This window comes from Oncorhynchus gorbuscha, linkage group LG23 (genome assembly GCF_021184085.1).
Source record: "Oncorhynchus gorbuscha isolate QuinsamMale2020 ecotype Even-year linkage group LG23, OgorEven_v1.0, whole genome shotgun sequence".
Lineage (NCBI taxonomy): Eukaryota > Metazoa > Chordata > Actinopteri > Salmoniformes > Salmonidae > Oncorhynchus > Oncorhynchus gorbuscha.
In genome coordinates this window covers 60,345,394-60,465,429 of record NC_060195.1, presented here as the reverse complement: position 1 = coordinate 60,465,429, position 120,036 = coordinate 60,345,394, and the positions used below count along the sequence as shown (strand labels likewise).

The 120,036-nt window shown below is 43.4% G+C and overlaps 2 protein-coding genes and 1 long non-coding RNA gene across 3 annotated transcripts; 1 reads left to right on the top strand and 2 right to left on the bottom strand.

Moving 5' to 3' along the window:
- Window positions 1–14,605: 14,605 nt before the first annotated feature.
- Window positions 14,606–15,131, bottom strand: LOC124010797. Its single transcript, XR_006834501.1, has 3 exons — window positions 14,993–15,131; window positions 14,823–14,860; window positions 14,606–14,718 (listed from the first exon to the last, which is right to left on the bottom strand). It is a non-coding gene; the product is annotated as an uncharacterized LOC124010797 (long non-coding RNA).
- An 8,406-nt stretch (window positions 15,132–23,537) lies between these two features.
- LOC124010879 (ATP-binding cassette sub-family C member 4-like) lies at window positions 23,538–63,713 on the top strand. The gene is made up of 29 exons (XM_046323624.1): window positions 23,538–23,880; window positions 28,117–28,227; window positions 29,864–29,984; window positions 30,153–30,377; window positions 30,465–30,554; window positions 31,050–31,213; window positions 31,692–31,817; window positions 44,438–44,687; window positions 44,801–44,908; window positions 47,369–47,458; window positions 49,662–49,853; window positions 49,974–50,068; window positions 50,172–50,258; window positions 52,159–52,255; window positions 52,483–52,683; window positions 52,822–52,959; window positions 53,148–53,185; window positions 53,278–53,384; window positions 53,536–53,682; window positions 56,038–56,117; window positions 56,234–56,384; window positions 56,520–56,750; window positions 58,489–58,589; window positions 58,959–59,306; window positions 61,238–61,327; window positions 61,449–61,621; window positions 61,883–61,988; window positions 62,487–62,621; window positions 62,875–63,713. The coding sequence occupies exons 1-29, from the start codon at window positions 23,807–23,809 to the stop codon at window positions 62,926–62,928; spliced, it is 3,930 nt and encodes a 1,309-aa protein (XP_046179580.1). The 5' UTR covers window positions 23,538–23,806; the 3' UTR covers window positions 62,929–63,713.
- A 2,333-nt stretch (window positions 63,714–66,046) lies between these two features.
- Window positions 66,047–93,545, bottom strand: LOC124010927 (ATP-binding cassette sub-family C member 4-like). The gene is made up of 30 exons (XM_046323749.1): window positions 93,328–93,545; window positions 91,468–91,578; window positions 89,759–89,879; window positions 89,384–89,608; window positions 88,682–88,771; window positions 87,652–87,815; window positions 82,360–82,485; window positions 79,845–80,094; window positions 78,961–79,068; window positions 78,148–78,237; window positions 77,564–77,755; window positions 76,822–76,916; window positions 76,632–76,718; window positions 74,422–74,518; window positions 73,973–74,182; window positions 73,149–73,286; window positions 72,985–73,022; window positions 72,774–72,880; window positions 72,483–72,629; window positions 72,229–72,308; window positions 71,965–72,115; window positions 71,768–71,887; window positions 71,509–71,619; window positions 71,255–71,355; window positions 69,971–70,318; window positions 69,742–69,831; window positions 69,444–69,616; window positions 68,761–68,866; window positions 66,964–67,098; window positions 66,047–66,774 (listed from the first exon to the last, which is right to left on the bottom strand). The coding sequence occupies exons 1-30, from the start codon at window positions 93,399–93,401 to the stop codon at window positions 66,688–66,690; spliced, it is 3,972 nt and encodes a 1,323-aa protein (XP_046179705.1). The 5' UTR covers window positions 93,402–93,545; the 3' UTR covers window positions 66,047–66,687.
- Between the last annotated feature and the right edge of the window lie 26,491 nt (window positions 93,546–120,036).

The window sequence follows — 120,036 nt, the reverse complement described above, 5'->3', positions numbered from 1 at the left end:
ATAGTTTCATATGTAATCATATACGTTTCACAACATTTAGATGTAAACCCCATAATGGAGAAGTGTACACAACCAAAGACACAGTAATGTGTGTTTCCTGTCCTTCATGAGATCACCACATGAAACACACTCCACATAACTGTCCCTTAAGTGTCCACGGACCACTCCCTTTTGACAAGGAGAATGTCTTTGTTCTCCATAGGCTCTCTCCCACCATACTGAGAGTTTCTACCAGGAATTTGTGACTGTTGTAAAAACCTTATGTGAGAGAGGGGGGAGCCACGATGTACAGCCAAAAGGGCCACGTCCTGACACATTGTTTAATCATGATTTCTGCTGACAGACATAATAGGCTACATTGATTAATGTGTAGAATTGCAGGAAATTACATTTTCAAACCTATATTTCTCTCTCTACAGTCAAGAAGTGGGCAACTAAAAAGTTTTGCTGCAAGGTGTGGGGTTGGAGGGGGGGAACCAAATCTAGCTTAGGGCCCACAGAAAGCTAGAGCTGGCCCTGACCATGTCAAATTGTCTAGCAAACTAATAAAATATGTCTATGTCTAGTTAGCCATCTAGTTCATACCCTGAAGGTTAGCTTGTGTCCAAATTCTGTTTGATTTACTTGCCATCTATAGTGGTGATGACAGAAGTCTGACTGACAACTTTACCATTACGAGGACTTGCCGATGTCAAGCGTATTCCAAAAGTCTAACCTCTGTTGAAGCAAGCAAGCTGAAGTGCCTTCAGAAAGTATTCACAATCCAGGACTTTTTCCACATTTTGTTGTGTTACAGCCTGAATACAAAATGTATTAAATGGAGACTTTGTGTCACTGGCCTGCACACAATACTCCGTAATATTGAAGTGGGATGTATGGTTTCAGAATGTTTACAAATTAATTAAAAATGTCTTTAGTAAATACGTATTCAACCCCTTTGTTATGCCACGCCTAGACAAGTTAAGAAGAAAAAATGTCACCTAATACTTATTGGACTTACTCTGTGTGCAGTAATGTTTTACATGATTATTGAATGACTGCCTCATCTCTGTACCCCACACTTACAATAATCTTGAGGTCCCTCAATCGAGTAGTGAATTTCAAGCACAGATTCAACCGCAAAGACCAGGGAGGTTTTCCAATGCCTCGCAAAGAAGGGTACCATTGAATATCCCTTTGAGCATGGTAAAGTTATTAATTTCACTTTGGATCGTGTATCAATAGACCCAGTCACTACAAAGATACAGGCGTCCTTCCTAACTCAGTTGCCGGAGAGGAAGGAAACCCCTCAGGGATTTCACCATGAGGCAATGGTGATTTTAAAACCATTAGAGTTCATGGCTGTGGTATGAGAACTGAGGATGGATCAACATTGTATTTACTCCACAATACTAACCCAAATGACAGAGTGAAAAGGAAGTCTGTACAGAATAAAATATTCCAAATCATGTATTTTGTTTCCAACAAGGCACTAAAGTAACACTTTCTAAAATTTAGCAAAGAAATTCACTTTATGTCCTGAATACAATTACGTTTTGGGCAAATCCAACAACACATCACTGAGTACCACTATTCATATTTTCAAGCATGGTGGTGACTGCATCATGTTATGGGTATACTTGTCATCGGCAAGGAACAGAGCTAAGCACAGGAAAAATCGTATAGGAAAAGCTGGTTCAGTCTCCTTGCCAACTGACATTGGGGAAACAAATTCACCTTTCAGCAGGTCAATAACTTAAAACACAAGGCAAAACATACACTGGAGTTGCTTACCAAGACGACATTGAATGCTCGAGTGGCTTAGTTACAGTTTTGACTTAAATTGGCTTGGAAATATATGGGATGTCTTGAAAATGGCTGTCTAACAATGATCAACAACCATCTTCACAGAGCTTGAAGAATCTGAAACAGAATAATGTGCAAATATTGTGGAAAAGGTCAAGTGGTCTGAATACTTTCTGAATGCACTGTACTGGGCGCTATAATGAAATAGAATGCCTTTCAAACCAATCAGAAACTAGTATTCAATAATGCCATAGTGTAATTGTAAACAAAACACCAAATACCTTACTGAATTAGCCTTATTAAATGTTTTAATTATTCTTCAGGAAGATGAAGTTCCTGTGATATTTCCCCTAAATGCTAAAATGTTGATGTCATTTTCAGGAGAGTAACTAAGCTATTTACTGTGTGTTCTGTAATCATTACAGAACATACTGAGCAATCGGGGGAGAAGGGCCTTGGTCAGGGAGGTAACCAAGAATCTGATGGTCACTCTGCCAGAGCTCTAGAGTTCCTCTATGGAAATGGGAGAACCTTCCAGAAGGACAACAATCTCAATTTCATGCATGTTAACATTAGAAGCATTTTACATTTACATTTACATTTAAGTCATTTAGCAGACGCTCTTATCCAGAGCGACTTACAAATTGGTGCATTCACCTTATGACATCCAGTGGGACAGTCACTTAACAATAGTGCATCTAAAACTTAGGGGGGGGTGGGGTGAGAGGGATTACTTAACCTATCCTAGGTATTCCTTAAAGAGGTGGGGTTTCAGGTGTCTCCGGAAGGTGGTGATTGACTCCGCTGTCCTGGCGTCGTGAGGGAGTTTGTTCCACCATTGGGGGCCAGGGCAGCGAACAGTTTTGACTGGGCTGAGCGGGAGCTGTACTTCCTCAGTGGTAGGGAGGCGAGCAGGCCAGAGGTGGATGAACGCAGTGCCCTTGTTTGGGTGTAGGGCCTGATCAGAGCCTGGAGGTACTGAGGTGCCGTTCCCCTCACAGCTCCGTAGGCAAGCACCATGGTCTTGTAGCGGATGCGAGCTTCAACTGGAAGCCAGTGGAGAGAACGGAGGAGCGGGGTGACGTGAGAGAACTTGGGAAGGTTGAACACCAGACGGGCTGCGGCGTTCTGGATGAGTTGAAGGGGTTTAATGGCACAGGCAGGGAGCCCAGCCAACAGCGAGTTGCAGTAATCCAGACGGGAGATGACAAGTGCCTGGATTAGGACCTGCGCCGCTTCCTGTGTGAGGCAGGGTCGTACTCTGCGGATGTTGTAGAGCATGAACCTACAGGAACGGGCCACCGCCTTGATGTTAGTTGAGAACGACAGGGTGTTGTCCAGGATCACGCCAAGGTTCTTGGCGCTCTGGGAGGAGGACACAATGGAGTTGTCGACCGTGATGGCGAGATCATGGAACGGGCAGTCCTTCCCCGGGAGGAAGAGCAGCTCCATCTTGCCGAGGTTCAGCTTGAGGTGGTGATCCGTCATCCACACTGATATGTCTGCCAGACATGCAGAGATGCGATTCGCCACCTGGTCATCAGAAGGGGGAAAGGAGAAGATTAATTGTGTGTCGTCTGCATAGCAATGATAAGAGAGACCATGTGAGGTTATGACAGAGCCAAGTGACTTGGTGTATAGCGAGAATAGGAGAGGGCCAAGAACAGAGCCCTGGGGGACACCAGTGGTGAGAGCGCGTGGTGAGGAGACAGATTCTCGCCACGCCACCTGGTAGGAGCGACCTGTCAGGTAGGACGCAATCCAAGCGTGGGCCGCGCCGGAGATGCCCAACTCGGAGAGGGTGGAGAGGAGGATCTGATGGTTCACAGTATCGAAGGCAGCCGATAGATCTAGAAGGATGACAGCAGAGGAGAGAGAGTTAGCTTTAGCAGTGCGGAGCGCCTCCGTGATACAGAGGAGAGCAGTCTCAGTTGAATGACTAGTCTTGAAACCTGACTGATTTGGATCAAGAAGGTCATTCAGAGAGAGATAGCGGGAGAGCTGGCCAAGGACGGCACGTTCAAGAGTTTTGGAGAGAAAAGAAAGAAGGGATACTGGTCTGTAATTGTTGACATCGGAGGGATCGAGTGTAGGTTTTTTCAGAAGGGGTGCAACTCTCGCTCTCTTGAAGACGGAAGGGACGTAGCCAACGGTCAGGGATGAGTTGATGAGCAAGGTGAGGTAAGGGAGAAGGTCTCCGGAAATGGTCTGGAGAAGAGAGGAGGGGATAGGGTCAAGCGGGCAGGTTGTTGGGCGGCCGGCCGTCACAAGACGCAAGATTTCATCTGGAGAGAGAGGGGAGAAAGAGGTCAGAGCACAGGGTAGGGCAGTGTGAGCAGAACCAGCGGTGTCGTTTGACTTAGCAAACGAGGATCGGATGTCGTCGACCTTCTTTTCAAAATGGTTGACGAAGTCATCTGCAGAGAGGGAGGAGGGGGCGGAGGATTCAGGAGGGAGGAGAAGGTGGCAAAGAGCTTCCTAGGGTTAGAGGCAGATGCTTGGAATTTAGCGTGGTAGAAAGTGGCTTTAGCAGCAGAGACAGAGGAGGAAAATGTAGAGAGGAGGGAGTGAAAGGATGCCAGGTCCGCAGGGAGGCGAGTTTTCCTCCATTTCCGCTCGGCTGCCCGGAGCCCTGTTCTGTGAGCTCGCAATGAGTCATCGAGCCACGGAGCGGGAGGGGAGGACCGAGCCGGCCTGGAGGATAGGGGACATAGAGAGTCAAGGGATGCAGAGAGGGAGGAGAGGAGGGTTGAGGAGGCAGAATCAGGAGATAGGTGGGAGAAGGTTTGAGCGGAGGGAAGAGATGATAGGATGGAAGAGGAGAGAGTAGCGGGGGAGAGAGAGCAAAGGTTGGCAGGGCGCGATACCATCCGAGTAGGGGCAGTGTGGGAGGTGTTGGATGAGAGCGAGAGGGAAAAGGATACAAGGGAGTGGTCGGAGACTTGGAGGGGAGTTGCAGTGAGGTTAGTGGAAGAACAGCATCTAGTAAAGATGAGGTCGAGCGTATTGCCTGCCTTGTGAGTAGGGGGGGAAGGTGAGAGGGTGAGGTCAAAAGAGGAGAGGAGTGGAAAGAAGGAGGCAGAGAGGAAAGAGTCAAAGGTAGACGTGGGGAGGTTAAAGTCGCCCAGAACTGTGAGAGGTGAGCCGTCCTCAGGAAAGGAGCTTATCAAGGCATCAAGCTCATTGATGAACTCTCCGAGGGAACCTGGAGGGCGATAAATGATAAGGATGTTAAGCTTGAAAGGGCTAGTAACTGTGACAGCATGGAATTCAAAGGAGGCGATAGACAGATGGGTAAGGGGAGAAAGAGAGAATGACCACTTGGGAGAGATGAGGATCCCGGTGCCACCACCCCGCTGACCAGACGCTCTCGGGGTGTGCGAGAACACGTGGGCGGACGAAGAGAGAGCAGTAGGAGTAGCAGTGTTGTCTGTGGTGATCCATGTTTCCGTCAGTGCCAAGAAGTCGAGGGACTGGAGGGAGGCATAGGCTGAGATGAACTCTGCCTTGTTGACCGCAGATTGGCAGTTCCAGAGGCTACCGGAGACCTGGAACTCCACGTGGGTCGTGCGCGCTGGGACCACCAGAGTAGGGTGGCCGCGGCCACGCGGTGAGGAGCGTTTGTATGGTCTGTGCAGAGAGGAGAGAACAGGGATAAACAGACACATAGTTGACAGGCTACAGAAGAGGCTACGCTAATGCAAAGGAGATTGGAATGACAAGTGGACTACACGTCTCGAATGTTCAGAAAGTTAAGCTACGTAGCAAGAATCTTATTGACTAAAATTATTAAAATGATACAGTACTGCTGAAGTAGGCCAGCTGGCAGTGGGTGCGTTGTTGACACTACACTAATCAAGTCGTTCCGTTGAGTGTAATAGTTTCTGCAGTGTTGCTATTCGGGGGCTAGCAGGCTAGCTAGCAGTGTTGTTTACGTTACGTTGCGTTAAAAGAACGACAATAGATGGCTAGCGAACCTAGAAAATCGCTCTAGACTACACAATTATCTTTGATACAAAGACGGCTATGTAGCTAGCTAAGTAGCTAGCTACGATCAAACAAATCAAACCGTTGTACTGTAATGAAATGAAGTGAAAATGTGATACAACCTGTGAATGCGACCGGGTAGTTGAGTTCTATACAGAAGACGTTGGCTAGCGTTGGCTAGCTGTTGGCTAGCTAGCAGAGTCACCTACGTTAAGGACGACAAATAGCTGGCTAGCTAACCTCGGTAAATTAAGATAATCACTCTAAGACTACACACTCTAAACCTAAACAACACAATTATCTTGGATACGATGATACGATGATACGAAGACAGCAAAGACAGCTATGTAGGTAGCTAACACTAAACTAATCAAGTCGTTCAGTTGAGTGTAATAGTTTCTCAGTGCAGCTAATCAGTGGACGTTAGCTAGCTGGCTAGTGAAGACTACGTTAGGACGGCGAAATACGATAATTACGCAATTATCTTTGATACAAAGACGGCTATGTAGCTAGCTGAGAAGAAATTGCTAAGATAAGACAAATCAAACCGTTGTGATATAATGAAATATAATGAAAAAGTTATACTACCCGTTGGAGCGACGTGCAGATGCGACCACTCGCTCCAACCGGAAGTTTGTTCTATTCACTGCTTTAGCACACTCTGCCAACCCGGATGTTCTAGCTGTGTCTGAATCCTGGCTTAGGAAGACCACCAAAAATTCTGAAATTTTAATTCCAAATTACAACATTTCAGACAAGATAGAACTGCCAAAGGGGGGCGGTGTTGCAATCTACTGCAAAGATAGCCTGCAGAGTTCTGTCATACTATCCAGGTCTGTACCCAAACAATTTGAACTTCAACTTTTAAAAATCCACCTCTCTAAAAACAAGTCTCTCACCGTTGCCGCCTGCTATAGACCACCCTCTGCCCCCAGCTGTGCTCTGGACACCATATGTGAACTGATTGCCCCCCCATCTATCTTCAGAGCTCGTGCTGCTAGGCGACCTAAATTGGAACATGCTTAACACCCCAGCCATCCTACAATCTAAACTTGATGCCCTCAATCTCACTCAAATTATCAATGAACCTACCAGATACCCCCCCAAAGCCTTAAACACGGGCACCCTCATAGATATCATCCTAACCAACTTCCCCTCTAAATACACCTCTGCTGTCTTCAACCAAGATCTCAGCGATCACTGCCTCATTGCCTGCATCCGTAATGGGTCAGCGGTCAAACGACCTCCACTCATCACTGTAAAACGCTCCCTGAAACACTTCAGCGAGCAGGACTTTCTAATCGACCTGGCCGAGGTGAGTAAGACATTTAAACGTGTTAACCCTCGCAAGGCTGCAGGCCCAGACTGCATCCCCAGCCGCGCCCTCAGAGCATGCGCAGACCAGCTGGCCGGTGTGTTTACGGACATATTCAATCAATCCCTATACCAGTCTGCTGTTCCCACATGCTTTAAGAGGCCCACCATTGTTCCTGTTCCCAAGAAAGCTAAGGTAACTGAGCTAAACGACTACCGCCCCGTAGCACTCAGTTCAGTCATCATGAAGTGCTTTGAGAGACTAGTCAAGGACCATATCACCTCCACCCTACCTGACACCCTAGACCCACTCCAATTTGCTTACCGCCCAAATAGGTCCACAGATGATGCAATCTCAACCACACTGCACACTGCCCTAACCCACCTGGACAAGAGGAATACCTATGTGAGAATGCTGTTCATCGACTACAGCTCGGCATTCAACACCATAGTACCCTCCAAGCTCGTCATCAAGCTCGATACCCTGGGTCTCGACCCCGCCCTGTGCAACTGAGTACTGGACTTCCTGACGGGCCGCCCCCAGGTGGTGAGGGTAGGCAACAACATCTCCTCCCCGCTAATCCTCAACACGGGGGCCCCACAAGGGTGCGTTCTGAGTCCTCTCCTGTACTCCCTGTTCACCCACGACTGCGTGGCCACGCACGCCTCCAACTCAATCATCAAGTTTGCGGACGACACAACAGTGGTAGGCTTGATTACCAACAACGACGAGACGGCCTACAGGGAGGAGGTGAGGGCCCTCGGAGTGTGGTGTCAGGAAAATAACCTCACACTCAACGTCAACAAAACTAAGGAGATGATTGTGGACTTCAGGAAACAGCAGAGGGAACACCCCCCTATCCACATCGATGGAACAGTAGTGGAGAGGGTAGCAAGTTTTAAGTTCCTCGGCATACACATCACAGACAAACTGAATTGGTCCACTCACACTGACAGCGTCGTGAAGAAGGCGCAGCAGCGCCTCTTCAACCTCAGGAGGCTGAAGAAATTCGGCTTGTCACCAAAAGCACTCAAACTTCTACAGATGCACAATCGAGAGCATCCTGGCGGGCTGTATCACCGCCTGGTACGGCAACTGCTCCGCCCTCAACCGTAAGGCTCTCCAGAGGGTAGTGAGGTCTGCACAACGCATCACCGGGGGCAAACTACCTGCCCTCCAGGACACCTACACCACCCGATGTTACAGGAAGGCCATAAAGATCATCAAGTACATCAACCACCCGAACCACTGCCTGTTCACCCCGCTAGCATCCAGAAGGCGAGGTCAGTACAGGTGCATCAAAGCTGGGACCGAGAGACTGAAAAACAGCTTCTATCTCAAGACCATCAGACTGTTAAACAGCCACCACTAACATTGAGTGGCTGCTGCCAACACACTGTCATTGACACTGACCCAACTCCAGCCACTTTAATAATGGGAATTGATGGGAAATGTAAATATATCACTAGCCACTTTAAACAATGCTACCTTATATAATGTTACTTACCCTACATTATTCATCTCATATGCATACGTATATACTGTACTCTACATCATCGACTGCATCCTTATGTAATACATGTATCACTAGCCACTTTAACTATGCCACTTTGTTTACTTTGTCTACATACTCATCTCATATGTATATACTGTACTCGATACCATCTACTGTATGCTGCTCTGTACCATCACTCATTCATATATCCTTATGTACATATTATTTATCCCCTTACACTGTGTATAAGACAGTAGTTTTGGAATTGTTAGTTAGATTACTTGTTGGTTATCACTGCATTGTCAGAACTAGAAGCACAAGCATTTCGCTACACTCGCATTAACATCTGCTAACCATGTGTATGTGACAAATAAATTTGATTGGATTTGGAAGGATATTGATCTCATCCCGTCAGTAGAGGATGCCTGGATATTTTAAAAATATGCCTTCCTAACCATCTTAAATAAACATGCCCCATTCAAGAAATTTAGAACCAGGAACAGATATAGCCCTTGGTTCTCCCCAGACCTGACTGCCCTTAACCAACACAAAAACATCCTATGGCGTTCTGCATTAGCATCGAACAGCCCCCGTGATATGCAGCTGTTATACACAGGCAGTTAGAAAAGCTAAGGCTAGCTTTTTCAAGCAGAAATTTGCTTCCTGCAACACTAACTCAAAAAAAGTTCTGGGACACTGTAAAGTCCATGGAGAATAAGAACACCTCCACCCAGCTGCCCACTGCACTGAAGATAGGAAACACTGTCACCACTGATAAATCCACCATAATTGAGAATTTCAATAAGCATTTTTCTATGGCTGGCCATGCTTTCCACCTGGCTACTCCTACCCCGGTCAACAGCACTGCACCCCCAACAGCAACTCGCCCAAGCCTTCCCCATTTCTCCTTCTCCCAAATCCATTCAGCTGATGTTCTGAAAGAGCTGAAAAATCTGGACCCCTACAAATCAGCCGGGCTAGACAATCTGGACCCTTTCTTTCTAAAATTATCTGCCGAAATTGTTGCCACCCCTATTACTAGCCTGGTCAACCTCTCTTTCGTGTCGTCTGAGATTCCCAAAGATTGGAAAGCAGCTGCGGTCATCCCCCTCTTCAAAGGGAGGGACACTCTTGACCCAAACTGTTACAGACCTATATCTATCCTACCATGCCTTTCTAAGGTCTTCGAAAGCCAAGTCAACAAACAGATTACCGACCATTTCGAATCTCACCATACCTTCTCTGCTATGCAATCTGGTTTCAGAGCTGGTCATGGGTGCACCTCAGCCACGCTCAAGGTCCTAAACGATATCTTAACCGCCATCGATAAGAAACATGACTGTGCAGCCGTATTCATTGATCTGGCCAAGTCTTTCGACTCTGTCAACCACCACATCCTCATCGGCAGACTCGACAGCCTTGGTTTCTCAAATGATTGCCTCGCCTGGTTCACCAACTACTTCTCTGATAGAGTTCAGTGTGTCAAATCGGAGGGTCTGCTGTCCGGACCTCTGGCAGTCTCTATGGGGGTGCCACAGGGTTCAATTCTTGGACCGACTCTCTTCTCTGCATACATCAATGAGGTCGCTCTTGCTGCTGGTGAGTCCCTGATCCACCTCTACGCAGACGACACCATTCTGTATACTTCCGGCCCTTCTTTGGACACTGTGTTAACAACCCTCCAGGCAAGCTTCAATGCCATATAACTCTCCTTCCGTGGCCTCCAATTGCTCTTAAATACAAGTAAAACTAAATGCATGCTCTTCAACCGATCGCTACATGCACCTACCCGCCTGTCCAACATCACTACTCTGGACGGCTCTGACTTAGAATACGTGGACAACTACAAATATTTAGGTGTCTGGTTAGACTGTAAACTCTCCTTCCAGACCCATATCAAACATCTCCAATCCAAAGTTAAATCTAGAATTGGCTTCCTATTTCACAACAAAGCATCCATCACTCATGCTGCCAAACATACCCTTGTAAAACTGACCATCCTACCAATCCTCGACTTTGGCGATGTCATTTACAAAATAGCCTCCAATACCCTACTCAACAAATTGGATGCAGTCTATCACAGTGCAATCCGTTTTGTCACCAAAGCCCCATATACTACCCACCATTGCGACCTGTACGCTCTCGTTGGCTGGCCCTCGCTTCATACTCGTCGCCAAACCCACTGGCTCCATGTCATCTACAAGACCCTGCTAGGTAGAGTCCCCCCTTATCTCAGCTCGCTGGTCACCATAGCATCTCCCACCTGTAGCACACGCTCCAGCAGGTATATCTCTCTAGTCACCCCCAAAACCAATTCCTTCTTTGACCGCCTCTCCTTCCAATTCTCTGCTGCCAATGACTGGAACGAACTACAAAAATCTCTGAAACTGGAAACACTTATCTCCCTCACTAGCTTTAAGCACCAACTGTCAGAGCATCTTACAGATTACTGCACCTGTACATAGCCCACCTATAATTTAGCCCAAACAACTACCTCTTTCCCAACTGTATTTAATTAATTTATTTATTTTGCTCCTTTGCACCCCATTATTTTTATTTCTACTTTGCACATTCTTCCACTGCAAATCTACCATTCTAGTGTTTTACTTGCTATATTGTATTTACTTTGCCACCATGGCCTTTTTTGCCTTTACCTCCCTTCTCACCTAATTTGCTCACATTGTATATAGACTTGTTTATACTGTATTATTGATTGTATGTTTGTTTTACTCCATGTGTAACTCTGTGTCGTTGTATCTGTCAAACTGCTTTGCTTTATCTTGGCCAGGTCGCAATTGTAAATGAGAACTTGTTCTCAACTTGCCTACCTGGTTAAATAAAGGTGAAATAAATCAATAAAAATCTCTGGTGGAGTTCTGCAATCAGGCCTCTATGGTAGTGGCCAGACGGAAGCCACTCCTCAGTAAAAGGCACATGACAGCCCTCTTGGAGTTTGCCAAAAGGCACCTAAAAACTCTCAGACCATGAGAAACAAGGTTCTCTGGTCTGATGAAACCAAGATTGAACTATTTGGCCTGAATGCCAAGCGTCACGCCTGGAGAACCTGGCGCCATCCCTACGGTGAAGCATTGTGGTAGCAGCATCATGCTGTGGGGGTGTTTTTCAGTGGCAGGGATTGGGAGACTAGTCAGGAATCTTGATGAAAACCTGCTCCAGAGCTCTCAGGACCTCAGACTGAAGGCGAACGTTCACCTTCCAACAGGACAACGACCCTAAGCACACAGCCAAGACAACGGCAGGAGTGGCTTTGGGACAAGTCACTAAATGTCCTTGAGTGGCCCAGCCAGAGCCCAGACTTGAACCCCATCGAACATCTCTGAAGAGATCTGAAAATAGCTGTGCAGCAACGCTCCCCATTCAACCTGACAGAGCTTGAGAGGATCTACAGAGAAGAATGGGAAAAACTCTCCAAATGCAGGTGTGCCACTCTTGTAGCGTCATACCCAAGAAGACTCAAGGCTGTGATTGCTGCCAAAGGTGCTTCAAGAAAGTATTGCATACAGGGTTTAGAAAGACCAGTTCAACTAATTAACAAGAACAGCAAATATCTTTTTATATTTAATTAACTAGGCAAGTCAGTTAAGAACAAATTCCTATTTTCAATGATGGCCTGGATAACTGCCTTGTTCAAGGGCAGAATAACAGATTTTTACCTGGTCAGCTCGGGGATTCGATCTTGCAACCTTTCGGTTACTATTCCAATGCTCTAACCACTAGGCAACCTGCTGCCCCAAATGTGAATCAGCTTTCAGATAATTACTTGAAGGTGGTGTGTGTGTTATAGTCTTTGCATGGTTTCTTATCCACCGAGGGCTAGTGTGGTAGGATTTTGTTCTATCCAAACAAAATCACACCTGATTCAACTAATCAAGTCTTGATTGAAGTCTTTGATGAGTTCAATCAGGGTTTTGTTCTAACCATTGGTTAGAACAAAAGCCTAAGTGTACAGTATCTGTGGATACAATTGGACATCCCCCTGTTATGAGTGCTACTTTCATTTTTTAAGTTGATTTAACTAGGCAAGTCAGTTATGAACAAATTGTTATTTACATTGACGGCCTAGGAACAGTGGGTTAACTGCCTTGTTCAGGGGCAGAACGACAGATTTTTACGCTGTCAGCTTGGGGATTCAATTGTGCAACCTTTCGGTTACTAGTCCAACGCTCTGACCACTAGGCTACCTGCCTAGTCCTGTGACATTCCTCACAAAAACATATCACCATGCCAACGTGGAAATTAGATGATTTTACAATTGTATAACCATGTTCGATTAGGGGCTTTATTCAATCCGTATGGCCGAAGTTCCACGCTATAGCGCGATTGAAATTGAAAGGCAATGTTCCCGCGTTCGTGTATTCCAGGTAAACGCCACATCGGCTTAATCAGAAATGACCTTTACATTTCAATCATACTATACTGGGGATATTCTGCGCTACAGATTGAATCTAGCCTTTAAATCACTCAGAAATAGAAGTGATATTCATTCATGTAAACTCATCTGACAAGACCTGACGATGAGGATCAATGTGAATATAAAAAGGCACATAGTCAATTACAAGCTAGAAAAGCTCCAGTATACACCATTTCAAGTCCCAGTGCAGCCAAAAGTGATTTTCCTAGGTTAGGTTGCCAGTTCGAATCCGGCGCACAACTTGTTTTTCAACCTTACCCAACATTACTCACTAATCACTAATCACATTTCTAATCTACATGACTAACCATTTCTTAACCCAGTGCAGTAAAACATGATTTTCCTGTGTTTCATATACCTCTCCACACTATTGGAGTAATACTATGAAATTATGAAAATGATGATGCCCTTGTAGTGTAAGAGCTGTTTGAAAAGACAGGCTGAAATTTCAGGCAATTTTGGGATAGAGTTTTGGCCTTCCATGGTGACATCACCATGCGGTAAATGAGTTAATAGACCAATAAGAAGAATAACCTCTCTGCCAATAAGCCAATTGTCAGTTTTCCCCTCCCACTCAGGCCACTCCCAGACAGTATTTGCAACATTGTTGCCTGAGAAATTGCCCTTTTGACTAAATATTTAGTGGGATTCATATTCAAACTACCTGAGTATTGAGTTTCAGAAGACATTCGCAAACCCTATTTGGTACATTGATGCAGTGGCTACAGCAGATGCAGTAAATATATTTGAAGCTGCTAGTGCAAATAAGTTGTAAAAAAAAGTTACATTTGACATGAGATTGATTTGGTATGGCTAAATAACTTTGAAGTTTACACTTTGAATACACATTACTACATTTAAGATATGAATTATACAAAAACAGATGAATCATAATCTAGAACTGCTGCAAAAAAAATGAAAAACGTACCAGCTCAACTACATGACGTAGTTTACACTTTCAATCAGATAATAGGCTACGCAAGTGAATCTAAGGAAAGAGTCCTCAAATTTTAGTCCTTGTAAATTGTATACGCAAGTCGTCTGGCAAAAAATACTTATCAGTCAAGTCACAATTATACAATCAATTGCCATGGGTCTCAATGGTTATTTCTTTAAAAATGTATTGATTGGTTATTGAATGTTCGTTTAAATGATAAATAAAATAAAAACTAAATAAGGGACAGTTAACGTTTCCCAACTTTTTTAGCTTGGGGGAAAATCCCTACAACTGCGTCAGTGGATTTAACTCAACTCATCCTGTGGCACACTGGACCAAGCCGTTCCACCACTTTGCAGATTCCTGTCCAAATGAAGTTGGTAATTACCAAGTGGGAAGTTGGTAATTACCAGCTGGATGCATTCACAGGCTTTCTTATTGAGAAAAGACAAGTGGCTTATTGACAACAGGCTGCATCAAACTAAAATTACAGCTATCATGCCTGTAAACAAATTAGTGTTCAAAAACCATATTACTAAATTGCTTTTTATATTACTTTTATTTTTACTGTTTCATTTAACTGCCAAAATGCTGTTATTGAGAATTTCCTTAGTAGGAAAGCAAAACAATTTCCAGAGTAGGGTTTCCACGGTGTCTAACCTGCGTAAATGCCGAGGTAGAAATGCAGGCTCAGCTCTTCAGTGACGTTGACACCATTTTGGACGGTCACAGTGCCGTTAACGTTGAGCTTCTCCTGCTCTCCTGCCCTGTCAATCACAGAGGAGACAGAGCCAGTCCCAACACAGCATGTTAAAAGGGTAACATGACAGTTGCATGACTGGAAATGAACAGTGAAATTAAAACGTCTTACCAATATGCCAGCCACCAGTCCTGTAGAATGTATGCTGCCTGCACACAACAAAACATATGTTAGTAGACCTATATCATTTAATGAAGTCGTCATCAGATTGAGTTTCTTCCACACGCACTACTACTTCTGTTTTTGACCATGTAGTTGTACTGGGGTTATGATGTCATTACCTGAGCTAGGAACTGGAGTAAAACAACTCCTATCAACACCAGGATGTTGGCGCCTGCCTTCAGGTACTTGACATAGAGGCCGACGCCGATGGTCCCCTCCGAGCGGCTCTCCTCGACTACTGTCTGGACAGGCTCTGCCTGCATTACACAAACATCATAGGATTTAATGGGGGCTATTCATTAAAGCCATTGCAAATAAAATGATGCATGATAACTGTGCAAAGTGAGTCATTCTGTGCACTCTGTGTAGGAGAAACTCTGCAGAGGTTCAAGCACGAGGGACGTTGAGAATTTACACAACCCCTGTGTTGGGGAATCTGAGCATGTCAACAAGATACAAATGAACTTTTTTTTAAGGGAAGTATGACTTTGCTGTGGCAAAAAATATATATTATGTGTTACTAAAGAATTTCATATAGCTACTGCCTTGGGCCAAATCAGTGTAATTGTGTAAATGCTGAATCTCTATGGCAAGACATCATTCACCCAAGTGTCGTCAGAATCTTGTCAGTGCTGTCTGAGATATTGCTTGTGACAGAATTTGCTGTGTCTGGCAAACTTCTACTAAAAGTTTGTACGCACTGCCTTCTTGTGGACAAAAAGAGCAAACACAGGTAACTTTCTTCACTCACTGCTTTGCTACAAAATATAATCAAGGACACAGGGTGTAAATGCTCCCAGCGACTGTATCTAAGGGATGAACCGGAAGTGGGGGAGGCCCACAGGAAACTGTTCAGTTCCATCTTTAACAGAGCGTATGGAGGTGGTGTGAGAGACCACTGAATTGTGCGAGAGGGTGCAGCGAGCGGCTTTCAGTCTCTGCTCCTGGGGCTCGTGGCCCCTCTTCAGCAGGGAGGTGATGTCGACCCCAGAGCGCTGGAGTTCAATGTATGTCCCCCATTTCACCATGTGACCCTGAAACTGACACACGAAAGTCACACCTCACCAAACATCTGGAGTTTGCATGTAATGTATACAGTTGAAGTCGGAAGTTTACATACACCTTAGCCAAATACATTTAAACTCACTTTTTCACAATTTCTGACATTTAATCCTAGTAAAAATGGCCCGTCTTAGGTCAGTTAGGATCACCACCTTATTTTAAGAATATGAAATGTCAGAATAATAGTAGAGAGAATGATTTATTTCAGCTTTTATTTCTTTCATCACATTGCCAGTGGGTCAGAAGTTGACATACACTCAATTAGTATTTGGTAGCATTGCCTTTAAATTGTTTAACTTGGGTCAAACGTTTCGGGTAGCCTTCTACAAGCTTCCCACAATAAGTTGGGTGAATTTTGTCCCATTCCTCCCGACAGAGCTGGTGTAACTGAGTCAGGTTTGTAGGCCCCCTTGCTCGCACACGCTTTTTCAGTTCTGCCCACACAATTTCTATAGGATTACGGTCAGGGTTTTGTGATGGCCACTCCAATACCTTTACTTTGTTGTCCTTAAGCCATTTTGCCACAACTTTGGAAGTGTGCTTGGGGTCATTGTCCAATTGGAGTACCCACCTACGACCAAGCTTTAACTTCCTGACTGATGTCTTGAGATATTGCTTCAATGTATCCACATAATTTTCCTACCTCATGATGCCATCTATTTTGTGATAAGCACCAGTCCCTCCTGCAGCAAAGCGCACCCACAACATGATGCTCCCACCCTCAGGCTTCGCAGTTGGGATGGTATTCTTCAGCTTGCAAGCCTCCCACTTTTTCTTCCAAACATAACGGTGGTCATAACGGCCAAACAGTTCTATTTTTGTTTCATCAGACCAGAGGACATTTCTCCAAAAAGTACGAAATTTGTCCCCATGTGCAGTTGCAAACCGTAGTCTTACTTTTTTATAGTGGTTTTGGAGCAGTCGCTTCTTCCTTGCTGAGCGGCCTTTCAGCTTATGTTGATATAGGACTCATTTTACTGTGGATATAGATACTTTTGTACCGGTTTCCTCCAGCATCTTCACAAGGTCCTTTGCTGTTTTTCTGGGATTGATTTACACTTTTCACACCAAAATATGTTAATCTCTAGGAGACAGAACGCATCTCCTTCCTGAGCGGTATTACAGCTGCATGGTCCCATGGTGTTTATACTTGCACAGATGAACGTGGTACCTTCAGGTGTTTGGAAATTGCTCCCAAGGATGAACCAGACTTGTGGATGTTGTTTTTTTGGAGGTGTTGGCTGATTTTCTTTTGATTTTCCCATGATGTCAAGCAAAGAGGCACCGAGTTTAAAGGTAGGCCTTGAAATACATCCACAAGTACACCTCCAATTGACTCAAATGATGTCAATTAGCCTTTCAGAAGCTTCTAAAGCCATGACATAATTTTTTGGAATTTTCCAAGCTGTTTGAAGGCACAGTCAACTTAGTGTATGTAAACTTCTGACCCACTGGAATTGTGATACAGTGAATTATAAGTGAAATCATTTGTCTGTAAACAAATTTTGGAAAAATGACTTGTGTCATGCACACAGTAGATGTCCTAACCAACCTTCCAAAACTATAGTTTTTTAACAATAAATTTGTGGAGTGGTTGAAAAACAAGTTTTAATGACTCCAACCTAAGTGTATGTAATCTTCCGACTTCAAATGTAAGTCTGTCTTTGTCTGTGTGCATTTATACAGGTGTTCCCATGTGTGTTTACATCAACTTTGTTTACACTAAAACCTCAGTGTAATACATGGTAACACATACCTCCCCCTGCTTGCAGTGTGGGTCCTGCATCAACGTAAACGCACAGGGTAGTGCATGTGTGCTCCTATGTAGTCTTAAAGTGTGTATGTGGTATTTGGGTTCTTGATCACCTCCCTGACCAAGGCCCTTCTCCCCAGATCCGTGCCTTGACACAATCTTGTCTCGGCGCTCTACGGACAATTCCTTTGACCTCATGCCTTGGTTTTTGCTCTGACGGTGCATCTGTGGAACCTTATATAGACCGGTGTGTGCCTTTCCAAATCTTGTCCAATCAATTGAATTTACCACAGCTGGACTCCAATCAAGTTGTAGAAACATCTCAAGGATGATCAATGGAAAGAGGATGCACCTGAGCTCAATTTCGAGTCTCATAGCAAAGGGTCTGAATACTTATGTAAATAAGGTATTTCTGTTTTTTATTTGTTCGACATTTGAAACAATTTCTAAAAAACCTGTTTTTGCTTTGTCATTATGGGGTATTATGTGTATATTGCTGAGGGAAACAAATGATTTAATACATTTTAGAATAAGTATGTTATTTAACAAAATGTGGAAAAAGTCAAGAGGTCTGAATACGTTCCGAAGGCACTGTATAGGCATAAGGCTGAGACAATAAGACACAGTGGCAGAATAAATTCCATCACACCTTTTGTTTCGTCACAAAACCGGAGAGCAACATCTGTCCGGTGAAGTCCATAAAGCATATTGCATGTAACAAACAGTTACATGACCTACACAGCATGGTCAAGCAAGTTCAATGTTTCTGAAATTTTTGGACTACTAAACAACTATTGATTTAGAACCACAAAGAGTTACCGCTAGTTGAAAAGAAAATAGGAGCTGCCTCCACTATTCCAGCACCATTTCAACTTCAACATTTCAGCATCATCAAATCACCTATGCTTTGTTGAATACAGTGACAACTAAAAGATACCAAAAACTATTTTGTCCAATCAATGTAAGCTAAGTATGATGTTGCTGTCAATAGTACTGGTTTGTTTGTGTGTGTGTGTGTGTGTGTGTGTGTGTGTGTGTGTGTGTGTGTGTGTGTGTGTGTGTGTGTGTGTGTGTGTGTGTGTGTGTGTGTGTGTGTGTGTGTGTGTGTGTGTGTGTGTGTGTGTGTGTGTGTGTGTGTGCGCGCGTGCGCAAGTACAAAAAAAGCATGTTGACTCACCCTACTTGTAGAGAAACGACAATGCCATCTCTTTCATTTGGCCGAAATGGTCTATGACTAAGCTACCTGGCTAAAATTCTTGCTGGAGTATGGAAAGCCAGCCACGTCATGGAAACCGATGTCTCGCTTCCGGACAGGCTGAACACCTTCTCCCGTTGTTTTAAGGATAATACAGTGCCCCCAACGCGGCCCGCTATCAAGGACTGTGGACTCTCCTTCTCTGTGAATGGTGTGAGTAAGACATGTAAAACCTCTACAAGATCGGTGGATCCCCCACGGGACGGTTGAGCTAACGTAGGCTAATGCGATGAGCATGAGGTTGTAAGTAACAAGAACATTTCCCAGGACATAGACATATCTGATATGGGAGAAAGCTTCAATTTTTGTTAATCTAACTGCACTGCCAATTTACAGTAGCTGTTACAGTGAAAGAATACCATGCTATTGTTTGAGGAGAGTGCACAGTTATGAACTTGAAAAGTTATTAATAAACCTATTAGTCACATTTGGGCAGTCTTGATACAACATTTCGTACAGAAACACAATGGTTTATTGGATCAGTCTAAAACTTTGCACATACACTGCCATCTAGTGGCAGTAATACTGTACATTAGAGGATTTCTCTTGCATTTAAAAAAAAAATGTTTTAAGATCTTTTACCAGATCTAATGTGTTATATTCTCCTATATTAATTTCACATCTCCACAAACTTCAAAGCGTTTCCTTCCAAGTGGTATCAAGAAAATGCATATCCTTGCTTCAAGTCCTGAGCTAAAGGCAGTTAGATTTGGGTATGTCATTTTAGGCTAGTCAAGGATCATATCACCTCCACTTTACCTGCAACCCTAGACCCACTTAATTTTGCTTACCGCCCCAATAGATCCACAGACGATGCAATCGCCACCAAATCACACTGTACTGCCCCATCTGTACAAGAGGCATACCTATGTAAGAATGCTGTTCATTGACTATAGCTCAGTATTCGAGACCATATTACCCTCCAAGCTCATTATCAAGCTCGAGGCCCTGGGTCTCAACCCCACTTTGTGCAACTGGGTCCTGGACTTCCTGACGGGTCTCCCCCAGGTGGTGAAGGTAGGAAACAACACCACCTCTTCACTGATTCTCAACACTGGGGCCCAACAAGGGTGCATGCTCAGCCCCTTCCTGTTCACCCATGACTATGTGGCCAAGCACGCCTCCAACTCAATCATCAAGTTTGCAGACGACACAACAGTAGTAGGCTTAATTACTAACATCGATGAGACAGCCTACAGGGAGGAGGTGAGGGTTCTGGGAGTGTGGTGCCAGGAAAATAACCTCTCACTCATCATCAACAAAACTAAGGAGATGATCGTGGATGTCAGAAAACAGCAGAGTGAGCACCCCCCTATCCACATCGATGGGACCGCAATGGAGAAGGTGGAAAGCTTCAAGTTCCTCGGCGTACACATCACTGACAAACTGAAATGGTCCACCCAGACAGTGTAGTGAAGAAGGAGTGTCTCTTGAAGTGTCTCTTCAACCCCAGGAGGCTAAAGAAATGTGTCTTAACACCTAAGACGCTCACAAACTTTTACAGATGCACAATTGAGAGCATCCTGTCGGGCTGTATCACCGCCTGGTACGGCAACTGCAACTGCACCGCCCACAACCGCAAAGCTCTCCAGAGGGTGGTGAGGTCTGCCCAACGCATTTACCGGGGGCAAACTTCCTGGACACCTACATCACCCGATGCCATAGGAAGGCCAAAAAGTTAATCAAGGACATCAACCACCTGAGCCACTGCCTGTTCACCCCGTTATCATCCAGAAGGCGGGGTCAGTACAGGTGCATCAAAGCTGGGACCGAGAGACTGCAAAACAGCTTCTATCTCAAGGCCATCAGACTGCTAAACAGCCATCACTAGCACATCAGAGGCTGCTGCCTATAGACATAGATTAGGAATCACTGGCCACTGTAAGGATATGAAACACTAGCCATTTTAATAATGTCTCCATGTCTTTCATTACTCATCTCATATGTATGAACTGTACTCTATACTATTCTACGGTATCTTAGTCACTTTAATTGTGTGTAAATATTGCATCGCCCATCTCATATGTATATACTGTACTCTATACTATGCCACCCATCTCATATGTATATACTGTACTCTATACTATGCCACTGTATCTTAGTCCAATGCCACTCTGACATACACTACCATTCAAAAGTTTGGGGTCACTTAGAAATGTAATTGTTTTTGAGAGAAAATCTTTTTTTTGTCCATTAAAATAACACCATCAGAAATAGAGTAAAAACATTGTTAATGTTGTAAACGACTATTATAGCTGGAAATGGCTGATTTGAAATGGATTCAGTTTTTAGCTGTGCTGACATACTTGCAAAAGGGTTTCATAATGATCAATTAGTCTTTTAAAATTATCAACTTGTATTAGCTTATTCAACGGACCATTGGGACACAGGAGTGATGGTTGCTGATAATGGGCCTCTATACGCCTATGTTTATGGAATATCTACAATCAGCCATTTCCAGCTACAACAGTCAGTTTGATGTTATTTTAATGGACAAAACAATAATTTTTCTTTCATAAACTTTTGAATGGTAGTGTATATGTATATATATTCTTCATCCATTCCTTACTTAAATGTATGTGTATTTTGGGTATATGTTGTCGGAGCTAGAAGCACAAGAATTTCGCTACACCCGCAACAACATCGGCTAAACACGTGCATGTGACCAATACATTTGATTTAGATTTTTTATTATACCTCAGTGGGATAACGAGCTTGGGCCTGAATGTGCATGTGCGGCAACTGGGTGCACACAGGGTTGCCATGTCTGCTGTTTTTGAACACATTGGGGTACTTTCAAAAAATATGTCGCGGGTGAAAATGTATTGGCATTTGGGCTGCTTCTAAATTGCACGTCGCCGCCACGGCAATTTCATACAAATATATATTTCACCGTGACCTGCTGCTGACTATCAGGCAGTGAGGCAGCCTGTTTTTGAGTGAGTGGGAGTGGTGGGGAAGGACGGAGGAGTGTCTGTGTGTGTGTTGAGACAGCTGAGTGAGAGGTGTGAAAGGAGCCAGAGCAGCACGTGCAGGTAGGCTGTTTAGATTGTCATTATGGAGACACCTATTTCCAACCCTTTTTCCATAAATCATATTAACACGCTGGAACTGATGCGCATCAAGAAATAACGGTGACAAGGCACGATAAATTCCGTCAGAGGTGGTTTAAACTGCATTCTAATGTCAACTTTACTTATGGTAAACCAGATAAGCCAAGTGTCGCAGCGGTCTAAGGGCACTGCACCTCAGTGCAAGAGGCTTCACTACAGTCCCTGGTTCGAATCCAGGCTGTATCACACCCGGCCCGTATTGGGAGTCCCATTAAGGAGGTGCACAATTAGCCCAGCGTCGACAAGGTATGGCCGGGGTAGGCCGTCATTGTAAATAAGAATTTGTTCTTAACTGACTTGCCTAGTTAAATAAAGGTTACATGTAAAAAATCAAATAAAAATGATCAAGGGAAGGGTTTTACACGTGCTCAGTTCTTGGATCTCAAGCGCTGCGCCAGTTGCAATTTGAAATGGAAGTTAAGGAACTACCTTGAGTTTTTCTGTTATGAGGAAAAGTCCAGAATGAAACTGACATTAAATGTGGAGAATTATAAATTTGCATCTGTTGGCCATCAATTAGACTATTTATTTATATGCATATTTAGGCTATTTATTTATATGCATATTTAGGCTATTTATTAATATGCATATTTAGGCTATTTATTTATATGCATATTTAGGCTAGCCTTCCATTTTATACAATACATATGTGGAAATTATTATATCTGGAGTCGTTGCAAATTTGTGCCACTTGTCTAGCCTACCTGGAGCTGGCAAACGGTTTCCTAAATAGCCTATAACTTCAGTTTGTTGTTGTAACCTTGTGTTGTTATGCAAATAGTAATGGCCATGTTTAGTTCAGGAAATGGGAAGTGATCAATTATGATTATAGTCACAGTTCTATTGCAATTGCTGACAGACACTTTATTTTGGGACAATCTCTTGTTTCATGTAGTGAATCTGCTATTCAATGCCGTTTGTATGGGCTAATAGCCCAAAATGATTTTGTGTCATATAATTTTGTAAGGCGATGCCTGCATCAAACTAACCGAACCATGACAAAGTTGGATTACAACAATAAACCCAGATTTTAGTCAGTAGGCCTAGACAATGCCTATTGAAATGATCTTGCAGATAGGCCATTTATAATGGTTCGCAGTCTTAACATCTGGCACATAATAAAGGAACATTCGTATTTTAAAGTTTAATAATGGAAAATTATATTTTATCTTGTGACATATTCAAATTAATTTATTAGTCACATTTTCTCGCAATAATTAGTAATGGAAAACCGAATTTTGCTTAGGTCATTAAAGTTAAATCGAGATTCCTTCTTAATTGGCTCAATAACGTTATGGAAAAATTGTTTATTGGTTAGATGTGGCAACTCTCTTGCTGCGAAAAAATAAATGTGGGCTAGTTTTCAGGCCTTGTGTGTGGGTTTTAAGTAGTCATTGGGCTGTAAATTCAGGAACCCCTGGCAACCCTGGGCGCATATGCGCTCTCGACTTATCAGGTCAGGCAGACCGGTTGTAGTTTTTATGGCCGATATAACGAGCTGGTGGCGAAAACTTTGATTAAACAATTCAGGGACTGAAATAAGTAAATCAGATTACATACTTATATGTAAGGATAGGAAATCGAAATACAATTACAACATCATCTGTAATTGTCAATGGTAAAACAAAGCTTAAGACGATGTTTGACAACCTTGAAAACAGAAAATGAATGTGAATTCGTCTGGTCACGGTAGACTCCTCCTCACCGGTCTATTTATTTACACATTTTGGCATGGTGTCATAACACAACAATGGAACAACTGAAGAGAGATGTGCAATTTAATCCATTATCAACGGCCAATGTATTTTCACGGGTGTTTTTCTGGTAAGTATACAACGCTGTTTACAGTTAACACTAGCTCGATATTTTGAAAGTAGCCGATTAGTAAGGGATAATCAACGAGGGGCTGGCTATGCGTTCTATGGAAAAATAACGAGTGGAGTGGAACTGACCTTTCACGGAGTTGCATTATTTTCCAGAGAACACATAAGAGCCCCGAGTTGAATGCTCTGCACCATTGGTTACTGCTTACTCAGGCAAAAAGCAAGTTTAACTAAAAAAAAAACAGATACAAAAACGCAATGTATCACAGCGCCTCTCCTCTGTCTAAATATCTAATTTAACTACTGTATATATAAATATGTATATATGAATAGTGTGTAAATAGTGTTTTTGTTGTCCCTTGGTGTCTTTCCTATATATATATAACTTTTATTGAATTTTGGCGGGAATTTCTAAATTGAACTTAATGTCATATCTTATGTTGTTGGTCTTGTTCTGTACTTTGTAACGTGTCTGTGCGTTTTATGTGAATCCCAGGAATAGTAGCTGCTGCATGTGCACTGAAGTAGCTAGCAAGTTTACCAGAAGCTAGCTACAGTAGTTGCCTTGATAAGCAAAAAAACAGACTTGATAGTTTAGCTAACCAAACCATCAGTCCTAGCTTGCTGTTATGAAAATCAATAGAAGTTCACAATAAGTTACAGAGCATTTGATTTGCCTGCTAAAACCATTAACAACAGTCAAGGGATTGTTAAGTAAATGTTGATATTAACTATTTGATTGTAAATACAGTATCATTACCCTCTTGAAACAACCTGGTCTCAGAGCATCTTGTATGATTATGTATGTAAATCCTACAGTATACACTCCATTTAGTATGATATGTAACATTTCGTATGGATGTAGTAATTTGTGGATGTCCATCGTCCTTTTCGTATGATATGTTATGAATTTGCAAACGTACAATATATTAGGAATTTGAAAAATGTATGATATGCTACGAATAGTTAGAACTACACATTTACAATTATTCCATGCCAAACAATTGTGCATGTTTAGCTCTATCATCAGAGTTATACAGCAAATAACTGCATGATGAGCAAACATAAATTGATCATGTAATTACAGATAAATGAGGGTAGCCTCAAGATATCTCTCTATTGGCCACCATTAATTGTATATTTGAGTGACATAAAAGTGAACTATATCTGACAAGTGTTTTAGGTGAATTTCCCAATCATTTATGGGCTCTGCCTGTCGAGCAGTAGATGGTCCATTTGTGACCTAGCGGCTCGATGCTAGAAAATTGTATATCACACACTACAGAGGATCAATGGAAAAGTAATTATGCTTTGAAAGTTGATTAACTTGTAACCCCACTTTTGAGAAAATGGTCCTTGAATGTTTTGGTACACCTACTGGAGAGCTCTTTAAAGGTTAAACATTTTGTTGATATTGATTCTTGACTTGAAGTTGGTAATTCGGTTTGATCATTTATTTACTTCTTCTTTCACTTCCAACTCTTTTTCTCCCAATTTCTCTCCGCAAACTCTGTATTGCACACAATCGATCCCAATATTTTTCTTCCCTTACCTCTATATCCCAAGTAGTTTTCTTTTCAGGTTTTCCTGTCTATACTGCCTCTGATTTGGCCTGATTTAGCCTAGCGGCAGATACTTTCTCATAATGCCAAAAGTACTCTGACAATGTCAAATGCCTTTTTGTGTGTGAACAAGAACAGTCACGTCGTCTGCGCATCCTAGACTCGACACTTTATCTTGATCTAATAATACACCCTTTTATCTTCTTTGATGTTTGCCAATAAGGGACTTATAGCCATACTGTATAGGGCTGAGCAAGGGCAACCTTGTTTAACTCCGCTCTTTATGATCACATCCTCTGTCAGGTGGCCATTTACTGTTCACCTGGCATACAGTCTTGGCGTACAGAGATTTCGCCTTGTTTATAAACCTTGTTGGGAATCCATAGGCTGCCATAGCGTTCCATAAGTATTAGCGTTCCATAAGTCAAAAGCCTTCTTTTGATCAAGAGCCACTATGTCAAAACCGTGTTCACCTTCATTTGTTATGCTCAGGATCTCTCGTAGGGTACATCATTTGTCCTACATTAGTCTACCCTTTACAGAGCGTTTTTTTTTTTTTTCAGTAAAAGTGTCCAAGCCTTGTGATATTTCATTATTATTCTTTTTTTATGTCTAAAAACCTGTTTTTGTTTTATCATTATGGGGTATTGTGGTCCTTTAATATATTTTAGAATAAGGCTGTAGCGTAACAAAATGTGGAAAAAAGTCAAGGGGTCTGAATACTTTCCGAATGCACTGTTTCAACAATAGTTTTTCTGTGGAATTGTCCAATTTTTCATGTGTCAGTGGTCTTTTAAAGAGACTATCTGGATATTCTCTGCTGTCACGTTCTCATTTCAATTATCATATCCCAACATATGGTTGTATTGCTCTTGTTTATATTTTTGTTGTCTTTTGAGTTTTGTAAACAGTCAATGTAAAGTTTCAAAATATCCCATGGACTGTCACTCCATGCATAGACCCACATCTATTACATTTGAGAGCGGTTACACTTCTCCAGCCCAATCCTTCAGTTTTTAAGTGGTGCGGCTGGCCGCAGACCCCAGATTATCCATTCAATGCTGCCTGATTATCCATTCAGTGTTTTCCGGGTTAGAAAACACCACAAAATCAGCAGAGCAAAGCAAGCAAACTGATCACAGGTCAGTCAAAAAGTTAACCTTCCATCCCATGAGCCATACTAGAATTCAGAGAATTTTGCACAGTGTTGATGCACAGTATGATGAACTGGTTGTTTTGAGTAAGATGAAGATTTGTGATTTGACACATCCAGATCTAAATGTGCCATTCCACACTGCTCAATGCTTCAGTCTAGAAGGAGGCAACCAGTTGCAATGCTCTTTCAAGCTGAAAAACAAGGTAACAGTTGTTAGGTTTCCATCCAATTCGCGATAGATTTCCATGTGAATATTCAAAAATCTTTATAAAACTATTTGCGCATTTTAGACCTGAGATGTTCCATCAAACAGACTTTTTGCGGATAAAAGGCTGTGTGTGAGGACAGTGCACATAACAATAACTTTTTCCTTTAAATTTCCATGTACTGAATGAAAAATACAAGTTAATTGGGTTTCCATCACATTTATCAACACTACTGATGGTTTTGTCACAACTGTTGTCATATGACAAATGTGCCCACTCTAGTCTTGGCACATGCGCTTTAACCAACAGATTGCTGATGCAGTATGGATAGTCTACCTACATTATGAGATTATTATGAATAACCAATATTATTTGTAGTTGTCCATCGGCAGCCAAGCATCGATCATCATGTCACCAGAATAAGACCCTCGATATTTATTAGAAAGGAGAATCACCTTGCACATTCACCACCCAGTTAAGTTCCTCATCATTTATTTAATCTGTAGTTGAATAAACTGCATGCTTTCCCGAGTCGTAGTGGGAGGACCACACAACACATCATCGCATGACTCTCTCTATGTTTACATCCATATGATGGTTATTATATCAATATTTGCCCATAAATACATTTTTACCAACAAATGGATCCCACCATGCTCGAACTAAACGTGTTCTGTCGACATTTATACAATTGTGCCGGCGTGGTTTGTGGTACTGACAAAGGGGTAAAGTTCACAGTGCTCCTTGCATTTAGATGTAAAAACATTGTTCTTGCATGCATATTGATCACGCAACAGTTACCACCTGTAATAGAATATTCTTTGTTCCATGCTAATTCCTATATCAGTGACACTGCTGAGGGAGAGTGGCTGAGGTCACGTAAAGTTTGCTTACACACTAAAACAAATGAGCTATTGGTTAACACTTGAACCCTGAAGCAGTCATTCGTAAAAAGATAAAGCTACTTATTTAAGGTACAATTAATTTGTTACTCTTCAACCAAGTTGTCGTAGGGCAGTGCCAACAAACAAGGCCAGTTGAATTCTTCCAAAAACCAGCCCCTTCTACTACATGTATATCCTAATAAATAAATAAAATCATAAAGCAGAACATTTAGTACAGTGCATTTTGACGTTGGGGTTCATGGATGAAATGTTGCTCATACACATCCACTTCCTATTTTGCGTTTTCTCTTTCCTCAATCTGTATTGGTTAATTATTGCGTTAGTTAATTGGCTATTGCATTGGTTAATTAATGCATTGGTTAATTAACGTGCTCTGTCTCTCTCTCCCTCCTTTTTCTTCTCTATCAGTTGGGTAACCCCTTTATTCAGTATTGGAAATAAGCGGAGGCTAGAGGAAGATGACATGTACCAAGTGCTTCCCGATGATGCTTCTCAGGGCTTGGGAGAGGAACTACAGAGGTATGACATACTGTGGCCCAGCTCTATTTTTCTCCCTAGGACCTAGCCCTACCCCTGGGCCTATCCCCTAACCTAGCCCTATCCCCTAGCCTAGCCCTATCCCCTAGCCTAGCCCTATCCCCTAGCCTTATCCACCAGCCCTATCCCCTTATCTTCTAGCCTTGCCCTATCCCCATCTCCCAGACCTATCCCCTAGCCTAGCCCTATCCCCTAGCCTAGCCCTATCCCCTAGCCTAGCCCTATCCCCTAGCCTTATCCACCAGCCCTATCCCCTAGCCTTATCCACCAGCCCTATCCCCTTATCTTCTAGCCTAGCCCTATCCCCATCTCCCAGACCTATCCCCTAGCCTAGCCCTATCCCCTAGCCCTTCCCCTAGCCCTATCCCCGAGCCCTATCCCCTAGGCCTATCCTTTAGCCCTATCCCCTAGCCTAGCCCTATCCCCTAGCCCTATCCCCTAGCCTTATCCACCAGCCCTATCCCCTAGGCCTATCCCCTAGCCCTATCCCCTAGCCTTATCCCCTAGCCCTATCCCCTAGCCGTATCCCCTAGCCTTATCCCCTAGCCCTATCCCCTAGCCTTATCCCCTAGCCCTATCCCCTAGCCTTATCCCCTAGCCCTATCCCCTAGCCCTATCCCCTAGCCCTATCCCCTAGCCCTATCCCCTAGCCTTATCCCCTAGCCTTATCCCCTAGCCTTATACCCTAGCCTTATCCACCAGCCCTATCCCCTAGGCCTATCCCCTAGCCTAGCCCTATCCCCTAGCCCTATCCCCTAGCCCTATCCCCTAGCCTAGCCCTATAGCCTAGCCCTATCCCCTAGCCTTATCCACCAGCCCTATCCCCTAGGCCTATCCTTTAGCCATATCCCCTAGCCCTATCCCCTAGCCTAGCCCTATAGCCTAGCCCTATCCCCTAGCCTAGCCCTATCCCCTAGCCTAGCCCTATAGCCTAGCCCTATCCCCTAGCCTAGCCCTATCCCCTAGCCTTTTCCCCTAGCCCTATCCCCTAGCCGTATCCCCTAGGCCTATCCCCTAGCCCTAGCCCTATCCCCTAGCCCTATCCCCTAGCCCTATCCCCTAGCCCTATCCCCTAGCCTAGCCCTATAGCCTAGCCTAGCCCTATAGCCTAGCCCTATAGCCTAGCCCTATAGCCTAGCCCTATAGCCTAGCCCTATCCCCTAGCCTAGCCCTATAGCCTAGCCCTATCCCCTAGCCTAGCCCTATAGCCTAGCCCTATCTCCTAGCCTAGCCCTATAGCCTAGCCCTATCCCCTAGCCTAGCCCTATAGCCTAGCCCTATCCCCTAGCCTAGCCCTATCCCCTAGCCCTATCCCCTAGCCTAGCCCTATAGCCTAGCCCTATCCCCTAGCCTAGCCCTATAGCCTAGCCCTATAGCCTAGCCCTTTCCCTCTTCATTGTTTACATCCCTTCTTGTATTGTCTGTCTTTTTTTGTTTTGTTTTCTGAGCGTTGATTGATGACTTTCCCTGGCTCCATTTGGAGTTTCATGCTAACCCACTGAACTTAGCACCATTGTGTATTTAGGCTCCAAATAGTCCCAGGTAGAGATTACAAAAATATGAATGGCCTGTGTTCTGTTTTCTGATCATAGTCTTAACAATGTGCTAATCTTTACAGACATTGGGATAAGGAGGTTCGAATGGCTGCCAAGGAACTGCGTATGCCCAAACTCACCAAAGCCATCGTGAAGTGCTATGGGAAACCCTACGCAGTGCTGGGGATCTTTAGTTTCACTGTAGTATGTAGAAATATAAGTTTGCCTGTTTTTTAAAATAACATTTGATCTATGTACCTACAGTACATGGTGAGTGGGTTATCTATCCATATATGTCAGCTTTTATAGTGTAAATAAGTGGATTTGAGTTCAGGTTGAAATCGCTCTACCTCTCTTTTGTTCCCCCAATAGGAGGTGGTTAAGGTGATCCAGCCAGTGTTCTTGGGAAAGCTGATCCAATACTTTGAGAAGTATGATCCAAATAACATGGATGCACTGTATGAGGCCTTTGGCTACGCTGCTGGTGTCTCTCTGTCCACCGTTGCGCTGACCGTCCTCCAAAGTCTCTACTTCTACCACGTCCTGAGGACAGGCATGAAGATACGAGTGGCCATGTGTCACATGATCTACAAGAAGGTCATTCTACGCTGCATACTTGCATACAGCATTAAACAAATTGAAATATTTAAGAACAATTTACTAGTAAATTGAATTCCCCCATAGGCCCTGTGTCTCAGCAGTGCAGCGATGGGAAAAACAACCACAGGCCAAATAGTGAACCTGCTATCCAACGATGTCAACAGGTTTGATGAGGTAAAAGCAGGAAGTGCATGAAGGCATGCGGTTACTTTGGATGAAATGGTTGAGCACATCATCACCCTTCATTCCATAGGTTTCTGAAGAGTATGGCTCTAGCTTATATAACAATTGACCCTTCTGCAAATGTACAGGACTGGAATGCACCAATATTTGAGCCGTCTTGTCATCCTGTCCTGGCAAGTAAAGCACATAAGTTAAATCCACAGAGAGAACAAAGTCATGGATGAATGGAAAATGCAGATGTTTGCTTAGCACCAATATTTACAATAGTCCGACGCTAAACTCAAACCAGACTGAACAAATATATATATATAACATGGGGAGCCCATGCAGCTTCTTCAGTGGTATGATGACAAGCGTGGCCTGTTGGCCACTGTATTAGGTCATGAATCCAGCTCGAAGGATCATATCATCTATGTTGTGCTAAATTCAACTACTTTGAAACAGTATGTAACAGCTACAATAACCAAGGATCACTGGTCTTTGTAGGTGACCACCAATCTGCACTACCTCTGGATAGCACCTCTGCAGGCTGTGGTGGTTAGCATACTCCTGTGGTATGAGATTGGCCCGTCGTGCCTGGCAGGCGTGGCTGTCCTTGTGTTCCTTATGCCACTACAGACCATGTTTGGAAAGCTCTTCGGCTCCCTCAGGTGAATTACATATGTTCCATGACATGACTTGAATTTACAGTCAGAGTGGGGTCTTAGTAGAAGTTGACCTTATCTGTAGGGGGCAACATGTTTCAGTGAGTGTTTCCTATGCTTCAATGATTATGTCATAGAGGTACCTTAGGTCAACCTATATTAATGATGTCCATGTTTTAAACCCCTTTTCAGTTTTGACTGTAAAGATTACCTCTTGGAACACTTCAAGCACATGTGAAGAAAAGTTAGCTTCGTGAACACTTGCTTGGGAAGTTGTTCACATGATCAACGACACAAGTGCTGGACGTAATAGTTTTGATTTGGTGCTATGAAACCCTAAAGCAATGCCGACTTCTCTGATTCTACGAAAGAGCTATCTTAATTGTAAACATTGCCATTGGTTCATTAAACTCAGGAAATGTCAGACGTTTTTGTTCACAAGGAGATATGTCTGAACTGACTGAGGGAACTCCTTTCATTGCAGGAGTAAAACTGCTGTCCTCACAGACAGTAGAATACGCACCATGAATGAAGTGGTGTCAGGAATCAGGATCATCAAAATGTATGCCTGGGAAAAGCCCTTCTCAGCACTCGTCAATGAAGTCCGAAGGTAAAAACTACAGTCGTAACACGAAATGCTATATGTTTATTTCTATTAGCTAGATACACAAATGGTATGATAAACCAAGGTCCCCCAGCTAGATGGGATTGGTCCCTTTAACATTCACATTCCTTGTACAGTCCATTTTGTCTTGATGGTGGAGCCATGGTGCTTGAACCCCGCCATGGCTGTTTGCAGCTATATTTTTACATGAATTTCCCCTATGGAAGAATAAATATGTATTGATTTAAGTTGAAAATAACTTTTTGCATGTTTGCACCTGTAGTTTTCAAAAGGGAATATCGAAGACCAGAAAGTAAATGGGTCGTTCCACCAATTGAATACATTCTGTGTAGTGTAACTTATTTCACCTAATTTTAACATTCTGTCATAAAGAGCACATGTTCAACTTAAAGGAGAAATCCACCCAAAACCCCTTGTTCCTTTAATTTACAGTGTTAAATGACACTAATATGTGAGAACAATATTGTTTGTAAACTAATGTTATAACTTGACTTGTTCCAGCTCAAGTCAACTACAAAATCCACAATGCAATGCTCTCTCTATGGGCGGGCTGGCTAGCTAGCTAGCTAGATAGCACATGTTGCTACACACAGTAATATAAAGACAATATCAGCATGTAAAGTAGCTAATTAGCTGTAAAATCACCTAAACAAACTGCACTATCAATTTAGAAGTCTACAATATCACCATGTTCAACCTGTAGATTGATGTGCCTCACAGAGTGGTCTTAACATTCGCAACGGCAGATACCTTTGAGGATATGGAAAATGTTGCCCATGCTACATCAAGGAGCGCTTATGGAGCCAGATACCTGCCAATAGGTTGAACATACGTATCATTAGGATCGTAAGATAATCCATACGTAAATTGTTAGGATCGTAACACGGAAACCAAACCGGCTGCGCACGTGCGCCATCGTGCATAAATGTATTTTGTCCCCCTACACCAGGGGTGTCAAAGTCAAATGGACGGAGGGCCAAATAAAAAATTTAGCTACAAGCCGAGGGCCGGGCTGTTCGAATGTTCATTGAAAATTTTTTAAATGACGCATATAGTCTAGTGAACCTAATTGAACCTACTGAAAACCTAACAAATATATTCCAATATGATCAGATAAATAAAGCAATATTTTCTTATGGCTCTGTCAGTAATCTTTAATTTTCAACAGACACAAAAGACAAATTTCCTTTATGTAAAAATCCCCATAACATGAACATTAAATGAAAGAAACCGGTATTCAAGGCACCATCAGTAGCCTATATTTTCTATTTTAGCAAAAGTGAGCTAAATTTACTTCAAAGAAAAAAACAATAATAGCAATTTTCTATCATCCACTCAACTGAAATATTTGTAAAATATAATTGGATTGAAATACAATAAAATAAAGTGCAAAAATCTATTAATCAAAAACAACACTTTGTTTAAGGAGAAGTAACATGCAGTGAAAACAAATATTAAACTTTAACTTTTAAACTTGAACTGAGTAAAAACTCTAAATATGTGATTGCACAGTAATGTTCACTTGTTTGAGGTTGAGGGTGATACTTGGTGGTGTCCCATCTTTTCCACAAGTTCATCAATGTTCGGGGTAAGGCTCTGAGCTGAGGAAATCCTCAGAATTGAGTGGAGGTGTTCAGCAGTAAGTCGACTTCTGTGTGATGTTTTGTTCAAGTTCATCAAAGAAAACAGTTGTTCACACAGGTATGTGCTGCCAAACATAGACAACGTTTGAGCAGCCTGGATGCGCAGCTGGGGCATTGTGTCGGGGAGGAAACGGGCGAACTCCGCAGCACCCACTGCCGCATATTTTGCCCTCAGTGCATCATTGCATTGGAGGTCAATCAACTCCATTTGGAGGTTTGGTGGTGAGCTTTCCACGTCAACAGCAAATGGGTTACCGAGCAGTTCCAACCTGCTTTTTTGTGCTTCAAAGTCAGCAAATCGGCGCCTCGTTTTAATTCCTCTGCCTTTTGTAGCCTTTGTTCCATGTCCATATTCTTGTTTTTGTCCGCGTGTTTCGTTTCATAATGTCGTCTCAGATTATACTCTTTCAGTACCGCCACACTTTCTCCACACAGAAGACACACAGGTTTTCCAGCTACCTCCGTGAACAAATACTCCGACTCCCACCTTGTTTGAAACCCCCGGTTCTCAGTGTCCACCTTCCGTTTTGCCATTTTTGATGGGTATCTGAAAGTAAATTTTACTGTGATGCTGACAACTGCTGTGCCAATAAATATTGAAATGAAGCAGCCTACTGCTCGGTGCGTCACCGTTGCATTGTGGGAAATGTAGTATTGGTGCGTGTAAAAGATCTGCGGGCTGCCGGCTTGCTGCGGTCTGCGGGCCGGTTCTAATAATAAATCAAGATCATCCCAGGGGCCGTAAAAAACCTTCTCGCGGGCCGGATGTGGCCCGCGGGCCTTGACTCTGACATATGTGCCCTACACCAAACACGATCACGACACGCAGGTTAAAATATCAAAACAAACTCTGAACCAATGACATTCATTTAGGGACAGGTCAAAAAGCATTAAACACGTATGGCAATTTAGCTAGTTATCTTGCACTTGCTAGCTAATTTGTTCTATTTAGCTAGCTTGCTGTTGCTGGCTAATTTGTCCTGGGATATAAACATTGAGTTGTTATTATATGAAATGCACAAGGTCCTCTATTCCGACAATTAATCCACACATAAAACGGCCAACCAAATTGTTTCCAGTCATCTCTCCTCCTTCCAGGCTTTTTCATCTTTGAACTTATGTGGTGATTGGTATCTACACTTTCATAGTATTACCACGACAACCGGCAAAACATTTCATCTTTCAATCACCCACGTGGGTATAGCCAATGAGGAGATGGCACGTGGGTACCTGCTTCTATAAACCAATGAGGAGATGGGAGAGGCAGGACTTCTACATCAGAAATAGGAATGACTTCTATTTTAGCCGTGGCAACGCAGACGCGAGCAGTGTGGGTGCAATTTCTACATTTATTTTGCGATGCTCGCGCACACGACGTGTCCGGTCTGGTCAGCATGTAAGAAAGGCCATGCGTGAAACATGAACGTAAACGTGAGATTTCATCTGTGAACATACAAACACCATGTTATGATTACGGACCAACATTTTAGACTTGAACAAATCTTGTTGCAAGTCAGACACACAATAATACCTTTCAGAGGTTTGGCAGTTTCGTCTCACCAACAGAAAAAACGTACACTAAACTGCCTGTGAGGAGAGCAACCCGAACAAGCAAAACACAGTATAAAAAAAACATACGTCGGGGAACCAGGAAGAGGTATCCTCCACATTTTCAAGGTAAGTCTCCATTCCCTATTACTCAGTTGAGTTTACTTCACATTTGATAGCTAATGTAATGCATTTGTTTGAAGGAAATAAGTACAAAAGTATCTATATCCACAGTAAAACGAGTCCTATATTTACATAACCTGAAAGGCCGCTCAGCAAGGAAGAAGCCACTGCTCCAAAACCACCATATTTTTTAGTTTATTTTACCTTTATTTAACCAGGCAAGTCAGTTAAGAACACATTCTTATTTTCAACGACGGCCTGGGAACAGTGGGTTAACTGCCTGTTCAGGGGCAGAACGACAGATTTGTACCTTGTCAGCTCGGGGGTTTGAACTCATAACCTTCCGGTTTACTAGTCCAACACTCTAACCACTAGGCTACGCTGCCGCCCCATAAAAGCCAGACTACGCTTTACAACTACACATGGGGACAAAGATTGTACTTTTTGGAGAAATGTCTGATGAAACAAAAATAGAACTCTTTGGCCATAGTGACCATCGTTATGTTTGGAGGAAAAGGGGGAGGCTTGCAAGCCGAAGAACACCATCCCAGCCGTGAAGCACGGGGGAGCCAGCATCATGTTGTGGGGGTGCTTTGGTGCAGGAGGGACTGGTGCACTTCACAAAATAGATGGCATCATGAGGTAGGGAAATTATGTGGATATATTAAAGCAAAAGCTCAAGAAATCAGTCAGGAAGTGAAAGCTTGGTCGCAAATGGGTCTTCTGTCAATTGGACAATGACCCCAAGCATACTTCCAAAGTGGAGGCAAAAGGACTGAAGGACAACAAAGTCAAGGTATTGAAGTGGCCATCACAAAGCCCTGACCTTAATCCTATAGAAAATGTGTGGGCAGAACTGAAAAAGCGTTCTGCCCACACACCCCTTATTTTTGGCACTAAACAGTCTCCATATACACTTCCATTCATTTTTTTTGTACTGGCCCCAACATGTACGTGTTTGTGAGATTCTCAACTTCTCAGGAGTCATGTTCATTTTTATGCCAAACCGTTCAGATGCTTCAGACGATTTTGTGAGAAGACAGATTTTCGGGATGTCTCATGGCCCGACAGACACCGCTTTATCTCTGTCACCTTTTACCGCGGAAGTGCGTCATAGGCAGATTGAGACACATCCAATGATATCTCTTGCTTAAATTGACCGATTTTTATGGGTATTTTTGTGCTGATTAGATTCCAGCAGGGGCGCAGACATCGACCTTGGGGGTTTTAAAGAGCATTTCAATCGGGAAAGGGGGATACCTAATCAGAGGGGTGCGGGGGGCTGCCTTAATCGACATCCATGTCTTCAGCACCCAGGGAACAGTGAGTGTCTTGCTCAGGGGCAAAACAACGTAATTTTACCTTGGCAACTCGGGGATTCGATCCAGCAACCTTCCGGTTACTGGCCCAATGCTCTAACCACTAGGCTACCTGCAATCGAGTACAGACTTAACATGACAACAGAGACAGAATGTCATAAGGAATTTTATTGAATAGTTTGCGGCCGGTAATTATGCTGTATTGGAAAGTATCATATGGAATGTTTCTGGATGAAATGAGACATCTGCGTGTATGTCTACCCAGCCACACATTCCATAAGCGATATGGATGGTTAATATGAAAAGGATTTCTGCATAAATTAGTCATATAATTTGATCTGATCTTCATCTTAGTCACAACAATAGACAAACAGTGTGCTTAAACTAATAACACACATTATTGTATTTTTCTTGTCTATATTAAATACATAATTTAAACATACACAGTGTAGGTTGGAAAAAGTATGTTAACCCCTAGGCTAATGACCTTTCCAAAAGCTAATTGGAGTCAGGAGTCCAGGAGAACTGATCGCTGGGGCTGATATCAAGCAAACGGAAGACATTTTGTTTATGATGAGATTATATAAAAATGACAAGAGTCAAAGGCAGCAGTAGGTCTATTGAGCTCATAAAGCATTGGTGAAATATTTGAGTCGCTGATGAATCAATTGATCAAATGACTAATGTTGCAAAGCTTCACTTGAGCAAGGTTACTTAAAATCAAATAGGAATGACTAGCTTACAGACCACGATTGCTGAGATGGATTGTCGATGAGGCCATTCAACAAGTTATCTTGAGTTCAGCGTAGTAAAGTCCATTCCTATGCAGCCAAGTAGCTCTGAAAAGTACTCAATATATGTAGATCAGTGGATGGGAATTCTCATACCCGGCAGGGTACGATCATGGATGACACACCAGTGTTATTTAGTGTTCCATACGTTGAGCCACTACCAACAGCATAGATGCACCATTTTCCCTGTAGAGGATAGCTAAATTGCATGTTGTTTAGAAAACGTTGCTGTTTGATATTTCCTACCTTGACAGCAGAGGGGGCACTTGATAATTGTAATGGCCGTTACTGCAGCACCTTAGTTCCAAGTCCACTCCTATCCAAATCATATAACTGTGAACAGCACGACAGCAATCAGCCTGTGTAGACCAGCTTACGGGAGTGCTCACGGCCGGCCGGGCACAACCATGAAAGACGTGCCGATGTTATGGCGTTCCATACAGTCTAATAGACTTAATAGAGAGGAGAGAGCAATAGCAAGGGAAGAGGAAACAGCGCAACATGTTAAGGGGAAAGAGTAGGCCCGTGGTCTATACACCAGAAACCATACATAATGCCTACACTGCGCTAGATCAACATGACATGATCAGATTGGCATAGCCCTATGATGAGTGAACAAGATTGCCACCAGTATGCATGTCATTGAGTGTCTATCCTGTATATATGACAATAACATTTGATTTGATTGATTTGTGCAGGCATGATGTCTGCTACAAAGAAGACTACGCTATAATGACTCTGCATTGCGTGCAGAACTTAAGAATGAAGTGACAATGAGTAACAATGAATATCGTCAGATAATAGGCTAAGCATGGATTATACTTGCGAGCCACTACCAGCAGCATATAGCCAATGTGACCATGTCCATGCGGTGGATATATCTCTGTGTACTTCCTGAACAATAACGTTTGACACAAGACAACATATTAGGCACGTTCATATTGCACCTTAGCCCTGGGCTAAGGGAGATTTTAGTAAACGTGCATTTACAATGATCCATCCAGATCTTATAGCCAGTCATAGCTGTGGGAACTAGGGGTGCTGAGGGTGCTGCAGCACCCCATTTCAAATCACAATGAAAACATAGGTTTATATAAAAAAAATGAATCCACCAAATTAGTGCACTAGGCCTCTATTACTCCTGTACGAGCAGATAAAAATACTCATCAGCAGAGTGGGGAGAAAAATACCTCAATATATATATATTGGATGGCTAAATGTGGCAGCATGATGGGGGAATCAAAATGCCGCCAGGGACATGTGATGAGAAACAAAAGTAGGCTACAGTGATACTTCAGTGACAAGCGTCGGCTGGGCAAGTAGCCTGTAGCTATCCCTGCAAATTGAAATACAGTGGACAATGATGACCCGTCCGAGTATTCGGGGTCCACCCCTTGCATCGATTTCCACAAATAATTACACTTGTTGAATAGCCTACAGTTACCAGCTCAGAAACCAGGTATTCAAAAATATGCCATGGATAGTGAAATTATTTGATTGAAATGAGCAACAATTCGCACACAGAAATACCTGAGGTAGCCTACACGATTGCCATGAAGGCAAAGCATGATGGTGAATATTACAGAGACGATGTGGATGAGTTGTCGAAGACTGTTGCTGTAAATCTAATACAACACGTTACTGAGTACCACTCTGTATTTTCAAGCATAGTGGTGGCTGCATCATGTTATGGTTATGCTTCTAATCATTAAGGACTGGGAAGTTTTTCAGGATAAAAAATAAATGGAATGGAGCTGAGCACAAGCAAAATCCTAGAGGAAAACCATGTTCAGTCTGCTTTCCACCAGACACTGGGACTTGAATTACCTTTCAGCAAGACAGTAACCTAAAACACCAAAGGCCAAATCTACACTGGAGTTGCTTACCAATAAGACAGTGACCGATCTACTGTTTGGAATTAAATCTACCTACAAATGGTTGTCTTGCAGTGATCAACAACAAATTTGAATGATTTTGAAAAAAAAGTAAGAATAATAGGAAAAGTTGCAAAATCCAGATGGGGAAAGCTCTTAGAGACTTACTCAGAAAGACTCACAGCTGTAATTGCTGCCAATGGTGCTTCTACAAAGTATTTACTTATGTAAATGACATATTTCTGTATTTGATTTTCAATAAATTAGCAAAAAATTCTAAAAACATGTTTTCACTTTGTCATTGTGGGCTATTGGCTATATTATGGCTGAGAAATAAAATCACTGTAATCCATTTTGTATTCAGGCTGTAACGCAACAGAATGTGGCGTCAAGTCAAGTGGTATGAATACTTTCTGAAGGCACATATGCGTGTGTGGTTTATAGTATTTGGCTGAGGGCCAGGCACCCCTAGCAGGGCCTCACAGAGGGAGCAAAGTCACATTAACTTCACCAGCTGCCAACAAACAGCTTTCAGTTACATCACAGGTCTGGTCCCCTGATCCCTCTCACCATGAACAGCCAACAGTATCCAGCCACGAGACCTGGCTGTAGTCTTCTTTCTGCTTCTCTTTGGCCTTAACGTGAGGAGAAGTTGCATGTTTTTGTCTCTGAATGTTACATTCTATGGTAGCTTTTAGTGGAATGTCTGGGGCATTTGTGGAATTCCCATTCCCAAAACATTCTACCTCCCATATTCCTGGCTGCAGCAAAGTGCACAAAAGCTGTAATAGTCATTCTGTAGTTCTTCTTCCATTTTTCTCTATCTGTGAAAAACCTTTGTTAAAATCTATTGATGCCTCCATGGGTCAGTCTAATGAACATTTAAAAAATCTCCATTAAAAGCTACCAGTTTAAGCTATAGATAACTGTTTTTTTACATGGGGAAATGGACAAACACGATTAGAAAAAATGAACAGCAATTTTAAAGGAAACGGTTGACTTGGTCTTTTAGCTAGTTAGGTCTTTTTTGCAAAAGGGCCTATTTCGCCCTTCTAGGGTGGAAAGTGGCAGAGGTACAGCGCTGTTTGTCAGACCATTAGACATCCCGAAAATCTGTCTTCTCATGAAAATGTCTGAAGCGTTTGAACGGTTGGGCCTGCTAACTAATATGACCACTCTATGGAAAGATGAGACTATTTTGCACTACAACCCCTATAAGCCCCACTGGAAGGAATGATGCCGGAGGAGATGGCTGCCGTTTTACGGACTCCTAGCAAACTGTGCTATTTTTTTTTCTTTTTTCGCATGATTTATTTTGGAACTTATTTTAAACATAATGTTGCTGCTTGTGGTGGTTATTTATGTATTATTAAGTGAGGAGAGGCATACTTATCACACAAGTCAAAGCTATACTTAATCAAAATCTGAATTCACTTATTAATAAGGGAGCAAGGTCACTACATGCACTCAACGTAACCAAGACCTAAGGAGATGAATGTGGACTACAGGAAAAGATGGACCCAGTTCGCCCCCATTCTCCTCGACCGGGCTGTAGTGGAGCAGGTTGAGAGCTTCAAGTTCCTTGGTGTCCACATCACCAACAAACTAAAATGGTCCAAACACACCAAGACAGTCGTGAAGAGGGCACAACAAAGCCTATTCCCCCTCAGGAAACTAAAAAGATTTGGCATGGGTCCTGAGATCCTCAAAAGGTTCTACATCAGCTGCAACATCGAGAGCATCCTGACTGGTTGCATTACTGCCTGGTACGGCAATTGCTCAGCTTCCGACCGCAAGGCACTACAGAGGGTAGTGCGTACGGTTCAGTACAATACTGCGGCTAAGCTGCTTGCCATCCAGGACCTCTACACCAGGCGGTGTCAGAGGAAGGCCCTAAAAACACAGCGGTTTCACTGTTCTCTCTACTACCACATGGCAAGAGGTATCGGAGTGCTAAGTCTAGGACAAAAAGATTTCTCAACAGTTTTTACCCCCAAGCCATAAGACTCCAGAACAGGTAATCAAATGGCTGCCCAGACTTTTTGCATTGTGGTCCCCCCCAACCCCTCTTTTACGCTGCTGCTACTCTCTGTTCATCATATATGCACAGTCATTTTAACTATACATTAATGTACATATGTACATACTACCTCAATTGGCCCGACCAACCAGATGTCCCCCACATTGGCTAACTGGGCTATCTGCATTGTGTCCCGCCACCCGCCAACCCCTCTTTACGCTACTGCTACTCTCTGTTCATCATATATGCATAGTCACTTTAACCATATCTACATTACATACTACCTCAATCAGCCTGACTAACCGCTGCCTGTATGTAGCCTCACCACTATATATAGCCTCACTACTGTTTTCACTGTCTTTTAACTGTTGTTTTTATTTCTTTACTTACCGTTCACCTAATACATTTTTTGCACTATTGATTAGAGCCTGTAAGTAAGCATATGGCTGTAAGGTCTACACCGGTTGTATTTGGCGCACGTGACAAATAAACTTTGATTTGATTTGAAACCACTACTAAAGGACACCAATAATAATAAGAAGAGACATGCTTGTGCCAAGAAACACGATCAATGGACATTTAGACCGGTGGAAATTTGTCCTTTGGTCTGGAGTCCAAATTGGAGATTTTTGGTTCCAACCGTTCCAACTGTCTTAAAACTTCTTATGGCTGGGGGCAGTATTGAGTAGCTTGGATGAATAAGGTGCCCAGATAAACTGCCTGCTACTCAGTCCTATTTGGACAGAAAACACTCTGAAGCTTCTAAAACTGTTTGAATGATGTCTGTGAGTATAACAGAACTCATATGGCAGGCAAAAACCTGAGAAAAAATCCAACCAGGAAGTGGGAAATCTGAGGTTGGTCGTTTTTCAACTCATTCCCTATTGAAGATAGTGGGATATTGGTCATGTTGCACCTCCTAAGGCTTCCACTAGATGTCAACAGTCTTTAGAACCTTGTTTGATGCTTCTACTGTGAAGTGGGGCTGAATGAGAGGGGATTGAGTCAGAGGTCTGCCAGAATGCCTTGAGCTTGTGACGCTCGTTCACATTAGAGCGAGCTCTGTTCCATCGCAATTCTACAGACAAAGGAATTCTCCGGTTGGAACATTATTGAAGATTGATGTTAAAAACATCCTAAAGATTGATTCTATACATTGTTTGACATGTTTCTACGGACTGTAACGGAACTTTTTGACATTTCGTCTGCTCCTAGTGAACGCGCTTCGTGAGTTTGGATTTGTTTACAAAACGCAGTAACAAAGGTAGCTATTTGGACATAAATTATGGACAAATAGCGAACAAAACAAAAATGTATTGTGGAACTGGGATTCCTGGGAGTGCATGCTGATGAAGATCATCAAAGGTAAGTGAATATTTATAATGTTATTTCTGACTTCTGTTGACTGCACAATATGGCGAATATCTTTTTGGCTTGTTTGGTCTCTGAGCGCCGTACTCAGATTATTGCATGGTTTGCTTTTTCCGTAAAGCTTTTTTGAAATCTAACACAGTGGTTTCATTAAGGAGAAGTGTATCTAAAGTTCCATGTATAACACTTGTATTTTCATCAACATTTATTATGAGTATTTCTGTAAATTGATGTGGCTCTCTGCAAAATCACTGGATGTTTTTGGAACTACTCAACAACGTGCCAAAGTATATTGAGATTTTTTGATATAAATATGAACTTTATCGAACAAAACAAACATGTATTGTGTAGCATGAAGTCCTATGAGTGTCATCTGATGAATATCATCAAAGGTTAGTGATTCATTCTATCTCTATTTCAGATTTCTGTGACTCCTCTCTTTGGCTGGAAAAATGGCTGTCTTTTTCTGTGACTTGGCTCTGACCTAACATAATCGTTTGTGGTGCTTTTGCCGTAAAGCCTATTTGAAATTGGATATTGTGGTGGGATTAACAAGAAGTGTATCTTTAAAATGGTGTGAAATACTTCTATGTTTAAGGAATTCTAATTATGGGATTTCTGTTGTTTTGAATTTGGTGCCCTGCACTTTCACTGGCTGTTGTCATATCGATCCCGTTTGCGGGATCTCAGCCCTAAGAAGTTTTTAATGAAAGCCTCCACTCCACTCTAGCTAGCTGGCTTGCTAAGTAACGTTACATCATGCGTTGGGATTCATTGTTTACTTAGCTAGCTATCTAGCTACATTTCTTAACAAAAGACTCATCTTAGTGTGCCAGAGCGCAGAATAACGCTCAACACCCGTTGAATATGTCCAGTGTCAGTAAACAATTGTTGCCAGCAGCACAGTTACCAATGCTCTAGATAACATGAAAAAAGCCTAACCAGCTCTGCTAGGGCGAGTACATTTACATTTAAGTCATTTAGCAGACGCTCTTATGATCAGAGTGGGGTGTTCTTTCATTATGTGTCAGGAAGTAGCTAGAAAATGTTAGCCAGTTAGCTTGGGTGCTTGACTGTAGTTGTGAGGTCAGAGCTTTCGGGACAATCCTACTTATTGGCCAGAGCGTCCAGTGTGCGATAGGGCGAGCAATATTCAGTGAGCTGTTCTCTCTCTCTTAGATGTCTGGAAGTAGCTGGCAATTTAGTACAGAATGGTTAGATCAACCTTTAAAGAGATGGGTGGGGCTAAGGCTTAAGAGGGTGTGAACAATGCTGAATGGGTGTAGATAAAGAAGGGCTCTCCAATAGTAGTACCAAAACATTGAAAAACGGTTTTCTCAAGTGAGTTTACAAGTTGATCAACTTTCAAAGCAGAATTACTTTCCCATGGTTTCCTCAAATGCAGTGTATCATATACCATTTTGTAGCTCTGAGTCTACTTTTATCTAATGTAAAAAATAAAATACAAATTAAATGTTGCTACATAAGACCGAATCCAAGTGTTGAGTCACAAATCTCAAATATATTTTGATTTGCTTAACACTTTTTTGGTTACCATATGATTCCATATGTGTTATTTCATCGTTTTGATGTCTTCACTATTATTCTACAATGTAGAAAAGAGTAAAAATAAAGAAAAACCCTTGAATGAGTAGGTGTTCTAAAACTTTTGACCGGTACTGTATATACCTAAAGGGGTCCTAAAATTCAAAATCAAATAGCTAAATGATCCTTATGGTATGACCATCTTAAAACAATTCCATGTGTTAACTTAGTAGAACCTCCCCCAACGACTTAGAATTTTATAGGTTAAAGGAAAGACTTATAAAGACTCCATTGAATTTAACAGATGTGTAACAGAATGTTTTGTTTTATTGCATTATTATTGAAAGACTTCACTTTCATTCTTCCCTCAGGAAAGAGATCTCCAAGATCATGTCTAGCTCCTTCCTGCGAGGCCTAAACATGGCCTCCTTCTTTGCGGCCAGTAAGATCATTGTTTTCATCACCTTCGCCGTCTATGTCCTCCTGGGGAACACCATCTCAGCCAGCCGGGTGTTTGTGGCAGTGTCTCTATATGGTGCCATCAAGCTCACGGTGACCCTCTTCTTCCCACTGGCCATCGAGAAGGTGTTCGAGACCATCATCAGTATCCGCAGGATCAAGGTACTCTATAGATCATCTGGCACAAAATGGCTGCTGTGCCTCACCGAGGTGCAATGAGTTATTGTAGTTTAGTAAGGTTTGTTAGGCTGAATCATCTCTCTGTTGACCCACAGAATTTCCTTCTGTTGGATGAGATTGAGAGACCCAACATGAGATTCACCCTGGAGGAAAAAAAAGACACCTCTGTTGAGATCAAGGACTTAATTTGCTACTGGGACAAGGTGAATATTCTGGCAGGGTCAAATGTTTAATGTCCACATGTTTTATAAAATGTTTATTATTACATTTTTTTGGTATTTTACAATCTTTCTCCTCAATTTCGATCTTTGCCTCATCGCTGCAACCCCCCAACGGGCTCGGGAGGTGAAGTTTGAGTCGTGCGTCCTCCGAAACATGACCCGCCTAACCATACTTCTTAACACCCGCCCACTTAACCAGGAAGCCAGCAACACCAATGTGTCGGAAGAAACACCATTCAACTGACGACCAAGAGTTGCTAGAGTGAGATGAGCCAAGTAAAGCCCCCCCCCAAATCCTCCCCTAACACGGACCACGCTGGGTTAATTGTGCGCCGTCCTATGGGACTACCGATCACGGCCGATTATGATACAGCCCGGGCCTTAGACCACTGCGACACTCGGGAGGCCCAAATGTCCACATTTTGATATACAGTGCCTTCAGAAAGTATTCAGACCCCTTGACCTTTTTCACATTTTTTACGTTACAGCCTTATTCTTATTCTTTTTTTAATCCTCAGCAATCTACCCACAATATCCCATAATGACAAAGTGAAAACAGGTTTTTAGAAATGTTTGCAAATGTATAAAAAAAATGAAAACAGAAAAACCTTATTTACATAATTATTCAGACCCTTTGCTATGAGACTTGAAATTGAGCTCAGGTCCATCCTGTTTCCATTGATCATCCTTGAGATGTTTTTACAACTTGATTGGTTCAATTGATTGGACATGATTTGTAAAGGCACACACCTGTCTATGTAAGGTCCCACAGTTGACAGTGCATGTCAGAGCAAAAACCAAGCCACGAGGTTGAAGGAATTGTGCGTTTAGTGCCAAGACAAGATTGTGTCGAGGCACAGATCTGGGGAAGGGTACCAAAAAATGTCTGCAGCATTGAAGGTCCCCAAGAATACAGTGGTCTCCCTCATTCTTAAATGGAAGAAGTTTGGAACAACCAAGACTCTTTGTAAAGCTGGCCACCCGGCCAAACTGAGCAATCAGGGGAGAAGGGCCTTGGTCAGGGAGCTGATCTAGAACCCGATGGTCACTCTGACAGAGCTCTAGAGTTCCTCTCTGGAGATGGGAGAACCTTCCAGAAGGACAACCATCTCTGCAGCACTCCACCATCCAGGCCATTATGGTAGAGTAGCCAGACAGAATTCACTCCTCAGTAAAAGGCACATGACATCCCACTTGGAATTTGCCAAAAAGCACCTAAGACTCAGACCATGAGGAACAAGATTCTTTGGTCTGATGAAACCAAGATTGAACACTTTGGCATGAATGCCAAGCATCACATCTGGAGGAAACCTGGCACCATCCTTACGGTGAAGCATGGTGGTGGCAGCATCATGAAGTGGGGATGTTTTTCAGCGGCATGGACTGGGAGACAAGTCAGGATCGAGGCAAATGTGAATAGAGCAAAGTACAGAGAGATCCTTGATGAAAACCTGCTCCAGAGCTCTCAGGACCTCAGACTGGGGCGAAGGTTCACCTTCCAACAGGACAATGATCCTAAGCACACAGCCAAGACAATGCAGGAATGGCTTCGGGACAAGTCTTTGAATGTCTTTGAGTGGCCCAGCCAGAGCCCGAACTTCAACCTGATTTGAACACCCCTGGAGAGACCTGAAAATAGCTCCCAACACTCCAACAGCAACACTCCCCATCCAACCTGACAAAGTTAGTGAGGATCTGTAGAGAAGAATGTGAGAAGCTCCCTAAATACAGGTGTGCCAAGCTTGTAGCCCAGGGGTGTAGCGGTCTAAGGCACTGCATCTAAGTGCAAGAGTTGTCACTACTGTCCCTGGTTCGAATCCAGGCTGTATCACTTCTGGCCCATAGTGCGGTACTCTGTCATTGTAAATAGTAATTTGTAATATCAGTTTTTTAAAACATTTTTAATAAACTAGCAAACATTTCCAAAAAACTGTTTTTGCTTTGTCATTAAAGGGTATTGTGTGTAGATTGATGAGGGGGAAAAAACGATTTAAACAATGTTAGAATAAGGCAGAAAACTGTTATGTTTTAATTCTCAGAGTAAAAACTCCATGGACACTATTAAAGCTCAAACCAAGTTGATTCTTTCGAGTGTCAATACAGCTGCATTAGACAAAGACATTCACAGAAGCACTGATATTTAACCTGTTCTCCTATGCTGAATCTCCTCTTACACATCTGAACAAACATTGCATCTTTATTGCTAGGCAGGAAACTAAAGTGATACAGGCCATAAACTGGCACCCCTCAGGTCTCTATTACAACTAATGACTAATAACATTTAAAGTTCAGAATTCCAATCCTATCAAAACTAACAAAATGTGGGGAAAATTCAAGGGTTCTGATTACTTTCCAAAGGCACTGTACAAAACAAGAAGACACCTGTCCTGTGTGGTAACTTCATGTGTTGCTATGAAATGTCCCTCCCTTCTATCACCACAGTGTCTGGATGCCCCGTCTCTCCAGAACCTGTCACTCACAGTGAAATCGGAGCAACTCGTTGTTGTCATTGGACCTGTGGGAGCTGGAAAGGTCAGAGGTCATGCATAGTTAGGACTATTACTGTGACCATATTACCGCCACTCCAGCGGTCACGAGTCATGAAGGCAGTCAATATCCACGTTACCATTTAGTCACAGGAATTAGGCTTCTCCAAGCTCTGATGGTCATTAGTAGCCTACCAAACTTACTAACTGCCTGGTACTCAGCACTCTATTGTCCCTCTAATCACTCTGACATCAATGCAAATGTATTGAAAATGTAATCAAACACTTCATGAGAGCCCATGAGCTCAACATTTGTATAGGCTATGCAATTGCACATGAAATCAGTGGTGGCCTCTATTAAAAAGAGGAGGACCCCATCAGCTTTCTATAGGTAGGCTATATTTATTTCTCAACTTTCCTAATATTAAGCACATTGCTTCTCTTTACAACAGGAGTATAGTCTACCTGGCTGGCCAACAAAATGAACCACGGGAAAAGCGTCCTCCATTCACTATTTAAGTGCATAGATTACATTCATTTGTTTCCCCTGCCCCTGTTTTGAGATAGGTGCATGATAATGGTCCATTTTAAATCAAAACAAAATTTCACACATACAGTACCAGTCAAATGTTTGGACATACCTACTCATTCCAGGGTTTTTATTTATTTTACATTGTAGAATAATAGTGAAGACATCAAAACTACGAAATAAAACATATGGAATCATGTAGTAACCAAAAAAGTGTTAAACAAATAAACAAATTTGAGATTCTTCAAAGTTGCTACCCTTTGCCTTGATGATAGTTTTAGTATATGTAAAGCCGGTGTCAAATAAAGAATAGTCTGATATGGGTGACAATATTACCCTATCACTTATATATTATCACTTTTTCTAATCATAGTTGCACACCTTATGTACACCGTATGTAGCCTTGCCCATAGGCCTATACGTTTTGATAGGGTTTGTATCACAACTAAAGTGGACAAATAAAATTCAAATTAAACACATTAATTTGCTTTATAAGGGCTGTAGAGCCTAACTGGTATACATAAGCATCGCGTGAGTTTTAAGTTTGGGTAAGAATTTTCACCATAAAAATGCACCTTAATAATAAAAGCACTACTTTTGATAATGGTGTTTTCCCGCTAATGGAACATTCACGCTTCCAGCCTACTGCCGTGTGCGCATTGCTGCGCACATAATGTGAAGAAACAGCCAAATAGTTCATCAACATTTTAAGCTAAAATGATCTGATCTGTTCTGATCTGTTGCTTCAGCCTCATTGCGTAAAACAGGTTGATTTGATTCTGGTGGTTGTAGAAGGGAATTATAATGATTATATTCAGCCCAATGGCACTGTGTCCACTGGCTGCAAAAGGCATGGATTTTTTTAGGGGACATTACGGCAACACGGGATGTAAGGGAATGCTGCCGGGAAATTCGAGGCATTATCAAGTGCTTGTCAAATTGTGAATGAGAGTGATGAAGTGTGTACGGCCTGTGTAAAAACAATATTTAAAAAAGCAGGGCTCATGCCTTTCATGCAATGTTTTTCAAATCATCAGAGTCACATCATGCAGCCTTAAATGTATTCAAAATCAAAACATATAGTCCAACATTTGTAGAACAACTAAAGTGACATTAATAATTCTATATTAAGCATATAGGAGTACCTATCTTTGTTAACCACTCAACACGGAATAGCCGCGTGTGCGCACTCCTTCAAATCGTTTGGAGAAAATATCCTTTCTATTTTATTCAGCTTTGTTCAATTGGATTCTTCATACTATAAAATAATGCCACAGAATTGTAATCAAATCTTGTCTGCTAAATGAACTAGTGTAGCCCACAGCCATATGGCAAAAACACAAGGATAACTCAGAGAATGCCATTCTGAAATAGACTACATTTCTTCATATCATGTTTCTTTAGACCTGTCTAAAATAAATATTGAATCTATTGTGAGGGTGTAGACTATATTACATGGATTTATTAGACTTTTTAAAGTGTAGATGTTCCAAAGGTCTGCATCAGTGGCTTATACTGTAGGCTATGTGTTGAAGCCACGAGATGCTAAATGTGTTTGCTAATTAACAGTCAATTCCCGTGAGACCGGCAGTTATTTGCTTGACCATCACCGGCTGATGAAATTTTGTGACCGCCTCGGCCTAATGCACAGTACATATAGTAAAATATGTAGTAAGCCATATTAGCCAGCTCACTTGTTTTACCCTCCCATCTCCCACAGTCCTCCCTGCTCAGCGCTATCCTGGGGGAGCTGCCTCATGACAAGGGGGTGTTGAGGGTCAAAGGTCAGCTGACCTACGCCTCCCAGCAGCCCTGGGTGTTCCCTGGAACCATCCGCAGCAACATCTTGTTTGGCAAAGAGCTCCATCCTCAGAAGTATGAGAAGGTCCTGAGAGCCTGCGCCCTCAAGAGGGTAAGACACACTGAATGGAGCTCTCATGGTATTTATTCTAGGAGAGTTGCAGTGGTTGTAATGGCTTTGTGTTCAATGACTGTTAACCCCTGTTGTCGCTGTTATCACTTCTGTGTTCAGGACATGGAGCTGCTGCCAGACGGGGACCTGACATTGATAGGGGACAGAGGAGCCACCCTCAGTGGGGGACAGAAAGCTAGAGTGAACCTGGCCCGGTAAGACCACAGCTCCACTTCAAACCAGAGTAGAAATGAGTTGAGGTACATTCTATAGATGAATATCCTCCAGTCTCTATCTGAAAGCCTTGTTGTGTCTCAGGGCTGTGTACCAGGATGCTGATATCTACCTTCTGGATGACCCTCTAAGTGCTGTGGATGCTGAGGTCGGGAGACACCTGTTTGAACAGTGAGTGAACCACAGTTTCAGCTGAACAGGTTGTAATTGTTTAAACTTTATTTTACTGGACTTGTCCCATTGAGATAAATAATTACTTTACAAGAGACAAAATAACAGCTCAAAGTTTGACCCATTTACAACATAAAACAACCCACTACAGTTTAAAAATATACATTTACACATTAGGCAGCAAGATGATTTGGGGAGGTATGGTGCAACTATGAAATGATGACCTCTTCCTAAAACTCAGCAAAAAAAGAAGTGTCCCTTTGAGGACCCTGTCTTTCAAAAGAGAATTCTTAAAAATCTAAATAACTTCACAGATCTTCATTGTAAAGGTTTTAAACACTGTTTCCCATGCTTGTTCAGTGAACCATAAACAATTAATGAACATGCACCTGTGGAACGGTCGTTAAGACACTAACAGCTTACAGACGGTAGGCAATTAAGGTCACAGTTATGACAAGTTAGGACACTAAAGAGGCCTTTCTACTGACTCTGAAAACACCAAAAGAAAGATGCCCAGGGTCCCTGCTCATCTGCGTGAACGTGCCTTAGGCATGCTGCAAGGAGGCATGAGGACTGTAGATGTGGCCAGAGCAATAAATTGCAATGTCCGTACTGTGAGACGCCTAAGACAGCGCTACAGGGAGACAGGACGGACAGCTGATCGTCCTCGCAGTGGCAGACCACGTGTAACAACACCTGCACCTCAAACATCACACCTGCGGGACAGGTACAGGATGGCAACAACTGCCCGAGTTACACAAGGAATGCACAATCCCTCCATCAGTGCTCAGACTGTCCTCAATAGGCTGAGAGACGATGTGCTGAGGGCTTGTAGGCCTGTTGTAAGGCAGGTCCTCACCAGCAACAACATCGCCTGAAGGCACAAATCCACCGTCGCTGGATCAAACAGGACTGGAAAACAGTGCTCTTCACTGACAAGTCGCAGTTTTGTCTCACCAGGTGTGATGGTCGGATTTGCATTTATCGTTGAAGGAATGAGCGTTACACCGAGGCCTGTACTCTGGAGCGGGATAGACTTGGAGGTGGAGGGTCCGTCATTGTCTGGGGTGGTGTGGCACAGCATCATCTGGACTGAGCTTGTTGTCATTGCAGGCAATCTCAACGCTGTGCGTTACAGGGAAGACATGACCCTCCCTCATGTGGTACCCTTCCTGACAATGCTGGAGTGATTTCCTGCAAGACAGGAATGTCAGTGTTCTGCCATGGCCAGCGAAGAGCCTGGATCTCAATCCTATTGAGCACATCTGGGACCTGTTAGATCGGAGGACCATTCCTCCCAGAAATGTCTGGGAACTTGCAGGTGCCTTGGTGGAAGAGTGTGTTAACATCTTACCACAAGAACTGGAATATCTGGTGCAGTCCATGAGGAGGAGATGCACTGCAGTACTTAATGAAGCTGGTGGCCACACTAGATACTGACTGTTACTTTTGATTCTCCCTTTGTTCAGGGACACATTATTCCAGTTCTGTTAGTCACATGTCTGTGGAACTTGTTCAGGTTATGTCTGTTGTTGAATCTTGTTATGTTCATACAAATATTTAAACATGTTAAGTTTGCTGAAAATAAATGCAGTTGACAGTGAGGATGTTTCTTTTGGTCACATGATTCATTTTGCATATGGTTTTCTAGAAATAAAAGGGTGGCTCAACTTACCCCACTATCCTTTAGTACAAATGAACTACATTCTTCCCAGACTCAGATTAGGTCTACTTACTGGCTGCTTCTTTAGGGCAGGAATGTTTTTTTGTATAGCATTTACAAGTAAAAGGATGTTCAGGGTCATTCTCTGCAGTTAGAACAGGCCTTAGGCCTTCACCAGCAGGGTGAAACTGCTCTTAAAGTGTCCGTCTGTCTCTCTCCATGTGTCTGTGTGTCCAGGTGTATCTGTGGTATTCTGAAGAATAAGCCCCGCATCCTGGTCACCCACCAGTTGCAGTACCTCCAAGCAGCCAACCAGATCCTCGTCCTCAAGGAGGTGTGTTCCTGGCAGGGTTTAACATTCTACACATGCTTTGTAACCTACATATGACCACAGGTGCATTTCTGCTTACCTTTAACTTTGTTGAGCACACAACATGTCTGCTGTCAATCTTTATGAAATTAATAGTTCACCCAAAGGCATATGCATTTACATATGAATACAGACTCCAGAAGTCGGGCAGGGCGTTGACGTGTGTATGTGTGTGTGTGTGTGTGTGTCAGGGTCACGTGGTAGCGAGGGGGACATACTCCGAGCTGCAGCACTCTGGGGTTGACTTCACCTCCCTGCTGAAGAGGGATGAGGAGGAGGAGCCACAAACCAACAACAATCACTCAGTGGTCAAACACGCCTTTTCCCAGAACTCAATATCCTCCCACACCTCCTCCATGCACTCTGTTAAAGATGGAGCTGACCAGCTTCCGGTGGGTCCAAACCCCACTCACTTCCTTTTCAAGCCCTTTGAAAATCCTCCTAGTGACTGTATCTTTCTGAAGACTCCCTGATTGTTCGTCCCTTAGTTAATACCCTGTTATCTATTATCTGTCCATGTCTCCTCCCAGGAGGAGCTTGTCCAGACAGTAGCAGAGGAGAGCCGATCGGAGGGCAACATCGGCGCCAGCCTATACTTCAAGTACTTAAACGCAGGAGCCAGCATCCTGGTTATGCTGGGCACAGTCCTCCTCAGTCTCATCGCGGAGGTATTAACACATCCAAAATGTCAGGCAGTGAATAGCCATATGTCACCATTCTACCTCATAGCATCTACAGTAAATACAAGCATTTTGACTTCTGATGTGTGCAAAATCGAACTCTGAACACATCAGTGCATTGGAACCAATGACATTGCAATGGTCGAACCAACTATAATGAAATTTGTCACCCACAGGTAGCGTATGTTCTTCAGGATTGGTGGCTGGCTTATTGGTAAGAAGCATCTATCGTTACGGTAGTTATTTGTTTCACAGTTCAGTTGGACTATAGTGAACATTCAAATAACAATGCTGTTTGATTGACAGGGCAGGAGAGCAGGAGAAACTCAATATTAACAGCACTATGATTGTCCAAAATGGCCTCAACATCACTCAAGAATTGGACCTCCGTTTCTACGTGGGTATTTATGCAGGTATACAGAGGAAGAGCATTCCTAAATATACTGTATATTTCCTTCTCCCTTTAAGGAATATTTTGCAAGTAAGTATGAGGTTGTCCCCTTCCCTGGGATGTAGCTTGGGAAAATCGTGTAATGACTGACAAGTCACCTTCTCTGTGTTCAGGTTTGACTCTGGCCTCAGTCATCTTTGGCTTTGCCAGGAGTCTGGTGATGTTCAATGTGCTGGTGAAAGCTGCTCAGTCTCTGCACAACCGCATGTTCAACTCTATCCTCCGGACACCTGTACGCTTCTTTGACATCAACCCAATTGGTGAGAAACCGCCCTGTGAAATAGAATCGGTTTGTGTTGTCTTTTTCTTGTTGAGTACAATACAATGACTTGGAATTGATTCCTGACCTCAAAATGCTTTGAAACCGGTTAGGGAGAGATGGGTTGAAGGGTTAAATGTTCTCTTCCCACTGGGAACAGATATCATTTTAACATCTAGTTGAGATTTACATTTGGTGTAAAGTGTATATACAGTTGAAGTCTGAAGTTTACATACACCTTAGCCAAATACATTTAAACTCACTTTTTCACAATTCCTGACATTTAATACAAGTAAAAATGTTCCTGTCTTACGTCAGTTAGGATCACCACTTTATTATAAGAATGTGACATTTTAGAATAATAGGAGAGAGAAAGATTGATTTATTTCATCACATTCCCAGTGGGTCAGAAGTATACATACACTCCATTAGTATTTGGTAGCATTGCCTTTAAATTGTTTAACGTTGGTCAAATGTTTCGGATAGCCTTCCTCAAGCTTCCCACAACAAGTGGGAGCTGGTGTAACTGGTGTAACTGAGTCAGGTTTGTAGGTTCGCACACACTTTTTCAGTTCTGCCCACACATTTTCTATGGGATTGAGGTCAGGGCGTTGTCATGGCCACTCCAATACCTTGACTTTGTTGTCCTGAAGCTGTTTTGCCACAACTTTGTAAGTATGCTTGGGGTCATTGTCCATTTGGAAAACCCATTTGCGACCAAACTTCAACTTCCTGACTGATGTCTTGAGATGTTGCTTCAATAGATCCACAATTTTCCTACCTCATGATTCCATCTATTTTGTGAAGTGCACCAGTCCCTCCTGCAGCAAAGCACCCCCACAACATGCTCCCACCCCCGTGCTTCACGGTTGGGATTGTGTTCTTTGGCTTGCATATCCTCACCCTTTTTCCTCCAAACACGATGGTCATTATGGCCAAACAGTTTTGTGTTTCATCAGACCAGAGGACATTTCTCCAAAAAGTACAATCTTTGTCCCCATGTGCAGTTGCAAACCATAGCCTTTTTTATGGCTTCTTCATTGCTGAGCAGCCTTTCATGTTATGTCGATATAGGACATGTTTTACTGTGGATGTAGATACTTTTGTACCGGTTTTCTCCAGCATCTTATCAAGTTCCTTTGCTGTTGTTCTGGGACTGATTTGCACTTTTCGCACCACAGTACGTTCATCTCTAGGAGACAGAAGGCATCTCCTTCCTGAGTGGTATGACGGCTGCGTGGTCCCATGGTGTTTATACTTGCGTACTATTGTTTGTACAGATGAACATGGTACCTTCAGGCGTTTGGAAATTGTTCCCAAGGATGAACCAGACTTGGAGGTCTACAATTATTTTTCTGAGGTCTTTGCTAATTTCTTTTAATTTTCCCCATGATGTCAAGCAAAGAGGCACTGAGTTTGAAGGTAAACCTTGAAATACATCCACCGGTAACCTCCAATTGAGTCAATTAGCCTATCAGAAGCTTCTAAAGCCATGACATCATTCTGGAATATTGCAAGATGTTTAAAGGCACAGTCAATTTGGTGTATGTCAACTTCTGACCCACTGGAATTGTGATACATAAGTGAAATAATTTGTCTGTAAACAATTGTGAAAATGACTTGTGTCGTGCACAAAGTAGATGTCCTAACCAACTTGCCAAAACTATAGTTTGTTAACAAGAAACTTGTGGAGTGGTTGAAAAACGAGTTTTAATGACTCCAACCTCATTGTCTGTACATAAATATATATTTCACAGTCATTGGATTTAGGTTAAAAGTTGGATGAAAAAAATACCAAATTCCCTTACGTTTGTTAGGAATTGAAAACTGGTCAAGTTGTAGACAACTGCTTGATGCAAAATACAAGGCGAACAACTTCTTTATTTAAAGGTTTAATAGACAAACATATGCACATGGAAAGACCGAAACATTCCTTTAAGTTTGCAGCAAAGCTCTCCCCCTCCAGAGGAGAGGGAGGAACTAAATACTCTTGCCTTACCTGTTCGCTGTTTCATCCTTCCGTGTCTGGTGCCAAAGCATTAAATCAAGGCTAAGACCTTGGGGTTGAATAGACTATACAATTTAAACGTCTTAATGGCGTAGTACACCCATTGTCGATTTTATGGCTCAGGGTCCCAGATACCAGTAACTAAGACCTGATTTATGGTGACCTCTGGCCTTACATAGAGATTCAATAGGGAATAGTCATCCAAATATAGCATTCTTAGCATGTTGATGACTTTTTAAAAATCCAGTTTTCCACGTTGATCAATCATCACCACATTGAATTTGTTTTGTTGAAATGACATGGGAAACGGTATTGATTCAACCAGTTTTTCATCCTGTTCTACCACAGGAAGAATTCTCAACAGGTTCTCTAAGGACATTGGCCAGCTGGATTCCATGCTACCTATTACCTTTGTTGACTTCAGTCAGGTAAGTGAGTTTATAGCCCTAGAGGGGAACACCTACGTATTTTGAAAGATTTCCCAATCCAGCGTCTATAAATCTTTTCTTCTCATGTCTCCTGGGGCGTATCCGATTTTCCACAGTTGATCCTGCAGAATATTGGTGTGCTGGCGGTGGCAGCGGCAGTCATGCCCTGGATCCTCATTCCTGTCGTTCCTCTACTTATCATATTCCTGTTTCTGAGGCGCTACTTCCTGCAGACGTCACGGGACGTCAAACGCCTGGAGTCCACCAGTGAGTGACAGGACTGACTGGGACAGTGAGGGGAGGCAAGGGACAAATGATAATTGTACATTTGCTCTATTAATGTGTATGATTTCTTTGTGTCTGCAGGCGTGTGTGAGTTTATGTATTTCCTGTGTTCTGCAGCTCGGAGTCCCGTCTTCTCCCACCTGTCCTCGTCCCTCCAAGGTCTGTGGACGATCCGAGCCTTCAGAGCCGAGGAGAGATTCCAGAACACCTTTGACACTTATCAGGATCTGCACACAGAGTCCTGGTTCCTGTTCCTGGTCACTTCTCGCTGGTTCGCTCTCCGACTGGATGGAATCTGCGCGGCCTTTGTCACAGTCACCGCCTTTGGCTGCCTATTCCTCAGAGATGGTAAGAGGTTGAATTATTATTTCTTAAATGTCACACCGTATGTAGTGCACTTTTGACCAGTGCCTTAACCTCTAAGATAGGGGACGCTTGCGTCCCACTTGGCCAAAAGCCAGGGAAAATGCAGCGCGGCAAATTCAAATAAAATTATATAAAAATCAAACTTTCGTTAAATCAAACATGTAAGATACTAAATTAAAGCTACACTCGATGTGAATCCAGCCAACATGGCAGATTTTAAAAAGGCTTTTCGGCGAAAGCATAAGAAGCTATTATCTGATGATAGCACAACGGTAAACAAAGAGTAGCATATTTCAACCCTGCTAGGCGCTACACAAAACGCAGAAATAAAATGTAAAACATGCCTTACCTTTGACGAGCTTCTTTTGTTGGCACTCCAATATGTCCCATAAACATCAAAATTGGTCCTTTTGTTCAATTAATTCCGTCCATATATATCCAAAATGTCAATTTATTTGACGCGTTTGATCCAGAAAAAAAACAGCTTCCAATTTGCGCAACGTCACCACAAAATATCTCAAGTTACCTGTAAACTTTGCCAAAACATTTCAAACTATTTTTGTAATACAACTTTAGGTATTTTTAAACGTCAATAATCGATAAAATTGAAGACGGGATGATCTGTGTTCAATACAGGAAGAAAACAAACTGCAGCATGCTTTCTGGTCACGCGTCTCTAACAGTACACTTAAAGTGACCCTCGTTCAAGATGGCCGTACTTCTTCATTACACAAAGGAATAACCTCATCCAATTTCTAAAGACAGTTGACATCCAGTGGAAGCGATAGGAACGGCAAGAAGGTCCCTTAGAAATCTGGATTCCCAATGAAAGAACATTGAAAAGAGAGTGACCTCAAAAAAAAAAATCTGAATGGTTTGTCCTCTGGGTTTCACCTGCTAAATAAGTTCTGTTATACACAGACATGATTCAAACAGTTTTAGAAACTTCGGTGTTTTCTATCCAAATCTACTAATAATATGCATATATTATCTTCTGGGGATGAGTAGCAGGCAGTTGAATTTGGGCATGCATTTCATCCGGACGTGAAAATATTGCCCCCTGTCACCAAGAAGTTAAGGCTACAGAGCAATAGTCTACAGAGCAATAGTCAGTCATTCAGACAGGTTACCATGGCATTCTTTGGCACAGGGACTATGGTGGTCTGATTGAAATGTAGGTATAACAGACTAGGTCAGGGAGAGGTTGAAAATATCATTGAAGACACTTGCCAGCTGGTCAGCATAAGCTCGAGTACACATGATAATCCATCTGGTCCTGCGGCCTTGTGAATATGAACCTGATTAAAGTTCTTACTCACGTCAGCTACGGAGGACGTGATCATACAGTCGTCTGGAACAGCTAGTGCTCTCATGCATGATTTAGTGTTGCTAGCCTCAAAGCGAGCATTTAGCTCATCTGGTAGGCTTACGTCTCTGGGCAGCTCGGTTTCCCTTTGTAATCCGTGATCGTTTGCAAGCCCTGCCACATCCGACGGGTGCCAGAGGATTCGATCTTAGTGCTGTATTGACGCTTTGCCTGTTTTATGGCTCGTCTGAGCTCGTAGTGGGATTTCTTATTAGCGTCCGGATTTGTGTCCGTCTCCTTGAAAGCGGCTGCCTTTAACTCATTGCGGATGTTACCTGTAATCCATGGCTTCTGGTTAATGACATGCTATGTAGCCAATTAATTGAGTAAATGTTCTTATCTGTCCTAAATCAGGGCTGGAGGCAGGAGCTGTGGGTTTGGTGTTGTCCTACGCTGTCACCCTTCTTGGGAACTTCCAATGGACCATTCGTCAGAGTGCAGAGATGGAGAACATGGTAAGATCACATTAAAGTCCTAACTCTGGTATTGTCCATCCCTCAGCTCCCCAGGCCCTTTTACAATATGTGAAGGATTTTACCTGGGAATGAATATCCACAGAGAAAATAATCAAACTCAGAGATCTGCAGAAATAAGATTCATTGGAATCAAAGGATTTTAATTGCATCCTGTAATTCAGGAATGTTCAGCTGAAACAGCTCACTTAAGAAAACAGGGTGAGGATTATTGAAGTTCTGTAAAGTTTTAGAATTTAAAAGCCATACTATCATAAGACCAAGGTTAACCAAGCTCCCAGTCTGAGTGGGCCGGTCGAGATTAGAACCAGGTTTGTTTAATTGATATGGTAATTTATTCACCGTCCTCAGATGACATCAGTAGAGAGGGTGGTGGAGTACACAGAGCTGGAGAGTGAAGCACCCTGGGAAACCCAGAAACATCCTCCTCCAGAGTGGCCAAGCCAAGGCCTCATCACCTTTGACCGGGTCAGCTTCTCCTACAGCTCAGATGGACCTGTGGTCCTGAAGGACATGAAGGCCATGTTCAGGCCCAAAGAGAAGGTTGGCATCGTGGGCAGGACAGGTGCGGGGAAAAGCTCCCTGGTATCGGTGCTCTTCCGCCTGGCAGAGCCAGAGGGCAGGATCTACATCGATGGAGTTCTGACCTCCGAGATCGGCCTTCATGACCTGCGCCAGAAGATGTCCATCATACCTCAGGTACGGTGCATTCGGGAAAGTATTCCGACCCCTTTACTTTTTCCCCATTTTGTTACGTTACAGCCTTATTCTAAAATGGATTAAATCGTTTTTTCCCCTCAATCTACACACTATACCCTATAATGAAGCAAAAACAGTTTGACATTTTTGCAAATGTATTAAAAATAAAAAAACTGAAATATGACATATGCATAAGTATTCAGACCCTTTACTCAGTACTTTGAAGCACCTTTGGCAGCGATTACAGCTGCAAGTCTTATTGGGTATGATGCTACAAGCTTGGCACAACTGTATTTTGGGAGTTTCTCCCATTCTTCTCTGCAGATGCTTTCAAGCTCTGTCAGGTTGGATGGGGAGCGTTGCTGCACAGCTATTTCCAGGTCTCTCCAGAGATGTTAGATCTGGTTCATGTCCGGGGTCTGGCTGGGCCACTCAAGGACATTGTGACTTGTCCTGAAAACACTCCTGCACTGTCTTGGCTGTGTGCTAAGGGTCGTTGCCCTGTTGGAAGGTGAACCTTTGCCCTAGTCTGCAGTCCTGAGCGCTCTGGAACAGGTTTTCATCAAGGATCGCTCGGTGCTTTGCTCCATTCATCTTTCCCTTGATCCTGACTAGTCTCCCAGTCCCTGCCACTCGAAAAACATCCCCACAGCATGCTGCCACCAACATGCTTCACCGTAGGGATAGTGCCAGGTTTCTTCCAGATGTGACACTTTGCATTCAGGCCAAAGAGTCTAATCTTGGTTTCATAAGACCTGATAATCTTGTTCCTTATGGTCTAAGAGTCTTTTAGGTGTCTCTTGGCAAACTTCAAGTCGGCGTTCATGTGTCTTTAACTGAGGCCACCGTCTGGCCACTCTACCATAAAGGCCTGATTGGTGGAGTGCTGCAGGGATGGTTGTCCTTATGTAAGGTTCTCCCATCTCCACAGAGGAACTCTGGAGCTCTGTCAAAATGACCATCTGGTTCTTGGTCACCTCCCTGACCAAAGTCCCGATTGCTCAATTTGGCCAGGCGGCCAGTTCTAGGAAGAGTCTTGGTGGTTCCAAACTCCTTAATTTCAGAATGGATGCCACTGTATTCTTGGGGACCTTCAATGCTGCATAAATGTTTTGGTACCCATCCCCAGATCTGTGCCTCAACATAATCCTAATGGACAATTCCTTCGACCTCATAGCTTGGTTTTAGCTCTGACATGCACCGTCAACTGTAGGACCTTATATAGACAGGTGTTTGCCGTTCCAAATCATGTCCAATCATTTGAATATTCCACATTTGGACTCCAATTAAGTTGTAGGTACATGTCAAGGATGGTAAATGGAAACAGGATGCACCCGAGCTCAATTTCAAGTCTCATAGCAAAGGGTCTGAATAATATACAGTACCAGTCAAAAGTTTGGACAGACCTACTCATTCCAGTGTTTTTATTTATTTGTAGTATTTTCTACATCGAAGAGAAACTTTGAAATAACACATTTGGATTCATGTAGTAACCAAAGAAGTTGATAAACAAATCAAAATATGTTATATTTTATATTCTTCTAAGAAGCCACCCTTTGCCTTGATGACAATGTACAATGTAGAACATAGTACAAATAAAGAAAAACCCTTGAATAAGTAGGTGTCTGAACTGGACTGGTACTGTATATCACTTTTTTGTTTGCAAAAATTTCTAAACTTGTTTTCACTTTGTCATTATGGGTATTGTGTGCAGATGGATGAGGAAAACAATTTATTTAATCAATTTTAGATTAAGACTGTAACGCAACAAAATGTGGAAAAATTCAAGCGGTCTGAATACTTTCCAAATGCACTATAGCTACTGTGGGAGGATCTTCTGTGGTTGCTCTGTCCCTTAGTCCTTCTCTTTTCAGATATGGCTCTGTTAGAGCTTATGACATTTTTCTGTTTGTGGCCCCTCGGTTCTGCAGGACCCAGTGCTTTTCACCGGCACCATGAGGAAGAACCTGGACCCTTTCCACCAGCACACAGACGAGGACCTGTGGAACGCTCTCCAAGAGGTACTGCTCCTCAGACTCCCATTGATGCAGATACAGTAACGGGATATACTCACATTTACATACAGGTTAATGGGCTTTTGGTGGCATCTGGGTCTTATTCCAGGAACTGTTTCCTCTCCAGGTCCAGCTGAAGTCTGTTGTGGAGGAGCTGCCCAATAAGATGGAGACGGTTCTGGCCGAGTCGGGCTCCAACTTCAGTGTGGGTCAGAGGCAGCTGGTCTGTCTGGCCCGAGCCGTCCTGAGGAAGAACCGCATCATCATCATTGACGAGGCCACGGCCAACGTGGACCCCAGGTAAAGAGCTGCCTCTCTCCCTCTCTCACACACACACACACACACACACACACACACACACACACACACACACACACACACACACACACACACACACACACACACACACACACACACGACTGTCTGCCCTTTAGAGCTAATCAGCAGAGGCAGCTGATGTGCTTTACGACTGGGAGGCATCTACTAGTCAAGCAAAGCGTGATGGTGTTTCTATATCTTGGTTGAGTCTCTTTCCTGATTAACTGTGTCCTGGATCTGTAGAACAGACGATCTGATTCAGAAGACAATACGAGAGAAATTCAGGGAATGCACCGTGCTCACAATCGCCCACCGCCTCAACACCATCATCGACAGCGACCGCATTCTGGTGAGAGCTTTTACCTTCAAGTAGACCAATCTGTCTCAAACACAAGATAAAAAACGAGGAGGGGAGGGACATCCCCCGAAGAAAAAAATTTGTGTTGAGGAACTCAGTCTGGCTTTAAACTTACTCATGAAAGTTGTAATAGTAGAATGCAATTTTGAAATTGGGTAATGCATCAGAAGTTTTCCTCGTTGTGTCAGTCATTGCAGACCTTACAGAGCTATTTATAACTTGCCAGAAATGTCCAGATCAACTAGGCCATGTCAGCTAACATTTTTGTTTGAGTTTTAAAATGGCAAAATGTATAGAATTGCAGGAAATAAGCTTTAAACCTGCTAAATGTTCTCTCCGCCAACAAGAGGGGTGTGAACAGAACAGAAAAAGACAGGGGGCATGGGATGTTTCCCAATGCTGGAAAGGGGCCTGAGTGAAACTGCTTGGGAACCCCATATAATTTCAGTCCAGCCAGGTTGACTTACTGACCTTTGACCCTGCCTTCAGGTGCTAGGCGCTGGTATGATCCAGGAGTTTGACGAGCCGTACGTCCTGCTTCAGAACCAGGAAAGTGCCCTCTACAGGACAGTCCAGCAGATGGGCAAGGCTGAGGCAGCTTCCTTGCTGGAATCAGCCAAACAGGTGAACACAGACACTGCATCCCAACCCAGCACACACATTCTCTCAACCTAACTTGATGTCTTTAGTTTAAATCAATACACTAACAATTTATTCAAAAAAGTTTGGCCAGAAAATCTGTATAATTTGTTACATTTTATTCCATCATTGCCACGGCTAATGACTTGACTGGTATATTACACTTTTGGTGAATTCTGATGGCCCAACTGAAAATGTCTACCAAGTCACTGACACAGTTCACAATATTTTCATTCAGGCGTATATGAACAACGGCAACAGCCATGGTCCAAAAATGGCCAATGGCCTTTGAGACGGTTGCGTGACGGTGCGGGGGCTTGACGAGCAGAAAGAGATATCTGCCCAATTTATACATTTGTTCCACTAATTGATCAGTGTGTAAACACTGCCAGAGTCATTTTAAAATGGTAAGTTGTTGATTACTTGTTTGCTTGCAAAATCAGGAAAGATTTATAGAACTGACTATTTAATATGCAGTGCTTTATCAGCTTTTTTTTATTTAAGTAAGGAAACAAAATGTGTTTCCTTAGACACTTTGATGTGTGTTCTATCTTTAATACTACTTTCATTGACAAATCATAAGAATAGTGTTACAACAATGGAAGTAGCATTGCATTTTCATACTTTGTGCCTCAATCTTTTACTATTTGAACTGCTGCTACTCCTATTGATTTATTCTACTGCACAGTATCCTGACATGCTGCACTGTTTATGCAATCACTTTACTGGGCAATAGAACTAATTGGCGTGTGTATTCATATACTATACGTGCAATAGAAAACTACATTTCAGGGATTTTCATGAGGATTAACTTGACCAAAGTGAGTAACCCATGTATGTCTCACGTTGTTTGCATGAGTGAAAGCTGTGTGATGGTTGTAAGGACAATCTAGATCATTTACAAGCAGGAATACCTACCCGTCAATGTGAAAATGCATTGAACTTTAAACTCAACTGGAACTTTGACTTATTCCCTAATGGGGCAGTATAGAGAGACCTTGACCTTGGAATCTAAAGTATACATTTTTTAAAGCTATTGGTTTTGCAGTGCATGTAAAATTAAATTGTTTTCCCAAAGGTGTTCTCATGTTTATATGTACCTAGAGCAACAGTACCTCTTTTTCAACTTTCAGATATGGATGTTCTTTCCAGTGAAGTTTGTATTAAAATGAAGGTTACATTTCAAACAAACTTATTTTTAAAAAGTCTTCTCTCTTATGTCAGGTCTTCAAATCAAACATGTAGGTGCTTTTCTTTGAGTTTAATACTAATTAGTATTGACTAAAGAAAAGGGACCAAAATGATAACTCCTCAATTTTACACCATCGTTTCACAAGCTGGTTTTGTAAGCCTCTTCCCACAATTATTTCCCTTTACACTATCCACCTTTAGATAAACCAAATATATACAGGTTTGTCAAGTATATCAAGTATTTAAATGCATTATCTGTGACATTCTTCAGTGAATACTTTGTGATAATCATGATGATCTAAAGAGAACCTTGTGCAATGTGAGTAGGAGGATGCATTATATAAAAAGGCCAAGTAGGCTGCGTTTAGACAGGCAGCCTGATTCTGATATTTTTCTCCACTAAATGGTCTTTTGAACAATCGCATCAGATCTTTTTCAGACCTGAAAAAAATATCCAAATTGGGCTGCCTGTCTAAACACAGCGGCAGAGTTTCTTATCCAATCTTGTTCCAATCTTGTTCATTCTGACGAATGTGAATGGTTGGATGAAAGTTCAATGGTCAGTGGGCGGAGCTTGCAAGAGGTGAGAGCAGGTGAGAGTCAAATAAAGAACAGCCTTTTAGGGTTGCAGGTTGGAGGGGGATGGAGGGTGTTAAAACACAGGCTATGATGGGCTAGGTTGCCAGTTTGAATCCAGCATGTGCCTTTTCTTTTTATACACTGCTCAAAAAAATAAAGGGAACACTTAAACAACACAAATGTAACTCCAAGTCAATCACACTTCTGTGAAATCAAACTGTCCACTTAGGAAGCAACACTGATTGACAATAAATGTCACATGCTGTTGTGCAAATGGAATAGACAACAGGTGGAAATTATAGGCAATTAGCAAGACACCCCCAATAAAGGAGTGGTTCTACAGGTGGTGACCACAGACCACTTCTCAGTTCCTATGCTTCCTGGCTGATGTTTTGGTCACTTGAATGCTGGCGGTGCTTTCAATCTAATGGTAGCATGAGACAGAGTCTTACAACCCACACAAGTGGCTCAGGTAGTGCAGCTCATCCAGGATGGCACATCAATGCGAGCTGTGGCAAGAAGGTTTGCGGTGTCTGTCAGCGTAGTGTCCAGAGCATGGAGGTGCTACCAGGAGACAGGCCAGTACATCAGGAGACGTGGAAGCCATAGGAGGGCAACAACCCAGCAGCAGGACCGCTACCTCTGCCTTTGTGCAAGGAGGAGCCCTGCAAAATGACTTCCAACAGGCCACAAATGTGCATGTGTCTGCTCAAACGGTCAGAAACGGACTCCATGAGGGTGGTATGAGAGCCCGACGTCCACAGGTGGGGGTTGTGCTTACAGCCCAACACCGTGCAGGACGTTTGGCATTTGCCAGAGAACACCAAGATTGGCAAATTTGCCACTGGCGCCCTGTGCTCTTCACAGTTGAAAGCAGGTTGACACTGAGCACATGTGACAGACGTGACAGAGTCTGGAGACGCTGTGGAGAACGTTCTGCCGCCTGCAACATCCTCCAGCATGACCGGTTTGGCAGTGGGTCAGTCATGGTGTGGGATGGCATTTCTTTGGGGGCTGCACAGCCCTCCATGTGCTCTCCAGAGGTAGCCTGACTGCCATTAGGTACCGAGATGAGATTGTCAGACCCCTTGTGAGACCATATGCTGGTGTGGTTGGCCCTGGGTTCCTCCTAATGCAAGACAATTCTAAACCTCATGTGGCTGGAGTGTGTCAGCAGTTCCTGCAAGAGGAAGGCATTGATGCTATGGACTGGCCCGCCCGTTCCCCAGACCTGAATCCAATTGAGCACACCTGGGACATCATGTCTCGCTCCATCCAACGCCATGGTGACATCACCATGCGGTAAATGAGTTAATAGACCAATAAGAAGAATAACCTCTCTGCCAATAAGCCAATTGTCAGTTTTCCCCTCCCACTCAGGCCACTCCCAGACAGTATTTGCTACATTGTTGCCTAGGAAATTGCCCTTTTGACTAAATATTTAATGGGATTCATATTCAAACTACCTGAGTATTGAGTTTCAGAAGACATTCGCAAACCCTATTTGGTACATTGATGCAGTGGCTACAGCAGATGCAGTAAATATATTTGGAGCTGCTGGTGCGAATAAGTTGTCTATAAAAAAAAATAATGTTTCCATCACTGGTATGCAACAACAAAAAATGACACTTTACATGAGATTGATTTGGTATGGCTAAATAACTTATGTTTTTACTTTGAATACAAATTATATTTATAATAAATATGATTTATATAGAAATTATTAAAATAAAACTGCTGCAAAAAATGAAAGTACTAAACTACATTACGTAGTATTTACTTTCAAATCGGATATTAATTGGCCACATATGAATCTAAGGAAAGAGTCCTCAAATGTTGGCCCTTAAATTGTATACGCAAGTCGTTCTCAAATATCAGTCAAGTCACGATTATACAATCAATTGTCATGGGTCTCGATGATTATTACTTTAAATCGATTGATTGGCTACTGCATGTTCATATAAAGATAAATAAAATAAATAAATAAATAAGGGACAGTTAACATTTAGTGTTATCCCACCACATACTTTCCCAACTTTTTTTTAGCTTGGGGAAAAAAAATCCCTACAACTGCATACGTGGATTTAACTCAACTCGGCCCCAACTGGACCAAACCGTTGCGATTCCTGTCCAAATGGAGTTTCCAACATGTAGTTTTTGCTGGGTGATAAGGCACTGTTGATCTCTGTAGACTGGAGAATGCCATGGGACTGCAGTGCCAGCCGACTCCGAGCAGCAGTACAACAGGCTTTAAACAATAGTCAAAGCCTCCTCTAGGTTCTTACAGGGCCGTCTCAAAGATGACCAAGTTGCCGTCTGCGCCGACCCCGCCGTTGGTCGTACTGGGACGACTCCGGCTATTGTATGCCTGAATCAAGATGAGAAAACCGGTGTTAGTGTATGCCAACCCGAAACACCAGAGGTATGTGGTGGACGCACAAGAACACAACTCCCACACATCTGTGTGGTATTATGTCACTTTGAACATTTCTAAACTATTTCACTGGCAGAGAACAGAGCGGGAGAGTAAAGTAGAAATGCTCTGTGTGCTACTTACCTGTTCAGCTGACTGCAGGAGGGCAACGGCCTCCTGCCTGCCTGTCTGCTGGACCATCTTGAAGAAAATACCATCGTGGTTCTGAAGTAGGGTGTGGGGCTCGTCGTATGCGTGGATCTGACCCGCGTCTAGAACCTGTGAACAGAGTCAAGTTATATAGTAAGTAATCTATGGTGTATCATTAGGGATACAAAAAGGACCTGACAAGCCCTTGGGGGACACGCACACAACCGTTCAAAAAGGTTTGGGGTCACTTAGAAATGTCCTTGTTTTTGTCCATTAAAATAACATCAATTTGATCAGACATTTAAATGTTGTAAAGGACTATTGTAGCTGGAAAGGGCGGATTTTTAATGGAATATCTACGTAGGTGTACAGAGGCCCATTTTCAGCAACCATCACTCCTGTGTTCCAATGGCACGTTGTGTTAGCTAATCCAAGTTTATCATTTTAAAAGGTTAATTGATTATTATAAAAAAACATTTTGCAATTATGTTAGCACAGCTGAAAGCTGTTCTGATTAAAGAAGCAATAAAACTGACCTTTAGACTAGTTGAGTATCTGGAGCATCAGCATTTGTGGGTTCGATTACAGGCTCAAAATGGCCAGAAACAAACACTTTCTTCTGAGACTCAGACTATTCTTGTTCTGAGAAATGAAGGCTAATTAATCCATGCGAGAAATTGCCAAAAAACTTAAGATCTCATACAACGCTGTGTCTCCTTTCACAGAACAGCCCAACCTGGCTCTAACCAGAATAGAAAGAGGGGGAGGCCCCGATGTACAACTGAACAAGAGTACAAGTACATTAGAGTGTCTAGTATGAGAAACAGACACCTCACAAGTCCTCCACTGGCAGCTTCATTAAATAGTACCCGCAAAACACCAGTTCCAACGTCAACAGTAAAAAGTTGACTCCGGGATGCTTGCCTTCTAGGCAGAGTTCCTCTGTCCAGTGTGTGTTCTTTAGCCCATCATTTTTCTTTTTATTGGCCAGTCTGAGATATGGCTTTTTATTTACAACATGCAGGAGTCGCCTCTTCACTGTTGACGTTGAGACTGGTGTTTTGTGGGTACTCTTTAATAAAGCTGCCAGTTGAGGCCTTGAGGGGTCTGTTTCTCAAACTAGACACTCTAATGTACTTGTACTCTTGCTCAGTTGTGCACCGGGACCTCCCACTCCTCTTTCTATTCTGGTTAGAGCCAGTTTGCACTGTTCTGTGAACAGAGTAATACACGCTGTTGTATAAGATCTTCAGTTTCTTGGCAATTTCTCGCATGGATTAGCCTCAGAACAAGAATAGACATGAGTTTCAGAAGAAAGTGTTTATTTCTGGCCATTTTGAGCCTGTAATCAAACACACAAATCCAGATACTCAACTAGTCTAAAGGCCAGTTTATTGCTTCTTTAGTCAGGACAACAGTTATCAGCTGTGCTAACATACTTGCAAAAGGGCTTTCTAAATGATCAATTAACCTTCTAAAATGATAAACTTGGATTAGCTAACAACATGCCATTGGAACACAGGAGTGATGGTTTGGGCCACCGTAAGCCGACGTAGATTTTCCATTGAAAGAAATCTGCCGTTTCCAGCTACAAAAGACATTTCCAACATTAACAATGTCTACACTGTATTTTTCTGATCAATTTGATGGACCAATTCTTTTTTGCTTTTCTTTCAATAATTTCTAAATGACCCCCAAACTTTTGAACGGTACTGTATATAAAACAAAAAATACTGTAGAGTAGACAAGGTACCCAGTTGGGTGATCATTGTGTAACTGGAGTGCTCTCACCAGAATGCGGTCGCTGTCGATGATGGTGTTGAGGCGGTGGGCGATTGTGAGCACGGTGCATTCCCTGAATTTCTCTCGTATTGTCTTCTGGATCAGCTCGTCTGTTCTACAGAGCCAGGACAGACAGATGAGGACACACTCAGCTGGGAGGAAGAAACGCTCACTTTCCTCTACTACTTGATAACTCCCAGTCTTGTGTTGCATTCATAACCAAGTGGGAAGTTGGTAATTACCTGCTGGATGCAGTCAACTAATTGAGAAAAGACGAGTGGCTAATTGACCATAGGCTGCATCAATCTAAAATTACAGCCATCATGCCTGTAAACAAATTAGTGTTCGAAAACCATATTAGTAAGTTGCTTTTTATTTATTTATTAAAGTATGGTTTTACTGTTTCATTTAACTGCCAAAAATGCTGCTTTTATCGAGAATTTCCTTACTAGGGGATGTCAGAGGTCAGCATGTGAGAAAAATCAGAGCTCGGGAATGATAGACAAATTTCCCCACTAGTAATTACCAGTTGGAGGGGCCTTCAAGTAAATTTTTCCCAGTCATAAGTGGTAAATACCACCTTCCCACATGGCTATGAACGCAGCATTAAAGCATGTCAGCTGCTCAGCTCTAAAGGACAGACGGGAGGTCCTCCATGGCAACGTGTGTGTGTGAGAGAGGAAGCTCTTTACCTGGGGTCCACGTTGGCCGTGGCCTCGTCGATGATGAGGATGCGGTTCTTCCTCAGGACGGCTCGGGCCAGACAGACCAGCTGCCTCTGACCCACACTGAAGTTGGAGCCCGACTCTGCCAGAACCGTCTCCATCTTATTGGGCAGCTCCTCCACAACAGACTTCAGCTGGACCTGGAGAGAAAACAGTTACTGGAGTAAGACCCTGATGCCACCAAAAGCCCATTAACCTGTATGTAAATGTGTGAGAGTATATCTCGAAACTGTATCTGCATCAATAGGAGTCTGAGAAGCAGTACCTCTTGGAGAGCGTTCCACAGGTCCTCGTCTGTGTGCTGGCTGAAAGGGTCCAGGTTCTTCCTCATGGTGCCTGTGAAAAGCACTGGGTCCTGCAGAACAGAGGGGCCACAAGCAGAAACATGTATTAAACTCTAACAGAGCCATATCTGAACTAGAAGCCTTTCCTTTACTACATTCAGAAGGACTAAGGGACAGAGCAGCCACAGAAGACCCACCAACAGTAGCTACCTGAGGTATGATGGACATCTTCTGGCGCAGGTCATGAAGGCCGATCTCGGAGGTCAGAACTCCATCGATGTAGATCCTGCCCTCTGGCTCTGCCAGGCGGAAGAGCGCCGATACCAGGGAGCTTTTCCCCGCACCCGTCCTGCCCACGATGCCAACCTTCTCTTTGGGCCTGAACATGGCCTTCATGTCCTTCAGGACCACAGGTCCGTCTGAGCTGTAGGAGAAGCTGACCCGGTCAAAGGTGATGAGGCCTTGGCTTGGCCACTCAGGAGGAGGACGCTTCTGGGTTTCCCAGGGTGCTTCACTCTCCAGCTCTGTGTACTCCACCACCCTCTCCACTGACGTCATCTGAGGACAGTGAATAAAGCACCATGTCAAACAGTCCTGGCTTTTGTACTAGCATGGCTTCTCTAAGCAAGCCCAGTACAGCATTGGGGGTGAGCTCACTACCATCCAGGAAGGGAAGGCCAAGAAAATCATTAAAGATTCCAGCCACCCAAGCCATAGACTGTTCTGTCTGCTTCTGCACAGTAAGCGGTACCAGTGCATCAAGTCTGACAGCAACAGGCTCCTGAACAGCTTCTATTCACAAGCCATAATACTTCTAATTATTAACAAAATGGCTACATGGACTATTTGAGTTACCCTTGTATTAATTTAGTCTCTATGCTCACTCACAGGACTCTACACACTCAATTTGCACACACACACACAAATACATACAATCGTCACATTAGCTACTGCTACCCCGTTTATCATACATCCTAATGCCTAGTTACCCCACCCATATCACCTCAGTACACCTGCACATTGTAAATATGGTACTGGAACTGACTGACCCCGAATATAGCTTACTGACTTCTCATGTTCTTATTTCTATATCTCATGTTTTTGTTCTGTTATTTTTAGTACTACATTGATTACTGCATTGTTGGGTTTAGAGCTTGCAAGAAAGGCATTCCACTGTACTTGTGCAATACGTTAACTGTGGAACTAAAAGCACAATAGAGAGCGGCATTAAGAAGCTTCAGAAAACCCTCAGGCTGGATTCTTGAAAGAGCCGTTATGGACAAACATTCCATCCTGGCACGAATACCAGCATGAAAGGCCAAATAGACCAGGAGGCAGTTTCAGAGTCACCACTAATAGTTCTGAAAACTGGCTTACACATCTCAATCAACATATTTACAGACTAAGTTCTCTGGTGAGTTTGTAAAGCATGTAGCATCTCTGAAGGGATTGATTGTAAATACAGGTGTTCCTCTACATATCTGGTTGTCTCACCATGTTCTCCACCTCAGCACTCTGCCGTACCCCCCACTGGAACATCCCCATGAGAGTCACAGCGTAGGACAACGCCAGGCCTACAGATCCAGCCTCCACCTCTAACAAGGCCAGAAGAGAAACAAAATAGGACACTAGTTAGACCCAATGCTCAATCAATCATTTCTATTCTAGGTCTGGCAACAAGCTGTAGTTTTCATAGCCTCTTTCAGCTAACTGCAATTGTGTTGGCTCTGTGTGCCGTTGTCTCTTACGGTCTCGGAGCAGAAGGCAGCCGAAGGCAGTGATGGTGACGAAGACGGCGCACATGCCATCCAGGCGGACGGCAAACCAGCGAGAGGTGACCAGGAACAGGAACCAGGATTCTGAGAAACGAGAGACAGTGATTCAGTTTTATTCCTGTAGAACAGAGCGGAGACTGTTTGAGAATTATATTTAAGAACACGTATACATTCTACCCAATGTACTTGTACAAACAAAATGGAAGTAAGGCAGCATTGAAAGGAGAACCACCTGAGTGCAGATCCTGATAAGTGTCAAAGGTGTTCTGGAATCTCTCCTCGGCTCTGAAGGCTCGGATCGTCCACAGACCTTGGAGGGACGAGGACAGGTGGGAAAAGACTGGACTCCGAGCTGCAGAGAGACACATGATTACTGTCAGCACACACACACACACCAAAAAAAAAAATTAAAAAGCCACTGGCACTCACTGGTGGATTCCAGGCGCTTCACATCTCGTGACGTCTGCAGGAAGTAGCGTCTCAGGAACAGAAAGACGATGACAAGAGGAACCAATGGGATGAGGATCCAGGGGATGACGGAGGCTGCTACAGCGACCACACCGATGATCTGCAGGAATATCTACTCAGGAAAACAGGCCCGAAGAAATAACCAGAGGAGAGGGAAGAGGTTAACTGGTGATCGAATAGTAAATACCTTGTGAAGATGCAGGGCCAACATGTGTCGTGGCTCACCTGAATGAAGTCCACAAAGGTCCAAGGTAAGGCCGCGTCCAGTTGGCCGATGTCCTTAGAGAAGCGGTTGAGGACTCTTCCTGGGACACAAGAGGAGACAACACCAGGAATTTAAAGACTTTTCTTTCTTTGTCTACAGATATATTATGTCTGACCTCAAGTAAACACAAATACAGCATCCCTCAACACAAAACTGTGGCAACAGAAAAACTCTTTCCCTATATGTTCCAGTTTGTGCATGGCTTATGGCTCACCAATTGGGTTAATGTCAAAGAAGCGTACAGGTGTCCGGAGGATAGAGTTGAACATGCGGTTGTGCAGAGACTGAGCAGCTTTCACCAGCACATTGAACATCAACAGACTCCTGGCAAAGCCAAAGATGAGAGTTGCTCCAGTCAAACCTGAAAACACAGATTTCCCATTTTAGGATGTTACATTTTGTAACACAGACAGACACAAAGGTTATGGAGGAAGAAAGCACCTGCATGACACTATTCTAGGAGAAGCAAAACCATTTCCAGAGTAGGGTTTCCACGGTGTCTCACCTGCGTAAATGCCGAGGTAGAAATCCAGGTTCAGCTCTTCAGTGACGTTGACACCATTTTGGACGGTCACAGTGCCGTTAACGTTGAGCTTCTCCTGCTTTCCTGCCCTGTCAATCACAGAGGAGACAGAGCCAGTCCCAACACAGCATGTTAAAGGGGTAACATGACAGTTGCATGACTAGAAATGAACAGTGAAATTAAAACGTCTTACCAATATGCCAGCCACCAGTCCTGTAGAATGTATGCTGCCTGCACACAACAACATATGTTAGTAGACCTATATCATTTAATGAAGTCGTCATCAGATTGAGTTTCTTCCACACTACTAGCGCTGTTTTTGACCATGTAGTTGTACTGGGGTTATGATGTCATTACCTGAGCTAGGAACTGGAGTAAAACAACTCCTATCAACACCAGGATGTTGGCGCCTGCCTTCAGGTACTTGACATAGAGGCCGACGCCGATGGTCCCCTCCGAGCGGCTCTCCTCGACTACTGTCTGGACAGGCTCTGCCTGCATTACACAAACATCATAAGATTTATTGGGGGCTATTCATTAAAGCCACTGCAAATAAAATGAAATCTGTGCAACATAATGTTAAGGGAGTCATTCTGTGCACTCTGTGTAGGAGAACCTCTGCAGAGGTTCAAGCACGAGGGACGTTGAGAACTTACACAACCCCTGTGTTGGGGAATCTGAGCATGTCAACAAGATACAAATTAACTTGTTTTTCTTTTTAAGGAAAGTACAACATGTACTCTGCTGTGGCTTGCATAGCTTCTACTAAAATTACAAGGCAACAGTAAACACTTTGTCCCCGACGAATGATGCAGTGCCACCCCCCCCCCCCCTCTCGGGAAAATTGAGTTATAGCCTATGACTAAATAATTTCAGTCTATTATTATAGATACTGCCTTGGGCCAAATTGTGTAAATGCTGAATCTCTATGGCAAGACATCATTCACCCAAGTGTCGTCAAAATCGTGTCAGTGCTGTCTGAGATATTACGTATGATTGAATTTGCTGTGTCTGGAAAACTTCTACTAAAGGTTTGTACGCACTGCCTTCTTGTGGACAAAAAGAGCAAACACAGGTAACTTTTTCGTCACTCACTGCTTTGCTACAAAATATCATCAGGGACACAGAGTGAAAATGCTCCTGGCGACTGTATCAAAGGACTGGAAGTGGGCGGGACCCACCGGAAGCTGTTCAGTTCCATCTTTAACAGAACGTATGGAGGAGGTGTGGGAGACGACGGAATTCTGCGAGAGGGTGCGGCTGCGTGGGGAGCGGCTTTCAGTCTCCGGCCCTGGGACTTGTGGCCCCTCCTCTTCCCTCTTCAGGAGGGAGGTGAAGTCGACCCCAGAGCGCTGGAGTTCACTGTACGTCCCCCTTGCCACCATGTGACCCTGAAACAGACTCACGAAAGTCACACCCCACCAAACATTTTGAGTTTGTATGTAATGTATAAGTATTGTCTGTGTGTAATTATACAGGTGTTCCTACATGTGTTTACAGTAACCCATGGTAACATCTCCCCCCTGCTTGCAGTGCAGGTCTTGCATTAACTTAAGCACAGGGTAGTGCATGTGTGCTCCTATGCAGTCTTAAAGCATGTGTAGAATGTTAAACCCTGCCAGGAACACACCTCCTTGAGGACGAGGATCTGGTTGGCTGCTTGGAGGTACTGCAACTGGTGGGTGACCAGGATGCGGGGCTTATTCTTCAGAATACCACAAATACACCTGGACATACAAACACATGGAGACAGTCTGAGATGACAGCAGACCTGCCAACCCTGTCCAACTTTTCAGAGTACCAGACTCATGTGGGCAAATTGGAGATTGGTCCTGTTTGATAGGTGACAATCACTTGGGCCAGCTCACAAGTATTGGCTTTTCAGACACGGATCCTAATCAACACTAAAAGCAAAAACTTTTTTTTTTTTAAACAAAAATAAACACATCGACAGAGACCTCAAACTGGTTTATAAGCGTGGAAGTAGGCTACCGCAAAGGGATGCTGAAAGCTGTTCGCTAGTTTTCTAAACTCCCGACTCCATTTAATGCCAAGATGTTAATTTTTGATTATAATTTTTTTGTGGCGTGGATCATAATTACAATTATGTTATGAGGTTGCGTGATCCGTGTAATATTACGTGGAAAATACAACTAATAGGGCCTTTCGGGTGGCGCAGTGGTCTAGGGCACTGCATCGCAGCGCTAGCTGTGCCACCAGAGACTCTATTCGTCGTCCGGGTTAGGGAGGGTTTGGCCGGTAGGGATACCCTTGTCTCATCGCGCACCAGCGACTCCTGTGGCGGGCCGGGCGCAGTGCGCACTAACCACAGTGTTTCCTCCGACATATTGGTGCAGCTGGCTTCCGGGTTGGAGGCGCGCTGTGTTAAGAAGCAGTGCGGCATGGTTGGGTTGTTTTTCGGAGGACGCATGGCTTTTGACCTTAGTCTCTCCTGAGCCCGTACGGGAGTTGTAGCGATGAGACAAGATAGTAATTACTAACAATTGGACACCACAAAATTGGGGAGAAAAAGGGGGTACAAAAATAAAAATACAACTAATGGGACGCATAATTAAATGTATCACTCGCACAAATGAGACCAGTTATTTTTCGTATTTGCGTTTAAATTTCTTTCACTAACAAATGCGAGTGAACTGCTGGCACTTCAGAGCCCACTGAATGTTCATCTTATGTTTGCTAACGTTAGCTTGAAACAATAATGTGTTTACGTTTCCACAACACAGGGAGTCCAAAAGGGATTTGTCCATGTGTTTACGTACAGCTGACAGTTGGCAAACTCAGCATCACAACAAACAGGAGGGGCTCCGTCTAATAATTATGTATTGCAGCCCGAGAATCGGGACGTTAGATTTACTCAGTGGATTTATTTTTTATGAAAAATTAAATAAAATACAATTCAGGCTCTATTCATTTCTGCATACTTTTAACCGGGATCTCGTGCCTGTGTACACGGGCAGAATTGCATTGTTGGTATGCAAAATGCGTGCATTTTGGTGGGTCTGTGACAACATCCACACCAAAAACACAGATTTGCTCTTTCAACGGCTAGAACACGTTTCAATAGTGTTATAGCTTTTTGTAAAAGTGAGCCCTGCACAGTAAACGTGCAGCCCACTGCTCATCACTGCCCTGCTGGTTCCATTATGAACACTTTCAGGGGACCATGTCATGTGACAGGAAGAGGTAGAGTAGGGCCCTGTTGCCATTGTGTGCCTGAGAGTGGCAGCAGCACCACTCCTTTTCCTGCCTTTCAGAGGCTAGGGCTGCTTTGCTGGAGACCTCAGGGAGGTAGGAATAGAGCACTCCAGGCTTTCCGCTACTCTGCCAGATAAATCAACAAAGGACTGGGGGACAGGAGCAGGAACAGAATGCTTCATAACGCCCCAGAACAATAGTGAAAGTACCATACATATTCCAGTTTATGCTTCAGTAAGTCAGTAGTTCATCCACTGTATTACATACTTCAGTAAGAGAGGAACACTTTGCTCATGATCAATGAGGTAATTTCCTTGCTTAGCCAATGTTTAGACTTGGTGAGCTACCCTGTGGCAATCCCTGTGATCCCTTATAAAAGGACAAGGAGAGTCCTGCTGCTGCAAAAATGGATGAGCTCGCACAGACATCAATTCAACATTGGTTCAACGTAATTTCATTGAAATGACGTGGAAACAACCAGTGTGTGCCCAGCCAGTTGTGTTTTCTATTGTTTTGCTGTTTTACAGTCATGTTGAGACAGTGTACTGAGAGCAGTTGTAAAAAAAAGTTGTAAAAATAAAAAAAATTCAAGAAAGTGTTTAGCTGAAATGGTGGTTCACTCACTGTTCAAACAGGTGTCTCCCGACCTCAGCATCCACAGCACTTAGAGGGTCGTCCAGCAGGTAGATATCAGCATCCTGGTACACAGCCCTGAGACACAACAAGGCTTTCAGATAGAGACTGGAGGATATTCATCTATAGAATGTACCTCAACTCATTTCTACTCTGGTAAGAAGTGGAGCTGTGGTCTTACCGGGCCAGGTTCACTCTAGCTTTCTGTCCCCCACTGAGGGTGGCTCCTCTGTCCCCTATCAATGTCAGGTCCCCGTCTGGCAGCAGCTCCATGTCCTGAACACAGAAGGGACAACCGAGACGACAGGGGTTAACAGGACCCACAACCATCAGAATCTCACATTGTGTTCAATAGGACAGAGGGGACAGAGCGTGTATGTGTTCAATAGGACAGAGCGTGTATGTGTTCAATAGGACAGAGCGTATATGTGTTCAATAGGACAGAGCGTGTATGTGTTCAATAGGACAGAGCGTGTATGTGTTCAATAGGACAGAGCGTGTATGTGTTCAATAGGACAGAGCGTGTATGTGTTCAATAGGACAGAGCGTGTATGTGTTCAATAGGACAGAGCGTGTATGTGTTCAATAGGACAGAGCGTGTATGTGTTCAATAGGACAGAGCGTGTATGTGTTCAATAGGACAGAGCGTGTATGTGTTCAATAGGACAGAGCGTGTATGTGTTCAATAGGACAGAGGGGACAGAGCGTATGTGTTCAATAGGACAGAGGGGACAGAGCTTGTATGTGTTCATGTACGAGTGTTGGCAGCTCTGATGAAAGGTGTACCACCTAGAGCCCAAGGTGTTGGTGCTCTTTGCAGTCAAAAGTTCAAGAGATCCAACGTTCACAATGGAGCTTCACCAATCCTTGCATTTAGCAATCTCCCAGCATTAAATATGAGAGCTCCATTCAGTGTGTCTTACCCTCTTGAGGGCGCAGGCTCTCAGGACCTTCTCATACTTCTGAGGATGGAGCTCTTTGCCAAACAAGATGTTGCTGCGGATGGTTCCAGGGAACACCCAGGGCTGCTGGGAGGCGTAGGTCAGCTGACCTTTGACCTTCAACACCCCCTTGTCGTGAGGCAGCTCCCCAAGGATGGAGCTGAGCAGAGAGGACTGTGGGAAATGTGAAGGGGGAACAGGTGAGCTTGATAAGAAGAACATACACTGAGTGTACAAAACATTAGGAACACCTTCCCAATATTGAGTTGGATTTAACAAGTGACATCAATAAGGCATCATAGCATTGACCTGAATTCACCTGGCCAGTCTGTCATGGAAAGAGCAGGAATTCATAATGTTTTGTACACTCAAGTGTACACAAAGGCAGGCACTATGTCACAGTAAGAGGAGAAAACCTCAATGTTTACACATCCTGCAAAACCGGTATCTGATTCACATTGTAGCTAAATAAATATTCCAGTTGGCTTACTTCCCCGCTACGTTGGCGGTCCTCATACAGTGATGCAATAGGCTGCCACACCAAGCTAAGAAACATGACCTCTGACCTTTCCAGCCCCCACAGGACCAATGACAGCGACGAGCTGCTCTGACTTTACTGTGAGTGACAGGTTCTGGAGAGATGGGGCGTCCTGACTCTGTACAGAGCGAGAGAGGGGTCATTTCAGGTTACACTTTATTATAAAGGAGTGAGCACCAAAATGCATAAATACACAAATGCTAACCTGCCTTGTTATTGTAATGGTGAGAGGTTAGCATGTCTTGGGGGGGGTATGAGCTACCTTTCTCACAAATCAGTCAGGACTATCCATAATCATGGTAGCATCCACATTAATGTAGAAGTGTTTAGAAACAAGTGACATTATTTACCATTCATTTCTATTGGGCACAAAATAATCTTAAACAACCAAAACAAACAGCAAATGCATCCAAAATGTTTGTAGACTCACAAGTTTAATACACAAGTGAATTTGTTTATAAACACTTTTGGTCCCCTAAAATGGGAGGACTATGAACAAAAAGTGTTGTAATTTCTAAGCGGTTCACCCGATATGGATGAAAATACCCTGAAATTAAAGCTGACAGTCTATACTTTAACGTCAGTCATTGTATAATTTCAAATCTAAAGTGCTGGATTAGAGAGCAAAAACAATAAAATTGTCTGTCTCAATACTTTGAGCTCACTGTACACACACACACACACACACACACACACACACACACACACACACACACACACACACACACACACACACACACACACACACACGTAGCATCAAGCATCAAAAGGTGTTTGTGATAGCAGTAAACAGTACTGTAGGTTTATCTCAGAGTCTGGGTGGCAGTAGATGAACATTCACCTTGTCCCAGTAGCAAATCAGGTCCTGGATTTCCACAGAGGGCTCTTGCTTCTCCTCCTGGAGAAATCCATGGTTGCTTTTCACAATCTCATCCAACAGGAGAAAAGTCTGAGTGGAAACAATAGTTCACCAAGAGTTCAACAGTGATATACAGCCATGTCTCCTTATGTTAACAAAACTGCCACATCGAGACGGACCCGAGACTTTATTTACAATCGTGTTGGATCGAGATGACACATTCAACAACTTGAGGATCTTGACTGCAACGATGCCTGTTACGTCCCTGGCTTTGAACAATCAGATGTCATACAGGAATGAAAAGCCTGGCTGTGGCTCAGATAAGTCCCATGGTGATTTTACAGTCACTGATCATAAAGCATGATAATGTGACATGATTACATAATGAGTCTTAGGAGGTCAGATCCAGAGCTGGGCCTTGTGTTTCACATTGGCATCCAGGCAACTGTCAGGACAGCTCATCTAAAATTAACTAAAAAGGAACCCAGCGCAGAGATGACACCTGCACTGTCGGAAGCCAACACGTGCAGAAGACTATCCTTGCACAACTTCAGGAGAGCTCTGGTACTGCATGGTTCACACATCAAGAGATAATACATATCTGTCAACAGAGATAATGCATAAAGTAAATGCACAATAACCAGAGCAACTGGGCAAGAATGGGACTCATATCCGCAGCAGCGCTTAGATCTGCATTTCACATGGGATTCTTTTTAAGGGACATGTGTCATAGCATCTCTACCTTGGATGAACTATACAGATACTGTGTGCTTCCCAGGAAAACATTACCATATGATACCACAAATAAACACTAAAACTCCTTTGGAGAATGCAACCATTTAAGAAGTTCCCATGTATTGTAATACCTTGATCCTACGGACGCTGATGCGAGTCTCAGACAGTTTCTCTACAGCCGAGGGGAAGAAGAGGGTGACGGTGAGGCGGACGGCACTGTACAAAGACACTGTCACAAACACCCGGCTGGCTGAGATGGTGTTCCCCAGGAGGACGTAGACGGTGAAGGTGATGAAGACTATGATCTTACTGGCCGCAAAGAAGGAGGCCATGTTGAGGCCTCGCAGGTATGAGCTCGACATGATCTTGGAGATCTCTTTCCTGGGGAGGGGGGGGAGAGAGGCATTCCGTAACAAAAACAAACCCAGAAAGTCGATGTGCACCACAGAGTACTATCGTATTCCCATAGCGGACGCTTGCTAATTGTTAACAAGTGCAAGTCAACATAAACAAATTGCAAGGACAGACACCCCAGCTCATAAAGCTGTTCAACTATTTTAAATGGTTTAAATGGGTTCTTGATCCAGGAGGGGATTTATCGTCTCTGCTGTAACCAAGAAGCTTGATCTTGCAGGCAAGCCACTTAGCTAGCAAGTTAGCAAACCAAATACATAGCTGGATCCCTGATTGGAGAGAATTAAAAGTTAAACTTATAGCTAGCTGTAAGATATTTAGCTGACAAACAGTTGTGAATTTCAAGCGTAACTTGAACTTCACCTCTTGCGCTGGACAACAGTCACCACGGAAGCTTCCGTTAACTCTGTGTGCTCTTTGTAAACAAACATACTGTAATGAAACAGCAGGGAGCAGGTCTCGAACTCTCGACCTTCGATCCCGAGGTCCGGCGCGCTCTCGACTGTGCCGCAAAAGCATGCTCGTGCGGCAGGGTCGATTTCCGCGCTTATAAACCCAGGGTCGTAACAATACCATGATTGGCTCAATCAGCTGCTTTGGGGAAGTGCTTCATAATGAAAAACACAAAACAGGCGAAATGAAGAACACGATCTGCTTTATCTATTAACCTGGTGCACAAGACGACTGCAGGATGACTGCACTCAGTGTCCAGTTTAATTAGGTACACCACCCTGTTCACAAAAATGGTTAGCTTCTACAGACAGTAATTCACGTGGCCATGGCTTGCTATATAAAGCAGGCAGACCGGCATCCAGTTACTGTTCGATTGAACGTTAGAATGGGCAAAGCAAGTGACCCAAGAGACTCTGAGCGTGGTATGATCGTCGGTGCCAGGCGTGCCGATTCCAGTATCTCAGGAACCGGCAGTGACTAGGGTTACCGAGAATGGTGCGACTGTCAAAAAAACATCCAGTCCGCGGTAGTCCTATGAGCGAAAACAGCTAGTTGATGAGAATGGAATGGTAAGAATCATGCAAGCTAACATGTGCAGAACGGCATCTCGGAACACACAACTTGTCGGTCCTTGACACAGATGGGTTATTGCAGCAGGCGACCACACCGGGGTTCCACTCCTATCAGCTTAAAAAATAAATAAGTGGCTCCAATGGGCACACTATTTCCAACGCTAGATAATTGAGGAGTGGAAAAACATTGCCTGGTCCAATGGTAGAGAAAGGATTTGGTGTAAACAGCATGCGTCCATGGCCCCATCCTGCCTGGTGTCAGCGGTACAGGCTGGTGGCGGTGTTGAAATCGTGTGGGGAATGTGTTCCTGGCACACGTTAAGTCTTTTACTAATTGAGCAAAGTTTCCAATCTCCGAAGAATTCGGAGGTCCACGCTAGGGTTAGGCCCTCACATGGTCCACGCTAGGGTTAGGCCCTCACATGGTCCACGCTAGGGTTAGGCCCTCACATGGTGCCGTGTCTCCCGCGTGCTAGCGTAGCAACGACTACCCCGCTGGACCCTATGATCACTTGGCTACATAGCTGATGCTTGCTGGACTGTTCTGGAAAAGGGGGGTCTGACCCAGTAGTAGATGGGTGTACCTAATAAATTGGCCACTGAGTGAAATAAATATAAGTATTGAAAAATCATACCGTGGGTATTTCAAAATACCCCAGTATAACCCTTTTCATTAGGCTTGGGTGGTAATTACTAGGATTTTAGTCGATTTGACTGACATCTGTATGTTTGTATAACTTATACATTTGTGTCAGTGTTACTTTGGCACAAAGTACTAGATAAGATTATCTAGACAATACATTGAGTCTATCTAAAATGTCTGGACAAACCCTCAGAAGAGACAATGTAGTTAGTGTGTTTGACAGTTTCCTTAATAAACGTTGTTACATCATCATAAGAAGCTATTGTTGGTGTCGATTCTTCATGACAGAAAAATTACAAGAAGAGAAAGGTCTTTGGTTAAAACACACCATGGGACTTTCACTCGCGTCAGCAATCCTAACAGAACAACCAGCTGAAATGAATCATGGGTGATAACAGAATTCTTGAAATAACACATTTCACAATCTGTAATGGGCTTTGGACAATAGCGTTTGTTAAGCCTTATTACAAGAACAATATCTACAAATCTAACACTATCTCAATATTGAGTTTGTTCTGTGCAGTGGGATCCGTGCAAAAGCTTCAATGTTATACTTTTTTTTACCTTCTGACTTCATTGACCAGTGCTGAGAAGGGCTTCTCCCAGGCATACATTTTGATGATCCTGATTCCAGACACCACTTCATTCATTGTGCGTATCCTATAGTCTGTCAAGGCTGCTGTTTTACTCCTGCAAGGAAAGGACAGTCATATATTAGGTCTGGGTTCCTCAACCCTCAACCCCTCCCCAGCGATTTTATTTTTAGAAATCTGTTCCAAAGTATTCCCAAGCATAATAGAAAGATACTTACTCATATGATTGTATACAAATGTAAGGTTTGAAATTACTATGATTTGGTCAAATATATCTGTTTGGGCTTCCTGCAGCCAATTTGCAGTCCACAAATTTAATTCGTTTTCCTGCCCCCTGAACAACTGGTCAAGAAAAAAAAAATCCTGCCGCAGCTGAATCTAGTTGATGATCCCTGCATTAGGTTAAAAAAAGACCATATATATATATATTTTTAGGCAATCCTGGTTTATTGACAAGACAGCCAATTGTGCCCTCACATGGTCCACGCTAGGGTTAGGCCCTCACATGGTCCACGCTAGGGTTAGGCCCTCACATGGTCCACGCTAGGGTTAGGCCCTCACATGGTCCACGCTAGGGTTAGGCCCTCACATGATCCACGCTAGGGTTAGGCCCTCACATGGTCCACGCTAGGGTTAGGCCCTCACATGGTCCACGCTAGGGTTAGGCCCTCACATGGTGCCGTGTCTCCCGCGTGCTAGCGTAGCAACGACTACCCCGCTGGACCCTATGATCACTTGGCTACATAGCTGATGCTTGCTGGACTGTTAATTTATCACGGTACTCCACTTTGTTTACCTTTTTTTATCTGTCAGCCCTAGCCCCGAACTCAGGCCCTGTGTGTAGTTAACCGACCCTCTCTGCCCATTCGTCGCCATTTTACCTGTTGTTGTCTTGGCTGATTAGCTGTTCTCTTACCTGTTGTCTTAGCTAGCTCTCCCAATCAACACCTGTGATTGCTTTATGCCTCGCTTTATGTCTCTCTTTAATGTCAATATGCCTTGTATACTGTTGTTTAGGATAGTTATCATTGTTTTATTTCAAATCAAATGTATTTATATAGCCCTTCGTACATCAGCTGATATCTCAAAGTGCTGTACAGAAACCCAGCCTAAAACCCCAAACAGCAAGCAATGCAGGTGTAGAAGCACGGTATCAGGTATTTTACTGCAGAGCCCCTAGTCCCACTGCACATGCCTCAGATACCTTCTTTGTCCCACCTCCCACACATGCGGTGACCTCACCCAGTATAACCAGCATGTCCAGAGATGCAACCTCTTAACACTCAACTCAGTGCCTGGGCTTATCTCCACTGTACCCACACCCCACCATACCTGTCTGCACATTATGCCCAGAATCTATTCTACCACACCCAGAAATCTGCTCCTTTTATTCTCTGTCCGCAACACACTAGATGACCAGTTTTGCTAGCCTTTAGCCGTACCCTCTTCCTACTCATCCTCTGTTCCTCAGGTAATGTGGAGGCTAACCCAGGCCCTACGTGTCCCCAGGCACTCTTATTTGTTGACTTCTGTAATTGAAAAAGCCTTGGTTTCATGCATGTTAACATCAGAAGCCTCCTCCCTAAGTTTGTTTTACTCACGGCTTTAGCACACTCCGCTAAACCTGATGTCCTTGCCGTGTCTGAATCCTGGCTTAGGGAGGCCACCAAAAATTCTGAGATTTCATTACCCAACTACAATATTTTCCATCAAGATAGAACTGCCAAAGGGGGAGGAGTTGCAATCTACTGCAGAGATAGCTTGCAAAGTTCTGTCATACTTTCCAGGTCTATGTCCAAACAGTTTGAGCTTCTAACTTTAAAAATGTATCTCTCCAGAGATAAGTCTCACTGTTGCCACCTGTTATAGACCCCCCTCAGCTCCCAGCTGTGCCCTGGACACCATGTGTGAATTGATTGCACCCCATCCATCTTCAGAGTTCATTCTGTTAGGTGACCTAAACTGGGATATGCTTAACACCCCAGCAGTCCTACAATCTAAACTAGATAACCTCAATCTCACACAAATTATCAAGGAAACCACCAGGTACAACCCTAAATCCGTAAACATGGGCACCCTCATAGATATCATCCTGACCAACTTGCCCTACAAAGGGATCTCAGCGATCACTGCCTCATTGCCTGCATCCGCTATGGGTCCACGGTCAAATGACCACCCCTCATCACTCTCAAACGCTCCCTAAAACACTTCTGCGAGCAGGCCTTTCTAATCGACCTGGCCCGGGTATCCTAGAAGGATATTGACCTCATCCCGTCAGTCGAGGATGCCTGGCCATTCTTTAAAAGTAATTTCCTCACCATCTTAAATAAGCATGCCCCTTTCGAAAAATGTAGAACTAAGAACAGATATAGCCCTTGGTTCCCTCCAGACCTGACTGCCCTTGACTAGCACAAAAACATCCTGTGGTGGACTGCAATAGCGTTGAATAGTCCCTGCGATATGCAAATGTTCAGGAAAGTCAGGAACCAATACACAGTCAGTTAGGAAAGCAAAGGCTAGCTTTTTCAAACAGAAATGTGCATCCTGTAGTTCTGACTCCAAAAGGTTTTGGGACACTAAAGTCCATGGAGAACAAGAGCACCTCCTCCCAGCTGCCCACTGCACTGAGGCTAGGTAACACGGTCACCACTGATAAATCTATGATAACATTTCAATAAGCATTTCTCTACGGCTGGCCATGCTTTCCTCCTGGCTACCCCAACCCTGGCCATCAGCTCCGCACCCCCCGCAGCTACTTGCCCGAGCCTCCCCAGCTTCTCCTTCACCCAAATCCAGATAGCAGATGTTCTGAAAGAGCTGCGAAACATGGACCTGTACAAATCAGCTGGGCTAGACAATCTGGACCCTCTCTTTCTAAAATGATCCACTGCCATTGTTGAAACCCCTATTACCAGTCTGTTCAACCGCTCTTTCGTATCGTCCGAGATCCCTAAAGATAGGAAAGCTGCCGCGGTCATCCCCCTCTTCAAGGGGGAGACACTCCAGACCCAAACTGTTATAGACCTATATCCATCCTGCCCTGCCTTTCTACAGTCTTCGAAGGCCAAGTTAATAAACAGATCACTGACCATTTCAAATCCCACCGTACCTTCTCCGCTGTGCAATCTGGTTTCAGAGCTGGTCATGGGTGCACCTCAGCCACGCTCAAGGTACTAAACGATATCATAACAGCCATCGATAAAAGACTACTGCGCAGCCATCTTCAACCTGGTCAAGGCTTTCGACTGTCAATCAGCGTATTCTTATCGGCAGACTCAATAGCCTTGGTTTCTCAAATGACTGCCTCGCCTGGTTCACCAACTACTTCGCAGACAGAGTTCAGTGTGTCAAATCGGAGGGCCTGTTGTCCAGACCTCTGGCAGTCTCTATGGGGGTACCACATGGTTGAATTCTCAGGCCAACTCTTTTCTCTGTATATATCAACGATGTCGCTCTTGCTGCGGGGGATTCCCCGATCCACCTCTACGCAGACGACACCATTCTGTATACATCTGGTCCTTCTTTGGACACTGTGTAAACAAACCTCCAAACGAGCTTCAATGCCATACAACACTCCTTCCGTGGCCTCCAATTGCTCTTAAACGCTAGTAAAACCAAATGCATGCTTTTCAACCGTTCGCTGCCCGCACCCGCCCGCCCGACTAGCATCACTACTCTGGACGGTTCTGACCTAGAATATGTGGACAACTACGAATACCTAGGTGTCTTGCTAGACTGTAAACTCTCCTTCCAGAAATCTCCAACCCAAAAATCTAATCTAGAAATCGGCTTTCTATTTCACAACAAAGCCTCCGTCACTGGCGCCGCCAAACTTACCCTAATAAAACGGACTATCCTACCGATCCTCGATGATGTCATCTACAAAATAGCTTCCAATACTCTACTCAGCAAATTGGATGTAGTCTATCACAGTGCCATCCGTTTTGTCACCCACCACTGTGACTTGTATGCTCTAGTCGGCTGGCCCTCGCTACATATTCGTTGCCAGACCCACTGGCTCCAGGTCATCTATAAGTGCCAGCAGCATAACACCCTGAATACCACTGCTGGCTTGCTTCTGAAGCTAAGCTGGTTTTGTCCTGGTCAGTCCCTGGATGGGAGACCAGATGCTGCTGGAAGTGGTGTTGGAGGGCCAGTAGGAGGCACTCTTTCCTCTGGTCTAAAAAAAAATATCCCACTGCCCTGTGTAGAGTGCCGTCTTTCAGATGGGCCGTTAAACGGTTGTCCTGACTCTGAGGTCATTAAAGATCCCATGGCACTTATCGTAAGAGTAGGGATGTTAACCCCGGTGTCCTGACCAAATTACCAATCTGACCCTCAAACCATCACGGTCACCTAATAATCCTGTTTACAATTGGCTCATTCATCCCCCTCCTCTCCCCTGTAACTATTCCCCAGGCCGTTGCTGTAAATGAGAACGTGTTCTCAGTCAACTTACCTGGTAAAATAACAGATAAATGAAGAAAAAAAAGTCTATGCTAGGTAAAGCTCTGCCTTCTCAGCTCACTGGTCACGATAACAATACCCACACGCTCCAGCAGGTATAGCTCACTGGTCATCCCCAAAGCTAACACCTCCTTTGGCCACCTTTCCTTCCAGTGACTGGAATTAATTTCAAAAATCGCTGAAGCTAGAGACTTACATTTCCCTCACTAACTTTAAACATCAGCGAACCGATCACTGCACATAGCCCTACCTCATCCCCCATATTGTTTTTATTTACTTTGCTGCTCTTTTGCACACTAGTATCACTACTTGCACACCATCATCTGCTCATCTAGCACTCGTGTTAATCTGCTAAATTGTCATTACTTTGCTACTATGGCTTTTTTATTGCCTCACCTAATTTAATTTGCACACACTGTATATACACTTTTTCTATTGTGTTATTGACTGTACGCTTGTTTATTCCATGTGTAACTCTGTGTTGTTGTTTCTGTTGCACTGCTTTGCTTTATCTTGGCCAGGTCACAGTTGTAAATGAGAAATTGTTCTCAACTAGCTTACCTGGTTAAATAACGGTGAAATAAAAAAAATATTCAACACTAGGGTTAGGATTATGTTCTCATATGGTCTATTCTAGGGATAATCATTACACATCATAAAAGCAGGCCAAAGATCAGTTTGTAAAGCAATTGGTATGTTCATTGGGTTTCATATTGGGCAAGAAAAGGCACTCACTGACCTCCCTGCGTGTTTTGAAAAATCTTAAGCTCAGACTCCTATCTACATGGTGTGTTACCTGAACTTGGAGAAGAGCCTTCCAAACATAGTCTGCGTAGGCATAAGGATGACGAGGACGGCCATGCCTGCGAGGCATGATGGGCCAATCTCCACCCACAGCAGCCCCAGGACGGCCGCCGCCTGGAGAGGCCCCACCCACAGGAAGTGCAGGAAAATAGTTACCTGTAACCAAGAGGGATCATGTGTTGGAACTCATAGGGTGAGTGTTTCTAAACAAGAACAAGATTTTGGGAGGTTATGGTACATCAGTTGTCTCAAATTCCCTCCAGCAGGCCACCACAAGTGACTGATGTGGCCCACAAGCCATGAGTTGTAGACCCGTGTTCTTGACCCCTGTGTTACAGCTATAACATGGCTGATTCATCTACACTGTAGTTTGATGCTACAGTCAATGAATGCAACTGTGCACGTTCCATTCAGCCATGTTCGAAACAGTAATATGTAGAAGCACCTTTCCTAGACTTTGAATCATTGACCACAATATGCAATAAAACAGCAGGGTGGAGTAGGGCAGTGTTTCCCAACCGTGGTCCTTGAGTACCCCTGACAGTACACAGTTTCATTGTAGCCCTGGACAAACGCACCTCATTCAACTCATTGAGGGCTTCATGATTAGTTGACAAGCTTAATCAGGTGCACTTGCACAGTGTTACAATAAAAGTGTGTACTGTTGGGGGTACTGGAGGACCAGAATTGGGAAACACTGGAGTAACAAGTCAAAATGTTAATTTGTCTGCCAGGTGCCCGGAGAAGCCTGTGACTCTGACCTTTATCAAAATGCACAGTACTGTACTTTAAAAACTCAAGTGTTACTTTGACTGGCACCATGCAGGTTAATAACTCAGTCGGCCTTGTGCGACTTCCAGGGTTGAAGTAACACAGCTGATATTGGATTGGGTCTGTCTGTCTGCACAGTGTAGCAAAAGGTCTTAAAATATAGGTTCATTTGCAACAGCTTTTTCTACTGTTGCTTGTACACTAAGTCAGCAATATCCAAAGTGACAAAAAATGCATTACAGGGTTCATACCTCATCAAATTTGTTGACATCGTTGGATAGCAGGTTCACTATTTGGCCTGTGGTTGTTTTTCCCATCGCTGCACTGCTGAGACACAGGGCCTATGGGGTGACATATACATTACCAAGTTAATTATTGCAAACTCAATAAATAACCAGGTCATTTGTCAAGAAGACAAAAAAAATACCTACATGTCAGTTTGGAAAAGGCAGTCATACCCTAGAGCAGGGTTTCCCAGCCCTCTCCTCAGAGACCACTAGTTGTTTCACATTTTGTATGTAGCCCTAAACTGGCACACCAGATTGAATTACTCTTTAAATCATCAACCCCTTGACTAATTGAATCAGGTGTGCAAGCTTAGGTTTAAAAAAGTGAAACGTATGGGTTGGGAAATACTGCCCTAGAGCAGGGGTGTCAAACTCAAACCAAGGAGGGCCAAGTGTCTGCAGGTTTTTCCTTTCAATTAAGACCTAGACAACCAGGTGAGGGGAGTTCCTTACTAATCAGTGACCATAATTCATCAATGAAGTACAAGGGTGGAGCGAAAACCCGCAGATACTTGGCCCTCTGGAATGAGTTTGACATGTGCCCTAGAGGGAGGGTGGCTCATCCTTTAGTCTGCCAAGTTCAAGTTCAGGACATCAGACACAACCTTGAAAAAAACAGGTAAAAAAATAAAAAAAGGTCTGTAGGCATGTGTCTCTTATACTGACCTTCTTGTAGATCATGTGACACATGGCTACTCGCATCTTCATGCCGGTCCTCTGGACGTGGAAGAAGTAGAGGTGATGCGTGACGGCCAGGATCAGGGTGGACAGACAGACACCAGCAGCGTAGCCAAAGGCCTCATACAGTGCATCCATATTATCAGGATCGTACTTCTCAAAGTATTGGATCAGCTTTCCCAAGAACACTGGCTGGATCACCTTAATCACCTCCTATTGGGGGAACAAGAGAAGAGGTAGAGAATACAGAGGATATGAGGTGAATCCACAGCTTGATATATAAAACATATGGCTAAGATATCATGAATTCCCTAGCAGGGTACCAGTAAGTCTTACACAGGTCGTGTTTTTTCTTCTACATACCTCAATAAGAGTAAAGATCCCCAACACTGCGTAGGGTTTCCAGTAGCACTTGATCAGGACTTTGGTGAGTTTGGGAGGCCTGAGATCTTTGGCAGCCTTCTGCACCTCATGGTCCCAAAGACTGTGGAGAGATGGCTTTCATTTTACTTTGGGAGAATCTCAATTGCAATGACTTGATTTCTCACGTCCTCGCCAAAGAGTTTTGAGGAGGCGAGGACCGACGACGCAAGGTATCCCTATAGGTACCTGGATGTTCAACTCTGCATTGCATCATGTGGTGATACAATTACCCTTAAAGGGGCAATCTAGGATTGGTACATCCATTTCTTTACATTTAATTGAATGATTATATAGCCATTGATTTGTGAGCTTAGTTCAACTGTCTTAATCCATCACAACACAAAATAAGCTTGTTTTACTCCACTGTGTCTAAACAATGTCATTGTAAGCAAACACTATACATCTTCAAACCATGGTTAAAACTATAGTTCCGACCTTGTGGATGGTCAGTGTTTGCATCCATTGCTCTGTCTGAATCTTAGAGTATGAATGTGTAACTCAAAGAAACTCACTGAAGGTTCATAATATACAACAATATCAGATCAGTCTTGAATGTCCTAATTACACACCAATGTGTCGCCAGATCACACATGGAACACCTTTAAATAGTTCTGAAGTAACTACATTGATTCGTCATTTTAAAATATATCGAGGTAGTTTTCCCTGCAAAAACAATATTTTAAAATAGTTTATATTACTCAAACCACCTGCGGGCCGAAATGGACCCCCTGCAATGTTTGACACCCCTGTTTAGTTAAAGACTACGGATTGATCAGCATGACCACATTTAACACACGTAGGATATGTTATTTACATTTGTGTACCTCCCTTTAGTATGATACGCTACGTTGCGAATAGAATAATGGTCCGGTTACTTAAGACAGAAACAAAAGTAGGTCAGGGAGCATGGGTCTTTCCAGTAACTCAAAGGTTGCATGTTTTAGGCACGTCGGAGACAACTGTAGCATTTTAGCCAACCCTTCCCCCAACCTCAACTTAAATTCTCCATACCTGCTAAGCAAATACTCCTAACCTGCTGCTTTAGCCACAAATACTAACAACGCAACAAGAAGCCCGGTCCCAGAGAAAGATGTATAATACTATACGTCCTCCAAGATGCTTGATACAGTCAGTCATCCAATATGTATGATGTGGTACAATAGTTCTTACATTTTGTAAGGTAACCTATACTAAATGGAGGGAGTCAAGTGTACATTCCAAATCCTACAAATCTCCCTGAGGCCAGGTTGGATAGGTGAATATTCACAATGCTGAAACAGTTTTTTTATTTTTTCCCTCATTTACAGGAGGGTATGCATGCTTCCTTTTATTGAGTCATTTTATAACTGTCCTTGAAAGCAGACAGGACAGGCAGCATGTAAAATATTAACGAGGACATGTTAAATGCTGCAACTCCTTTCCACCCATTTATCAAAGGATAAACAGCCAAAAGGATATGGCTTTTATGATATGCTTGGTGTATAGTAGTGGTAGGATAAACATCCTCAGGTGGGCGATAAGCAACTGGTTTGAAGGCAATTCCGCTATTACGTTTTATTTAAGGTGATGTTTGGGCTTAATTAACCACAATTCATCAGGCCACTTCTGTCTTGGGTCAAAATTATATGTTTATTATACGTTTGCCATACCTCTGTAGTTCTTCTCCCAGTTTTTCAGACCCATCCTCCGGAAGCACTTTGTACATGTCATCTTCCTCTAGCCTTCGTTTGTATCCAATGCGGAACAAAGGATTTAGCCAGCTAATGAAAAGGGGAAGAGAGAATATATGGAAAAGGGGAAGAAAACAGAGCTAGAGATGAAGAGAAGTGTTTAATACATATAGTGTTACATTCAGGATGAGCAGGGCAATGTATGCACTAGACCAGGGGTTCCCAAACGCCTTCCTGGGGCCCCCCATGGGTGCATGTTTTGTTTCCAGTTTTTTTCTTCCTAGCACTACACAGCTGATTCAAATAATAAAATCTTGATGATGAGTTAGTTATTTTAATCACTGTGTAATGATAGGGGGGAAAAACTAAATGTGCACTCCGGGAGGCTCCAGGGCCGAGTTTGGGAAACATCCTAAACTTTTTCACTCATGCTCCCCTTTCATCTAGGGCTGGGAATTACCAGGGACCTCACGATATAATATTATCCTGATTCTTACGTGTCGATATGATATGCATTGTGATTCAATGCTGCGATTTTTTATTGTGATTCAATGTCCCAAACATATTGCTCACCATATGTCTGCTGCAGAGGGACAAGAGAGAGCTATGAGAAAACGAGTTTTGATCGGTCATGGAAATAAAAAAGTGGTGAAATGAATTGACTCCCTATTTAAAAAGAATATAGAGAACATGCTATGAAGGGGAAAAAATACTGGAGATATGATACAGCTACAGCAAACTAGCACAAAAATAATGTTGGGATAGTCAAAACGATAGCTACATAATCAGGATATTATTTTTGATCTATCGTTTTTCCCTGATCACTACTTTCATAATCACCTGGACATTTCTGACAAGTTATAAATAGCTCTAAGGTCTGCAATGACAAGAGGGAAAACTGCTGATGCACTACCCAATTTCGAAATTGCACCTTGTGCATTATACTACTACAACTTCTTCTTAAAGTTTTGGTTATTCCTCATCTCCCACTACCTCTTCAAGACCCCACTGCAGACCCCTCGTGGCCCCCAGTTTGGGAACCACTGCAGTAGACGATCTACTCTATTTGTGACATATGCCTACAGGTAGCATTTCTTTGTAAAAAACATTTATTGCAAATGCTTGAGTACCCAACTGTGCTCTGTGCATGTAAAATGTACAAATTGTCAGCAAATGACGTAGCAAACTTTAAAAAAAAATACCTACTCCAGTCTTCTTTTGAGCTAATTTGCACTGAAAAAAAAGATTTTGCTCAAAAGATTTTGTTTTACCCATTTGTACATTACTGTCTTTATACGTGGGGTGGGGTATTGTTTTTCAACTGGAAAAGTCAACAACAAAAATTGCTGGAGCGCGGCTTTAATGTAAATAAAAGGCACAGATTGTCTCATTCAATTCAAAATGAAGCATTCATCCTTTCCCTTCTCGCAGAGGTTTACCTCTGAGTGTATCCGAAACAAACAAGGTGGGGATTAATAGCCTAGCTTGCGCAAACAATATTCTTGGTTCATAAATTACTGGAATCTTATTTGGCACCATACATAATCCAAGACTATGAATCAACCGGAAATTGTGATTTCACGGTGGGAGAAACCATGGAATTACATTGGTTTATTACACAAAGTGCGTTTTACCCGACTAGTGCTTTTTAAGTTATAAGTGTTCATTATCACGTTATACCCAATTTAATTAAACATCTAATCGTTTAACCTCTCAAACTAAAATTGACTGAATATCTTTCGAATAGCCGAACAGTAAAAACTATAACGACTATCGACTATCTGTAGAGCCTAGCTCAGCTTCATTTCAATAACCCGGCAGCGAAGGTTGCTGACTTACCAGAAGAATACCTGGGAGAAAAGATTAGCTGTTGCCGATGGATTCGTCTTCGCATCTTTTTTTACCGGTTCCATATTTCCCTGCTGGCACTATTCAAAGATTTAGCCAACGTCCACGTGTGCGGTCGCCACCTCCACTCTTCAAAACTGTAACTTTATTTTCTGTTGTGTAACATAGTTGCACGCACATGGTACTAAATTACAAGACAGACAGCCAATAGAAAATGTGATAATTATGTAAAGCCAATCACTGATCTCGAGTCGGAATTGTGCTGTGGCACGACACGCGCTAGCTAGCGCCAAACAGGGTCGTCCCTAGTTACCAAAGTCATAATCCCCGCCTATTTCTAAAATGTATCTTCTTAATTCCTATTTTTGTAACCTTAACCACACTGCTAACCTTATGTCTAACCTTAAATGAAGATCAAAAAGTACATTTAGGTTTTCATGATTTTTTACGAAAAAGTCCGTTTTATTTTGTGGCTGTGGTAACTAGTGGAAACCAGGGAGCCGTGGAAGTATAGTAATTGGTGACAGTCAATAGCTGAGACTGAGGTCTCATTCAGTAATGTCCAAAATGTGATTGCATACTACTGCATGCTACATCCTTTCTAGGGGTAGAGCCAAGTTGACTCTAAGGGCAACTTCTACCTGGAGCTAACTTCGAGTTCATGAACCTCCTGGTTCAATTGAAGGCATTGGTTTGCTGAGAACATGAACTCTACAAAGATACTGCTGCAATTTATTGAATTCTCCATGTGTTCTATATTAAAGGGGGGCACTTCATTTAATATTACAGGCTATTAAAATTCAATATTGGTGCACCATTTCTACTTAAAATGTCAAAGGAAAGGCACTATTTTTGTGGAACGACCCTCTAACAAATATGAGAGCTTCAGTCTTGAGAGTTTAAGCAAATCAACATCAAACATATCACTGTGTAAGTGTGTGAAGCCCCCCTATAACAGTTATGTACCATACCTATTTGTTATTTGGTTACAAACAAATCATAAAAACAATAGGGATCCTGCATCTTCGGTGCTAAGAAATGTAAATAGGTGTGACACAAAACTAACTGTAAACCTGACTGTGTGTTCATGTTCCTGAATCCCAGCTAACAAAAACGTATCCTTAGAACATACGTAGCCTATCAGGTTCCAGGGATGTGATCTGGTTTCTCTCTCTAGCAGAATGGGTAGTAAACAGTGACACCATAACAACCATCTGTTATATATTAGTGCTGTGGCAAATATGTACTCAGTGAGGATCTAACCTTCAAGCAATTAATTTGAACCACATGTAACCACACAGAGAGCAACAACTTTTCAGCATGCACATACACTATTCTTGACACAAAGCATTTTTGAATGTAATTTTCAACAGTGAAAGCTACTGTAGACCCACTGTAAGGCTCACTAAAGCATCGCTCTCTCTTTTCTCTCTCGCCTCTCTCTGTATAGCCACATATATACCTGGCGCTAACATGCGTCCTTTTTTCTGATGTGGTTCACATTCTGATTGTACCCATATTTTCAGAAACGTGTCTACACATTGTATTCAAATGTGGCTCATATCTTTCCACTGTGTTCGCATTGTGACCAGATTTCCTGGTCCCTTCCTGCATGCAAATGTTTTGACAGCTAGTCTTTCAAAATAATATGTGTTTATTTATTTGAAGACACATGTTGATGCCATAAGTCAATGGTCCCATTGGGCACACACTGGTTGAATCAATGTTGTTTCTACGTCATTTCAATGAAATTACGTGGCAATAATAATATTTTAAATGGTTTCATTGTCCATATCTGTCTACACTTGTAAGATATCCGGACACAATGCGTTCCTGACTACTTTCAGAGGTGGTCAGGAAGATTGTTTACTTACAGAGGTGGTCAGGAAGATCAAATCACAATCAGATCACAATGCATCTTTTAATCGTCTACACCTGTCTGAAAATGTGTGCAAAATCGGAATGTGGACAAGATGAAAAGTGGAAAAGATAAATCAATAAAAGAGTGGATTGCAGGTCCTTCTTCAGGTAAAGGGCCTGGTGAGAGAGAACCCCCTTCCCCCCTCCTATACCTATCCTCCATCCCTGATCTGCCCTTTCACCACAAACAAAGGAGTGGCTCGGGGAGCTCTTGCAGGAGCAGACAAATCATCTCCAAACTCTTTTTCTCTCTCTCTTCTCTCTCTCTCTCTCTCTCTCTCCTTTTCTCTTTCTCTCTTTTCTCTTTCCCTAAATTCAATTCAAAGAGCTTTATTGGCATGGGAAACATGTTGACATGTTACGGCATGTTACGGCAGGGTAGCCTAGGTGTTAGAGCGTTGGACTAGTAACCGGAAGGTTGCGAGTTCAAACCCCCGTGCTGACAAGGTACAAATCTGTCGTTCTGCCCCTGAACAGGCAGTTAACCCACTGTTCCCAGGCTGTCATTGAAAATAAGAATGTGTTCTTAACTGACTTGCCTGGTTAAATAAAGGTTAAATTAACATTTTTTTTAAAAGCAAGTGGAATAGAAAATAAACAAAAGGGAAATAACAATCACAAATTATCAGTAAACATATTCAATTTAATTGTAAAATCTAGTGGGCTCTGGTAGTCTTTAATAGCTGATTCTAAGATTTGTAATTGATCATCTATATGTTTTCACTGTTTGTTCTTTGTTATAGGGCCAAAAAGATTGTGGAAGTGGTTTATCCATACATCTCCATTTTGGAAAGATAGCTCTTTATGTTGTCGTTTGTTTAGTGTGTTCCAATTTCCCCCAGAAGTGGTTAGATTCTATGGATTCTTCAATTACATTGATTTCTGACGTGTATTTCTGTACTGTTTTAGCGTTTAATCAAATCAAATTTTATTAGGCTAGAAGACCGGTGATGTCGACCACCGAACGCCGCCCGAACAAGGAGATGAACCGACTTCGGCGGAAGTCGTGACTGTACCGCCACCTTGACACGCGGCTCCAGCAGCGTGCCAACACCGGCCTCAGGGATGACCCGGAGGGCGAGGTGCAGGGCGATCCGGACGGAGACGGTGGAACTGCCGCAGCATTGAAGGGTCCAACACGTCCACCACTGGAACCTAGCATCTCTCCTCAGGACCGTACCCCTCCCACTCCATGAGGTATTGAAGGTCCCTCGCCCGACGCCTCGAATCCAGTATGGAGCGAACGGAATACACCAGGGCCCCCTCAATATCCAGAGGAGGCGGAGGAACCTCCCGCACCTCAGACTCCTGGAGTGGGCCAGCCACCACCGGCCTGAGGAGAGACACATGGAACGAGGGGTTAATACGGTAATCGGGGGGAAGCTGTAACCTGTAACTAACTTCGTTCAGTATCCTCAGGACTTTAAATGGCCCCACAAACCGTGGCACCAGCTTCCGGCAGGGCAGGCGGAAGGGCAGGTTTTGGGTTGAGAGCCAGACCCGGTCCCCCGGTGCAAACACCGGGGCCTCACTGCGGTGACGGTCTGCGCTGGCTTTCTGGCCAGCGCACTCTCGCACTCTCGCGACCACCCCGTGAGAGCCCTCCGTTGCCATGAAACAGTGGGGTCATGACAAGCTAACCAGGGTAGGCCTAGCACCATGGGAAATGCAGGAGAGTCAATGAGGAAGAGACTGATTCTCTCCTTGTGACCCCCCCTGCATCACCATGCCCAGACGAGCGGTGGCCTCCCTAATCAACTCTGACCCTAATGGTCGACTGTCTAAGGCGTGAACTGGGAAGGGCATAGCCACTGGAACAATGGGGATCCCTAAACTATGGGCGAAGGATCTGTCTATAAAATTCCCAGCCACGCCTGAATCGACGAGCGCCTTATGCTGGGAATGCGGGGAAACTCAGGAAAAGTAACATACAAAAACATGTGTGCAACAGAGGGCTCTGGGTGAGAATGGTGCCGTTATCCAGCCGAATGGACAGGTCCACCAGCTGGTCGAAGGTGAGGGTGGTGTCCCCGCAGGCCAACTCCCGACGGACGTCATTGCGCAACTGCAGCGATAGTTGTCGATCAGGGCCCATGTTGTTCCATCCCACGCCGGCGGCCAGGGTACGAAAGTCAATCACGAACTCCTGGGCTCCTCGTCCCATTCCCCAGATGGAAGAGATGTTCACCCGCCGCTCTACCCTTGGGCGGGTGGTCGAAGACTGCCCGGAAGCGGTGGGTGAAATCCTCGAAATGGTCCAGCACCACATATCCTTCTCCCCACACGGCGTTGGCCCACTCCAGGGCTTTCACCGAGGGGCACGAGATGAGGGCGGACACCTTCTCACGGCCCGAAGGAGCCGGGTGGACGGTTGCCAGGTAGAGATCCAGCTGCAACAGGAAACCCTGGCAGCGTGCAGCCATCCCATCATACTCCAGGGGAAGGGCGAGAGGAATCCCACAGGGACCGGGTGCAGAGGGGGTGAGTAGTGGAGACCCCGGTTGTGCTGGTGGAGGCGCTGGAGGAACTCCCTGTCTCTCCCAGCAGTCCATGGTTTAGACGACGCGGTCCATGGTGGTGCCGATATGGTGGAGAATCGCCGCGTGCTCCTGGACGCGCTCCTCGACCCCTATACCAGGGGCACCTACTCCTGCTACCTACTCCTGCTCCTAGTTGTGTCTAGGGGGGATATTGTGGAAGGAATGCTGTTTTACTGGAAGAAGGAGAGAAGGTGATACCCGCGACTGGCGAATTGCAGGCGCTGAAGCTCAGCGTGAAGACACAATCAAATGTTTTAAGACATTGTTTGGATGGCTGACCATTTGTGGGCTAACATAAGGGGTCAAACACAAGGGTTTTCTCCAGCGCAGGGCGTTCCCATGGAAGTCATGGAGTCACTGATGCCAGAAGAGGAATGAAATAGACAAAATGAATGTTACTGTATGAATGAAATTGTCATGTTTGCATTGTCTCAAGAGTTTATAAAAAGCTATGACTTATGATATATTTTATTGTACTGTAAATGCTATGGATTTATTGTTACAGGGAAGCTGTATTATTTTGTTCATTGGACAGGGATAGTTAAAAGAGGATGACACAGAGATGCGCTCCTATCATTGCTTAGATTAGAATCTGGGTATGTGGTTCCTGTCTTTTGTTTTTACTAGCAAAGTGCAAAAAAATGCTAATTCAGGTTGGGGGTGAGTTTCTGCTTGAATTTGGTTAAAAGGCCAGTGAATTTGCTCATACTTTGAGAACGTGCTACCAAGCTCCTGTGTGTATCAGACACATTGTTTATTCTCTTTTTCTCAAACAGATTTAAGTCAAAATTGTAACTCGGCCACTCAGGAACATTCACTGTCTGCTGAAAAGGGAATTCATCACCCAATGTCTGGTGGAAAGCAGACTGAACCAGGTTTTCCTATAGGACTTTGTCTGTGCTTAGCTCCATTCCATTATTTTTTTATCCGGAAAAACTCCCCAATCCTTAACGATTACAAGCATGCTCATAACATGATGCACTCACCACTATGCTTGAAAATATGAAGAGTGGTAATGTGTTGTATTAGATTTAAAGGACGTTGGTGGAACCTTAATTGGGGAGGACGGGCTCCTGGTAATGGCTGGAGCGAAATAATAAGAATGGTATCAAATACATGGGTTCCATGTGTTTGATGCCATTTCATTTCCTCCGTTCCAACTATTATTATGAGCCGTGCCTCAGCAGCATCCATTGGTTGGATTTGCCCCAAACACAACACTGTCTTCAGGACAAAAAGTTTATTGCTCTGCCAAATTTGTTATAGTATTACTTTAGTGTCTTGTTGCAAACAGAATGCATGTTTTGGAATACTTGTATCTTGTACAGGCTTCCTCCCTTTCCCTCTGTCATTTAGGTTAGTATTGTGGAAGTACTACAATGTTGTTGATCCAGCCTCAGTTTTCTCCTAACACAGCCATTCAACTCGGTAACTATTTTAAAGTCACAAATGGCCTCATGGTGAAATCCCTGAGCGGTTTCTTTTCTCTCCGGCAAATGAGTTAGGAAGGACGCCTGAATCTTTGTAGTGACTGGGTGAATTGATACACCATCCAAAATGTAATGAGTAACTTCACTATGCTCAAAGGGATATTCAATATATGCTTCTTTTTTTACCCATCTACCAATAGGTGCTCTTCTTTGCGAGGCATTGGAAAACCTTCTTGGTTTCTGTGGTTGAATCTGTGTTTGAAAGTCCATGCAACTGATTATGTGACTTGTTAAGCAACATTTTTACTCCTGAAGTTATTCAGGCTTGCCATAACAAAGAGGTTGAATACTTATTGAATCAAAACCTTTGAGCTTTTCATTTGTAAGTCATTTGTAAAAATGAATTTAATCCATTTAAATATAGGCTGTAATACAACAACATGTGGAAAAAGTCAAGGGGTGTGAATACTTAATCAAGGCACTGTAGGTAGCACACAATAGGACATTTTTCTCTGTTGAGATTATTTCCTTATTTATTTCTAACCAGATGTAAAATGTTCCTGTTTTTATTATTTAATTGAGTGGGTTAGGTCTGCTCTATATCAAATTAGCATACTCCCTGAGTCTCTTCCCTGTTTCACACCAGGTCATTTGGTGGATGGGACTACCAGCTCTCTGTAACCTAGATGGAAACCAGTGGGTCCATTTCCTCTATATCATGTTTCTTGTAGGATGACAATGTCTGTATTTCCCGATTTCTTCGGTGAAGTCTGGGTTCCTGCTCTTTAGTCCAATGGCAGACCTTGTATAATCCAGGATGAAATAGTCAAAGCTTTGTGTTACATAGTGTCCAGTGTTGTTATTTGCGTGGTTTAGGCTCGGACCATTAGGTGTGAGCTGAGCATCTGGTGCATGCCTCTTAGGCTGCAGGATGGGGCTTGGGCGGGTGTATTAGTGGGGGTTGGGCCTGTTGCTCTGCATATGGCGTTTCTCTTTCTCTCTTTCTCATTATCTTCATTACAGCAAAGAACAGAGATAACACCCTCTGGGTGTGGTGCTTTGGCTGAAACTAAAAACAGCAGAGTCATGCTATCTTGCTGTAGCTTTTTAGCTCCTCTCTGGGGCCAGAGCTCAGGGAGAACAGCCAACAAGGGATTACACTGTTGCCCTGCTCAACCAACTCAGTAAAATTCATCAAGAAAGGATCAAGGCTTTCCCTTATTGAAACCTTGTGATACGATTAATCTTCTACATCAGCGTTTTTCCTTATCCTTTCTTCCGCTCTTCGTTTTCTCTTAAACTACTTGTAAGGCAAGTGGCCATAGTCAAAGGACTGGGAAAAGGAAATGTATGTCACCATAAATTGATCTGTGCGAAGTGTGGTGTACTTGGGATTATGTCAACGGAAAAGACTAGAAAACATCATGCAATACACACCAAAACCAAATGGTTCTATATAGTACCCAATAAGAGTTATTTGGCTTGTAACCACTGTGGATCCCTTTTTGGTTTGAAGGTTCTATAAAGAACCATGCTCATATGGTTCTAAATGGAATCTGAATGGTGCTATAAAGAACCCTTTCCTACAGTTCTATAAAGAACCATTAAAAAAGGTTCTATATAGCACCAAAAAAAGGTTATCCTATGGTTACAACCCTTTTTGGGGCTATATAGAACCCTTTTTGTGGTTCTTTATTTTTGTTCCAAAGTATTCTCCCTTCAAATAGCCTCAATTAGTCAGGGCATGGGCTCTACAAGCTGGCTCATGTTGACTCCAATGCTTCCCACAGTTGTCAAATTGGCTGGATGTCCTTTGGGTGGTGAACCATTTTTGGTACATACAGGAAACGGTTGAGCGTGAAAAACCCAGCAGCGTTACAGTTCTTGACACATAACGGGTACGTCTGGCACCTACTACCATCCCTCGTTCAAAGGCACTTAAATCTTTTGTCTTGCCCATTCACCCTCTGAATGGCACACACACAATCCATGCCTCAATTGTGTCAAGGCTTAAAAATCCTTCTTTAACCTGTCTCCTCCCCTTCATCTACACTGGTTGAAGTGGATATCAATCAGGGATCATAGCTTTCACCTGGTCAGTCTATGTCATGGAAAGAATAGGTGTGATTATGTTTTAACAAATGCTCTTATCCAGAGCGACTAGGGTAAAGTTCCTTGCTCAAGAGCACACCAACAGATTTTTCACCTAGTCAGCTCAGGGATTTGAACCAGTGACCAGTGGCCAACGTTCTTAACCGCTAGGCTACCTGCCGTCAAATATTATATCGGTTTGCGCTTCTTTTGGTCAATTTGCAGTCTGCAAAGTATTTATAATTATGTTCCGGCCATCCGCTCATGAAAAAAATCAGCCCCCGTGGCTGAATCTAGCTGATGATCCCCGCCATAGGCTTTATTATTGAGTTAATTGACAAGTTGAATCAGGTGTGCTATGTCTGGAAAGGCTGGGGTCCCTGAGGAGAGAATTGAGAACCACTAAGTTGGCCAACAGTTCTCAGTTGACACAAGGCCTTACATGAGTCTTTCACAAGACACAGCATTGGTCATGTATAAAGTGTAATGGCGTAACACAACAGATTGCATACACTGGAATGACACTCACTCACGATTGCACAAAAAGAGCTGTGAGCAAACCACGCCCCAATTGTTTTTTTCATGAGCCGTAACCTACATTTTAATGACCACTAAAAAAGCGAATAACCCTTTTGTGAACTTTAAAGAACCATTGAATAGCTCAAAAGGTTCTTTGGGTCATTGTGGTTCCTCATAAAAGCATCACCTTTCCCAAAGAACCTTCAAAAATAAAATGTGTTTGTGTGCAGGTGCAGGTGCAGGTAATTCCATTGAATTTTGAATGGAATAAGCAACCTCTCATATACAAGCTTGTACATGATTGTGTTAAGACATGGTAAAGTAAAATATATATTTCTCTGAGGTTGTCACATTTTAACTCTTGGAGTCAAGAATGGACTTCGCTTCACAGCTCAATCACGTTGTCTGCCTAGTTACACATTCAGTCATTCTGTCATTTTTGTTACAGTTTCTTCCTAACAAAAACACATGGATAACCTACCCATGACCCCAGGATTTGGACCCACTATTTAGGGGTCAGAAAGTGTGACCTCAATGGAAATTAACTGACCTTTGTAATGTTTAAAACAAAGTATAGTATAGGAACGTGAAGTGGCATTCTCTCAACTGTAGGATCACACTATTACAAAACAGATTATGTTCACCTTAGTTTTTATTTGACACTGTGGCTGGTTTCCCAGCCACAAAGGGAAATCTCTTTAAGAATGTATTTTTAGTCCTGAACTAAGCTTAATCTAACCCTATATGACCTTTACATGAAAGTCAATCACCAGGCGAAGAACCATGCCTGTGTTCATACGAGAAAGGTGACATATTGTTGTCTTGTCTAAGTCTCTTATGATGCTGTGCCATTGTCATGACAGCACATATTCTGCTTTATCATTGGAGCAGCCCTAGATCGAATCTCTTTGGCAACAGCTGCTCTGGCAACACACCCAGATGACATAAATACTATTGTCAGGGGTTTTTAATGGGCTGCACACCACATCCTCACCTCACCTTGTTTATAGAGGCGCACATGGTCAACGCATAGCCGTCTGTAATAGTTTAGTGTAAATGGTTTTCTTGAGATTTCAGATGTAATTTATTATTCCATTTGACTGGCTCCAGTTACTGACACAAAAAGGGAAATTAGCCCACAATAGTGACTGTTCAGAGGAGCTAGTAAGTCTCAAAACAGAAACTGCAGGCTGGCCCAGCCCTCGAAATGACTCTTAACCATTGTACTCAAGAGGTTTTATTTATTTTAGGGCGGCATGTAGCCTAGCGATTAGACTAGAGAGGTGAGCCAGCACCTGGAAAGTTGGAAGTTTGAGTCCTGGGCCTGACAGTAAAAATCTGGTGGGAAGTGAGCTGGCAACCAGAAGGTTACTTGTATCAATGTCATTGCCTCCTGTTGTGCCCTTGAGCAAGGCACTTAACCCCATACATCAACTGTTCCAGTGTGGCAGCCCCCTTGCTCCAATCTCTTCCAGAGGGGTTGGGATAAAATTATTAATGGTCTTTCTCAAGAATTCTGCCTTTTCTGTATATGTTTTTATCCACCCACACACCTCTGTGAAGTAGAGGTGTTGTGTTCACGTTCTGCAGGTCTGGTCATCTGATTGGACGTTCACTTTTAGAGTATGCTATTGGCCAACAACTCAAATAGGTCAGATGGTTATAAAAGGGAATCAGATTCCTTGTATGTTTCTCTTGGTTCCTGCTCTCCTTCGGTGAGGTCAGAGTATGTGAGGGGAGTGGAGCTGGAGCGTACAGAGGTGTCCACCTCTACCGCAAAGGGACAAGTTGGATCAGCATGAACAAAAATGCATCCAGAGGTGAAACGTTCCTTGAGCAATGCCTGTCAGACTCAGTAGTCAAGCAAAGATGAATCTGAGACTTGTGGGTTATGACCATGGGAGGCGCTGCAACAGCACCAAAGTTGCGTATAAAACGCCCGAGGAAGCAGGTTCAACATATCCCTAAGAGTGTCATTGACCAATGCTTGAAAGACTGACGGCGAGTTCGATAATCCGAAGGGCATGACTAAATACTCATAGTGACCACTAGGGGTGTTAAAGCCAGTTTTCCACTCATCTCCCTCCCTGATTCTCACCAGATTGTAAGCGTTGCGGAGGTCCAGTTTGGTGAGGAATTGGGCCCCTTGGGCCAGCCCCAAGGCGGCAAACATCAGGGGTAGGGGGTAATGATTATTGATCATAATCCGGTTCAGCCCTCTGTAATCGATGCAAGGACGCAGGCCTCCATCCTTCTTACCCACGAAGAAGAAGAAGAAGCCTCCCCCGGCTGGGCATGTAGAGGGGCGAATGAAACCTGCCTCCAGCGACTCCCGGATGTAATTGTCCATGACTGCTGCTTCAGGAGTCGAGAGGGAGTACGGACGGCCCCGGGGAGGAGCCGTGGAGGGTGGTGGCTTGCCTCTTACTGAAAGCCTACCAGAAGTGGAAGTATTCGAGAGGGAGAGAGGAGAAGTCTTGGTCTTCAATGGATGCAGGAGGACACGGCAAATCTCTTGGTGGGGGTCTTAGATATTTAGTCTGGCAGTCCCTACCCCAGTCTAGTAGGTGTCCCGTGGACCAGGAGAATGGTGGTTTACGTAGCGCTAGCCAGGGGTGCCCTAGGATAAGGGGGTTCTCGGGAGCAGTGATCAAAAGAAAACTAAGAGTCTCTGAGTGGTTCACCTCAACTTCCAGTAGAAGGGTCTCTGATATTTGGGAGAGTTTTTCTTGCTGCCTCCCCAGCAGTGCTCCTTGGTGGGTTACAACATTCTTGATCTGAGTGATCTCTGCTGGGTCCATGTTTGGGCAGAAGCTTGCTGTGACGTGGTGAGGTTGGACCCAGGTGCAGAGAAGAGACCAGACGGGGAATTAGTGGTTAAGGATAAATGTAATACTTTATTGAGAAACGGTTGCCACAGGATAACAGTATACTTGAAAAAACAACAAACTCAACAAAAGTCTCATACTCACTCAGGAAACGAACGCACATGGTAAACAATTCAAGCTTCTGCAAAGGACAAAAGAAAAAACCCACATCTCTTTTAACAGGGAAATCATAATGAGTAAATTGGACACACCTGCGTGTCGTTAATGCCTCTAGGACGGTCTCTGCCACTCTCTGGTGACAGGTGGAACCATGACAGAAGGCAAGACAAATCAAAGTGACATATTCATGTAAGAAATGGTCTCATATCAAACTGTTGGTTTAGACCTCAAGGAGACATGGTGCACGCACGGTGAATCCAATCCAATTCTCTTCTCAATAACAGATTATCAGTATCCCTCCTAGGAGTCTTAACATGCTCGATGCCAATGTATTTCAAAGAGCTGATGTTGTGACGAGCCTCCATGAAATGCGCAGCCACGGGGTTTCTCTGGTCAAGGGTCCTGATATTACTCATGTGTTCTGCTGTCCTTGTTTTCAGAGCTCGTTTAGTTTTTACTACATTAGCATAGACCCCCCAAAAACACTTGATCAGGTATATCCATTTTTTTTGTGGAAAATGTAATGATGCCCTTAATCTTAATGTCCTTGCCCGTAATAGGGTGATTGAACATAGTGCATCTTTTCGTAAAGTTACACTGGGTACATCCGCCATAGTTACCGTCCGGCACATTGTCTATCTAGAAAAGTACTACATGGCACTGGTGGAAGATCACACCTCTCCACCATTGGACTGATGTTGGGGGCGTGTCTGAAGACTGCCCGCGGGGGTTCTTTAAACCTATTTTCCAGTTGTGGATCAGTGCTCAAGATGTACCCATGTTTTTGAATGATGTGGTTGAACTGTTTACCAAGTGGGGAGTATTGAAGGAAGCGTTGAACGCGTTGGTCAGGTGCGAAGGGGAGGTTTGGGCGTGAGGGTGTCATCAAGGGTCATATTTTTAACCACGTTCCCTTGTGTCACGCAGCCATTGTTCTGGGTAGCCCCGCAGTCTGAAACGCTCATCCAGATAGACGGCTTGTTCACCCTGTGTACTACCAATCCTGCGTATGCGACTGTATTGGCTAATGGGGAGGCTCTTTTTTAGGGGTGTGGTGTGGAAGCTGTCTCCGGGTAACAGTGAGTCGGCTTCCTGTATAGATCCGTGCTAAATCCACCCCCCCCCTCTTAAAAAAAATGGCAAGAAAACCTGTTTCATGCGCATCAAAGGCTAGGGTGCATTTCAAATGTTGACTGCTTGTATTGATGAAGGAGTGGAATCGATGAAGTTCCTCTGCTGTGCCCTGGAATGAAAAGAATACGTCCTCAATGAGGCGTTTCCAGAGTCTGATACGGCGCAAGAATGAATTGTTAGGGCTGAAAATCACATTCTTCTCAAACAACCCCACATGCAGAGTGGAATAATTTGGTGCCATTTTACTACCCCTAGCAGTTCCCTTCTGTTGAATGAACATGTCATTGTCAAACATGAAAAAGTTCTTAGACAATCTGAGCAAATTGAACCATATGGTTAATGCTAGGGAGTGTGCCACTGGGTCGTTGACTAAGAGAGTTTGCCATGGCTTCTAGGCCTCCCTGATGGAGGATGTTAGTATACAGGGATTCAACATCAAAGCAAGCCATAAGCGTCTCCCCATTGATATTGTGCATTGTCTTGAAGGTGTTAATCATGTCCATAGGATTGCGTACATTTGCAGAGTGACCCAACACTGGGTTTTTAGAGAGAAATCTACAAAAGCAGAAATATTTTCAGTCAAGGAACCAATGGAGGCCACAATAGGTCTCCCTGGCGGCTTGTCCAATTGTTTGTGGATGTTTTGGTAAGGAATGAATAATGCTCCTGATTAGATAGTCTACTTTCATGAACTCACATTCTTTTTGCATAACGTCTCCACTTTCCACAAGAGACTTCAGCTTGCAGTGAATCTCCTCTTTGAACAGTGGTGTGGGGTCAGTGGTGTGGGGTCAGTGGTGTGGGGTCACGTGGCAATTTCTGATAGAAAGTCATCACGGTTTAACGACACCACAGCTAGTTAAGTGGATCATTTTAGCAAAGTATTTATAAAACCAAAAAATCTGATCTCTTAAAAGTTTCCTTAATTTTTCTTCTATTATCTGTACAATAGGCCATAGTTGATTTTGGGCTCTGTTTTCATTGGGTTATTTTACCTAAAGACCTTTATGCCTACCGATAGAATAGAAACTCTGGCAAGAGTGGCCAAAAGGGTGTTTAGCATCCCCAGTGGCTCTGCAAGCATGGTGAGAAGATATTCTCTGCTGCTGGCCTACTCTCCAGACACCATCGCATGAGCCTGAAGCCACAGACTCTGGCCAAACTGGTGTATCTAAATATCCATTCAAAGGCACTTTAGACCGAGTCTAATAGTATGTCACACTCACAAATGCTTCACAATGTATTTCTTTGTAGGCTATAGACTTGAAACAATTGAAATAATATAGCCTAAATAATTCATTTCCGTTCCTTATTAGACTCCCTGTCGGTCTCCTGGCGTATTTAGAGTGTTTATATACATGTTAAATATGACATAAAGTCTATTTGAAATGACGAGCACTTCTTACATTCACCTTTTCATGTTTATTATAATACTTTTCATTCAAATCATATGGATTGGTTTCAATACTTCAAAACCAAAGGGTAGGTCCACATAGTCACAAAAATAATACATTTTTGTTCCTTCTTCTTCTTGCCTGGCTCCTGACCTAATTAGAGTGTTTATATGCTGTGTAATATGATATGTAGCCTAAATGGTAGGTCCAGGTTGTCACAAAAATGGATGGCTGCTGGTTAAATTGGGATTTTAATTAATGGAATGAATTTGGATTATATTTATATTTTTAGCGATTTTCTGATTGCTCAACTCTGCTCACATACTCTGGGTGAGGTATTCTCATTCACTCACGCTCTCACACTCTCTCTCTCTGTCATGCCCTGGTCGAAGTAATGTATGTTTGTCTTCATTTATTTGGTCAGGCCAGGGTGTGAGATGGGTTATTGTGGTGCGTTTTTGTCATGGGGTTTTTGTGGGGTGTCTAGCATAGTCTATGGCTGCCTGAGGCGGTTCTCAATCAGAGTCAGGTGATTATCGTTGTCTCTGATTGGGAACCATATTTAGGCAGCCATATTCTTTGAGTATGTCGTGGGTGATTGTTCCTGTCTCTGTGTTAGTAGTCACCAGATAGGCTGTATAGGTTTTCACATTCCATTTGTTGTTTTTGTATTGTTCGTGGTTTTTCTTCATTAAAGATGTATCGAACTAACCACGCTGCATTTTGGTCCGACTCTCCTTCAACGGAAGAAAACCGTAACAGAATCACCCACCACACCAGGACCAAGCAGCGTGGTGACAGGAAGCGACAGCAGAAGCAACAAAGAGAGGAATGGACATGGGAGGATGAATTGTTCGGAGAAGGACCCTGGGATCAGCCTGGAGAATATGGCCGCCCCAAAGAAGAACTGAAGGCGGCGAGAGCTGAGAGGCGCAGATATGAGGAGAAGCAACAGCGGCAGCAGGAGCAACAATATCGGGACTACAGTACTTGGGAGGAAATAGACAGGTGGGCAGTCAACCCAGAGAGAGTGCCGGAGCCGCCTGGGATTCGCTGGAGCAGTGCGAAGCAGGTTATCGGAGAATGGAGTTGGCGAAGCAAGCATGGCGGTACGGACGGAAGACCGAGAGTCAGCCCCAAAAATGTCTTGGGGGGGGGGGGGGGGGGGCGGACTCAGGGAGAGTGTGGCAGAGTCAGGGTTCAGACCTGAGCCAACTCCCCCTGTTCATTGTGAGGAGCCAAGGAGGAGACCAGAGCCGGTGTTGGAGGTGAGTGAAGCAGAGACTGTGAAGGAGTTAATGGGGAAAGTGGAGGAGAGAGTTATGAGGGAGTTGCTAGTTTGGTGCTTTAAATACGATATTCGCCCGACGGAGCGTGTCGGGGATTTAACCTCTTGCTCCTACCTGACATGCAGGCGTCCCATCTAGACATCTGGAAATGCAAATGTGCTACGCTAAATGCTAATAGTACTAGTTAAAACTCAAACGTTCATTAAAATACACATGCAGGGTATTGAATTAAAGCTACACTCGTTGTGAATCCAGGCAACAAGTCAGATTTTTAAAATGCTTTTCAGCGAAAGCATGAGAAGCTATTATCTGATAGCATGTAACACCCCAAAAGACCCGCAGGGGACGTAAACAAAATAATTAGCATAGTCGTCGCTACACAAACCGCACAAATAAAATATAAAACATTCATTACCTTTGACCATCTTCGTTGTTGGCACTCCTAGATGTCCCATAATCACTATTGGGTCTTTTTTTTCGATTTAAATCGGTCCATATATAGCCTAGATATCGATCTATGAAGACTGTGTGATAAACGGAAAAAAATAGCGTCTTATAACGTAACGTCATTTTTTTCAATTAAAAAAGTCTATAAACTTTCACAAAACACTTCGAAATACTTTTGTAATGCAACTTTAGGTATTAGTAAACGTTAATAAGTGATCAAATTGATCACGAGGCGAAGTATATTCTTTAGCTGTCCGTCTGGAAATAATGTCCGGGTAAATCTCAACCAAAATATCCGGTCGGAGGCTTGAACAAATGGCTTGTCTATTCTTCGTTTGACCAAGAATCAAAGCCTAGGCAAATGACAAGACTGTTGACATTGTGTGGAAGCTGTAGGTAATTGCAACCTCAGCCCCATTTATTGTGGTTCGCCTTTATCAATGGGTTGAAGTGGCGGATGGATATATATTTCCATTTTCAGTGATCAGATTTTCCTGCGCTTTTCAATGAAACGCACGTTCTGTTATAGTCACAGCCGTGATTTAACCAGTTTTAGCAACGTCTGAGTGTTTTCTATCCACACATACTAATCATATGCATATACTATATTCCTGGCATGAGCAGCAGGGCGCTGAAATGTTGCGCGATTTTTAACAGAATGTTCGAAAAAGTAGGGGGTAGGAGTTACAGGTTAATGGCACCTGGGTCAGCGCTCCATACTCATCCTGAGGTGCGTGTTAGTCGGCTGGTGAAAATTGTGCCAGCCTCACGCACTAGGCATCCTGTGTACCTACCTAGCCTTGCACGTCCTGTGCCATTCATGCTCTCAGGCTCTCCAGTACGCCTTCACGGTCCAGTCCATCCTGTGCCACCTTCACACACCTGTCCTCCGGTGGCAGCTCCCCGCACCAGGCTTCCTGTGCGTGTCCTCGGTCCAGTACCACCTGTTCCAGCACCACGCACTAGGCCTTCAGTGCGCCTCGCCTGTTTAGCGCAGCCAGAGCCTTCCTCCTCTACAGCGCTGCCAGAGCCTCCCGCCTGTTCAGCGCAGGCAGAGCCTTTCTCCTCTACAGCGCTGTTGGAGTCTTCCGCCTGTTTAGCGCAGCCATAGCCTTCCTCCTCTCCTGTCCTGCCGGAGTCTCCCACCTGTTCAGCGCTGCCAGAGCCTTCCTCCTCTACAGTGCTGCTGGAGTCTCCTGCCTGTTCAGTGCAGCCAGAGCTGCCAGCCTGCATGAAGCAGCCAGAGCTGCCAGCCTGCATGAAGCAGCCAGAGATGCGTCTGCATGGAGCTGCCAGTCTGCATGGAGCAGCCAGAGTTGTCAGTCTGCATGGAGCAGCCAGAGTTGTCAGTCTGCATGGAGCAGCCAGAGCTGCCAGTCTGCATGGAGCAGCCAGAGCTGTCAGTCTGCATGGAGCAGCCAGAGCTGCCAGTCTGCATAGAGCTGCCAGTCTGCATAGAGCAGCCAGAGCTGCCAGTCTGCATGGAGCTGCCAGTCTGCATGGAGCATCCAGAGCTGCCAGTCTGCATGGAGCAGCTTGATCAGCCAGGATCTGCCAGTCAGCCAGACTCTTCCAGATCTGCCAGTCAGCCAGACTCTTCCAGATCTGCCAGTCAGCCAGACTCTTCCAGATCTGCCAGTCAGCCAGACACTTCCAGATCTGCCAGTCAGCCAGACACTTCCAGATCTGCCAGTCAGCCAGACACTTCCAGATCCGCCAGTCAACCAGACTCTTCCAGATCCGCCAGCCAGCCAGGATCTGCCGGAGCCAACTACCTGCCTGAGCTTCCCCTCAGTGCCGAGCTTCCCCTCAGTGCCGAGCTTCCCCTCAGTCCCGAGCTGCCCCTCAGTCCAGTGGGGTTCTGGGTGAGGACTACTAGGCCATGGTCGGCGGCGAGGGTGGACTATCCTAGGATGCGAGGGGGGAACTAAGACATTGATGGAGTGGGGTCCACGTCCCGAGCCGGAGCCGCCACCATGGACAGACGCCCACCCGGACCCCCCCTATTGTTTTGATGTGCGTCCGGGAGTCCGCACCTTAGGGGGCCGGGGGGGTTCTGTCACGCCCTGGTCGAAGTAATGTATGTTTGTCTTCATTTATTTGGTCAGGCCAGGGTGTGACATGGGTTATTGTGGTGCGTTTTTGTCATTGGGGTTTTTGTGGGGTGTCTAGCATAGTCTATGGCTGCCTGAGGCGGTTCTCAATCAGAGTCAGGTGATTATCGTTGTCTCTGATTGGGAACCATATTTAGGCAGCCATATTCTTTGAGTATGTCGTGGGTGATTGTTCCTGTCTCTGTGTTAGTAGTCACCAGATAGGCTGTATAGGTTTTCACATTCCGTTTGTTGTTTTTGTATTGTTTGTGTTTTTTTCTTTATTAAAGATGTATCGAACTAACCACGCTGCATTTTGGTCCGACTCTCCTTCAACGGAAGAAAACCGTAACACTCTCTCTCACACACACACACACACACACACAATCTACCCATAACCTGTTTCTCTGGACCCAATATTTAGGGGTCAGAAAGTGTGACCTCAATGGAAATTCACTGACCTTTGTCATGTGTACAACACAGTATACTAATGGTAGGAAAGTGAAGTGACATTCTGTCATCCGTAGGATCACACTATTAAAAAACAGATTATGTTCACCTTGTTTAGCCTAAATACTATTATCAGGGGTTCTTAATGAGCCGCACACCACATTCTCACCTCACCTTGTAAATAGAGCTGCACATGGTCAATGTAATAGTTTATTGTAAATGGTTTTCTTGAGAGATGGACTCACTCTTCCCAGGTTCTACTCACATCTAAATTTCAGCTTTAATTCATTATTCTATTTGACTGGCTCTAGTTACTGACACAAAGAGGGAAATTAGCCCACAATAGTGACTGTTCAGAGGGAAATGCAGGGCCTTTAACTGAATTGCCCCCAACAACATTTCTCCTATTTACTGAGTCAACAACAATTGCTGTTCAAGAGTGCAATAGCAGTGGGATGAGTCATTCAAACAGGTTGCTACTGTAGCTACTCCATCAGGTCCTAGAATAAATAACTTATGTGATGTTCATTCTGATGTAAAACTGGATTTATAGCTTCTGGTCAATGTGTAACCAGCCACAGGAAAACACATCCACAATAACAGAACATTTATCTCTCTCCCTCTCTCACTCAATTCAATTTGCTTTACTGGCATGACGTAACAAGGTACATATCTTTATCTCTCTGTGGTATGATACAGCATTTTCTTTTACAGTAGGTCATTTCCATGTAAAAAGCCCCATGAGCACTAACACGTGAAGTTCACAGGAGCACATCAAAGTTGGTATCAAATTAAATTAAGTCATACACGTTTTCAAACATTTTCCATCCTATAATTTAGGAATAAGCAAAGGCTTTGATTTCTGGCCAAACATATGGAAAATGGGTCGTAGAAAACTAATATCAACATTGATATGAGGAGGGAGGAAAATGAAAGTTCACCGTAGTAACAAGGAAAGGTAGACCTTCCAATTAGTTATGTTTTTACTAATAACTTGGTTTAGGATTAATTAAGTGATTAAAAAGCATCATTCTATTACCAAATTGGTAACGCAATGCCCCAAAAATCTGTTACATAATGACTGCAACTGAATTGTCTACAATGGAAATTCATAGTAGTTATAAACCACAGGTGGGTCACCTGCTACTGTTCTCCTTTCCATTGGCTGTTATGTTCAGCCACACCTCCCATGAAGCCCCTCTCTTTCCATGTACTATAACTAGCCCCTTCACCAACTGATCACTGACGGACACCGGACATCCATGGACGTTGAAAATAGTTTACATTTGGGCAGTCCAAATCTGAACCAATCATATATGTCAGTTTCACAGTACAGTGGATTAAAGTAGAGTTTAATAGAGTACAGTACAGTAGCACACACTACAGTAGAGTACAGTATAATCTACTCTACTGTACTTTACTGTAGGCCTACTAAACTCAGCAAAAAAAAGAAACGTCCCTTTTTCAGGACCCTGTCTTTCAAAGACGATTAGTAAAAATCCAAATAACATCACAGCTCTTCATTGTAAAGGGTTTTAAACACTGTTCAACATGCTAGTTCAATGAACCATAAACAATGAATGAACATTCACCTGTGGAACGGTTGTTAAGACACTAACAGCTTATAGACGGTAGGCAATTAAGGTCACAGTTATGAAAACATAGGACACTAAAGAGGACTTTCAACTGACTCTGAAAAACACCAAAAGAAAGATGCCCAGGGTCCCTGCTCATCTGCGTGAACGTGCCTTAGGCATGCTGCGAGGAGGCATGAGGACTGCAGATGTGGCCAGGGCAACAAATTGCAATGTCCGTACTGTGAGATGCCCAAGACAGCGCTACAGGGAGACAGGATGGACAGCTGATTGTCCTCGCAGTGGAAGACCACGTGTAACAACACCTGCACAGGATCGGTACATCCAAACATCACACCTGCGGGACAGGTACAGGATGGCAACAACAACTGCCCGAGTTACACCAGGAACACACAATCCCTCCATCAGTGCTCAGACTGTCCGCAATAGGTTGAGAGAGGCTGGACTGAGGACTTGTAGGCCTGTTGTAAGGCAGGTCCTCACCAGACATCACCGGCAACAACGTCACCTTTGGGCACAAACCCACCGTCACTGGACCAGACAGGACTGACAAAAAGTGCTCTTCACTGACGAGTCGCGGTTTTGTCTCAGGGATGATGGTCGTATTTGCGTTTATCGTCGAAGGAATGAGCGTTACACCGAGACCTGTGCTCTGGAGCAGGATCAATTTGGAGGTGGAGGGTCCATCATGGTCTGGGGCGGTGTGTCACAGCATCATCGGACTGATCTTGTTGTCATTGCAGGCAATCTCAACGCTGTGCGTTAACAGGGAAGACATCCTCCTCCCTCATGTGGTTCCCTTCCTGCGGGCTCATCCTGACATGACCCTCCAGCATGACAATACCACCAGCCATACTGCTCGTTCTGTGCGTGATTTCCTGCAATACAGGAATGTCAGTCTTCTGCCATGGCCAGAGAAGAGTCCGGATCTCAATTCAATTGAGCACGTCTGGGACCTGTTGGATCGGAGGGTGAGAGCTAGGGCCGTTCCTACCAAAAATGTCTGGGAACTTTCAGGTGCCTTGGTGGAAGAGTGGGGTGACATCTCACAGCAAGAACTGGCAAATCTAGTGCAGTCCATGAGGAGGAGATGCACTGCAGTACTTAATGCAGCTGGTGGCCACACCAGATACTGACTGTTACTTTTGACCACCCTTTTGTTCAGGGACATATTATTCAATTTATGTTAGTCACATGTCTGTGGAACTTGTTCGGTTTATGTCTCAGTTGTTGAATCTTGATTCATACAAATATTTATACAAAATAAAAATAAATGCAGTTGACAGTGAGAGGCCGTTTTTTTTTGTTGCTGAGTTTATATAGAATTATACTGTACTGTGCTGGACTCTATTCTACTCCACTGTACTTTACTGTACTCTACTGTGAGGTCCAAATGTATGAGTCATAGACATCTATGATTGTGTAACGTGTGCGCTGAGAGTCGGGAAGCAAGTTCAGGGAGTGAGTGTTTTAATGAATAAACGTAACGCAAAACACGAACAACACACAGACATGACATTAGAAAAGAAACAATAACACCTGGGGAAGGAACCAAAGGGAGTGACATATATAGGGAAGGTAATCAGGGAAGTGATGGAGTCCAGGTGAGTCTGAAGACGCACAGGTGCGCGTAACGATGGTGACAGGTGTGCACCATAACGAGCAGCCTGGTGACCGAGAGGCCGGAGGGGGAGCACATGTGACAGATTGGTACAGATTTGGTCCGGTACAGCCCAACCAAATTTGGTCTTGTTTGGGGGCGGAGCTCATTAGAATAATAGCCAGTTTGTAGAATAACACCCAAACATGCAAAGGAAGATATTACTTTTTTCTACTTTTGTGTCTATTCAGGATGCATCATCATGAAGAGAATGACATTGATAATTATGGATTTCTGTATAGTACAGATCAGGGACCCATGATGTCATTCTGGTACCATCATTATGTTACCGGGTGTTAATCCACTTCACCTACAGTAATTCAATAAAAAAAAAATGTATTTTTTTCTAAACTTAATGTGTCATGTCACAGCTGACACCCATTCTGTCTGCAGACATCTTTGAATCTTTAACAGAGTTTTGGGAAAATGTGGTCACATAAAAAAACGGAGGGAGATTTTACCTTTATTCTGTTACCAAACTCTATATCTGCACTGGTCTTTGAGTAAATGTGTTTTTGTCAAATTTTATGTGGAAATTGTTCTCGTGTATTAGACTGAGTCTCAGAGTCATTCTGTTACTGTGGAATTGCCCCGTATCTATTCTTTCAGGTCCCTAAAATAAATACTTTGGTCTTAGATGGAAAACTGGACTTACAGTTTCTGGTCAATATGTAACTAGCCACACACATCCATAATAACAGGAAACTAAGGACCATATGTGTGATCTCTCTCTCTCTCTCTCTCTCTCTCTCTCTCTCTCTCTCTCTCTCTCTCTCTCTCTCTCTCTCTCTCTCTCTCTCTCTCTCGTAATCTCTCCTTGTTTCATTTCGAACAGCCAAACACCCCCTATCCACAGGAATGACCACTTCTGCAACAAAAATAAACGAACATGACAAGACATGTTGGCCTTTGCTGAAATATCAACTTCCACGTCATTTTCAACATACAGAAACAACTACTTTCCTTCCATCTGCACTGATGTGAAGGAAATAAAGCAGTGAATACTTGCCCTTTCACCAATCCTGTGTTTGTTTGATCTGGATATTTTCAGATAAAACAGAGAGAGGAAACGCCCCTATTGAAGTTTTCGCATCATGGCTCAGGACACGTGGTTGCATGAATATTTTATATTTTCTCTCCACTGGGTGGGGCTATGAGTCAACAGATAGGCCTACTGAATACCAGATAACTGCAACATTTACCGTCTTTTACAATCACTCTGGCACTAATTTCAGAACCTTGGTGTCATTTTTCAAAACTCTAGACACAAAAACTCACAACCGATGATCAAAATGCACATTTTTCAAAACTAACACTTTTTCCAATTGCTTGGATACAATACACATAAAGATAAGATCATTTGTTCATTGAACTAAAATTGCCTGTTCAAAATGACACAACTTAACATCAAAGTATGACCATTTCAAAATGCAATTCACACATTACATCTGAGATGACTGTCTATTCGTTTCATTACAATGATCGAACTATCAATTGATACAACTGCTCAAAATGATAAGAAACTGTTGCAGTCCTCTTAATGCATCGTTTTATGAAAACTGACTAACAATATTCCATGTTTAGATCATGAAAGTTTCAGGATAACGAGATCCATTGACACCAATTTCCGTGGAACATGAACCAATTGGACTACATTATCTATGGATGTAATATTTCATCCTCATTCTTTATCAGACACTGTTTCCATGTTCCCATGTACCACTTTTCCAGACCATGTTTTCAGATTTGACATTACTGTAGACTCACTTTATTAGGTACACCTATCTTGTACTTGGTAGGACCCCCTTTTGCCTCCACAACAGCCTGAATTATTCACTGTGTTGTATCTAACAGTTTCTACAATCCCTTTGGCTCTAATTTCAGAACCTTGTGATCATTTTTCAAAACTCTAGACACAAAACTCAAAACGGTCATCACTTGCAACACAGGCTGTCCAATGTTCAAAACACTGCATTGTGCATTCATATCTTTAAAGAAACCTTGCACTTGCAGAATCATTGGTGCAAATATCTAATTTATCATGAAATGCCACAGTTTCACTGTGTAGTTGTTCGTTCTATCATGAAATATTGTAGTACAAAATATGCGACACATGTTTCATTAATGTACTACACGTAAATACATCACTGTAAAAGGACTAGTAAAGAGAATACTACAGACACAGTGGAATCATTGAACAAAATCTGAAATTTATTGATGAAATACAATAAAATCGCAACATAGGTTTCTTTGAATCAAAGCTAAAATAATTAGCTACAAAAAATATAAAAATACAGTAAAACATCAACTGCAGTGTTCCTCACCTGGCTTACTGTAAAAAGCTTAACACAGGATTGATTACTGTACTTCTATATTTCCATCAACCCTGTCTTGTGGATTTGGCCGTAGGTTTTCATCCACATCACAATGGATGTTTTGATTAGCCAAGCATCTTGGGAAGAATCTTCGGGTGAATCCAGGCTTGACACTGGTCTGCCGTGATGTCATTGCATGTGTCATCCATGGCCTGTAGAAGGGTGGCTTGTTTGTGAGGGTGCCTATCGTATACCTTCCACCTCCACGCAGAGAAAAATTCTTCAATCGGGTTTTTAGGAAAGGAGAGTATGGGGGTAAGTACAGGGTGGTAAATTGTGGATGGGCCTGAAACCATGCTTGCACCATTTGAACTTGGTGGAACCTGACATTATCCCACACAATGACATAGGTCATGCCATCAGCTCTACAGACCTGATTTAGCCCATCAAGGAAGGTTACAATCGAACAGCGACTCATGTGGCTGCTTGCAACTCAATATATAGAGAGAGGGCTTTAGTTGTTGTTTGACCTAACATAAGAACGGGCTAGATGCGTAATCTAAGCAACTTTAACCGTGGTATGATTGTTGATGCCACACATGGTGATTCCAGCATCTCAGAAACAGCTGCCTTCCTGGGATTTTTACACACTACAGTCTCTAGAGTTTACAGAGAATGGTGAGATAAACAAAACACATTCAGTGAGCGGCAGATCTGTGGGCAAAAACACCTTGTTTAAACTTCTTAGGGCTGCAATCCCGTTAACGGGATCAAAATGACAACAGCCAGTGAAAGTGCAGGGCGCCAAATTCAAAACAACAGAAATCTCATAATTAAAATTCCTCAAACATACATGTATTTGATACCGTTTTAAAGGTAATCTTGTTGTTAATCCCACCACAGTGTCCGATTTCAAATATGCGTTTACAGCGAAAGCACACCAAAAACACAGCCATTTTTCCAGCTAAAGATAGGAGTCACAAAAAGCATAAATAGAGATAAAATGAATCACTAACCTTTGATGATCTTCATGAGATAACACTCATATGACTTCATGTTACACAGTACATGTATGTTTTGTTTGATAAAGTTCATATTTATATAAAAAAATACGAGTTTACATTGGCGCGTTACGTTCACTAGTTCCAAAAACATCCAGTGATTTTTGCATAGCCACATCAATTTTACAGATATACTAATTATAAACGTTGATGAAAATACAAGTGTTAAACATAGAATTATAAATATACCTCTCCTTAATGCAACCGCTGTGTCAGATTTCAAAAAAACTTTACAGAAAAAGCAATCCATGCAAAAATCTGAGAACGGCGCTCAGAATTGTTTTTAAAGTATCTGCCATGTTGGATTCAACAGAAATCAGAAATAACATTATAAATATTCCCTTACCTTTGATGATCTCCATCAGAATGCACTCCAAGGAATCCTAGTTACACAATAAATGTTTGATTTGTTCGATAATGTCCATTATTTATGCCATTTAAATGGCATATATATATATATATATATATATATATATATATATATATATATATATATATATATTTATGTCAAAGTAGCTACTTTTGTTAGGGCGTTTAGTACACAAATCCAAACGCTAGTGCAGGTCCAGCCGAACGTCAGACGAAAAGTTCAAAAAGTTATATTACAGGTCGTAGAAACATTTCAAACTAAGTATAGAATCAATCTTTAGGATGTTTTTATCATAAATCTTCAATAACGTTCCAACCGGAGAATTCCATTGTCTGTAGAAAAGCCATGGAATGCAGGTCGCTCTCATGTGAAATTCGCGTAACCAGGACCTGGCTCTATGCCAGACCACTGACTCAAAGAGCTCTCATCCGGCCCCACCTCACAGTAGAAGCCTTATTTAAGTTTCTAAAGACTGTTGACATCCAGTGGAAGCCCTAGGAAGTGCAACATAACCAATACCCCACTGTGTATTCGATAGGGCTGAGTTCAAAAACTACAAACCTCAGATTTCCCACTTCCTGTTTGGATTTTTTCTCAGGTTTTTGCCTGCCATATGAGTTCTGTTATAGTCACAGACATCATTCAAACGGTTTTAGAAACTTCAGAATGTTTTCTATCCAATACTAATAATAATATGCATATATTAGCAACTGGGACTGAGGAGCAGGCCGTTTACTCTGGGAACCTCTGGGCACCTTATTCATCCAAGCTACTCAATACTGCCCCTGCAGCCATAAGAAGTTTTCATGAGAGAGGTCAGAGGAGAATGTCCAGACTCATTCAATCTAACAGAAAGGCCACAAATACTCAAATAACAGCTGTTTAAAACAGTGGTGTGCAGAAGGGCATCTCTTAACGTACAACACCGTGAATAATTCAGGCTGTTGTGGAGAACAAAGGGGGTCCTACCCATTACTAGATAGTGTACCTAATAGAGTGAGTGTACAGTAATGTCAAATCTGAAAACATGGTCTGGAAAAGTGGTACATGAGACCACAGAAACAGTGTCTGATAAAGAATGATGATGAAATATTACATCCATAGATAATGTAGTCCAATTGGTTCATGTTTAATGGTAATTGGTGTCAATGGATCTCGTTATCCTGAAACTTTCATGATCTAAACATGGAATATTGTTCATCAGTTTCCATGAAACTATGCATTAAGAGTAATGCAACAGTTACTCATCATTTTGAGCAGTTGTATCAATTGATAGTTAGATCATTGTAATGAAATGAATAGACAGTCATCTCAGATGTAATGTGTGAATTGCATTTTGAAATGGTAATACTTTGATGTTAAGTTGTGTCATTTTGAACAGGCGATTTTAGTTCAATGAACAAAT

Bases quoted from the DNA above. Each gene is read 5' to 3' on its own strand.
- LOC124010879 (XM_046323624.1), top strand. From the start codon at position 23,807: ATGGAACAACTGAAGAGAGATGTGCAATTTAATCCATTATCAACGGCC. The intron at 53,186-53,277 runs GTAAGAAGCATC...TTTGATTGACAG, and splicing joins GATTGGTGGCTGGCTTATTG to GGCAGGAGAGCAGGAGAAAC. The intron at 53,385-53,535 runs GTATACAGAGGA...CTCTGTGTTCAG, and splicing joins CTACGTGGGTATTTATGCAG to GTTTGACTCTGGCCTCAGTC.
- LOC124010927 (XM_046323749.1), bottom strand. From the start codon at position 93,401: ATGGAACCGGTAAAAAAAGATGCGAAGACGAATCCATCGGCAACAGCT. The intron at 76,917-77,563 runs GTAAGACACACT...TTCTGTGTTCAG, and splicing joins GAGCCTGCGCCCTCAAGAGG to GACATGGAGCTGCTGCCAGA. The intron at 67,099-68,760 runs GTGAGAGCACTC...CTCTGTTCACAG, and splicing joins TCGACAGCGACCGCATTCTG to GTTCTAGACGCGGGTCAGAT.